At 42.6% G+C, this 138,513-nt stretch overlaps 26 protein-coding genes across 26 annotated transcripts; 11 read left to right on the top strand and 15 right to left on the bottom strand.

The window, feature by feature from the left end:
* Positions 1 to 10,939: 10,939 nt before the first annotated feature.
* K441DRAFT_736827 (uncharacterized protein) lies at positions 10,940 to 11,308 on the bottom strand (the record flags this gene model as incomplete). Its single annotated transcript, XM_067654317.1, has 1 exon — positions 10,940 to 11,308. A coding segment is annotated over one exon (369 nt), but the record flags the coding sequence as incomplete, so codon positions are not given.
* An 8,015-nt stretch (positions 11,309 to 19,323) lies between these two features.
* Positions 19,324 to 21,094, bottom strand: K441DRAFT_295658 (uncharacterized protein). Its single transcript, XM_067641002.1, has one exon. It carries the CDS (start codon positions 20,666 to 20,668, stop codon positions 19,538 to 19,540), a length of 1,131 nt encoding a protein of 376 aa, XP_067498579.1. The 5' UTR covers positions 20,669 to 21,094; the 3' UTR covers positions 19,324 to 19,537.
* Positions 21,095 to 22,023: 929 nt separating this feature from the next.
* Positions 22,024 to 22,359, bottom strand: K441DRAFT_585575 (HET-domain-containing protein; the record flags this gene model as incomplete). Its single annotated transcript, XM_067644586.1, has 1 exon — positions 22,024 to 22,359. One exon carries the CDS (start codon positions 22,357 to 22,359, stop codon positions 22,024 to 22,026), a length of 336 nt encoding a protein of 111 aa, XP_067498578.1.
* Positions 22,360 to 24,665: 2,306 nt separating this feature from the next.
* Positions 24,666 to 26,000, top strand: K441DRAFT_681355 (uncharacterized protein; the record flags this gene model as incomplete). Its single annotated transcript, XM_067651463.1, has 2 exons — positions 24,666 to 24,833; positions 24,888 to 26,000. The coding sequence occupies 2 exons, from the start codon at positions 24,666 to 24,668 to the stop codon at positions 25,998 to 26,000; spliced, it is 1,281 nt and encodes a 426-aa protein (XP_067498577.1).
* Positions 26,001 to 28,643: 2,643 nt separating this feature from the next.
* K441DRAFT_681354 (uncharacterized protein) lies at positions 28,644 to 29,321 on the top strand (the record flags this gene model as incomplete). The annotated part of the gene is made up of 2 exons (XM_067651462.1): positions 28,644 to 28,837; positions 28,982 to 29,321. 2 exons carry the CDS (start codon positions 28,644 to 28,646, stop codon positions 29,319 to 29,321), a joined length of 534 nt encoding a protein of 177 aa, XP_067498576.1.
* Positions 29,322 to 30,014: 693 nt separating this feature from the next.
* K441DRAFT_708468 (PHF5-like protein) lies at positions 30,015 to 30,852 on the bottom strand. Its single transcript, XM_067653777.1, has 3 exons — positions 30,704 to 30,852; positions 30,473 to 30,647; positions 30,015 to 30,410 (listed from the first exon to the last, which is right to left on the bottom strand). Exons 1-3 carry the CDS (start codon positions 30,718 to 30,720, stop codon positions 30,276 to 30,278), a joined length of 327 nt encoding a protein of 108 aa, XP_067498575.1. The 5' UTR covers positions 30,721 to 30,852; the 3' UTR covers positions 30,015 to 30,275.
* Positions 30,853 to 31,084: 232 nt separating this feature from the next.
* K441DRAFT_620115 (uncharacterized protein) lies at positions 31,085 to 32,625 on the top strand (the record flags this gene model as incomplete). Its single annotated transcript, XM_067645909.1, has 3 exons — positions 31,085 to 31,537; positions 31,589 to 31,657; positions 31,735 to 32,625. The coding sequence occupies 3 exons, from the start codon at positions 31,085 to 31,087 to the stop codon at positions 32,215 to 32,217; spliced, it is 1,005 nt and encodes a 334-aa protein (XP_067498574.1). The 3' UTR covers positions 32,218 to 32,625.
* An 835-nt stretch (positions 32,626 to 33,460) lies between these two features.
* On the top strand, positions 33,461 to 35,129 carry K441DRAFT_690215 (alpha/beta-hydrolase; the record flags this gene model as incomplete). Its single annotated transcript, XM_067652367.1, has 8 exons — positions 33,461 to 33,592; positions 33,700 to 33,807; positions 33,922 to 34,043; positions 34,104 to 34,136; positions 34,202 to 34,499; positions 34,697 to 34,748; positions 34,801 to 34,846; positions 34,901 to 35,129. The coding sequence occupies 8 exons, from the start codon at positions 33,461 to 33,463 to the stop codon at positions 35,127 to 35,129; spliced, it is 1,020 nt and encodes a 339-aa protein (XP_067498573.1).
* Positions 35,130 to 36,752: 1,623 nt separating this feature from the next.
* K441DRAFT_668101 (uncharacterized protein) lies at positions 36,753 to 36,984 on the bottom strand (the record flags this gene model as incomplete). The annotated part of the gene is made up of 1 exon (XM_067649946.1): positions 36,753 to 36,984. A coding segment is annotated over one exon (212 nt), but the record flags the coding sequence as incomplete, so codon positions are not given.
* Positions 36,967 to 38,826, top strand: K441DRAFT_668100 (GroES-like protein). Its single transcript, XM_067649945.1, has 4 exons — positions 36,967 to 37,317; positions 37,415 to 37,785; positions 37,842 to 38,256; positions 38,309 to 38,826. The coding sequence occupies exons 1-4, from the start codon at positions 37,213 to 37,215 to the stop codon at positions 38,597 to 38,599; spliced, it is 1,182 nt and encodes a 393-aa protein (XP_067498571.1). The 5' UTR covers positions 36,967 to 37,212; the 3' UTR covers positions 38,600 to 38,826.
* A 5,132-nt stretch (positions 38,827 to 43,958) lies between these two features.
* Positions 43,959 to 45,491, top strand: K441DRAFT_585661 (uncharacterized protein; the record flags this gene model as incomplete). Its single annotated transcript, XM_067644593.1, has 3 exons — positions 43,959 to 44,235; positions 44,353 to 44,868; positions 44,983 to 45,491. 3 exons carry the CDS (start codon positions 43,959 to 43,961, stop codon positions 45,489 to 45,491), a joined length of 1,302 nt encoding a protein of 433 aa, XP_067498570.1.
* Positions 45,492 to 45,764: 273 nt separating this feature from the next.
* K441DRAFT_295414 (uncharacterized protein) lies at positions 45,765 to 47,481 on the bottom strand. Its single transcript, XM_067641001.1, has 2 exons — positions 47,473 to 47,481; positions 45,765 to 47,416 (listed from the first exon to the last, which is right to left on the bottom strand). Exon 2 carries the CDS (start codon positions 47,299 to 47,301, stop codon positions 46,039 to 46,041), a length of 1,263 nt encoding a protein of 420 aa, XP_067498569.1. The 5' UTR covers positions 47,302 to 47,416; positions 47,473 to 47,481; the 3' UTR covers positions 45,765 to 46,038.
* Positions 47,482 to 55,453: 7,972 nt separating this feature from the next.
* K441DRAFT_620108 (uncharacterized protein) lies at positions 55,454 to 57,883 on the bottom strand. The gene is made up of 2 exons (XM_067645908.1): positions 57,624 to 57,883; positions 55,454 to 57,552 (listed from the first exon to the last, which is right to left on the bottom strand). Exons 1-2 carry the CDS (start codon positions 57,657 to 57,659, stop codon positions 55,777 to 55,779), a joined length of 1,812 nt encoding a protein of 603 aa, XP_067498568.1. The 5' UTR covers positions 57,660 to 57,883; the 3' UTR covers positions 55,454 to 55,776.
* Positions 57,884 to 59,520: 1,637 nt separating this feature from the next.
* Positions 59,521 to 61,615, bottom strand: K441DRAFT_645508 (flavin-binding monooxygenase-like protein). The gene is made up of 5 exons (XM_067646799.1): positions 61,488 to 61,615; positions 61,305 to 61,427; positions 61,160 to 61,239; positions 60,790 to 61,108; positions 59,521 to 60,736 (listed from the first exon to the last, which is right to left on the bottom strand). Exons 1-5 carry the CDS (start codon positions 61,576 to 61,578, stop codon positions 59,613 to 59,615), a joined length of 1,737 nt encoding a protein of 578 aa, XP_067498567.1. The 5' UTR covers positions 61,579 to 61,615; the 3' UTR covers positions 59,521 to 59,612.
* A 446-nt stretch (positions 61,616 to 62,061) lies between these two features.
* Positions 62,062 to 64,212, bottom strand: K441DRAFT_295251 (uncharacterized protein). Its single transcript, XM_067641000.1, has 3 exons — positions 63,458 to 64,212; positions 62,934 to 63,402; positions 62,062 to 62,849 (listed from the first exon to the last, which is right to left on the bottom strand). The coding sequence occupies exons 1-3, from the start codon at positions 63,990 to 63,992 to the stop codon at positions 62,369 to 62,371; spliced, it is 1,485 nt and encodes a 494-aa protein (XP_067498566.1). The 5' UTR covers positions 63,993 to 64,212; the 3' UTR covers positions 62,062 to 62,368.
* Positions 64,213 to 65,109: 897 nt separating this feature from the next.
* On the bottom strand, positions 65,110 to 66,847 carry K441DRAFT_668096 (NAD(P)-binding protein). The gene is made up of 5 exons (XM_067649944.1): positions 66,735 to 66,847; positions 65,879 to 66,415; positions 65,745 to 65,826; positions 65,429 to 65,685; positions 65,110 to 65,369 (listed from the first exon to the last, which is right to left on the bottom strand). The coding sequence occupies exons 1-5, from the start codon at positions 66,777 to 66,779 to the stop codon at positions 65,298 to 65,300; spliced, it is 993 nt and encodes a 330-aa protein (XP_067498565.1). The 5' UTR covers positions 66,780 to 66,847; the 3' UTR covers positions 65,110 to 65,297.
* Positions 66,848 to 67,576: 729 nt separating this feature from the next.
* On the bottom strand, positions 67,577 to 69,008 carry K441DRAFT_700063 (oxidoreductase-like protein; the record flags this gene model as incomplete). Its single annotated transcript, XM_067653221.1, has 4 exons — positions 68,732 to 69,008; positions 68,497 to 68,557; positions 67,832 to 68,391; positions 67,577 to 67,716 (listed from the first exon to the last, which is right to left on the bottom strand). Exons 1-4 carry the CDS (start codon positions 68,862 to 68,864, stop codon positions 67,577 to 67,579), a joined length of 894 nt encoding a protein of 297 aa, XP_067498564.1. The 5' UTR covers positions 68,865 to 69,008.
* A 1,117-nt stretch (positions 69,009 to 70,125) lies between these two features.
* Positions 70,126 to 70,585, bottom strand: K441DRAFT_736783 (uncharacterized protein; the record flags this gene model as incomplete). Its single annotated transcript, XM_067654316.1, has 2 exons — positions 70,361 to 70,585; positions 70,126 to 70,245 (listed from the first exon to the last, which is right to left on the bottom strand). Coding segments are annotated over exons 1-2 (186 nt in total), but the record flags the coding sequence as incomplete, so codon positions are not given.
* Positions 70,586 to 72,248: 1,663 nt separating this feature from the next.
* Positions 72,249 to 73,610, top strand: K441DRAFT_295186 (kinase-like protein). The gene is made up of 2 exons (XM_067640999.1): positions 72,249 to 73,379; positions 73,432 to 73,610. Exon 1 carries the CDS (start codon positions 72,311 to 72,313, stop codon positions 73,367 to 73,369), a length of 1,059 nt encoding a protein of 352 aa, XP_067498562.1. The 5' UTR covers positions 72,249 to 72,310; the 3' UTR covers positions 73,370 to 73,379; positions 73,432 to 73,610.
* Positions 73,611 to 75,092: 1,482 nt separating this feature from the next.
* K441DRAFT_585448 (uncharacterized protein) lies at positions 75,093 to 76,017 on the bottom strand (the record flags this gene model as incomplete). Its single annotated transcript, XM_067644579.1, has 3 exons — positions 75,093 to 75,209; positions 75,269 to 75,453; positions 75,525 to 76,017. 3 exons carry the CDS (start codon positions 76,015 to 76,017, stop codon positions 75,093 to 75,095), a joined length of 795 nt encoding a protein of 264 aa, XP_067498561.1.
* A 4,334-nt stretch (positions 76,018 to 80,351) lies between these two features.
* K441DRAFT_585369 (DUF300-domain-containing protein) lies at positions 80,352 to 82,148 on the top strand (the record flags this gene model as incomplete). Its single annotated transcript, XM_067644575.1, has 4 exons — positions 80,352 to 80,388; positions 80,441 to 80,588; positions 80,646 to 80,946; positions 80,997 to 82,148. 4 exons carry the CDS (start codon positions 80,352 to 80,354, stop codon positions 82,146 to 82,148), a joined length of 1,638 nt encoding a protein of 545 aa, XP_067498560.1.
* Positions 82,149 to 82,852: 704 nt separating this feature from the next.
* K441DRAFT_483383 (uncharacterized protein) lies at positions 82,853 to 84,630 on the bottom strand (the record flags this gene model as incomplete). Its single annotated transcript, XM_067641909.1, has 3 exons — positions 82,853 to 84,076; positions 84,122 to 84,466; positions 84,523 to 84,630. Coding segments are annotated over 3 exons (1,677 nt in total), but the record flags the coding sequence as incomplete, so codon positions are not given.
* Positions 84,631 to 84,847: 217 nt separating this feature from the next.
* On the top strand, positions 84,848 to 89,500 carry K441DRAFT_620085 (uncharacterized protein). The gene is made up of 3 exons (XM_067645907.1): positions 84,848 to 85,616; positions 85,947 to 88,585; positions 88,637 to 89,500. The coding sequence occupies exons 1-3, from the start codon at positions 85,156 to 85,158 to the stop codon at positions 89,365 to 89,367; spliced, it is 3,831 nt and encodes a 1,276-aa protein (XP_067498558.1). The 5' UTR covers positions 84,848 to 85,155; the 3' UTR covers positions 89,368 to 89,500.
* A 229-nt stretch (positions 89,501 to 89,729) lies between these two features.
* K441DRAFT_620083 (uncharacterized protein) lies at positions 89,730 to 92,196 on the top strand (the record flags this gene model as incomplete). The annotated part of the gene is made up of 4 exons (XM_067645906.1): positions 89,730 to 90,123; positions 90,199 to 90,780; positions 90,880 to 91,618; positions 91,697 to 92,196. Exons 1-4 carry the CDS (start codon positions 89,875 to 89,877, stop codon positions 92,194 to 92,196), a joined length of 2,070 nt encoding a protein of 689 aa, XP_067498557.1. The 5' UTR covers positions 89,730 to 89,874.
* Positions 92,197 to 92,817: 621 nt separating this feature from the next.
* Positions 92,818 to 94,324, bottom strand: K441DRAFT_585484 (carbamoyl-phosphate synthase-like protein arginine-specific small chain; the record flags this gene model as incomplete). The annotated part of the gene is made up of 2 exons (XM_067644581.1): positions 92,818 to 94,080; positions 94,142 to 94,324. 2 exons carry the CDS (start codon positions 94,322 to 94,324, stop codon positions 92,818 to 92,820), a joined length of 1,446 nt encoding a protein of 481 aa, XP_067498556.1.
* Positions 94,325 to 94,637: 313 nt separating this feature from the next.
* Positions 94,638 to 95,263, top strand: K441DRAFT_295088 (uncharacterized protein). Its single transcript, XM_067640998.1, has one exon. It carries the CDS (start codon positions 94,885 to 94,887, stop codon positions 95,215 to 95,217), a length of 333 nt encoding a protein of 110 aa, XP_067498555.1. The 5' UTR covers positions 94,638 to 94,884; the 3' UTR covers positions 95,218 to 95,263.
* Positions 95,264 to 138,513: the final 43,250 nt, after the last annotated feature.

Below are 138,513 nucleotides of genomic sequence, written 5' to 3'. Positions count from 1 at the left end.
CCTATTTAAGCGCTAATGCTAAATATTTAGGTTAAATTTAAGATTATGCTATAGCTATCTATACAGCCTATAACTCTTAGTAAGCTAGCTAGTAACGCTTAATATAAGAGTAAGGTTAGTATATTAAGAATAGGGTAAAGGATAGGGAGGATAAGAAGAAGGTTACTATCTACTATAGGAAGGAGTTTGCGTATATATATTAAGTTTTAAAAGAACATAATGTAATATATTATTAGGTAGGTTACCCTTTAAATACCTAGCGGATAGGTAATTAATAGTTGCCGTAGTAAGGTCTTAGTGGTTTTAGACTATACTAGCCAGTTAACGTCTCTGTTTATTCTGGGCTTAAGTATATCTTTATTAACTATAAGCTTATACCGCTAGAGCTTTATTAGTATTAGGTTAGACCTAATATTAGTGTTAATCGTTTAAGGATCTCTGCCCTAGCTATACCTTATTATCCTACCCCTATTTTTATGCCTATTTATACGCCTATTAAGGGATCTTATTTCCATTAACCATCCCTTAAAGGGCCAATAAATACTAACCCTACTCCTAAGGATAATGTGAGGTGATAAGCTCCGCACCACTCAGCCACACAAACCCGCAAAAGGTAAACGAGTGACTGGCTTGATGCTAGACACGGCTGTGCGGAACAATACATATAGGCGAGGTGACTTCGTCACCTGACAGATAAGGCATAGTGGCTTTTTTAGATTAGGTATTTAGGATATATTCTTATATATAGTAGTAATTAAGGACCTTAATTAGGTGCTTAAAAAGGCCTTAGAAGGCTTTTAAAAAGGGCTTAAGAGCCCTAGAAATAATATTCTTAGTATAGATTAACTAATAGGAATTCAATTCTAGTAAAATGCCTTATTAATTCTATACTATATACGTAAAAAGGCTAAGGATCTATCCTACTTTAGGTTATAACCCTAATCCTTATAGTTTTTAGAACCTATTTATTTTATATCTAATTTAACCTATTTACTCTTTTTACGAGCTTTTTTTATAGGTCGCGATAATACTATAATATTAAAGCGCTTTCTATAATTTATAGATTACAGACCTTGGTCCTAATATTCTTTTAGAATATCTTTATAATAATTAAGGTGGTCTTCTAGTTCCTATATATAGAGTCCTTAGCGGGCTAGCCTAGCTATTTAACTTTATATTAAAGCTTGTTCTTAATAGACTTATAGTATAATATAGCTTTAACCTTATACCGCTTGCCTACTACCTTAAGGTATTTAATTAGGCCTAGACGGAAGTTCTTTTCTAGTAGTAGTCTATATTATAGCTCTAGTAGGTTTATATAAATACTAAATATATATAGGCTATAGATGGGGGTAACTAGAGACGGTAGGTTAACTTACTAGTTTATTTTTTAATTTAGAAGGGACCTAGGTATCTTACATTAAGCTTCTTTGATAGTTAGTAGGTCTTAATATTTGTTAAATATAATAGATCCTTATCGCCTACTCTAAAATGCTTATCCTAATGTTTATAGTTATATTAAAGTCTCTATTACTTTTAGGTATTTTATAGGCTCTACTTTGCATACTTTTATTACTTCTCCTATTCCCAAAGGTATTCTTATACTTTTTAGTAAATATCCTTAGACTTTATAGTAGAATCCTATAATTAATTATACGGCCTTAGCTAGTAATTACTAGGTATACTATTAACCTAAATAGTTAAACACTATAGGTAATCTGGATTAGTATATACTTATATAATGCGTATTACTTTAAATTATAAGCGTACTCTATATACGAAAGTAGCTTATACTAGTTATTGTTACGGCACTGGCAGAACTTGGCAGAACTACGCACCGGCAAGTTGCCACAGATTGCCGCATATTGCGGTCACGTGACGCGAAGATCTTATAAAACATCGAACGGCGCTGCTCTTCTTCTCCTTTCCTTTCCCTAGCTTTAGATTCTCGTTTATAGACAATCTAATCGTCTAGGCTTGCGCAACCCTTTTGCCGTGCTTATGTCTCGATTGATAGAGTCGCTAACAGTTATCCTACTAGTAGTTTAAATATATTTATAGGTAAGACTTTAGTTTCTAGTTCTAGCGTTCTATTTACCCGTCTATTTATAGATAAAAAGCTATACTATAATAGTAGTCTATCTTTAAATAGAAGTATAGGTCTAACCAGTACTAACTTATAAAGATACTACTCCTATTAGTAATAATAGAGTGCGGCTAATCTACTTTAAGAAAGCATTTCTTCTTAATTAGGTTAGTAAGCGCTTATATATTAATCGTTTTATTAATAAAAAGGTATTAGACGTACTTTAAAAACCTATTAATAAATATAAAGACTAAATTATATATTCGTCCTTAGCTATCTTTAAATAGTAGGAGATCTATAATAAAGTTTATGGCGTAATATTACTATAGCTTACTAGTAGGGGGAACTAATTTAAGTAAACCCTATAGCTTATACCTGCGGATCTTATATACTTAACACTGCTTACAATAGCTAATATACTCCTTTACTTCCTAATTAAGCTTTAGTTAATAATATTTACGTTAAAGTAATTTTACTATTTTTACTTAACTATAGTAGCTGCCTAGAGAATTATTATAATTCTTTATAAGAATCTTCTATTATAGATTTACTTCTTATAGTACCTAAACCTTACTATTTCTATATAGTAGGCCCATTAGGTCTAGTTTCTAATTTTAGTATTTTATAGCATTCTTTCTATTACATTCCTAGTCTATTTTTACATTAAAGGTAATATAGAAAGCGTCCCTTTATTATACCTTATAGATAAAATCCATTAACCTTTTAGATAGTTTTTAGGTAAAAGCTATTTTATTTTATACTACTTTAAGTATAAGACTAGATAGTACTATATATCTTATAACTCTTTAATATGTATATATTAGGAAGGCCGCTATAAAGTTAAAGTTCTTTAGTTATTATAGGGCTTTAAGTCCCAATTACTCTATAGCTTCGCTATTAGTTTAAGGGGATAGCTATAAGGGATATTATTGCGGATACTTTGGGTTGCCCCTAAGATAACCCCTAGACGCCCCTTAAATAGTCGCTGGTTATATACTGGAGGTACGTACCCATAGTATATAGTCTCCATAATCCTAAAGGCCTTACCTTTTTAAGGATTTGTCTCTTTTACTAATTTATTCTATTTTATAATCATGCCTTATAGCCCCCTATCTATAAAGCCCCCTTATATTTATATCCTTCCTACTTCTTTTTAGAAGGGTAGTCGGCTTTAAGGACTAGATTGTTTATTTATATCTTTTATTTATAACTACTATTCTCCCTTAAAAATCTCGTAATGACTTAAATAGAAACCCCATGGGTACCTTACAGAAAGCCGTCGCGCTAAGGTAGAAAGGTCCCTTTAATAGCAAGAGATTGCAATAATATAACCCTTAGGTAAGATGGCTAAATAAGCCCTAATACCTAGATGCTCTAGGAGCTTAAAAACTCTTATATACCTATAGTTACTACTAAGGAAAATATAGATACCCTTTATAATAGCTATAACGCTACCAGAAAGTAACTAGAGCCCCTCTAGCCCTACTTAGGCTAATTAGAAGATTAAGCGCTAAAGGCGACTTTAAGATCTTTTCCTAAGCTAGAAATGCTAGAAGAATATACTAATATATTTAACTAGGGAACCAACCGGAACCCTCCCAGAAAACCACCAGCCTATAATTAATATAGTAGTAGTATATAGACTACTTACATGCTAAGTAGGCCTACTTCTTTAGGTAATTTAAACTAACTACTAACTTAAAACCTAAGCCTTGTTAGAAAGCATATACTAGCTACTAGTTCTAATACTACCTCTATAGCTAAAGCTTCCTTAAGGCCAAGGTTAAAAGGTTAAGAGCCCTAAACCAATTATCTTTAAAATAAATATTAAAAAGCTGCCGTAAGGCTCTTAGAAACTATATAGAAAAAAGCCACTAATAAATATATTAGAAACCTTTAGGGGTAGGTTTAGATCTAGTAAAGCTTAATTTAGGCTAAATAAAATCTTTTATAACCTAGCTAAGGCTAAGGACTTTCTAGGGGCTACTTAGTATCTACCTAAGGAGGTATAGAAGACTTAGAAAGTTATTTACGCTATAAATAGAAAAAGGATATAGACTAACTAGCTAAGACCTCTAGTAGTTTAGAACTCCGCTATAGACCTAACGCCTAGCAGTTAAACAATTAGGTTTATAAAGTAGATAACTTCCTTAAGATACTAATAATATAAGATAATACTAAAGAGCGTATACGCTAGATTATTAGTAAGATTAAAGACTAATTGCTAAACTAGATTATACTTAATTAGCTTAATAAAGAGTAAATTACTGTATAGCTATAGCTGTAACCCTTTTTAAAGAAATGGACTTAAGATCTATATATTATATAATATAATAATATAGAGCTATTTTAGAATAGAATATAGCTTAACCGCTACGACTTTTACTAATTTATAAACTTTATAGAAACTTATACTTAATAAATAGATTTAAAGCTCTTTAAAAATAAGGACGGTAGCATCTATAAGAAGGAGAAGATTGGGTTTATCTAGGCTAGAATTAAGCTAGTAATTTGTAACAAAATAAAATGCATAGGAGCCCTATTACGGATTACTATATATACAGATTTTAAACAAGCGGTTTTAAACGCTAAAAATATAGTAAGGAACTAGACCTCTTTTAGTAAAAAGCTAAGGGGTTACTAAAAGCGTGGGCACTCTAGTAGTAATATAGGGTAGACTTAACCTTCAAAGAAGCCGTTCTTAAAGAGAACTTTAAAAGGGTTAAAGTTAGGGGCCTTAAGTAACGGAAAAGGCTCCTAGGGCCAACCTAATACCCATCTAACACCTTTATAGAAATACTCTAAAAAGTTAAGAGAAAACTCTAGAGGTAGATTTTATTAGAAAAATAAGCAGGGCGATAATTATACTAATAATCTAAAAAAAGAAAAGCCCTAGTTACAGACCTTTTTTAGCTATAATTAGGGCAAGATATGGAAGGAAAAACTCTTTATATTACTATTAAGCTAAAAATAGTACTTCCTATAGGTAAGGTATATTAGTTCTAAGCACTATATAATAGCGGCGCTAAAATTAATCTTATATAATATAATTTGGTAAAAAAGTATAAACTTATTCTATTATAAAGGTAGCGGAAACCTATTATAGGCTTCTTAGATAAGTATTAGATTAAACTATATAGTGCCTATAAGCTTATAGTATTAGTGGCCGATATATATAACCGCACTAAGGTAGTTAGCCTATAACCTTTCTAGGTAGCTAACTTTGTAGGTTATAATCTTATTCTTAAATACCCTTAGCTTATAAAATTAGATCTTAAGATACGCTTTAAGATAAGAGCCTTTAAATAGTAGAATAATAAAGATTTAGAAGGGCGCATATTACTAATAAGCCTAAAGGATATCCTAGAGAATGTAGCCCTAGGTAAAATAGTATATACTTTATACCTAAAGGAGTATTAAATCTAACCGCTATTTAATAGTAAGATAGGTATAGAGTCTAGTATAGGTAATAACCCCTCTATAATAAAGACCCTATAGGGAACTACTAAATAGGTTATAGAGATATTATAGGGAGGTAGCGATCTTAAGGATCTTATAAAATACTTTAATAGGTTACTAGAAAAGGAGTAGATCTAGCCTAGTAAGTTACCGGCAGGTACGCCAATTCTCTTTATCCTAAAACTAGATGGAACTATAAGGCTATATATAGACTATCGCGGTCTTACTAAGATTATAATTAAGAACCGTTACCTACTACTACTGGTTAGTAAAATGCTAGATTAACTATTTAGGGCGAAGATCTTTATAAAGCTAGATTTATAAGACGCCTATTATAGGCTCTATATTAAAGAAGGGGATAAATAAAAGACCGCTTTTAAAACCTAATACAGCTACCTTAAATATTTAGTAATGCCTTTTAGGCTAGCTAATACGCCTACGATATTCCAATTATATATTTATAGAGCCTTAGGGGGACTAGCTAACCGTATATATATTATCTATTTAGATAATATCTTATTCTATTTAGAAAATAAGGATTAATACAAGCAATATATCTACGAAGTGCTAGAACGTTTAAATAATTAGGGCCTTTACGCTAAGGCGTTAAAGTATATCTTTAATACTAAGTAGGTTAAGTTCCTAGGTTATATTATAACGCCTATAGGTGTAGTTATAGACTTAATATAGGTGTAGATAATCTAGGAGTGGCCGGAGCTAGAGAGCTACTAGGATATTTAAGTGTTCCTAGGCTTTGCCAATTTCTATAGGCGCTTTATTTATAACTACTTAGACGTTATCTAATACCTATCTAATTATACTATAGAAGCTTTTTAAGACCTAACCTAAGGAGTAAAAAGCTTAAAGGCGGTAAGGAAGAAAATTAAGAAGGGACTAATTAAATAGTGTAAGTTATAGTTATAGCCCAAAAAGGTTTAAAAGGCCTTTTAAAAACTACGCGTAAAGTTTATAAAAGCTTTATTACTATAGGATTTTAACCTAGATTAGCTATTAATAATAATTACTAATATATTAAATTTTACCCTTATTAGTATCCTACTATAACCTAATAGGTATCTAGACGCTACCTAGCTCCACTAAAGACTAGTAATATTCTATAGTAGAAAATTCTAGGGACCTAAAGTTAGGTATTATACCCACGATAAGGAACTGCTAGCTATAGTTAACTGCTTTAAATAGTGGCGATACTATCTTAAGTACGCGAGCTATACTACTTATATACTCTTAGATTATTATAATCTACGCTACTTTATAACTATAAAGGACCTTATGCCTTAATAAGCTAAATAGGTAGAGAAGCTTATACGATTTAATTTTAAGATTAAATATAAGCTAGGGGAAAATAATTCTACTAATAGACCGTTATAACGGCCAGATTATACTAAAGGCTTTAAAACGGGAGAAGGGAAATAGATAATAGATATCTTACTCCCTGTATTATAGAATAAGCTCTAGATATAGGATGCTTAAGTACCTATAGCTCTATATACTAAGTCTTAGGCAGTGTAAACCCTATTAGCTTCTACTAATATTCCGGCTGGTATCTAGTCCGTTGCCGTTAAGGGTCTAAATATACCTAAATAGGACGTCCCTAATATAAATACAGAACCTAATAATATACTATCTCTAATTGCTAAGCTATCCCTTTAAACTAATAGCGAAGCTATAAAGCAATTCGAACTCGGGGCCCTATAATAACTAAAAGACTTTAACCTTATAGTAGCCTTCCTAACGTATATATATTAAAGAGTTATAAGATTTATAGTACCATCTAGTCTTATACTTAGAGTAGTATAAGATAAAATAGCTTTTACCTAAAAACTATCTAAAAGGTTAATAGATCTTATCTATAAGGTGCAATAAAGGAACGCTTCCTATGCTATCTTTAATGCAGAAGTAGACTAAAAATATAACGGAAAGGAAGCTAGTAGGCGCTACTATTGGGAATTAGACCTAATAGGCCTACTATATAGAGGTAGTAAGGTTTAAATACTATAAGAAGCAAATCTATAATAGAAGATTCTTATAAAGAATTACAATAATTTCTAGGCGGCTACTATAGTTAAGCTAAGATAGTGGAATTACTTTAGTGTAAATATTATTAGCTAAAGCTTGAATAGGAAGTAAAGGAGTATATTAGCTATTATAAGAAGTGTTAAGTATATAAAATCTATAGGCATAAGCTATAGGGTCTATTTAAATTAGTTCCCCCCACTAGTAAGCTATAGCAATATTACGCTATAGACTTTATTATAGATCTCCCGCTATCTAAAAATGGCTAAAGATAAATATATAATTTAGTTCTTATACTCATTAATAAGGTTTTAAAGTACGTCCAATACCTTTCTATTAATAAGGCGATTAATATATAAGTGCTTACTAACCTAATTAAAGAGAAATACTTTCTTAAAGTAAATTAGCCGCACTCTATTATTACTAATAGGGGCAGCGTCTTTATAAGCCAGTACTGGTCGGACCTATACTTCTATTTAAAGATAGACCACCATTATAGTATAGCTTTTTATTTATAAATAGATAGGTAAATAGAACGCTAGAATTAGGAACTAGAGTCTTACCTATAAATATATTTAAACTACTAGTAAGATAACTAGTATAAGCTACTTCCATATATAGAATACGCTTATAATTTAAAATAATACGTATTATATAAGTATGTACCTATCTAAATTACCTATAACGTCTAACTATTTAGGTTCAATAGTATGCCTAATAATTACTAGCTAAGGCAGTATAATTAATTATAGGATCCTACCGGGAAGTTTAGAGATATCTACTAGAGAGTATAAGGATACCTCTAGGAATAAAATGAGTAATAAAAGTATATAAAGTAGAGCCTATAAGATGCCTAAGAGCAGTAGAGACTTTAGTATAACTGTAAGTACTAGAATAAGCATTTTAGAGTAGGTAATAAGGTTCCACTACGTTTAATAAATACTAAAACCTATTAACTATTAAAAAAGCTTAATATAAAATACCCAAGTCCCTTCTAAATTAAGGAATAAATTAATAAGTTAGCCCACCACCCCTAGCCCACACATACTCAGTACCTTATGTAAACCTATTAGAGCTATAGTATAGACTACCGCTAAAAAAGAACTTTCGTCTAGGCCCAATTAAACACCTTAAGGTAGTAGGGGGGCGGTATAAGGTTAAAGCTATACTGTACTATAAGTCTGTTAAGAACAAGCTTTAATATAAAGTTAAATAGCTAGGCTGTCCCGCTAAGGACTCTATATAGGAACTAGAGGATTACCTTAATTATTATAAAGATATTCTAAAAGAATATTAGAACTAAGGTCTATAATCTATAAATTATAAAAAGCGCCCTAATACTATAGTGTTATCACGATCTATAAAGAAAGCTTATAGTAGGCCATAAGAGGCCCTAAAGAGTAAATAGGTTAAATTGGATATAGAACAGATAGGCTCTAGAAACTATAAGGATTAGGGCTACAGCCTAAGGTAGAATAGGTTTTTAGCCTTTTTACGTATATAGCATAGAGTTAATAGGGCATTTTGCTAGAATTATATTCCTATTTATTAATCTTTACCAGGAATATTATTCCTAGGGCTTTTAAGCCCTTCTTAAAGACCTTCTAAGGCCTTCCTAAGCACCTTAATTAAGGTCCTTAATTATTACTCTATATAAGAATAAACCCCAAATACCTAATCTAAAAAGCTACTATGCCTTATCCTTAGGAGCAGGATTAGTATCTATTGGGCTACTAAGTAATAGCTAACAAGAATGGGATCTAGACCCCTTAGTAGGGGTATAAGTAGGTATAAAAATAGGGGTAGGATAATAAGGTGTAGTTAGGGCAGAGATCCTTAAACGCTTAATACTAATATTAGGTCCAAACTAATACTAATAAAGTTCTTACAGTGTAAGCTTATAGTTAATAAAGATATACTTAAGCCTAGAATAAATAGAGATATTAGCTAGCTAATATAGTCTAGAACTACTAAGACCTTACTATAGTAACTATTAGTTACCTATCCGCTAGGTACCTAAAGGGTAACCTACCTAATAATATATTATATTATACTTTTTTAAAACTTAATACGTATACGCGAACTTCTTTCTATAGTAGATAGCAACCTTCTTCTTATTACCCCCATCCCGCACTCTATCCTTAGTATACTAACCCTACTCTTATATTAGGCGTTACTAGCTAGCTTACTAGGAATTATAGGTAGTATAAATAGCCGTGGTATAATCTTAAATTTAACTAAGTTATTTAGTATTTATATTAGAATAAGAGAGAGCCTGGGTAATATAGTAGTTAAGGACATTAAAGGAACGTTGCTACTTAGGCCTAGGCTATTAAAGCTTAAAGTTAGTAATAGAAATCTATTAAGAATAGAATAGCTTACCTTAACGTAACTACCGCTCTAAGTACGTATACACTAATTATAAGGACTAAAGGTATTAGATCTAACGCAGTATATCTTATTATAAGCCTCCAGAATCCTATTATAAGATTTCTGGTTTTTTAAAGACATATAGGCAAAATTATTTAGATAGGACTAGTACTAATTATAGGTTAACGGAGGTTGGGGTTCTATATATAAAGGTAGAATACGCTATAGAATTTACTTAAAAGAGTAGTTAGTAGGAGAATAAAAAGGTATATTAAATTAATAATAAAAAAGAAGAAAATCTTAATAATATATTAAAGATATGTCTAAATTGGATAAAGGTTAATAATGGGAAAGTAAGGTATTAAGGAAAAGGGGCAGCTTAATAAGTAAAGATGTCCTTATACTTTACCGTCTAATACCCTTTTAGTAAATAGCTGTAACCTTACCAATATAACTCCGTTATAATAATGTTATCTAAAAGAAAGGAAATATAAGTATATATTATCTAACTATTACTTCCTTATAAAAACTAAGTACGCGGCCAGGGAAGGCAATTATGACGTTAATTAAAGACGTATATAGGTTAAATTATACCTAAATAATACTATAGTATTAAATATTAACGTTATAAATGTTCTTAATAATTTTTTTTAATTTTTTTATCCATTGTATTATACTAAGTACAATACTGCGCATGCAGCCTTGGGCTATGGCTCTATAGTTCTATATACATAAATCCTTTCTAGGCAGCTTAATATGTACTAGTAGCTATGTCCTAGTAGTTTATAAACCCCTAAATTAGGAGTTTATAGTTTCCTAGTAAAACACTAAGATACTACAACTACTAGGGAATGAGAAAATGGTAAGAAAAACTATAAGAAATCCTAACCCCTGTCCCTGTCCTTTTGCAATTTATTTCTGTCCTTTTGCTCTCTAATATCTTTTTAAGAGCCTAGTAGGAGTTGCCTCCTTCTAGAATCCTATCTGTTTTTATTCTTCCATAGAATCTTCTTCGCGTACTAGTTTAGCAGCTTTAAGAGTCTCGCAGTCTTTACTATTAGCAAAGTGTTTTTCTTTACAATTAATGCAAAGAGGGGTAGTATGCTGGCAAGGCTTGCCTGTTATTATACAGGTAGAATAGGAATGGTCTTTAGATAAATATGCAGCCGCACAGTATCTGCAGGCCCTAGTAGAGCACCTATCTCCTATATGGCCAAATTTTTGGCAGCTCGTACACTGCGTAGTAGGAGAGACTTCGAGGTATTTTACTACCTTAGTAGCTATACCTGCAATTAATATCTCTTTTTGCTTAAGGATTTCTTGTCTTTTTTCTTTGTTCTCTATAGTAAAAACTATAGAGCCAAATCTGGTCTGTAGATTGTGTCTTTTTACACTAGATAAGATCCATCTAGGTAGTCCTTATATCCTTATAGGATTAAAGGTCTCGATTTCTTCTTTTAGAAGCTTAGAGCCTCCTTCTCCTAAGAAAGGTAGGGTAGAAACCCTATGGGCTATAATTTAAACCCAAGGTTCTAGTTTTTGTTCTCTTTAAAAGGTAAAGCAGTTATGCCAGATTTCTTTATATTTAACTAGGAAATCCGCATTATACTCTTCTGTAGTCGTAAGGAGAATATTTTGTTTTCCTTTAGTTCTAGCTATGGATGCTAAAACAGGTTTTTCTACTTGCAGTTTTGATGCAAATAGTTGATTGACTTTGTTTTGTATAGAGAAGGTATCCAAAGGTTGGTCCTTTTGGTCTGTAATTAGGACTAGCTTTCTTTCTTATAGCTGCTTTTTCTTACTTCTAGTAGAAGTAGAAGGAGTAGGAAATGGTAATAAGGAGGGTAGAGAGGACGAAGTAGGGAGGCCCTTCTTTAGCCTCTCTGCGTAGGTTTCTTTAGTAGGGGCTACCTCCTTACGGAGAGCTCTAATTTCTCGACTAGTCCTTTTAGGACATCGTTTGTCTTTTCTTTTCCTTTTATAAAGGGGTTTTCTCCTGCTAGGACACTACGTGGTATAGTCCTCTAGCTGTTTAACTTATTCCTTTTATTTCTTTCTTCTTCTTCTTCTCTTCTTCTTCTTCTTCTAGCCCTTTATAGGCCTGGGTTAGGCTATCTAGAGCCTTTTATAGGTGTTGTTCTGGAGAAAAGGGGATAAAAAGATATGCTAGTTATACCAGCCGTAAAAGTCCTCATTTTGGGTTGTCTTTTTTACAGGTTTTGGTTTTCTTTTTCAGTAAAAGACTGAGGATGTCCTCTTTTTCTCCTGTCCCAAATAGGCCAGGGGAAGGAGAAGGGGCAGAAAAAGTGAGTGTAGATGTAGACTCATTATCACTTATTTCTATAGGAGGTTTTCTTTTAGGCCTGCCGGGCCTTGGCATTTTATAGGGGGAGTTTCTAGTTTTTACTATCCTTATACCCTTTTTCCTTACTAATTCCTACTAGAGGATTTCTGGGGAGATTAGGTTTAAAGGTAGTAGTAATACTAGACCCCTAGTATTGGTGGTGGTAGTAGTAGTAGTAGTTTTAGTGTTCCTGTCCGTGCTTCGCTTATAAGCTAGGACCACCCCTAAGAAGAATTTTCTGTTGGGGTAAAGGGGGTAAAACGACAATTAAATCCACCTATAGCTCGCTAAGCAGTAGGAATAGGTCTTGAAAGTTGGAAAATCGATTGTTTTTGGTGGTAAGATGGGTATGCGTAAGTTTTGAAGTGCGGCGCTACCTTTTGGTAAGGTTGCATGTGTGGTAAAAGGTGTTCTTAATAATTATACAATAGCTATAGTTGCTATTGCAAAGTGTCCCTATTTACTAGGTAGTAGAGCTACGCTAAATATACGGCATAAAACTACTAGATTTAAAAGTATATATACTAAATCTTAAGAGATAAGTCTCTTTAATTAACTAATTAATACCTTAACCGCATTTAATAGCCTAAGGGTAAATATAAAAGTAATATATTAGTAACGCGGGGGATTATAAGAAAGAATTATAGACTATATCTTAATAGTTAAAAATAATAGCAAGCTAAGGCTCTATACATTAAATCCTATACTAAAAGGTTTTATAGAACTATACTAGAATACTAAATTATCTATAATACTTATAATTAATTATAAACCAGTATAAAGGCTTAGAAGTAGAGTTATATAAAAATCCCTATGTTAGCCTAGGTAGTTACTAGCATACTTTTAATAGGCTTCTAATAGGTCTCCTAGTAATTCTTATATCTTTTCTCTAGTTATATTTTTTCCCTTATTAAGGTCCCTTAGGAGTTTAAAGTAAGGGTTAGATAGATAGATAATATATACTAATATACTAATACCTTTCTAAACCCCCCCTAGGATAAGCCCTTATAATCTCCCTTTACTATAAGGTAATAGCAATTAGGAGCTAACTATAAGAAGGGGGGGGGGGTAATATAAGGGATATTATTGCGGATACCTTAGGTTGGCCTTAGGATAACCCCTAGACGCCCCTTAAATAGTCGCCGGTTATATGCCGGAGGTATATACCCGTAGTATATAGTCTCTACAATCCTAGAGGCCTTACCTTCTTAAAAATTCGTCTCTTTTACTAATCTATCCTATTTTAAAATTATGCCTTATCCCTTCATGTGGCAAGAATTTAAGGACTTTTCGTATATACACGCCTTATAAGCCAATCTAGAGGCTCTATACTATATAGAGCTTAATATTAAAGCCTCTGGTTAGTGCGATTGCTCGGCAGCAAGGGTGCTAGCGCCTTATTAACGCTTAGATATTGCGGTAAATAGCAGCGATATAGCTAGGAAGCCTATAATATCTAGTATAGTTTAATTAAAAAGCTTTAGCTTTGTCGCCGTCTATTTAATTATTAAATTATTAATAAATATTGTCCTTATGCCGCCTAAAAAACGTTGTACGTCTTTAGCCCTAAAGCCTCTAAGGCCTCCAAAGCCTCCAAAAGCACCTTAAGCTTGGGAGTCCTATTCACAATCCTTCCAAGCAACGCAGTATACACACGATAGCTTATTAGTAGTAGTTATACAGCCTCTGGAGGCTTTAGTGGCTTTAGCAGCTATATAGTAGGTAATGGCGCCGACCGAGGATATTAAGGAGGCTTGGCCAAGCAGCTAGGTGGAGGATATTAAGGACGAATTAGGAGCTGTTTTTAAGGCCCGCGGCAAGGCCGCTGAGGATAAGGCAGATAAGGTAGATAAGACTAAACTACTAGAGCTATCAGCCAAAGCAATTATAAAAATAGGCCTTCTAGCCGTTCCTACTTTATAGAAGCCTATAACCGCTGTTTCTAAGCTGGATTTTAAAGTTATTAACCTTCTAGATAAGTTGATATTCGCTGCTTGGCGTGCTAGTGAGCCTATTAGTAGTATTAACGCGGACGTTAACTCTGGCCTTCCTAATTAAAATAAGGATAGTGAGCGCTCTACTTACTATACGCTGGCGGATTAAGTTAGTATAACGTCTGGCGGGTGTAGATCTGGATAGGACTTGCCGATTTAAGTATTTCTACTATTCTTTAGTATCAGTGTATTTAAGAAGCTCGCGATTAATACAAACCTATATACGGCCTCTTAAAATGCTAGCGGATATCACCAATTAGGACGATATGTGGGTAAATAATTATAAGTGTGGAAGAAGACCTCTGCTGGCGAATTAATGATTTAGGTAGGGCTTATTATCTATATAGGCGTCTTTAAAGGTACTTAGGTGCGAGATCTTTAGGCCGTAGATCCTAAATATCCTAGATACTTAATCAGCTTATTTATAGGCTAAAAAGATAGGAGCAACTTAAGCGCTTCTTCTATATCTTACCACCTCCACCAAAGGGCGTCAAACGTCAGGTCTTTAAGAAAATTAAGCCGTTAATAACTCCTTTAGGCGAGGCGTTTAGAAAGTACGTTATACCTAGATCTATAGTTAGCTTTAATAAGATAATAGTAAGGTTTACTAGACGATCTACAGCTATAATTAAACTGCCCGGTAAGCTAATACCTAAGGGTTTTAAGATAATAAGTCTTTGTTAATATGGATATTGCTATAGCTTTATATTCACCTCGCCTAGCTGCTTTTTTAGGCTTCCTTCTTAAACAGATTATTAAGATATCGTTCTCTTAAATACCTCTAAGTGCGTCCTCTACCTTACCCAATAGCTTCCTCTTCAAGCTTATCGATTTTGCCTATTTTTAGATAACTACTTTATAAATATTCCGTTACTCTAGGTGCTTCAACGACTTAAAATTGCTGCAGCTGGCACGGCTTAATTAAACTTAAAGGACTATCCGGAGGTGTATAAAAGGGCTAATAAAAGGAAGGAAAGGCTACCGTTTAATTTCATTATAGGAGTAGTCGTCGGCGTAGTTAACTTAGTACTTTTGATTATATAGCAGGATAAGAATTTGGTACGGTTTTTAACGACGGTTCACTTATACAGCAATAAGGACGTTAACGAAGTTAATTAGCGCCGGCCATGGGCATATAATTTCTTCCTTAAGAAGCTAGTAGCTAACGTTTGGGGTAATAATCTAATTAAGAAGTTAACACTTCCTAGGCTCTCTATCGACTACAATAACTAGATAGGCGGCGTTAATATTTATAATTAGCTTTAAAGCTACTATACTACCTAAATCACGACTATACGCACCTGGCTACCCTTATTCTTCTAGGCGCTTAATACAGCTGTAATTAATGCCTATATTATTAGTAGAAAGATCTTCCGGATATTAAGGAAGCCCTTCCAAACCTACCGCTGTTTCCGTATACGATTAGCATGGAACCTTATTATTATAGGCAGTTGGCAAATAGGCCTAAATAAGCACGATACTAAGCGTCTTCTTCGTTAAAGCTCACCAAAATATGGGCAATATTAATCTGGCATTGGGCCTAGTTATAGAAATATTAAAACGAATCAAAAAACCACCTACGTTACTGCTAAAACCCCACTACCTGCAATTTGACGGTGCAAGACGCAAACTCACCGTTCTATTAAAAGCTTTATAAGGAAGTAAGGCTATAAGACCCTACTAAGGTACTGGATGTATAGATGGAAGGAGGCAAAGAAGCTTATAATAAAGATTAGGCAAACAGTATATAAATGCAAGACCTGCAGACTTCCTCTATACATTCGGTGCTTTAATAATTTTTATTTAGTAGGCGACGACTAGGTGACTATTTTAGGTCCTCTACTTCCTTATGCCTCCGATATTAAGACTCTAAAGCTAATTAAGCCTTTACTATAGCCTCCTTCTTAGCCTCCTTTAAGCCCTCCTCTACTGCCTTTAATCGATCCTCTATATTAAATAGCCGCTAGTTAAACCGTTTAATTATTTGTAGTATTTGATACACCTTATTTAATATATACAGCATGTCCTCCTTTATAACCTTAAGCTAGTCCTTTACTAGCTTATCCTTATTAATATTAACGCGTATAAAGCGGATAGGTAGCAGTAATTTAGGGGAGGACTCTGGAGGATTTTCCTATATAATCAGCAGCTGGTTAATAGAGGAAGGGCAGAAACCTACAGTCATAACGTTATATATTACGGCTTTTTGCCCAACTTCCTCAAAAAAATATATATATATGGGTGTTTTTAGTGGTGGCCTTCTGCAGCATTTCATCGGCATCGCAATATTAATGTGTTTTGGTGAGGCTTGCTAATAAAATCACGCTAGCTAGGGTGCCTGCAGCATGCTAACCCAGGTAGGAGCGCCTAAAGCGCCCAATACGAAAAGTCTCTTTTACCAAACAAAGGGATAGCCCCCTTATAATAGCTTAGTAATTAAAGGTGGTATATTACTAGGTTTTAAGAATATATTAGGGATATTTTATTTAGATATATTTAGACCCTTATTAATAACAGACTAAGTACTAGCTAAAACGTTAATAGAAACTAATAGGGCTTATACTGCTTAAAACTTAGTATATAAAGCTATAGGTATTTAAGTATTCTATACCTAGGGCTTATTCTATAGTATAGGGAGTAAAATATCTATTATTTATTTTCCTTCTCCCGTTTTAAAGCCTTTAGTATAATCTAGCTATTATAATAGTTTATTAGTAGGATTGCTTTCCCCTAGCTTATATTTAATCTTAAAATTAAATTATATAAGCTTTTTTTTATCTATCTAGCCTATTAAAATATAAGGTCCTTTATAGTTATAAAGTAGCGTAAATTATAATAATCTAAGAGTATACGAGTGGTATAGCTTACGTACTTAAGGTAGTATCGCCACTATTTAAAGTAGTTAACTATAGCTAGTAGTTTCTTATTGTGGGTATAATACCTAACTTTAGGCCCCTAGAATTTTCTACTATAAAATACTATTAGTTTTTAGTGGAGCTAAGTAGCGTTTAAATGCCTATTAGGTTATAATAGGATACTAATAAGGGCAAAATTTAATATATTAGTAATTATTATTAATAGCTAATCTAGGTTAAAATACCGTAGTAATAGAGCTTTTATAAACTTTATATATAGTTTTTAAAAGGCCTCCTAAACCTTTCTAGGCTATAACTATAGTTTATACTATTTAGTTAGTCCTTTTTTAGTTTTCTTTCTTTTAACCTTTAAACCTTTTACTTCTTAGGCTAGGTTTTAAGAAGTTTCTATAATATAGTTAAATAGATATTAGGTAACGTTTATATAGTTATAAATAAAGCGTCTATAGAAATTAGTAAAGCTTAGAAATATTTAAATATTCTAATAGCTCTCTAGCTCTAGCTACTTCTAAATTATTTACACCCATATTAGGTCTATAACTATCCCTATAGGCATTATAATATAACCTAGAAACTTAACCTGCTTAGTATTAAAGATATACTTTAACGCCTTAGTATAGAGGCCCTAATTATCTAAACGTTCCGATAGTTACGGTGGAATTCGGTAGACAGTTACGGTAAAATTTAGTAGACGGTTGCGGTGGAATTCGGTGGACAGTTGTAGTGGAATTTAGTAGACAGTTGCAGTGCAATTCGGTAGATAGTTACGGTAGAACTTAGCAGATAGCTATAGTTATATAACTAGAAGATTGTATAAAACTTTAAGCAATACTACTTATCTTTTTCTCCTTTACTTTCTCTGGCTTTAGATCTTTGTTAATAAATAATCCAATTATATAGGCTTATATACATCCTCTTTACTATACTTATGCCTTAATTAACTAAGTCGCTAATAAATACTAAGCATTATTAATAGATTTGGTAATAAGTAAGCTAAGTAGGCTTAGGACTAAGCTTAAGTATAAGGTCATTAATATGGTCTATGGTATTGTGTAAGGTGCTTATATTAACTTGTGTATGGCTTTAAGCTTAGTCCTAAGCCGTTTGGCTTGCTTATTATTAACTCTAATTATTAATAAAAAAAGTTATTAATATTAATTAGTATTGCAAAGAATAAGCTTAAGATAGAGTCTGAAGCGTTATGTGGTAAATACTAAGCATTATTAACAAGTGTTGTCAATATTAATTAATATCAACGTTTAATAAGCAATATCGATTGAAGCCTTATTGACTTATTAATAACTACACTAATATAGCAAGCAATCCAGGCTTATACTTGTTAATTAGTAGTTTATATACTGATTATAAGAAAAGAATAAGGACTCTATCTATTAAATCCTAGCTCTAGAGCCTCTATATATATGTAAGAAAGGTATAGGAAATAGAAAAGACAAGGGGGATAGGGGGTGGTAATGGAAACAAGGGGTAGGTAACTAAGTCAATAACTAAGTCAATAGAGGTAGCTAAGTTGGGGTAATAAGACAACCTAATTTAGGTCGATATAAATAGAGCTTATATTATAAGACTATATAATATAGCATACTGTTCCTACTAGGCTTTTAGTAAAGAGATATTAGTAAGTAAAGGGACAGGTATAAATTACAAAAGGACAGGGATAGGCGTTAGGATTTCTTATTTCTTATAGTTTTCTACCGTTTTCTCATTCCCTAGTAGTTGCTTATAACTTAGTATTTTACTAAGGAACTATAAACCCCTAGTTTAGGGGTTTATAAACTACTAGGACATAGTTACTAGTACATATTAAGCTGCCCTAAGGGATTTATATATATAGGACTATAGCGCCATAGCCTAGAGGCTGCATGCGCAGTATTGTACGTAGTATAATACAACGGATACAAAAATAAAAAATAAAAAATAAATAGCATACTGTTGAACGGACGATCAGGAATGGGAACTCTGTCATATTGCAAGAGGCTTTAGAGCCTCACTATATACACCAGATAGGTGGCAAATAGAATGATGACGACGTCGTCATTCAGTCGGTAATATTTAATGGAAACAGGTAATGAGACATTCGATAAGACATTTAGTCATAAGTTAAGAGACAACTAAGACAAAGCACGTCAATACGATCCGGGTCGGCAGACAGTAGTACGATGGTGGTAAGGAAGTCTGATTCAGGTCAGCACATACATATATTATCCATGCTTGACCGCTCCTCAAAAATGGCCATGCAAGAGGACAGCTCACCAAGCGGTCCGTAATGGAGTTATCGCTTGATGGTGTCGAAAGATGCGATTTACGCTACATGCTATGCTAGGGAGAGAGTTAATTTTCTAGGAAAGAGACGGCACTACCGAAGAACAATGTCTTCTGTCACATCCTTTACTATATCAGCAAGGTTGAATCCGTGGATATAGCAAGGCCCGACAAAAGTATAAAAGGGTCCGCTCTCCCGTATGACGAACGGAGTCTGCCCACCAAGGAAGAATACAAGGACGTCGCCTTCTTGAGCGTTGGCGGGAGCAAGGCATAGTGAACCAGTGACGGTCATGCAAAGCCTCCTATCACTGCATGTCCAGACCACATCGCTGATGTAGCGTTCAACATCTCTGGGGTTAATCGACCCATCCTCTCCCTCAGGAGTATCTAGAAGGTCTACTATTAGCCCCATTTGAGCGAGCCACGTTGCAAAATACGCGCCATATTCCTTGGGGGGTTCGTCCTTTTGTCCATCCATATTCGCTATAATGGCACGCCAGAATGACTCGGCCTTGGCCTCGCCAGGGGCTCTCGACTTAATCTCCGGGACACTCGAGACCATAGCTACCCAGTCCTTCAGAGCTACTTCCATTGATCGCATCATGTCGTCCTTACCCGAATATTGCTTTACAGCCATGCCTGTCCGCCCAACAACGTCGAGTCTTTTCGCGCCAAGGATAATTTCGTCTGGGTTATCTGATTCTCGAATGGCAGCTCGAACATCTATATCTATATCGCCGTGTCTTTCGAGATCCTCATCAGAAACCAATGTCGAGGCAAAATTCCTAGGAACGCTCCAATCGGGGACCCAGGATGGCAGACCACGATATATCCTTTTCGAGCCATGCATCTGCAGAAGAACCAAATTGTTGTCCTCCAAAATGAGGAATCGTGCCACATCTCGATAAAGGTCCTCGACCTGTACCCGATAGTCAACCTTGATGGGTGGTATCGAGCTTTCAATGAGTCCAAAGAGACCATAGATCTTGTCTCTAGGATTCGTGGCATCGGCGTGAAGTGTGCACATAAGAAGATTCAGAAGCGTATGGGATTCGACTGCATCTGAATCTTCTTCTTCGCGTACATGTATGCCGGAATATCGAGTTTCGATTACAGGTTTCGTTGGGCGCTCGCCACTGTGTACTCTAACTGCTCCGCTGATGGCAACTATATTCATCCAGCTCCGGCCCCCTACTTCGTCGGGAAATGAGGCTGCCATCATAGCCTCTGCAGCGGCTTTGACGACCTTCCAAGGGAGAACGTCCTTCCCACATATTACTAGGGCCTTTTTCGCAACAACGACTTCTTGAATCACCCAGATGCGAGAGAACCAGTGCTGTAATTGGTCTGGTTGGTTACAAATTTGAGCTCTGTAACCAACCAATAGCCCACTTGAAGCTCCGAACCGGTTCGGGAACCGGTTTAACCGGTTCAACCAGATGATATTTAATATATTGTAAGGCTTGGCATGATGTTGAGTTACAATTAATCGTCGACAACGATATATTTAACAATGTCTTCCTCATTACCCTTATCTTCCTCCTGGCTCTTATCGTCCTCATCGCCCTTATCGCCCTTGTCGCCCTTATCGCCCTTATAGTGCTTTTTTCGTTAACTACTAGAGCCCTAGCTGGCGCGCTTTTAAGAGGCGGTAGGAGCCTTGCCCGTAGAACGACTACTACTTACAGGGCTGCCTCTTCCTCTGCGCAACGATCGACTGGTTGAAATAGTAAAGCCCTCCATCGAATTGGCGATAGGTAGAAATAAGGGTAATAGGGATAAGGCAGTAAGGCGACGTAAGAAGGACGCGACGCGTAGAAACGCGACGCGTATAAATAGGACGCGCAGAAATAAGCGACGCACAACACCAAGCTCGACCCTTAAAATAGTATCCGGAAATAAGGTGGTAGATCTTGACGATTTAGTGGCTTCGGCTCCCTATGTGGCGTGCGCTCTTACCCAAATTATCACCGCCAAAGGCCTATACTAACTCTGCTGGTTTAGCTGGTTACCCGGTTAATTAGGGAGCTTTAAAACCAACCAGCTGGAAGCCAATCAAAACTCCTAACCGGTTGCGATTTTGGAGCTTTTCCAACCAACCAACCAATAAGCGAACCAGACCAGTTACAGCACTGGAGAGAACCATGGCCTGTTTATCAGCTCTCGTAAAGCCTTCCATGCCCCATAGCCGCGAGGTGGTAGGTAAACATCAGACAGCCTATTTATGCCAACTAGAGAAGAATCATCATCAGAGCTTGTCGCAGACTGCGGGTCTTCTGGCGCAAATATGCCCAAGACAGACTTTGCCGCCATCGTGGTCAAATTGCCCGCTGCGGTTGGGAGAGCCGCAATGATCGATTTCAAATCCTCATCCTCATCCTCGTCCTCATATAAGTCCGAGTCATCATCCACAAGTTCTTCCAACCAGTTCTTTAACCAAGCAGGCATATAGATGGAGCCTGACGGTTCGCGGAAGAGAAGAGCTCTGCTATTTTCCCCAAAGTCGTCCTCATCGATTTTGCTGAGCTTGCGCATCAGAGCCATGGCCTTTGGGCTGTCATTGGCCTCCTCCCCGAGTCAGACAAGTACTTGGCTGGCACTCATGTATATATTCCTCATCAGAGGAATCTGGAGGTTCTTTTCATCCGTATTGTCCTGGTCAATGCAGATCGCGTCGATCCAGAGGAGTCGAGGTTTGGTTCGGTATCGCAGTCTTCTCAACGCATGGAAAAGATTGGGTCTAATGGCAAAATTCTGCCCGTTGCAGCAAATCCGGTGAACTGGGAGCTCGGTTCCCCATGTGTACGAGAGCGCTTCGTAAACGGGTATATGATCTAATGGGACAGCTCGAAGGGAGGTTTGAATCCCACTCCATTTAAGCGCTGATGGGAGAAGCTCGAGAATGCGGATCATTCTCGAGCCGTCGAGGAGTGGTGGGTGTTGGAATTTTGCGTGTGTGAGCGCCATATTGATGGGCAATGATCAAATCCTTTTAGATTCTCTTTTCATGTTTACTGATTCTTTGAAAGATAATATACATACCGTCAAGGATCAAGGCCACAGAGGTAACAGAGCGTCGTTGACTATCAGAATTAAGCACGAAGAATCTAAGCTGGGTGCTCGTGCAACGCGCGGAAGACCATTGTGCATGCCAAGTCGTGCCAAGGATTGAACCTAGCGCTCGGGTGCCTGACAATCATAATAACGTGAGCATACAGCCCGGCCAGTGTTGCCGAAAGTTCCGTTGGTGCCCGCCACGGCACTAAAACCTCAGCTAGTTAAGGGATATAAGTGGCGCGCACGGGAAAACTAGGTTTATTGAAACTTTTGCGGAAGGACTACTATGGTATCAGGCCGATATTTTGTGGGTGGGGCGTAAGCAGCAAGGGCCCCTGTGGGTGTACCCACAATTCAATACTCCAATTGTATACCCTGTTTATATGTATTGAAAAACTAACTCTTTGTTATTTCCTCAGCTTAAACCTTTTAAATTTTATTAGTAATTATCTATAATGGAGCCCTCTACGCTTTAACATTTATCTTGTTCTTCTTTAAAGCACCTTACTCGCGATGAACGCATCTGAGTTTAAGTACTGAGGAGTATTGGGTGGAAACATAAGGCTATTGCTCTTTATCTTGGAATCTTCGGATCTATGTAAAGGAGGCTTGGAGGCAGATTACTGAGGAACAGCTTAATTCACTAATAGATAGTATGAGGGAGCGCTGTTTAGCTATAATTGAGGCCCAAGGGGGTTTACAAAGTTCTGAAATAAAATACAAGCCACTTCCACCCCTGCAGACGCTCGGTGCACCAGCTCCACCCACAAAATATCGGCCTGATACCATAGTACATCCAATTCCTATAAGAACTGTTTGATGACGCCATCCAGAATGACATGAATTGTTTATTATATTTATTAAGAATCGGAAATCTTCTGTCTATACACTGAGCAGCTCATCTAACCAGTCGGTTTATGGGGAAGGGTTCAGCCTGGTTCAAAGATCCGGCGTTTCCGCAACTAATAGGGCAAATATATCCCATTCCAGCTTCGAGAGGGTGATGCTCTACCTCCAGGTAAGTTAGTTATCCACATCTCAATACTTCTAGTCACGAGCACAGCAAATCTAGACGCAGGGGTCGACATCGCGACATCGGCGATAGAATAGATTTGTCCATCATTCACCCATCAAGTATTATTACCATTGAGCGCGATAGAATCTGAAGCTGGGCGGTAAGCTGCCCATAATGTGAGCCCGAGGATGCAAACATCTTTTCTAGAGAATTGTCGATGCCATGACTTGTAGAACGGTAAATATTTCGTTCGCAATACGCGAAGCGGGTGATGGCTTGTCAGCTGGCACCTGGTTGCCGTAAGGAGTATTCCGCGTCGCATTATACTACTTCGGGTGCAGTGGTCTGGCAGCAGGATTGGACAAATAGGTAATGATTACAATGCAGATCTGCGCGGATAAGGCTTAGCTGTAGGTTATTCTGCTCGCACAATCCGTACGCACCGCATTTGAAATATACTGCGACCCCATTGATAGTCGTTTATCAAGCGTTCGTGAAAAGCCCATCCTCGACGGTTCCAGACCAAGTAGCTGGATTTTTCAAGCCTCATCAGCCTCGCCGAAGACAGCACTGGAATGGGAAAGCGACAAGCATTTTGATTTGATCTAACTAGGTCCGATGATTTCGCTAATCTGCCCCACGGAGGCATCCCGATAGTAACCGATAAACACCATCAGCCCTCTCACGCTCTGGAACCACATGAGCATCGAGCTGCCTTGCTCAATTAAGCTGCTTGGAGGCTCCTGCGCGCGCCTCCCCCTAGAGTCTCAAGTTCTGCCTAGCCAGGAGTGTCATATTGTTCTCCACTCGACACAAGCATCACTGCCTGAGCTCCCTCCCGTCCGAGTCATCGTCCCTCTTATCGAATAACAATTGCGAGGATTTTAGGGCTTTTGTAAACAGAGTGAGGATATAGGAGCCCATGGGGTCCTTCTTGCTTCTTCCTCTTAGACCCAGAACTGACAGATAGCATCAAACCAGGCTGCGAACCTTAACACACCCCGCGCGCTGCTCTACACTGCCTTCACGCACAGACCATGCATAAGGTCACAATTGCTCCACCACCTCTCAATTTTTGTCGCCTGGACTCTCACACCTGAGTCTTCTTTACTTAGTTGCTGCGCCGCGGGCAGTGAGACAAAGCATAATGTACCTTAACACCTCTGTGTCGCTCGATGAGAGCACTGCAGGACTTACACCTGAACAGTTGGACAACATCATCGAATCAGTCCAACAACAGAAGAAGAAGCTTGAGGACGATATCGCCAAATACATCCGCGAGAAGCAGAATGAGCTCCGGGCTTTTGGGCAGAAGGTATGTTCAGTGTGATCTAGTCTTCCGTAACCTTTCTAAGACTGACCAGATCAGCTCCTAGCACAATCAACGACTACCAGCCGCTCCACGGACCAAGCTCAAATCCCGTCCGTCATCAACGAAATCGTCACAGCTCCTGAACAGTACATGATGGAGTCCAAACATGAAACTCAAATGTCAAGTCCAAGCTCCGAAGAAGATCTCAGGGCTTCGAGTGACACTCTAGTTCGCCAGCGTGACTTAGAGTTGTGTGGTCTCATCACACCGAGTTTCCTGCCACTTCTGGATGCATCGAGCTCGCGTGCTCCGAAAAAGCCCCAAACTCCCCAGCCCAAACGCAATGGTGCGGCTGAGATCCAAAGCTCGGCAATAGAGAAAGGAAGGCCAAAGTCTACTAATGCAGAGATCCCTTCTAGTGGCATGACTGCCAAAGAGACGAGTGGAGAGAACGGTCAAAAGAAAAATGACGAAAAGGATCCAAACGCAAAGCGCACGCCAATCAGAAAGTCATCCTTGCGTCGTGGAGTGACCCCGAAGCCTGTTGTGCGTCGCAAGAGGGTCTCCCTGGTTATTGACGACCAAATCGTTCATCCTTCTGATAGTATCGGAGAAGCTGCACTCGCTGGTCCGCCTTCGGAGACTACCACCGCAACTTCTGCCTCCATTGAAGATCTCCAAGAGGCTATCAAGCGAATGGTGAGCATTGACAAAGCTCGCGTTAGTCCTGACGACGACGAAATGTTCACTAATCAGTCCGCCTCCAATGTTTCCGACGAATCTACGTCCCCGCAAGCCACCATTGACGAGTTCCTAGAGGGTGATCCCGTGGCCCTGAGCCCTGGGGAGCGCGAGGCTATGTATACCCACGAATCTGCTGCTCCCAGCTCAAGTTACGTAGGAGGATATTATGGCTCTGGCGTTGACAATGTTGACCAGACTGGCAGCTATGGATATCCGTCCAGCCAAGGTGCGTCCTATATGGAGAAGTACATGTCCGAACGTCCCTGGAGCGTGCGCAAGGCCGCCGCAGAAGCCGAGGCCAAAGTTATCAAAGAGGAAGAGGAAGCTAAGAAGGCTCTTGAGGATGACCTTATCAAGGAGTTGAAGGTGGTTCGTAAAGACGATGTTATCGACGGCCGCTTTCTTGGTGAGATGGAGGATATTTGAGAGAGGATTTACGTTCTGTGACTGGCATATCGTAAGACCCTCTGGATGTCCGGGTGTCAGTACGAACGTTTTGGATATGCATCCATGCGACGATGTATGTAAGGTTTGGATGAGCAGGGTTCATTTGCTCAAGTTTGGTGGCGGGTTGGAAACTAGCATTGCAGCAAACCACGAAAATCAAACGAAGTTCAAAAAAGCTGTGACCTCTGCATGGTGCACTGTTGACTTTCAGGCGTGCTCACTACTAACGCAGGGCTCTACTAATAACAGGAAGAGAATCAAATCGCCCCCAGAAGACGTCTCGCAACAGCATAATAAATTCGCCGACAGCTACAGCACACATCACCAATCTGGCCACCCTTCTACCGGCCCCTACCCTTCTTCTCCTCTCCTCCCACCGCCGCTGTACAGCAACCCCCATTCTTCACCTGTCCCACTCTCCTCACTGCTCAGTGTTAGGATATCGCCCCCTTCTCTAACCAAGCCTTCATCCTTAAACCCTGTTCCAGTCGAGTTCACTCTAGAACATACTCCAGAACATTGATCAGTTCAGCCGCCTCCCACATTTCTGCCTTGAGCTCTTCTCTTCTATCTGTTTCTAGGTAGCTAACCGTCTCCCGGAATCGCTGACGGGCACCTACCAGCAGCTAACTCTTTCAGCAGGAAAACTCACATTTATATGAACCAAGTCCATGAAGAATATCCAGAACGTCCTCACTAGCTATCGATATCTGGATGGCACCCCTAGTAATGCCGCTGAGGCGCACAACCAGCGCGTCACCCCACAGCACTTCAAAGCTGCCGTTGTCCTAGCTCCCGTCAGTACTACCGAGATCCGCCAGCTTGCAGCAAAACCTAGCACCGTCTTTACGCGCATATCCGTCGGCTCTTCTGTATCAAAGAGCAAAAGGCTGTCTGTAGATGAATTGTGTCAAGCCAATTGTTCAAGCTCACACCTAAATCCCGTATGACAAAAGTGTGCCAGTGATACTCTAAAATCTCCGTTCAGTGCGACGACAGTCATGGCCGCGCTTGGCTTACCCAGGAGCCGCGGATATAACGCCGCGCAAACGTGCGCTTTGAGGAATTTGAATGGTTTTCGGATGGAGAGAAGCCGTCGTCTGAGTAGAACGAGCTCTTAGCCACACTAGGAGAAGAGATAGCTCGGATACCATTAACTTCGAGTATCGCAGGGAGAGTTGACGAAGGAAAGAAGAAGAGCAATGACGGTGTATACTGATGGTGTCGCGACACGACCTATGAGGGGCTAGCGCTTCTGCGCCAACTACCCTAACGAGCAAAGTTCCAGGTGGTGCGAAGAAAGCTCAAGCGACCAAGAAACGCTAGGTCAAGGAGGACACTAGTGATGGCGAGTATGTCGAGACTTGAACTCATTCGTTCATGTGCGAGCTTAAAAAACTCAATAACGCCTTGCTTCAGCCCGAGTCGTGGGCACAATCAGAAGGCCAAAAGAGGAGAAGATACATTGATCAAGAGGAAGGTCGTGTAAACAGCCGAAGGGCTTGTAATGAACTACTCTCAACGTATAAAGCACGAGAACACATCATTACTTGGTCGTCCCTCCAAGTTACCTTAGCTATCGCAGCACAGATACATGAAGATTGGACGAGAAAATTGATACGTTGTCTACACCGGTGTTCTAGTATGTCTACGAACCTACACATTTTCGAAAAACCAAACCGTTAAGACGGTGTCGATTAAAGTGCGATTCCTGAGGACATCAATCGCAGCGGAAATCGTGAACCTTCAGGAAGACCTAACTGTATTAGCAGGATTCGATGTTCATACGAATCAAGCCGATAAAGAGACCCTTGCAAATGTCGAGGATGCGCTCCCTGACCGTCAAGGACTGGACATCAAATTTTTGGCATGGACGGTGTTCTCAGTTGTATATCCGCTTGAGATAGTGCTGATACCTTTCTAAAAAAAATCAAGACAGAGCTCTGAATATCCATATGAATCACGTCCACAAAGGGACTCTTGCAAATGCTGAGGACGCGCTCCCTAACCGTTAAGAGTCAGAAATCGAGACTTTCGGAATGGGGGGTTCTTAGTGATGTCGTCGAGGCACATAACCGACGCGTCATCTAGCAAGATCCAAGAGAGGGAGGGAGAGGACAGACATTTGTCAATCTAGCGGAAATTTAAATTTCGTTCAGTGCACCCCCTAAGCGCAAGGAGGGAGGAGCAGGGGACTATATGAACAAATCTGGACGAAGAAGAAACTTTTCTAAACCTGGCTCCCAAGAAAGCTATTGCGTACGTCCAAGGCGGGCTCGCATCAAGATAATCTATAGCGACCAACGAGCCAGTTGGTGGCAGCACTAATCCTGGCGCTAGAAACACCCATAACAGGCTAAGTCCCTTGCGAAGTTCTCGCATTATCCAACCACACTACGCAAACGAAGAGGAGAGAGCCGCAGTGACTGACGACCCAGGTGGTGGCAGCAATGACTCTGGGGCTAGCAGGGCCACCAGGCTGGCTGTGAATGAAAGAGAAGAGGTCATGAGAACTTGGTCGCTACACCGGGGCATAAAAAAACCGCGTGAGAGCCGTAGGACCGTTCAACAGCATACAGGCACCCCTCGTCTTGCGAAAGAAATCAAATATGGTACAGCAAAATGGGTAACACAACCTCGACAGACCGTGGCATCTACTTCTTCGAAGACCAGGTGACGATAGCGGAGAGGCGACCTGTCCTGATGGCGAAGATACACCCAAAGATAACGGCCAGAAACCCAATCCGACGCCGGCAACTGAAGATGAATATTCCGCAAAATACCTCTCTGGAATGTTACGATGTAGTGCTGTTAGGGTGTGCTGATGTATGGCACAGGCTGTTCACTGTGACCTAACTACCCTGATGTGCAGGGTAGGAAGAGAAGTCGGAGCTGCCTCGGATGAAGCCTCGGTTTATCTCTTATATTAGAGGCGATTTTGGAAGCTTGAGTCATAACAGCCTGATCAGTGTTGTCTTTGTGACAAAAGCGATTGCCGCGGCTGGTTCCGCGGAGCCCTTCCAGGATCGGAAGGTTTTTGTCCACCTCTTCAAACCGGGCGACTTGGTCCAGGACTTCGCATCGTATCTCCAGGGGCTGGTGCATAATGGCGTGCTACACCGTGTTGGGATCTATTTCGATGAGACGACTGATTCCCTGAAGGCCTTTGCGTCGTTTTGGCCCCAGACAAGGCATTTGGGCATAGAGCCAACAGGCGGAGAGGTCAAGAATCGTTTGGAGGAGACTGAGTGGGTGATGTATGATAGGAGACGGCAGTACCTGAAATTTGCAATAGAATGATGTGGCAGATATGGTGAGGCACTGGTCATGTCACCAGCTTGGCTCCGGCTGTCTTACTACTTCAAGTATCTTCTGGATCTGGCATGAAGTCTGACCGGCAACGAAACTACGTTAGGACGGAGCCGTGACGGCTAGAAAGTATAAGAAATTATACTGAAAGAGTTGAGTAATACTGGATAATCCAAAAAGGAGAAATACCAGTGGCAATAATGAGGGCAAGATCGCCAACAGCCAGAATAGCGATTTCATGGACCCCTGAGGTATATATCCAATACATTCACCCACTCATACGTGCGTGCAGAGCTTCATATATAACCAGGGAAACTTGGAGTTACCGTGTATGTTTCTGAAGGGCCCCAAACGTACTTTTGAGATAAGCACGTTGTAGCAAGGACACACCAGCAGCGCCTCGGTGTACACCCATGGCAACGGCACATGCAATAACAAGATCAATTCACGCAGTAGAAGTACGAAATCGTGATCACGACCGAGGGCAAAAATCATCCGGTTTATCATGGAGCACTGGACAAGTCTGCAGAGCACTAAGTAAGGTTGCAAGGCCTTGAGGAGAGGGCAACCAACCTCACCTGGGCCTCGGAATTAGAAGAAAGATACAGATAACGGGCTGAGTAGAGGCTTTAGCTACCATTGCCGTCGAAGCAAATCTGCCGAAAATAGAACGCCAGCCCTTGCCAAAAGGCAATAAGGGTCCGGAAATTGTCCGCCGGTACATTTCGACGCCCTTAAGCACTTTGGCGCACAATGGAGCTGAACAAGAAGTCAATTAAAGGTTCAACATTTTAAAGTCTAACTCCGCCTAATGCATACCGCAAATCATGGACCCATAATCGCATTCACCTCCTAGTGGTAAAATAATTCCTCCCCACATTCTCAGAACCGAATCAAGTAGAAGCATATGCCACAGCCTGCAGCCAGACCGGGCGAATCGTCTGGTTAGTGGTTCCTGAAATTCTTCTTCTGGTAGAACAGATCCGTCCTCGAACTTCCCAGGTTGATGATTTTGGGACAACCGTCCCGATCCTTCTCTAGGCGCGTGCATTCGAAGCAGTAGAAAGCATCAGAGATTCCCTGCGCAGAGAGCCATGTCAGTGCTCCACTATCCTAGACTCGGGAAGGTATATGGGACTCACCTCGCCACCGCATACGACGCACTTGTTCTGATAGTTTCCGAAGGAGCATTCGTCGCAGATTCGGGCAAGCGTGGTCGGACGGACGTAGCTGTCGCAAACTGGACACTTCCCGTCACATTTGTCGCAGAGGCGTCCGATGGCAATGCCTGCCTGCTTACGGCACATAACCAAATCACTGAAGTATATTCGTTAGCAGAAATCCACAAAGCACGAGCTGGGGGAAGTCCTTACGGATGGTGGCGCGACATGCGTGCAAGTAACTTTATGAGAAAAATTTAAGCTCGTAGAATGCAATTTCTGGGCTCGTCGTATAGACCAGTGCCGGTTTATCGGAATGTTAGGAAGTAACGGTCCTTGAAGGACGGTGCGGCGTAGATTTCAAGAGGAGCTTGGAGTCAAGTTCGATCTGCTTCGACTTTCACATCTACGCGTATTACTCAGCGAAACTTGCAGGGGTGTCTCGCCGCTTTCAACCCCGAGCTTTTCGATAGAACCGAATAGAGTTTCTCCCTCAACTAGTCAATCAGCAAGACGTCAACATGGTAGACGATCAGCCGTGAGCACGACAGTTCTCTCTATTTGTGAGATTTAGCAACGCTAATTCAATCTAGCATGATATTGTCGGTCGTGGTCGTCCCCGAGACTGCCGAGTCGCCATCACCCTCGCGAGCAGCCTCACCTGCAAATGGAACCAAACGTCGACACTCTTCTGTCTCGGAGCAAGGTGGCAAGCGGCCTCGGCTGAGTACAGAAGAGAGCAATGGGTACCGACGGGAGTCTATCACATCAACGGCGCCGGAAAGGAAAGCAGAGAGGCGACGAAGCGGACAAACTGAAGCCAACGCAGTAGAGCGCAAACGAGGCCAAAGGTTGTTTGGCGCAATGCTAGGTGCCCTCTCGCAACGCTCACCCACCACAGCACAGAAACGCCGGGCAGATATTGAGAAGAAGCAACAAGATAAGCTTAAACAGCAAGCCGAGGAATTCAACCAGATGAAAAGGGAGCGCCGCGAGAAGCTCCTAGCTATGAGAAGGGAAGAGCAGAAAAAGTTCGACGAGGAGTCGGTAAGGTCTCGCATCCTGTTTGGTATCCTAATTCTGATATTGATTGGTTAGATGCGGATTCGACACGCAAACATGCTGGACATGGCCCACTTCCTCCATACAAAATCTGAACCAAGGCTGGTATGTACTATCGCTATTTATGATGTGTTATTGGATAAAGTATCTTCATGTTTCTAAAGATGCTAACTTCATGATAGTATTACAAGCCTTGGGAAATGCGACCAGAGGAAGAAGAGCGAATCAAGGCTCAAGCCAAGGACACACAAGGGATAATCGATAGGGAGCTTGAGGAGTTTGCCAAACAACAAGGAGGGGAATTGAACCAGGACAGCTCTAAGAATGGCAGTAGAGATGTCGAGACAGAGCCACCACAAGCAGCAACACTGGTGGGTTTAGCGCCTTCAGGGGATGCCCCTGGGGTTTCACTTAAGTCAAACGGAGATACTGATCATAGTGCCTCACCCATGAACTACGAACCTGCGGACGATGACGAAGGGAAAACGAAGGAGACGTTAGCAGTGAATGATAAAGAAGAAAGGAAAGCCGAGAAACAGGCAAGCGCAGAGCCTATGAAAGTGGATCAAAGCGGACTAGAGCCTGTGGAGGAGAACGGTAGAGAGCCGGTGGATGAGAGCGGAGAGGTTGTGCTGGAAGCCGCAGAGGATACTGTCATCTTCTAAGGGCGTTGGTGCGATTGCGGATGGTTTCCCCCTACCCCCTTCCTAACATATGCCATTCTGTATGCTGATTAGGTGTTGTTGCTGCACTCTCCCTCGCAGGAGCAGCTTAATTGTTAGTTGCAGCGTACTATCTTGTAAATTATGATACCATCGTGCCGAGCAATGGCGCTATGGAGTCCGAGGAATTAGTTGTGGACTGGGATACGATATGCATGTAGAAGACAAGCTTGATATTTGCAGTACTTATCTTGGAAGTACTTACTACTTGGTACCAAACCTGCTGTTTCCGTTGATATCCGTATGCACAAGTTGCTCCACCTAGACGACTTAAGACGACTCATCCTTAGCCGTGTTATCCTTAGCCGTGTTACCGCAGGGTTTTGAAAAGCATTTCCTCTTATAGCAGGTCGATAACCACCAATTCCCAAACTGATGTCAAAAACGTAGTCCCTGTGAAGTGGTTTGACCATGTCTCGACTGTGCTTCGACCTGCCTCGACTATGCTTCGCTCTCATCCTTCCGAGTAATATGCATGCAACATGGCACCAACCACAGCGCTCGCAACTGTCTGACCATCGCTCATGCATGATGTACAGTACGTTGGGCTAAAAGACGTTCAATGACGACCAACTGCAACTCAGGCTTGGAATCGTCCATTGCCAACGCGAACGGCCTTCGAGAACAATGTGAGTCATAATTCTTGCATTAGGGGCTTGATTCGATCACCAAGGCATGACATACTGCTGCATGCCTGAGAAAGCCTAAAACGCTGGACCAAGGGCTATATTAGGCTCTCAACTTCGACTGCTAACGCACCCTGGCTGATGTTGCTACTCCCGCCATTCTGGAGGGATGTGGGCCACGGTTCTGCGTCCCATAGCGGAAGCACGTCCGAGCTAGCCTCCCAGTTTAGTAATGACTAGACACAGCAGAGTCATTTAATCTTCTTCCCCTCCTCCAAAAACAGCAGTTGTCTGAGAAGAAAGAGAAAGAGAAAGAGAGAACGCAGCAGGGTGCATCTTCTCCACCTCTACTTCCGGTTCCTCGCCCGCTCCATGCCTCTCACCAGTGGTACATAAATAAAACCGAAAGGAATATCTCCCCATCTCCCGCAACGCGCGAATCTCCCACTCACATCCTGTACTCTCTCCCGCACGACCGGGGCGTACCGCATCTGGCTCGCAACCACCCCGCCGCGAAACGTGACAAAACACCACGGTCAGGAAGCACACCTCTATCAATAATGGCTGTCGTGCCCATCGACCCGGTCTCGGACCCCCGAGTCACCCACCGCTCCGCCCTGCTGAATGGCCACACGTATCACTACCTACTTGGCGTGCCCGCGGACGGCCGCTTCAAGGCTACCATTTTTCTTGTAGGTCTGCTTGGCAGCCAGGCCCCACAGCGCCCGCCGTGCGCAGCGCGGTTGACCGGATGCGAAACCATGTGTGCTGATTCGCTGCTTGCTTTTGGTGTTGCTAGATTCACGGCTGGCCCGACCTGTCGATGGGGTGGCGGTACCAGATTCCGTTCTTGATCGAGATGCGGTTTAGGGTTGTGGCACCGGACTTGATGGGCTTTGGGGGCACTGTAGGCGGACTTTCCCTTCCCACCGCACTGAAAAACAGCCATTCTGGACGCGCGCGCGAGGATGCATGACATGTTTTTGTTTCTGCGAAAGTATAAGGCTAAATCCTCGTGTAGGATGCTCCGCGAGTACCCCCGAATCCAATCAGTTTGTACGGATACAAGAGGGCTGCAGATGACATCGCGGAGCTGGCGAGGCAGTTAGGGGCCCCGAAGATCGTGCTGGGAGGTCACGATTGGTAGGCTTTGCGGTCGCGTGCATATGACGAGCAAGACATCATTGCTAATATTCTCCGAAGGGGCGGTTTTGTGGTCTGGCGGACGGCCCAATGGTGAGAATTAAGGGGGCACAGCACCCCAGGTTTGGAAGCATGTGTGGAGGGCTAATCATCTTCAGGCATCCCGACCTAGTCACGCACGTATTCTCGGTTTGCACGCCGTACACAGAGCCACACAAAGATTACTATTCTATGGAGGATCTGGTGAAAGGCCCCTTGCCACATTTCGGCTACCAGCTTCACCTCGCCGGGCCAGAAGTTGAGGCGGCCCTCCAGTCCGAGGAGCAGATCAAGCAGTTTCTCAACGGCATGTATGGTGGCAAAGGGCCTAACGGCGAGCTGGCCTTTGATCCAGTGAAAGGGGTTTTGATCGAAAACCTACCGAAGCTGGGGAAGGGCCGACTGCTTAGCGACAAGGTGAGTTCGGCCGAAGGAAAGGGCGCGTGCCTATTAGCAACGCTGCTCCAGATAGATGTCGATTTACTCGATCTGGATTCGGTGCGAGGCGGGAGGCGGCTGCGCAGCATACGCCATTGATCTGCGCGGTCCGCGCCATCCCCAAGACCCCGTGAAACCTAGACTTGAGAAGGAGCTAACTACTAATCTACTGTTAGGAGCTAGATTACTACGTAAAGCAGTATTCGCGGAACGGACTGCATGGNACATGTAAGTGAAAGCAGCCGTTCTACGTTTAGTGTGGTTTTATTGACAATCTCAGTGAACTGGTATCGTGCGCACAAAGTAAACTGGGAAGAGGACCTTGAGTGAGTGGTGATTGCCAAGAGTCGCAGTATTAGTGACATTGACGGAAGTGTCAGGTTGATAGATCGCAAGACAATCAGCATTCCTACCTTGTTCATCCAGGCGAACTATGACTCGGTGCTGCAGCCGTCAATGGCTAGGGGGATGGAGAAGTATCTGACGAATTTGAGCAGAAGAGAAGTTAACGCTACGCACTGGGCTTTGACGCAGAAGCCGGAAGAAGTCAATGCCATTGTGAAAAGTTGGCTGGAGAAAGTGGGATTCGGGACAAAGAGCTCCCTGTAGGATAGTAGGGGACACTCACCGTCTGCTTTCTTTGATCAGGTTAAAATGAGAGGCATGATTGCCAAAGTAACCTGTCAGCTAGTTGGTACCTTGCAACCTAAGCCTCAAAGACTCTCGGGTGCTCAGAATGTCGCTTAATGGTGGATTGAAGACTTTGCTGGAGACACTACAGCAGGCCAGCAAGGGTTGAACTAGGGTTGAACTAGTTTCCCTTGAACCCACTGAATCTAACCCGGCGCTTTAGGATGAAGCTGCATGGCCACAACTATTCCAGTCGCCGCTTCGGGGTGTTACTCTGACAGCGTCCTGGTGTAATTGCTAAGATAAGCAGCTGTTAAGGCCAGCGGTTCTGCGATATCGGGGCCCACCCGCGGGTCACGATGCTGGTTCTCTACGTTTTTCTAGCTTTCTAGAAAGTTTCTCCGCCCATACCCGTGCTACCTACCTATTGCTCCCTGCACTCATCTACGCCACAATTGATTAGAAGGAGGTCTTTACCAAGGACAATACGTATACGGGAGACGGATGCATTATCGGACACACCAACGAGAGTCCCAAGAGTGAAGATGAAAGGAGAATGAACGGTGGAGAGGCATGAACCTTATTATCGCTAAACATGTGCGTCGATCCTGCCACTAGGTTCGCGGTTTTCAAGGTGGCCCTGCAGGGCGATATGTTGAACTTCAGGCCTTGTCGATTTAGAAAGTTGATCTGGGACTCCAGGGACCAGTAGCAATGTGGAATATTGCCGTGTGTCAATTCGAAGCTTAATAGCCACAGATAATAAAAAGTCACCCCAAGGCCACTTCGGAGCCAGTATTCCGCTCTCGTACCTTACATCCGGCGTTTCGACTGAGCCCTCGACTTGCCGTAACCGGGTATTCCTGATTGCTCGCCCCGTTTCAAGTGGAAAATGTCCGTGTTGCGCGTACACCGCCTTCTCGAAGCATGCTCGCCCGCATAAGTGTCGGAAGAAAGCGTTGGGAAGTCTTCGTACTGTGGCTAATCTGAGCGGAATCAGCAATATAAAAGTCAACTTCTTATCGGCCGCGGCAGCTTTAGTAATTGGCATTGATGTTCATCATGATGCCGGTTGAGCACGTTTCGCTCAATTGGAGAGCTCTAGTGCTGGGACTTACTCCCCTGCTCGTGCATCGCGGCCTCTTGCTGAACCCATCCCACTGGCAGAGCCACGAACAATTGACCGGGCCTGTTACTAGAGGCCTGCCTTTCTGCCTTGCCCAGCACACGGCGACGCAGCATTAGTAGAATTAGATCCAAAATGATACGATTGCAACGCACGCCAAGGATCTTTAGCAATCCTAGCAACCACAGGCTCTAATACTCTGATAAACTTGCCCTGGGCGATGTCCCAGCAAGTCGGTAGTTCCATTTAAGATGGGAAGGTAAAACCCCCGGCAGCATTGCAGATGAACAGAGTCCCGGGAGCATCTGTCCAGCCAGCCAGCCAGCCAGCAAAATGCCATCGATCCATTAGGCCGCGTTGGCTGCATGCTATAGAGGGCGACCAAGAGCCATCAAGGCCTGTGTCGCCATGCGAATCGGTTGGGAATCATGCTGAAGGTTTTAGTGCCAGGGCAATGGGCCCACTGCAAGCCTCTTGACACTGCCTTATCATTGTTTTATCGGCGCTGCTGATAGATAGCATAGGCTCTTGAATACAGCCAACTAACGTAGCAGCCCTGTTCACTGTCGCTTTCGGAGGACCAAGTTTGTTGATCCGGTAGAAGAGAAGTGATGCTTTCTGGACGCTCCACCTGCGGATCTAGCCAGTTATATATACAGCGTAACGGGAAAAAGCAACGACTACACGAGTATCCCAAGGGATCCATGTACCAAGCTGGATTGGTCCGCCCAGCTAAATGGCGTGGATGCTCAAACTTTTATGCGATTTCACTATCTCCCCGATGCACGAACGGGAACGAAGAGCCAGCATATGCTGAGGCGGTGATCGTGGAATGCCGACATGTATATCAACCTCCACGCTCCCGTGGGGTTATGAAGCAACTTGCCTTTCTTCCTGTCTCTATACTATTCAAGTCCAAACCGGAAATTAGACGTGATGGCTCCTTCAGCGTTGGGGGATATCTATCCAATCCCAGCGAGGCACTACAGTAAAGCTACCATCCAAGCTTCTGTCCTGCATGGGGCAAGGGACTTGCGGCTCGTATGCTTTCCCCTTTCGGTTTCCCCCTCCATCCCACCACTTTCGTAGGGATCTCATATGTTTGTGTACGTGCAAACAAAGTTAAACATCGATCTAGGAAACAAGAACAATATCAGATCCAGCCCCGCACGAACTACAGATTGCCATCAAAGCCACTGGCGTGTGCGGCAGCGATGTCTCTTACTATAACAAGTTTCGAAACGGCGATCTCCAAGCTGTGGCACCACTCTCTCTTGGGCATGAGTCTGCTGGTGTCGTCGTGGCCGTTGGTGAGGCGGTGACGGGCTTTCAGATTGGTGAACGAGTTGCGTTGGAGGTTGGAGTGCCGTGCGATAACTGCCGGTCATGTCAGAGAGGTCGATATAACCTTTGCCCGGGCATGAGGTTCCGAAGTAGCGCCAAGTCTGTGCCTCACTTTCAGGGAACCCTCCAGGAACGTATCAACCACCCCGCAAAATGGTGCCATAAGTATGCCCTTGCATGATGTGCTGGAGAAATTAGAAACCGTGCTAACCTTAATTTAGGATCCCCTCTCACGTCTCCATGGACTCCGCCGCTCTGCTCGAGCCCCTCTCCGTTGCCATCCATGCAACAAGGAGAGCTTCGATAGAGCAGGGTGACACAGCCATCGTCTATGGCGCGGGCACCGTTGGCTTGCTTGTGGCGGCCATGGCAAAAATGTCCGGCGCCACTACCGTCATGATTGCAGACATCGACAGCGGTCGGGTTGACTATGCCATCCGCCAGGGCTTCGCAACGAAGGGATACGTCGTTGTTCCCCGGAAACACATCAACGAGACTGCTGGGAAGCTTTCCGCCGCCAAGGAACTCGCATCCGAGATGGTGGAGATCGCCTGCGCCAATGAGCCAGACTTTGAGGGAGCCGATGTGACCTTCGACTGCACCGGCAAGGAAGTATGTATGCAAGCCGGCCTTTACGTGAGTCCTGGTTCCTGTCCTACTCTTTGATCCCTTATCTCATCATTCTCAGGCAACAAGACCGGGCGGTAAGTTGATAATGGTCGGCATGGGCACTCCAATACAAATGTTGCCCATTTCCGTGTCGCATTTAAAGGAGGTGGACATCATTGGCATCTTCCGCTACGCAAACACATACCCTGTCGGCATCAAGATCCTTTCCTCGGGTGTGCTCCCCAGTCTCGACAACATGGTAACACATCGGTTCAAAGGGCTTGCTGCGGCGAAAGAGGCATTCGAGTTGGCAAGTAAAACGGCTGACAAGGATGGCAAACTCGTTCTGAAGGTGATTGTGGAGGGTTGATTCCCGCAGGATATTTTGTTCCCTTTCGGACACGGGTATGCTTTATTCTCAGGTGGGATAGAAAAGGCTTAGAAGTTTCAGTTCGCAAATAAAAGGGTCGGCGTCGGGACCTCTTTGCAGAGACGATGGATGATACCAATCAGGATTGACGGTGCTAGAGTTGGGGATTAGTCTTAGGTTGATTGACTTAGAAGGCTCTCATGGTAATGAAATCTTACGTCTTTCTACGACATACCAGTTACTTGAAGCCTGAGAAAATGACTGTTCCATTCAAGGGGTTATGAGATACCAATACTTCCCTTAGACTGCTGGATGATGATTGATCTTAAGACAAGCATGTTGAGGACTCGGCGAATAGGGCGGCATGCATATACGAGGTCGGTTCAATTAGTATTCGTACGGCCCGTGCACCCGATCCTCACCTAAAATCAACCCCCTAAATGTAGTAAACAAAGCTCTCCACCACCAAAATAAACCACTAATATGGGTCGCAAAGGCCCTAAATTGTCAGAAGCCTACCGTGCAATTATTGTTCACGAAGTTATAACTAAAAGGATACCCTTAGGGGTTGTTTCTACCAATTTAAAGCGCGATTTAGGCTGATATCTCCCTAAGTTAATAGTTTATTCTATCGCTAAATTGTCACGGATTCCGACCGTAGCACCGCCAAGCGCTCGCCCTAGGCGAGCCTTGGCACCCACAGTATATAGAGCGCTCGTGCCTACGCACCTCTTGCACCTCTGTGCAATATCCTGTCGTGTACCATAGTCAATGCTACGACGTTCACAGAGCCTCCTGACCTCGTTCCGTGACATAAATACACCCTTAAGGCTGCCTCTTAAGATAACTCCCACCCACTAGAGCCTTATAATCTAGCTTTATACAAGCGTTCTGGAACTCCTTACATCCTTTTTAATCGTAATATTGACTGACTAATTACGCACGCAATAAAGAATAAGCCTTAAAGGCTTAAGAAATGGACTTAGATTGCTACCGAACTTAATATTAAAGCCTTACGCGGAACGATTGATTTAGCCTTCTTTTTACGCGGCTATGGACGATATCGTGTCTATAAAAAGCCCTTCCTCTTAGAGGCTATGAAGGAAGCTTAGTTGGCGTAGGTAATTAAACATAACAAGTGGCCCTATAGCCCACAATACCCCCCCAATGTGGGCTTTAATTAAGTGTTATTTTTTAACGAAACTCTTAGGCGTATGGGAGAGGTAAAAGGAAAGCGACGTATTACCCGTCTTACAGATAAAGGCTGGCTAGAAGATATAACCGATAAGACCTTTAGGGGTCCTAGGCAGGGTATCCTATTCTATAGAATTATAGGATTTAATTGGAAGGGACCCTACTATATATATCGGAAGGAAACCAAGCAGCAGAGGGAGGATTTGCTTTATGTATTGGAGGATCCTTATACTAAAGATCTTAAAGCTGCGCGTGCAGAGTGGATAGTTAAATTGCGGACCTGGGTAGAGTAAGGGGGGGAGCTTGGTTTTAAAGGACGCCAAAAGGATCCTTGATATAAGAACTTTAGGCTAGGTAGACGTCCTATAGAGCCGCGACTACCTTAGGAGGCCAAAAGGAGTGAGGGTAAAGGTGTTAACGCCTTCCGATTCTATTGTTGGCCGCCGAGGTAGCTTTACTGCAGAGGTGCAACGGGTGCTGTTCGACGTCCGTATTAGACGGTATCAGTATAGTTTTAACCTGTATCATCACTCCCTAGGGACCCCTATAGGGGGTCAATTCTCTTATGTATATTAGAGCTCTTAGAGCCACCTTGAATAAAACAGATCGCTCCTTCAATTCTATGTCTCTATACAATCAGCTAGCTATATATCATTCGTAATACCTGCCTAGCTAACATCTATTAAGAAGTCGTTAAACCAATTCTTTGCCCCACCTTTAAGTAATTTTAATAAGAAGGACGTCTAGAGGCCTCCTTTATATAAGACAGAGCCTCTATTTATAATATAGCCCTACTTAGGCCTCTATAGGAAGCTTGGGGTATTAAGCTCCTATTATAGCTAGGCAACTCGCCAGATCTAAATCCTATTAAGTATATATGGGAGCTTCTTAAGCAAAAGATCTATAAGGATAATTGTAATCGACTACCGGACCTTGTATATTACCCTATTTCACTTGTGTTAGCACTACCCTCGTATATCTCGGATACGTTTAAAATAAGTTATAGGCTTTGGAGTTCGGGGTCTACTTTTATATATTTATATCACTTGATTTCTATAGATTTATAATTAAGTCGCTTATTTAATTCCTATACTGCAAAAGCTTATAATAATAGAATATATACTTCCTTTAAGGCCTTAAAGCATGCTTGGAGCTCTATATAGGACGAGCTTTTAATTAAGGAAATTAATGAGTGTATTTTGGGCCTTCTAGGTCGTATATAAAAGGTTAAAGATTACTAGGGAAGGAACGACTTTTATAGATAAAAAATAGATAAATATTACTAATATAGCTTTAAGATCAAGCCTTTCAAGTTCTATATAAATAGCTTTATATTTAGTTGTTAACGTTTTAATTTAGTAAGACTCTATTAATTAGAAGTCCGTACACCAATTATAAGAAAAGAAAAACTCGTGTGTTAATTAATCTATAAAGAAAAAGAGGCTATATATATATAAGGTAGATATAGGTATAGGGGGGGGAGTACGTAATAGGGAGTTAGTGACTAAGTCGGTGACTAAGTCAAGGAGTAGGTAACTAAGTTAGCGGTATAATACCTAACTTAGGTTAATATACCCTCTTAGCTTAGTAGTAGTGCTACTTAAGCTAATAATTAAAATTAAATTTAAATCTAAATCTTAAATAGGATATTGTTGGTAAGGCTATATATAGGCCAACTTTATTAATAAGGCTGTAGGTTAGTAGCTACGTTATTAGTCTTTATCTGGTTAATACTAGCTATACTAGTGTTTAGATCCTTATATATAGTTTAGTAATTATCTATCTATGCCTAGATCCTCCTATACTATCTATTAATTATCTATCTAATATCTAGCTACGCTATAGTAGCTTAGTTATTATCTTGTTCTTAGTAGTATAGTATTAACATTAATATAATATAGCAGTAAGGTATAAGCTTTAGGTAAAAGCAGTAACGTGCTAACTCTAAGGTAAAGTGGTAATGCGCTAGCTTTATAATAACGTAGCAGTAAGGTATAAGCTTTAGGTAAAAGCGGTAATATGCTAGCTTTATAATAACATAGCAGTAAGGTATAAGCTCTAGGTAAAAGCGGCAATGCACTAGCTTTATAATAACGTAGTAGTAAGGTACTAGCTCTAAGGTAGAATAGTAGTATAATACTAGCGACTAGCTAGTATTTATAGGCAAATCGGCGCGGAGTCTTATTAGTCCTTAGTAGTATAGTGCTAGCGTCTAGTCCTATCTAATACTAGGTCGCTGCCCTATAAGCTTAAACTCTTAAGCGGCTTCGTCTCTAACTCTTGCCTTATATTTAGCACTTGGTACCTACCTTATATCTAGCTCTGCTACCTTATATTTAGCTTTTAGCACCTACCTTATATCTAGTTATCTTATCTCTAGCGCGCTCTACTAGCTATAGCACTATAGGTATCGTCGGTCGTAATATTAGTGAAAGGACGTCATTTAATGTAAAGGTAATTATAAGTATGTTAATAACTAAAGTACCTAAATACAAGCCTATAGGAACAGCTAATTAAAAGAATAATTAGCGCATAGGAAATAACTCTAGGCTTATAACTATTAATTGGAAGTCCGTACACCAATTATAAAAAAAGAAAAACTTGTGTGTTAATTAATCTATAAAGAAAAAGAGGCTATATATATATAAGGTAGATATAGGTATAGGGGGGGGGGGGTATATAATAGGGAGTTAGTAACTAAGTCGGTGACTAAGTTAAGAAGTAAGTAACTAAGTCGGCGGTATAATACCCAACTTAGGTCGATATACCCTCTTAGCTTAGTAGTAGTACTACTTAAGCTAATAATTAAAATTAAATCTAAATCCAAATCTTAGATAGGATATTGTTGGTAAGGCTATATATAGGCCAACTTTGTTAATAAGGCTATAGGTTAGCAGCTATATTATTAGTCTTTATCTAGTTAATACTAGCTATACTAGTGTTTAGATCCTTATATACAGTTTAGCAATTATTTATCTATACCTAGATCCTCCTATACACTCTAGCAATCGTCTATCTATACTTAGATCCTCCTATACTATCTATTAATTATCTATCTAATATCTAGCTACGCCGTAGTAGCTTAGTTATTATCTTGTCCTTAGTAGTATAGTGCTAGCGTTAATATAATATAGCAGTAAGGTACAAGCTCTAGGTAAAAGCGGTAACGTACTAGCTTTAGGGTAAAGCGGTAATGCGCTAGCTTTACAATAATATAGTAGTAAGGTATAAGCTCTAGGTAAAAGCGGTAATATACTAGCTTTATAATAACGTAGTAGTAAGGTACTAGCTCTAAGGTAGAATAGTAGTATAATACTAGTAACTGGCTAGTATCTATAGGCAAATCAGCGTAGAGTTTTATCGGTCCTTAGTAGTATAGTGCTAGCGTCTAGTCCTATCTAATACTAGGTCGCTGCCCTATAAGCTTAAACTCTTAAGCGGCTTTGTCTCTAACTCTTGCCTTATATCTAGCACCCGGTACCTACCTTGTATCTAGCTCTACTGCCTTATATTTAGCTTTTAGCACCTACCTTATATCTAGCTATCTCGTCTCTAGCGCGCTCTACTAGCTATAGTACTATAGGCATTGTCGGTTATAATATTAGTAGAAGGACGTCGTTTAATATAAAGGTAATTATAAGTATATTAATAACTAAAGTACCTAGACACGAGCCTATAGGAACAGCTAATTAAAAAAATAATTAGCGCATAGGAAACAACCCTAGGCTTATAACTATTAATTAAAAGTCCGTGTACTAATTATAAGAAAAGAAGAACTTGTGTGTTAATTAATCTATAAAGAAAAAGAGGCTATATATACATAAGGTAGATGCAGGTACAGGGGGGGGGGTACGTAATAGGGAGTCGGTGACTGAGTCGGTGACCGAGTCAAGGAGTAGGTAACTGGGTCGGCGGCATGACACCCGACTCAGGTCGACAGACTCGGTAACGCGCTGTGGCTGGCGGGGAGCGTCCAATGGCGCCAAGAGAAAAAAAGCCATGCACACGCCGACTCTCACTGAAGCCTAATTTTCGAGCCATAGCTCCAGCGAGCCGCACCCCACATCCACCACTTCAACCTCAATCTCAATTCTCACCTCCCGCCTCTTCGACAACAAGACTATTACCTCCCTCCATATTTCCTCCGCCGCCAGACTCTGTAAATATGGCTGAAGCACCTCCGAATCCTCTAATATCCACAGCAAGAGCCTCAGATACCAGCCCGCTAATCCAACTACACCCTCTCGTCCTTCTCACGATCTCAGACTACCTGACACGGCACACGCTACGACAACAAAACGGACCAGTTGCAGGAGCTATATTGGGTCAGCAGAACGGCCATGAGATCACAATGGAGGTTGCCTTCGAGGCAAAGCTCACACAGAACGAGGCCGGTCACGTAGTGCTGGATGATGCATGGTTTCATGACCGGTTAGAGCAGTGTGAGTACACCTACTACTCTCTCAGTCATTTCCCCCCAATCCAGTCCCCCTTAATCTTCACTCTACAACTTCATATCCCTCTCTAGACGCACAACGCTAAAACTCTGCACTTTAAAGTCAAGGACGTCCACAAATCCCCCGCCCTCGACCTCGTCGGCTGGTTCACTCTCGGTCCCTCCACCGGCCCCTCAGAACACCATCTTCCCATCCACACGCGGCTGCAAGAAGTCTACAACGAGTCGTCCATCCTCCTCCTCTTCCACCCCGCCGACGCCGTCGCCGAGTTCTCCGCCGGCGGCAAGCTGCCCCTCACGCTCTACGAGAGCGTGTTCGACTCCGGGCCCGGCATGGACATCGACGGCGCGGGCCAGCACTGGCCGCTGAAGTTCCGGGAGCTGGTCTACACGGTGGAGACGGGAGAGGCGGAGATGATCAGCGTGGATTTCGTGGCACGCGGAGGCGGCAACGCGACGGCCATCGACAGCGCGAAGGCGGCCGCCGCAGCGCCGAAAGCGGCTGCGGAGATGGCAGAGGAGAGTAAGAAGGGAAAGGGGAAAGCAAAGGACGCGGCCGCAGCGGCAAAGGAGGGCGCGATAGACGAGTCGGCGGTGCTGACGGCCGAAGACGAGGAGCGTGAGTGTAGCCCCTTACCTACCCTTCACCTGCCAAACTCACCCATCAAACCCACCCGCCTACCCTACCTTCCACATACACAGACGTAGAAGCTAACCCCAAACCCCCTCCTAGTCCTCTCCTCCCTAACCGCCAAATCCAACGCCATCAAAATGCTCTCCCGCCGCATCTCGCTCCTCCGCGCCTACCTCGCCTCCCTCCCCCCAACCTACCTCTCAGACCCCTCCCTCCCGCTCGCCAACCCCCCCGCAACCGACCCCAGCACCCTCCCCCTCAACCACCCCATCCTACGCTCCATCTCCGCGCTCCTCGCCCGCCTCCCCATCCTCGCGCCCCCCGACGCCCCCGCCTTCGCGCGCGAGTCCCTCGAGGAGCAGAGCGACGTGCAGCTCGTCGCGCTGCTGGCCAGCATCACGGGCTCGGTGCAGGCGGCCAAGGAGGCCGGGCGCAAGCACGCCGTTGTCGATAACACGCGCTATCAGGGCAAGAAGGGGTTGTTGGCGGGCATGGGCTCGTTCGATGCGGGCGGTACCGGGGCCGCGTTCTTCGATACGGTTATGCAGGGGGGGAGTGGAGAGGGGAGGGCGTTAAGGGAGCGGAGTGGGAATGAGAGGTGGGGTTGAGGGGAATGTTTTTTGTTCTCGGCTTTGTTTGTTTGTTTGGGTCGGGCGAAGAGGGCATGGGGCATGGGTGAGGCGTTTTACATTTTTTTAGGAGCTGAGGGCATGGGTGGGAAAGCTGTGTGTGTGAATGAATGAATGCATTGAGCAGCTCCCTGGGCTTTGCGGGGTTTCTCGGAGGGCTAATAGTGGCGTATGCGCGATAGAGCGCTAGATAGCGTATAGAAAAGGAAGTCTTGATAATGGTTCTGCTCTATTCTTCTCCTGATGCGTGAGAAATACTAGGATTGAGAGGCGAGGACGCAGGGTATCAGAAAACTCCTAAGGCTAGAGAAAAACACTCCGAGTAATTGTTAAATTCAAGACCAAGTTCAAGCTCAAGCCAAAAGCCAAAAAGCCAAAAAGCCAAACATGGATCCAAATCCCGCCTGAGAGCGCTGCAGAATCCCATCCCTACCGTCCTGCATATCCAATCCAGCATTTGGATCATTCCCAAAACCTCACCCCCAGCTGCTACCCTCCACCACTTACCCCCACCACTACCCGACCACTACTGCACCCTCTTCTCCTCCCGCCACGCCACCGGCGACGCAACGGAGCGGCCCCAGGGACACCTCTTCTCCATCAAGACAGCAGCATCGCGCTGGGTGGAGAGGTGCGTCGCGGGGCTGACGGCGTACTTGAGGGTGTAGGAAGCGGGCGTAGGGACGGGCGGGAGGGCTTCTGAGAAGGCGTCCAGCGGCGGGTGCGCTAGCGTATTTGCGGGCGGTGTTGCTGGGAGCGGGCTTGGGTGCGTGGGGGAAGGGATGGCGGAGACTTTGGCGGCGGAGGAAGGGGTGGGAGGGTCGAGGAGGGAGTCGCGGCGTGAGAGGGGGGGTCTGGCGGGAGAGAGGGATGGTTGTGGGGGAGGTGGAGGGGACGGGCGCGCGGTGGGTTGGTCTAGGAGGGTGCGGGTGTCGTCGCTGAGGTGGTTCTCGTCGTCTGGGCCGCCCATGCTGAGACTGAGGGTGTTGCGCGCGCGGGTGGTGCTCTCGCGCCGCCGAGCGAGAAGCACGGCGGAGTGGCCTGGTGTGTCTTCTCGAGAAGGTGGGGACTCAGCTGGCAGAGCGTCGTCCTCGTCCAAACTCTGCTCGGGCGGTTCGGCCTCATATCCCTCTTCCTCGCTCGCCGCGTCCTCTTCGGTGTTTGCGTTCGCGTGGTCATTTTGCGTGGTTTTATCGATACTGGGTCCTACATAACCGTACCTATCCATGAAGAACGGTTGGAAGGTTTTGAAAGGTTCTTCCTTAAAGTAGTCGTCCTCAGCCTGCTCTGTAGGATCTTGGATATCCTCTAGATGTACTTCTTCCCTGAGAGGCGAACACGCCGAAACCCTCGGGTTGCACTTCGAGCGCTCGTAGTGTTCCCTCGAAAGCGTAGGAAATTTCCGTCGGATAGACCACGAGGCGGAGCTGTGTTCGTTTTCAAGATCCTCGACTAGTTTCTCCAGTTTCTGCAATGATGCAGGCTTGAAAGGACTCCTTTCCGGCAGCGAGGGGCTTTCCTCATCTTCTCCAGGACAAACTTGATCGCGTACAAAGGCGTAGAGCTCCCGTGCTCTTCGCAGTCGACCGTCCCACTCTGCGTTCCATTGTTGGTACCGGCATGGTCCGCACCACGTAGGCGAGGCGAGGCAGAGATACTCGCTGGTTTGGCAAGCGGCTATCATCCTACACTCTACCCTGTTTCCCTTTTGATATGTGCCCCTGCAGCGGGATAAGAGACAATGGACATTGTGTCCACATGAATGTCGGCACCCCAGTATCTTGCACATGGGATTGTGAAGAATAGCTGTTAGGTTATGATGATATGCCTAGGATAAGGGGGGAAAAGATTCTGGAGCTAGGAGCTAGAACCTGATAACCTTTGAGTCAGAGACTGTGTCAGGACTGTTCTCCACAGCGATTAGCACATGAACGCCTTCAATAATCTACGTCTGGAGAGCCCTTAAGATTACCAAGCTGTCGTTTGCGAACTTCCAAGGCGCGCTGAGTGGCTAGAGGACACCATATACGTTGTTAGGACTACTATGTTTGAGTGTCCCTTACAGTGCTGGAGCTACTCCAACTTCTCGGAACTTATTTGATAGCTGCGCGACTGAGTGTTTGGACCAGGGTTTGCTCAGTACAGTCCTCAAATCCTGAGCTGGTCGGATGCCATGTAAGCCTTATTTGACAGTGTAAAGGAGGAATAAGAGGATGAAAACTTGATAAAGGGGGAATGAGAAGATTCGGAAGGAAACTAGAACCCTCATCCGCAGCAGTAGGCGGCATATATTAATGTCAATCGGAAGTCCGTGCACCGATTATAAGAAAAGAAGAACTCGTGTGTTGATTGATCTATGAAGAAAAAGAGGCTATATATACATAAGGTAGATGCAGGTACAGGGGGGGGGTACGTAATAGGGAGTCGGTGACTAAGTCGGTGACTAAGTTAAGGAGTAGGTAACTAAGTCGGCGGCATGACACCCAACTTAGGTTAATACACCCTCCCAGCTTAGCAGTAGTGCTGCTTAAGCTAATAATTAAAATCAAATCTAAATCTAAATCTTAGATAGGATATTATTGGTAAGGCTATATATAGGCCAACTTTATTAATAAGGCCATAGGTTAGTAGCTATATTATTAATCTTTATCTAGTTAATGCTAGCCATACTAGTGTTTAGATTCTTATATATAGTTTAGCAATTATCTATCTATACCTAAATCCTTCTATACTATTTATTAATTATCTATCTAATATTTAGCTACGCTATAGTAGCTTAGTTATTATCTTATCCTTAGCAGTATAGTGCTAGCGTTAATATAATATAGCAGTAAGGTATAAGCTCTGGGTAAAAGCGGTAACGTACTAGCTTTAGGGTAAAGCGGTAATGCGCTAGCTTTATAATAACGTAGTAATAAGGTATAAGCTTTAGGTAAAAGTGGTAATACGCTAGCTTTATAATAATGTAGTAGTAAGGTGCTAGCTCTAAGGTAAAATAGTAGTATAATACTAGTAACTAGCTAGTATTTATAGGCAAATCGGCGCGGAGTCTTATTGGTCCTTAGTAGTACGGTGCTAGTGTCTAGTCTTATTTAATACTAGGTCGCTACCCTATAAGCTTAAACTCTTAAGCGGCTTTATCTCTAACTCTTACCTTATATCTAGCTCTACTGCCTTATATCTAGCTCCTAGCACCTACCTTATATCTAGCTATCTTGTCTTTAGCGCGCTTTACTAGCTATAGCACTATAGGCATCGTTAGTTATAATATTAGTAGAAGGATGTTGTTTAATATAAAGGTAATTACAAGTATATTAATAACTAAAGTACCTAAATATAAGCCTGTAGGAATAGCTAATTAAAAGAATAATTAGCGCATAGGAAATAACCCCGGGCTTATAACTATTAATTAGAAGTCCGTGCACTAATTATAAGAAAAGAAGAACTTATATATTAATTAATCTATAAAGAAAAAGAGGCTATATATACATAAGGTAGATGTAGGTATAGGGGGGGGGGGTACATAATAGGGAGTTAGTGACTAAGTCGGTAACCGAGTCAAGGAGTAGGTAACTGAGTCGGCGGCATAACACCCGACTCAGGTCGACAATTAAGGATAAAGTGGCATGCTGGCGGATGGATGAGATGTGACGGTTCAAGGTGAATATTCAGCAAGCTGGATGAAAAACAGCTCATGAGAAAACAAGTGTTGGCCACGGAGGTAGCTTTCGACCGTATTACAATTGTCTTTGATGCCTAGTACCCTATGTAAAGACTACCCTAGTGCTTACCCTCGTATTTCGTATGTCTTAGTACGTATCTCTATTGCCTATACCTCCCTCCTTTCCTATTCTAGCATCTTCCTTGTGTATATATAGACCCTTAAGAGCCACCTTAAATAGAATAGATTACTTATACAATTCTGTGTCTCTACCTACTAGCTAGCTTATATTATTTAATTAATACCTACCTAGCTAAAAGTTATAAGCCCAGTAACCTTTTAAGCACTAGGGAGATCTTAGTGGCCAGACGACTACTACTAAGCCTCTTTAAGTATAGTTTATTATAAAATATCGCGTACCTTACGCGTAAGCGCGTCTCTTTATGTAACCTTAAAAGAACCTTAAAATAAGAGCTACTATAGCAACCAAGGACTCTATAAACCCTCTTTTGCTAACTTAAAAAGACTAGCCTATATGGTTTTAATTTATCTATTAAGAAGCAAGTTTTGCGAAGATTTGGGATTATATCAACCCAAATAAGACGGAGAACGAAATTAAGCAAAACACTAAGCTAGCTATACCTTCGATAGCAGCAGCTCCTACAGCTCCTATAGCAGCACTAGCAGCTCCTATAGCACCTATAGCAGCACCTACAGACCCTATAGCACCAGCAGCGGACCCTATAGCTTTAGCAGCAACTCTAGCGTCTACTAGAATAGCTATACCTAGGTTATTAAGTTAACAAGAACAACAACCTTAGTAATCTCTAGAGATATAGAGAATGCTCTTTAAGCTCTATAAGCTACAACGACAGGACTACCTAAAGTAGGAAAAGAAGCTCTATACGTTTATAGCACTTTTGCATACTACTATAGGCACTAACTTCTTAGGGTATCTTAAGAACCTTACCATACTATATTTAATTATAAGACAGTTAAAGAAGGTAGTAAAGCTATCTTAAGCTATATTGCAGCAGATAGTATTAGACGATCTTAGGAAATGGAAATAAGGGCCTAAACGTTAAACTTTAGAATTATGGCTTTAGCTTTATATTACTATAATATAGAATAATAAAGAGCTAGAGGAAGGGCTAATAGAGGTAATAGAAGGTAGCGTTATATAAGCCTTTATCTAGGACTATAAGGAGATCTATCCAGCTCTATACTATACCTTTATTTAGAAGGTAGCAAAGAGGTTAAAGAAGCTTAAAATGTTAACGATAATTAAGGAATTTAACCTCCTCTATAAGCATCCGAATACGGGACGTAACGCCTATACTATACTATTAGGGCAGCCGTCTGCAGATCCTACGACATTTACTACCCTAGCACCTTCTTAATCACCTAAAGCAAAGTATTTTGCTTATAGTTTACCCTATAAGTTAAAGAATTGCAAGCAGCTATTTTAGTCTCTTTAAGGTCCGAACTTTATACTAAATAATAAGTATTTATAGAGGTGTTAGGAATGGCTTAAGGGCCTAACAAATAAGCAGTATTATAACAAAAGGGTTAAGTAAATTAAGAAGGAAGGCCCTAGGTTAAGAACGTCTCTAACTTCTACTAAAAGAATTAAGGATTTAGATAGGCCCTAAGCTATAGCGGCTGCTGTAACAACATCCTACTTATCGTTATTATTGCAGGAACATCCAGATCTGTCTTTAATTAACGCTTAGGGGTATAACACTATAGCAAACACCTACTTCTATAATAATATTAGATACTTCCGTAACTTTAAGCCAAGCATATCTATAGTAACGGCTAGAGATTCTGGAGTAGAAATCTATAGATATAGTAATATTAACTTAGCTATTAAGGTAGGCGAATAACGTCTAACTAGGTATCTAATATTAAGGAATATAGCATATACTCCTTATTTTTATACCAATCTAATATCTATAGCGAAGCTCCGTAGGGTTAAAATAATTATAGACTAATTTATAAACCACCTACGCTATAAGGATAATAGAAGCCTATTTACTAACCTTATAGAATACGGAGGTCTCTACCTTATTAATACTATTGCCTACTTACTACCTACTCCTACTACCTACGCTACGTCCACCAGATTCTTTAAGACCTTAGCATATAATAAAGTATAGTATTAGCGCTTACTACACTATAATATAGAGTTAGTAGATTATCTACCGACTGCGGTAGACGGGGTTAAGGTGGTTAAGACGGATAGAGGAAGAACTTCGTACGGTGTACCATTTTATAAACCATATATTCTTAGAAAGATAATATAGTAGATATCTTATAGAATATCTATAAAGGGAACCTACCCTTTTAAACGTGTACACTTTAATGTTATTATAGAAGAAGATGGGTTTAATGGAGATATATATATAGCTTATTTTTGGTATAACTATACAAAGTACTATTATGCCTTTCCTATTAAGAACTATAAGTAAAAAACGCTGTTTCTACTCTTCGAATTAATAATAGCATTTACGAAGAAATTTAATGCTTAAGGTATCCGCATTTAGTATATAGATAAGGAGTAAGGTATAGGCGCTAGGGTAAAGACCCTTATCTAGCTTAACAGAGGTATTATTAAGCAATTAATACTAGATACTCCTGCTTAAAATAGACCTATAGAGAGGTTAGGAAGAGCCATTTCTAAATAAGTAAGGACTGCTGTTATTAAAGCAAAGTTACCTATAGATCTATAGCCCGAGTTTATGCTCCTTATAGTATTCCTACTTAATTAAACTCCCATTAAGTCTATTAACTAAAAGACCCTATTTAAGATGCTATATAAACGGAAGCTATAGCTAGCAGGGCTTTATGTAGCCGGATTTTTAACCTATATACTTATTAAATACGGTATTCCTAGGAAGGCAAAGTTTAAGCTATAAGCCTAAATAGGCTATCTTGTTAGTATGGAAGCGTTAAATATCTATAGGATATAAATATTAACTACTAACCGCATTATCCGATCTTGTAATATATAAATTAATAAGTTAAAGAGATATTAATCTCCCGAAATACCAGAACACCTTATTATCTTATAGGCTTAAAAGGACTGTTTTTAGCAAGTCTAGGACCTATTAGATAATCTTTAAGATGGTAGCAAGGATTAGATAGAAAACTTTAATAAAGAACTAGATATAAGACTGCTATATTTAGTAAGTATTAACGTTACTCCTATATTAAAAAGCATTCAGATCTTAATAAAAGAACTTCGTTAGCTACCTACCCTAAAGCTAACTCTAAAACCATCTATACTATTAGCGTCTTTGGCGCCTTAGTAATTACTATCTATAGTAGTATCTACGCCATAGATATTATCTACTACTTAGTTATCTTCTAAAGTTACCGAACTACCGTTTATAGACCCTATACCTTATTCTAAACCTTAGACGACAGCAGGCTTATTATTAGGGGGTAAGAGATGTTCTGGCCGTAAAAAGCGGCCTATAGTAAAGAAAAAAGATATGCTAAATTAGGATTTATAACAATAAGCCTTTGCGGTTTAAAATAGTAATGGTAATAATATTATTAATCTAAATACAATACCATTGGCTTACGCGTTCTATACTACTGCTATAAAGATATATAGATATTAAGATAACTTTCTACCACCACTAAAGTTATAGAAAGAGATGCTTAATTATAGGTACGCTATGGAGTTTAAAGTAGCTGCTTACACCGAGATAAAGGCCTTAATAAGAAAATATACCTAGGATAAGGTATAACTAGTTAAGAAGGTTTATTAACTTCCTATTATATAAGTCTTTATATATAAGGAAGATTTAGATAGCTTTATTATAAGATTTAAAGCTTATTTAGTTATTTATGGAGACCTTTAAGCAGTCTTATAAGAGGAGGTTAAAGCTATTACAGCAGCCTATCGGACCTTCTATCTGCTCTATACTCTTATTACCGGCTTTAACCTAGACGTTATATAGATTAACGCTATTAACGCCTTTATTAATGCCTTAGTTAACAATAAGATCTACCTTATTCCCCCTAAGGGTATAGACCTACTACCTAGATTCTCTCTCTATCTAAGAAAGGCAATATACGGACTACGGAAATCTCCAAAATTATAGTTTTTAGAAATGTCTGCTGCTTTGCAAAGTATAGGTTTAAAAGCGGTACCGGATAAGCCATATCTCTATATACACCCTATTAAACCTATTTTTATATTCTTTTATGTTAACGATATCCTAATTATAGGACACCTGAGCTGTTAATAGTAGATAGAGGATATCCTAAAGCAGCTATAAGATTAATTTAAGATCCGCAAAATACCTTAATTTACGTTATTCCTAAATACTTATATTATATAAGATTAATAAAAGGGAAAGCTCTAGCTCTATTTAGATTAGTATCTTAAGAAGCTAGTCTTAGTATACTATCTAGAATATCTAAAGCTATTAGCTATACTACTATTAGGCTAGGAATTAACACTATATAAAGGAGAAGCTACGCCAAATTAGATAAAAGGATATTAACGCTATATAGGTTCTGTAACGTATCCTGCATCTACTATATAACTAGATATCGCTTTTTCTATTAGTAAGCTGGCTAAGTTCTTATAAAATCTATTACTAGCTTATCTTACGGAGATTAATAAATTGCTTACCTATCTCTATAATACCAGATACCTTACTCTTAAGTTCTCTACTATTACGCTATATAAGATAAACTAGGTTTTAAAAGCTGCTTCTAATGCTAGCTTTACTAACGATGCTCTAATATATTGGAGCTTATAGGGCTTCTTAATAAGCTTATTTAATGGGCCTATAGTATAGCAGGTAACTAGATAAAAGGTAGTAACTAAGTCTATTACGGAGGTAGAACTCCTAGCTCTCTTATATATTAGTAGGGAGGTTAAGTATATAGTGCGGATATTTAAGGCCATTAGATTCAACCTAGAATAGGACGTTATTATTAATTATAACAATTAGCAGTTAGTACGGATTGTAATAAAAGAAACTCCTATAGTATCTATAAAGCTCTAATATATAGATATCTATTAATTCTAGCTTCGCCAAGAGGTCTAAAATGGAAGCTTTGTTGTATAGTAGGTACTAATAAGCAAAATAGCTGTAGATAGACTAACTAAAGCTCTCTTAAAGTAAAATCATTAAAAATTTGTTGATGTAGTAGGGCTCCGCGATATTAGACATCTAGTAAATTAACACTTAGACAGTAGTAAAGCTTACCACTAGGTTATCTATCCCGACTGCCTAATCTGGTAATCTAGCTCTGCCGCTCTACGTTAGATCTGAGGGGGTATATTGGCTACGGAGGTAGCTTTNGACCGTATTANAATTGTCTTTGATGCCTAGTACCCTATGTAAAGACTACCCTAGTGCTTACCCTCGTATTTCGTATGTCTTAGTACGTATCTCTATTGCCTGTACCTCCCTCCTTTCCTATTCTAGCATCTTCCTCGTGTATATATAGACCCTCGAGAGCCACCTTGAATAGAACAGATCACTCGTACAATTCTGTGTCTCTACCTACCAGCCAGCTTATGTCATTTGATTGATACCTACCTGGCTGAAAACAAGCAGTGGCAGCGTTTTATGTTTTTCCGATCGAGGTCATGCTACAATGTCTTAAGTTGGAAACCCAGATCACTGGACAGAAGCGAAAGTCAAGCCAAGATTCAATTGAAAGAAACGGACGGCTTGAGAGAAGATGTTTGTGACTGTGAAGGGTAACAAGCCGCAGATTACCTAATCGGTGGGTGGCAAGGGGTGCGGAACTGCAAGGCTGAGGCGTAACGGAGCTTTGGTCCATCAACGACCGCAGAGTCTAGCTCCTGAATGCTTGATGTGATCGCTTCAAGGTTTGTTGAAGAGAGTACAAGCAAGCCACAGTACAACATACCGTGTATTAATTGGTACAACATACCGTGTATTAATTGGTGCAACATACCATGTATTAATTGCTAGCAGGAGAATGTGGCTGTAGCTGGGCTTTGGCTGCTTGTTTGGCTCAATGGACCGTGCTGGTGGTCGTTCTGGGGAGCTTGATTTGGCTGAACCAGTCACGTCGCTTGGAAATTGAGAACAGGTGAAACATACAGCATCCTGTGGTGGTTAGCGCAGCCACGTCTGCACGGCCTTTTTGAAGGGGAAGTTTTGGTATTTATGCTGTTTAAGGGAAAGATAATAAAACACGCTAACCACCGGACGCGCCTGGGTGCTGTACATGGTGCATATCGAAGTCACATAACTGACACGAGTCTACTTCACAAGAACCGAGTCAAGAAGATTAATATTAAGCAATTCTATCAACGAGTAGAATACATTATGCGGCCTGCAGGCCTTCAGAAATTTATTGGTTTATGTGGACAGGACTGGATCCACTCTACAGACCTCTAATCACCAACCCATTAAAAAAAGCAATCAATGCCCTTCAATTAAAAATAATAAAAGAAATAAAAGTCCTCGCCGAGCTGCGAAGTGAAGGGTAAGTTAAAAATGAGCTCTTTTGTACTCGTAGCGCGTAGAAGCATCAACAGCATGAAGGCGTTAATGATTAGTCTCTTAAAATAAAGTCTTTTCTGAACGCCAACCAATTCTAATATTTGATAACTGGGGCATGCGCTGGCTCGTTGCGGACCAACACGCCACCCTTCGTACCGACCTGCTCCAGCTTGTCGGCCCAGTTGTTCTTTTTCTCCTTCTTCCCGCGCAGCATCCAGCTGCTGAAAACCTTGCGCAGTTTGGATGGTTTCTCGGGATGCGGCGGCAGCGCTGTGACTTCAGCAGCACTTGGATGCCGCGGGTCGTAGATGCGCGAGTGGGCCGACGTGGCGTCCGAGCTGATTTTCCTGCTGAAGTTCTTGGGATATCCGTCCATGCTGGTTTTCATCTTGTAGGACTCGTCGCCTGTGCTCCTGTGGCGCTGATGCTTCAACCTTTTCGCCTCTTCGATGCTTCGGGCGAGTGAGCTAACGTCGGTTGTGGAGCCCGACAACTGTTGTGGTGGTGCGCTGCTATTGAATTTGGCAGGGACCGCGGGTTTCGCTTTGATGCGCACGTTCTGCGGCGGCGTGAGTAGAGTTGCGTCTTCGTGGAACGACATATGTTTGGCTAAAGAGTCAGAGCCGCTGCGTCTGTGCTGGCGCCGCACGGCTGCCACTTCATCTTGACTAGGATTTTTGGCACGCATCAGATCCGCGATATGCGTCTTAGAGGATTGATTCGAGTTTGGTTCCGGCCTCCGCTCCTGCTGGTCCCACTTGTCAAGACTGGGCAACGGCGGTAATTCTCGGTTCAGATTAAGCTCAGGCTTGGGTGGGTCACCAGAGCGAGTTTCACTGCGCCCTCGTGCACTGACTGGCCGACTGTCTTTGAAGCTGCTGAGGCTAGTCTTGCGCTGTAAGGTCCAGCTACGCCACCCGTGAGTAGAACTACTACGCTCTTGACGAGCGTCCGACTTATTACTCCGCATGGAGCCTCGAGATGCTGATCTGCTTAGGGAAGGCCGGATGTACTCTCGAATTTCGGATCTGATGCTCCTACTTCTGCTGGGAGGTCGACTGGAAGCCTTCGGTCCCTCCTGCGCGAGCATGTTCATGCGTCTTTTCTCAAGTTCTTGTTTCATCCATTCAGCAGCCGCGGCATCTGCAAGAGCCGCTGCACTATCGTTGACGTATGCTTGTTGCGAAGTGCGCTTTGAGTTCATAGTTGAAGTGAAAGCCGCTGACGTGGGTGCAGTGGAAAAATTGTTGTAGTGATTTTCCGTTGACGCCGTCAGTGGCGTATGAAGGCTTGTGTCATCAGAATCCATCGGATTACGGTTAGGAGCCGTTTGGGGGCGATCCACGCCTAGAGACTTCGCAACCTTCAAGGACGCTTGCTTGGTCGGAATAGATCTGGCACGAGCCAAAAGCTCCCCTTCATCGAGTGTGCTAGTCACCGGTCTCTCGTCTCTTCGACGACTGGTGTTTGCTTGCACGGTAGGATGGATGCTGTCTGCGGGGAAGAGGTCCTTTAGTGCTGTTTCGGGTTTATATCCATATTTTTTAGCATCTGGGGCAGCGCTGGGCCCGGCACCAGATTTTTTCGGGGGCCGCTGTGGCAGATTCGAGTGTGCAGCTTTTTGTTTTTCTCTCATGGCATGATTTAGGCCGCCAAAGTCCAGCTTTGGTTTTTCATAGTCCTCAAATACATGCCCGGAAGGTTTATAATCTTGTAGAATAAGAGCGCATGCCGCACGAAGTTGTGCTTCGGTCTTCGACGACAACGGCCGCCGGTTTATGAAAGGCGAAGCTGGAGGACTAATGCTATCCCTCCTCCGGTTTGGAGTCACGCCTTTGTATACCTTGGTCTCCGGTTTGGAGGGCGCCTTCTACGGCGTGTTAGCTTGTGAGTCCATATGCGCGATCGTGATGGCTTTGGAATACGGGGGCAAAGACTTACTGTCGGGACCAGATTGAACGAAAACTTCCTCTTCATAGTGTCTGCAGGTTGAAAAGTCGGGTGTGTACAATATTGGAAGAAAATAAGCCAATGGTTCGCGAAGCTGTTCTACAGCAGTGATGGAGTCCGGGAAATGCGCAGCAGGCGTGGGAGGACAACCCGACTGGCGAGTTGTTCCAGCATGTATTGTGAAAGCCGAGGAAGTAGAAGAGCAGAAGAGGGATTTTTTGGGGTAATACGAAGCTTCTTTGGTAAGGGAGCGGCCTTCAACATAATGGTGGACTGTGCTGGCAACGAGAAATAACGGTCTACTAGGGGAATTAACGTGACACATGAGGACCCAATCGGTTGAGGGATACGAGAGCCCCGGGGCGAGGGGCGCCCCATAATTTCGCTGGGCCTGGCAAACCAAATGCGGAGAGCGCCTATCCGCACACCTGGATAGCCCTGGCCGACTGTGCTTGGGAGGCACACTCGGAGCTCAAAGCAAGCTCCCCTGCTACTCAGCTGCCACTCATCTGCCATGCTTGCCCTGTCGATTGAAGTGCCACAACCTCACGACATGAAATCTACATGAATCTCACCCGCATCTGCGTGTCTAAAAGTGCCATCTACCTTTGTTCCCAATGACATGTCACCCACCATCGACGATGCAAGCCCGACGAAACATGCGGCTGGCACACGTCCCCCCCCGTAACACGGCGTCGAATTTTCCGAGGGCTTGCCGTGTGAACCACCGTCCGCTTAACACAACGCAATTGAGATAATAGCCTTTCTTTTGGCAATTGATAATCGCCCATATGTTTCCATAGCCGAATCCCTAATCTACAGTAGTCAAAGTTCGAAGCCCCCGAAGTCTTGGAACCAAGGCTGGACTGCAAACTTAGACTGCAAGCCATTCTCATCTTCGCCCAGCGCGAGAAAACTCCAGAATAGGGAAGTAATTAGTGCAGATCTTGCCATGCCACAAATCCACACCCCTTTCATGTTTTCAAGCTGCCATCCTTTTGTGCAGGCTTCCATCTGCCAGAATTCAAGCATACAAGCATATGTTACGTCCCTGCGTCTACCCGTAACTTAATATCAAACTCTATCTGCGCAATGGATGACATGGCGACCTAGCTTTCACCAACCGCTAACGTTTTAGCCCCCTCATCACAGCGAAGAAGAAAACATCCACTTGTCATGTTGCAATCAGGTTTGCTGGGAAGTGAGCGTGTCTTACATATATATCCAGTGCCGTTCTCAGAGCCGTGCTGGAAGTTTTATGCTTCTAGAACATGGCAGCTCAACCCTAATAGCACATCATGAAGACATAATAACTTTTTATTCTTCAGAGGCTTGTCGATGCAAGCTATCAGGAGAAAGTGGAGAGCTGGAGGAATCTCTCGTCTTCAAGCTTTTGCTATCTTATCTGATGCTCTTTTTGAAGACATCAAGACATGACCAAATTATTCCAACTAGCGCAGCCTTCGTATCGCAACGGAGTATCATTAGTAGACTAAATCAGGAACATTGAGTAAATTGTCTGACTCTCGACTATCTTAGCGGCTTAAATGGCTTTAGAATGCTTAGCCCCAAGCGCCAGGAGCGTCCCATCGATTTAACTCCTTGTTTATCCCCGGATCAAGTTTCGAGCATTTAATGTCCAATGCGCCGATAATGAAGACATCCATGCTAGGAGCATTCATTAATTCTTAGCACACGATACAGAATTTTTTTTTTTTAGATAAGCATCTTGAAGTACTTCAAAGCTGATGGATCAGCACTATTACACTTCTCTTAAGCATCTCAAGCGGCCAACGAAGGCACAATTAGGACGCCAAACCCGTAAGCGGATGCCTTAGCACGAATTGGATAAGACAGTGTCCTCCATGCAGTCTGATAGAATTGTAATCCACAGCTGACATATCCTAGAGAAGTATCTCAATCCAGACATACATAATACCACGCAATCGCCGTACAACCCTTACTCTCAAACTACCTCCCTCACCCCCACAGCCTCACCCTCGACGCCCTCAATAAAATCCCCCCAGCCACTGCCAGCACGCCCACCGCAAGCGCCATATTGCTAACCCTTGTCTCCTCAACGACCCTCCCAAGCTTCGTCTCCTTCTGCCCAAACATGACCCCACTGCCCTTCCCCAGCGCCTCGAAATCCGCCCAGTCGACCTTCGCCAGCATCTCCTGATACTCAACCACGGTTCCCGACCAATTATTCGTGATCCTCCCCTCCGCCGTCTTATACCAGCTCGCACACTTCGGATCCGCAAAGCTCGACGCATTCAGCGCGCGCTGGACCTCCTCATTAAACCGCTCCAGCCTCTCCTTCCTTGGCACGAGCGCGAGCGGCCCCGTCCCCGCCCCCGCCCCCGCCCGCGCATCCAGCACGCGCCGCACCAGCGCGTTCAGGTACCGCGACTGCGCCTCGATCATCAGCACGATGGAGTTGTGGCCCAGGTTCGTGTTCGGCCCGTAGAACATGCCGAAGTTGGGCAGGTCCTCGACCGTCGCGCCGTACAGGGCGCGCGCGCCGCCGGCCCAGATGTCGGACAGCGCGCGTCCGCGGCGGCCGGTGATGCGGATCGGGTGCATGAACTCGATGGTGCGGAAGCCGGTCGCGAGGACGATGAGGTCGAAGGCTGTGGAATCCCCGCCGCGGCCGCCGTCGCCGTCCTCGACTTCGATGCCGGACGAGGTGATGCGGGCGATCGGGCGGGTTTCGAGGACGCAGTTGGCCTGCCCCAGCGCGGGGTAGTAGTCGTCGGAGCTGATGACGCGCTTGCAGCCGGGGCTGTAGTCGGGCGTGAGGCGCTGCCATAGCTCGGGCTGGTTCGGCAGCTGCTGCTTCATGGCGTCGATGCACCAGGTGCGGATCTGCTGAGCGGAGGCGGAGTCCGCGTCGTTCACGGCGCTGTAGAAGTTCTCGCGAAAGTCCATCTGCGTGGCGCGGACGCGCCAGCGCAGCGGGGGGACGTAGCGGAACAGCGCGCGGCGGAGGGCGGACACGGGGGCGTCGTCGCGCGGTATTACCCAGTTGGGGGACCGCTGGTAGACGGTTACTTGGGCGGCGGTCTTGACGAGTTCGGGGATGATTTGCGCGGCCGTGGCGCCTGGGGTGGGAGGTTAGCAGATGCTTCGGGGGTTGGCTAGGAGAGCTACATACCGTTTCCAATCACGGCAATCCTCTTGCCCTCGAGCCCGTAGCTCCAGTCCCATCGCGCTGAGTGCATCATCTTCCCCTTGAAGTCGTCGATGCCGGGGATATTGGGATAGCGAGGCTGGTTCAGTTGCCCGACGGCGGACACGAGGTAGTCTGTTGTGATGGTGTATTTGTTGGAGAACTCGCTGTCCTTGTCGCCGGATACTTTTACGTCGACTTTCCATTTCATGCCGGCGTCATCCCATCGTGCCTCCTCGACTGAGGTGTTGAACCGAATATATCTATACAGCTTGTATTTCTCTGCGACGCCGATGAGGTATTCCTGTAGTGCTAGTTAGTATGGAAGCTTCCATGGTAATAATCCTGTACTTACAAGGATTTCTTCTTGGCTAGGATACTCTCGCGTCCAATCCGGGTTCTGCTCGAAGGAATAGCTATACAGCAGACTCCACACTAGCTTTTGTGAGCAACAATTCGCGAATACTCGTCGCCCACAAGCTTAATCGAGGAGCTCATACCATCGCAGCAACACCCAGGGTACTTGTTATCGTGCCAAGTCCCGCCAACCCCACTGCTCTTCTCGACGATAATGAAGTTGTGGCATTTGTTCTGCTTGATGAGGTCGATGGCCATGCACATTCCTAAGGACAACTATTAACACCGAAGCTTCAAGACCGCATTTCTGGAGCTCCATGCCGTACCGGAGATGCCAGCTCCGATAATCACAACCGCGGCATTTGTATGGTCTTTGTTGCCCACAGGCACCTCCGGCCACGGCTTCGAGCTGCCCATGGTCGCAAGCTTCAGCGGTCGACAAACACGCTCAAAAAAAAATCCAATGAAGTTGAAGAGGTACGAATACGGCAAGCAATGCGCACTCGCAGGTACCAAAGCCAAAAAAGAAAGAAAAGAAAAGAAGGGGAGCCGATATGTGTCGCACATGCATCCGATGCTGCAAGGGGGGTACATGTGCAGCAAGACACTATTTAACTCACGGACAACAGGCCTTTACCGGTCCGTGCCACGGTTGTTGCTACTACGAAAGACCCTCTCTTCCATTCTAAACCGAGTGATCGGCTTCCGAAGAGCAAGGGTTTTGATGGCGAGTCCCACTGGGCCGTTAGGGCGAGAACCATCGCAGCATGACACCCTTTTGTGGTACCCCTCTGCATCTGCTGAGCATTAGGTCGTTGCGGAAGCGCAGGATCGATCCGCTTCCCGGGGAAACGCCGCGGGGGGCAACGGGCTTTGATGGGCCACTAATCCCGCTTGGCCGTTCGCGTAGCCTGAGATGGCAGTATTGCCAAGCGGCTCCACCCGAAAACGGAGCCCTTGCCCTCGTTCCTGGAAATCCACCGTGTGGTAGCCGAGTCAAAGAAGGCGAGTCAAAGCTTCGGTCACGCATGGATTCTGACCAACGCATGTATGCCGCAGGATTGCTCTGCTAGCTAACGTTATCTCTCTTCAACAAAACTCCACACCGTGTACTGGGTTTTTGTGCATAGAACACCTCGACCTTGTAAATCAAAACCCGCCACCAAGCCATAATTAACCTTTCTCTAGGTATACCAGATACTGGCCTCTAGAAGCCCTGTTCGCGATGCCATTTTTCTTCCCAACCAGGAAACCACGGACTCTCCTCCAGCGTGTGCGCCTCCCAGTCTTTCGGCACAATCCCCTTATCTACCTGTTCTTGCGCGTACTGCTCCAGCGCTGGAATCACCACATGTTCCGTATGCCACGTATTCTTGTACTCCATCAGATGCCTCTTCGCTTCCTTGAGGATTTTTACCAGCAGTGTGGGTATGAATGGCTCGTCGCGGAAAGTTTCGACCGGAGTGAAGATAGCCTTGTAATTGAAGACCACGGCGGCAGAGAGGGGAAGCCGGCGCAATGTCTGCCAGTCAACACGCAGATTACAACGAGAGATGTCCAGATCAGCGAACTGGACATCGCGGTGTTTCTCGTGCGGGTCGCCAGGAGGCATGTAGAGCGGTTCATTAACCTCTAGGCCCCAAGAGCCGCGCTGAATCGGCTTATCGGTCGGCTTCTTCGCGAAGTATCTAAATAGCGAAAATCTCAGCTTCGAGCGTCTGATAAATTCGAGACTAATGAAGTCGGAGCGCAATTTGGTAGGCGGTACGTACCTGTCCATGGAAAACTGCATCTTCTCCTTGTAATCCGGGATCGGCGCATGGATCTCATGCAGCTGCATGCCTATCTTGGTGCCTAGGTCCCAACCAAGCGAACTGCATATCACTCCTGCACGGAAGAAATAAAATCCCGTCTGCGAGTCACGCAGCATGATGGCGAAGTCCTCGGGCACGTTGTTCAGGAGAACATGCAGAGGCAGGGTCGTCTTCAAGTCCGACTCTGTGCTCAATATGCCATTGTAGAAGACCATTTTATCCTTGTCCAGACGGAAATAATGCGGGTAACGCGCACATAAGAATTGCAAGCTCATCTCCATTAATTCTTTGCACGCCAGTTCGGACCCAGGGAGGCTGTTAAGGACACGATTACCATGCTTAGTGAATAGGTCTTGTCGCTGCTTTATGCGCTTCACGTAGGTACTTTCAAGCTCAAGCCACCAGTCATTCTCCATCTTGGTAAGTGCTACATGAGTTAGTTGAATTGTTATGAAAAGTGCTATAAATGTTACCGGACTCACACATGGTCTGATGGTATGCCCACCTGAAAGGCCTATATGGTCTTGGACGGGCTTTGTTAATATCAAAGTTATGGTAAGGCTGTGGCAGAGGAACGCCGCCGAGAGTAGCATAGTCCGGGAAGTCACCCAACGCTCTAACCTCCTCAAGGGAGAATTCTGTGGGAGTAAAGATGGTGGACGTGAGATCCTGATACGAGGTCGTGAGAGGTATACATGCTTTTCTCGACTCTGGAGGTGAGCTTGCTAACACGCTTAGCGGCTTGTTCAGTATCGAAGGTAGATCGGACTGGATTTCTCCCAAAGTAAAGCGGCGAGATGGCGGAAACACGTCCTTGTAGTCCGGAGCAGGAATGTTTTCACATTGCATCTTGTCTGGTGAAAGTGATCGGGGTGGTGTCTTTGAGCCCGATGAGCGCCGACGCCGAAAGTGAAGCCGGTCAAGAACAACAGCACGCCGATTTTTATTCAGTGCAAAAAGCGTAAGAGAACTAAGAACAAATGCTACACCAAGTAGCAATAAGAGAGGGCCACCCATAATGCCTCCAAGGAAATTAGGGATTCGTGGTGAGTAAGGAAAAGTAGAGGAGAGAAGCGTAGCCGCCGGCGTCAGATGAAGAGTGAAGCCGCTCGGCTAGAAGGCGAGAGGGTGTGAAGATGTAGCAATAACCCAGAGCAAGAACTAGCTCAACCCAAGACAGTGGCGACTTTATAGAAGGGCTAGAACTCACACCACCAGGTACCTGCGTGATGGAGGGTGCGGAGAAGGAGCCATAGATAACTTCTTATCATCGACTAAAAGCGGGGTGGAAGAGGTGGGAGATAGGAATAACAAAGTGCAATGGCAGCAGCTGTCCCAAAAGGGAAAACAAACGAGCCAAGATTATGGAAAATACTGATCTGTCACCACTAAGAAGGAAGCTGCGGGGTAGCATGTAAGTAGCAATGGCCTGAGAAGCGGCACATGGAGGGGGTGGGTTATCTCTCTCTGGACAGAGGCTCTGCTGCAGAGCGATCAACTCGTGCTGCTTTGAGTTTAGCGGGTCCTTGGACAGCTATCCCAAGACGGTATACAAGTCCAGCTCGTCTCCTCTCCCAATTGCCTTTCATCACGCCATACTCTCCATCAGTCAACCGTCGCCCCGTACAATAGACTTGGCGAGGAGTCCACTGCAGATCCACCTCTTTCCGTGGAATTGCGCAACCTACCCAGCGTCCGTCGAATTTGCACATGCTTGGAGTCGCATTGAGTACTTATCGAGACTTCGGCGGAACCCGCGGGAGGAATGACAATGAGGAGTTTTCCATAGCCTGTTAAGGCGAATTGTCCCGGCCTGCAACCATTTCAATGTAGGTAGAAGTCACTGCATTGAGTTGGCTTAGCAGCACGGAAGCGAATAAATCAACCAGACGAGTCGTCCACCGGAGGATCTTCCGACACTGAATATCTGATGGGGGTGAATAGCGAGCAAATTTAACGCCAGATAACGCAAGGATCTAAAAACGACATTGTACTCGGCCTAGAGGGTTTGGGGAAGGTGGAACGATTTTATAAGAGGAGGACAAGTACGAGAGGATTTTTCATCAGGTGAGATTGATATTTATTAGTAAGCTAGCGTTTCTGTCAGGGATGAAGTCGAGTCGCAATCTTACAAGGGCTATACACCAATCAATGTTTTATTTAAACACTTACTTTATTTTATGGACATTCGTAATTGTATCGTGAGCAAGGTTAAATGCAAAACCTCCCGAGTTAAACTCTGGAAAATCCCAACCATCAAGCTCTAATCATCGCACACGTCCCACCACACAATCCATTGGATATTATGTGGCACAGCATAGTCTACAAAACTGGCGACCAATCTGTCTTCTTGATGTATTCCTCCACGGTAGTGACTGGAACAGGGACTCCGAGCTAAATTACACTTTATTAGCACGATCATATCGCAGGTTTATCTTAAAGATCTGACTTACGTCCCAGGGATACACAACATCCGGGTCACGGCCATCATATCCATAATGGTCAATATATCTGAACATGTCTGCGAGCTCCTTTCCCATGCCTCCAGGCATGGCGTTCTCGAGCTCCATTGGGTCTGCCTCCTCGTACACAATGGTTTTGCCGGTGTGCTTGCTCCACATCTCACACCACTCCTTCCAGTTCAGGAACGAGCCTGCCCCGATGAGGACCTTTCCTGGTTCAACATCAACCAAAGCTTTGGTGAAGTGCCCTATAGTCAAATTAGCCGGGAACTTCTTCTCTGGCACTCATGTCAAGTAATAGACTTACCTGTATCCAAGCGGGGATCAACCATAGGAAACTTCGAATCTCCGCTCATTGGTACGTGCAGCTTATAAGTGCCATCGGGTTGCTTCGATAAGTCAGCCTCTCTGCGCTTTTAAAATTTGTTATACAGAACGCACCTTCCCAGGAGCCGTGATTGGTCCATCCTTCCAATTCTGCGCAAAAAGTCCGAGCTGTACGTAGGACGTCTTCTTAGCCAGCTCTGGGTAAGTTGCCCTCAGATAATCCACAGCCATCCACTTTGCATCAAAGTGCAGGTTGAACGTGATCTTTCCCTGGCTCCACTTGGCCGCGTGGCTGAGGGTGCTCAACACGAATCGATCCAAGGTGTCAACCGTAGCAGCTGCGGCATCCACAATGTTTTTCCCTTGCTGGACCTCAATGTCATACAAGACCTCGTTGATGGTCTTTCCCTGCTCTTTGGCTTTTGCGTGGTTAGCAGGGTTGGAACTGCCCTGCCAGAAATCCGTAACGCCGAAGATCACGTTGGCACCCTTGAAAGCTGCCTTGATAGTTTCGACATCATTGAGATCACCAGCGACCATTTCCACGCCTTTGTCGCTCCATGCTTTGGAAGATCCTTTGCTCGGATCGCGAGATATGCCACGAACCTTGTAGCCTGGCTCCTTGAGGAAGACATCCGCGACGGAGGCACCCTATAAATGAGTAAGAACTTGAAGAAGGCATCTAGTCCAAGCTAGGCAAGTAGATGGCTTGAATTGGTTAAGAGTATGAAGCAGAAAGAATGTGTAGAAGAAGAGGTAATATCGGAGAGGTCATGATCCTTCAATCAATAACCAAAGCAAGAGACATTGGGCAGCCTTGAAGAACTTCCGGCATGTGATTCCTGAATGCTAGAAGTATTTGCTAAGGTATACGGAGTATGGCACAGTTCACAGTTCCGAATTGAAGCTTAAGGTCTCCACGCATTGATCCTGCTCCTTACTTTTGCATGGAGAAGATGAGGGGTCATACCTGGTTGCCAGTAATACCAACAATGACAATGAGTTTAGTTGCCATGAGTGAATTAGAATAAAGAGGTTTGATTGGATGGAGAAGTCGTGGTTTGAAGCAGAAAGTTGAGTTGTTTAGCAAGCTATCTCCCCTCACCAGTATTGCGTCGTCTCTTTATATATCTCCATCCGCAAGGCTATCAGTACCTTCAACACCCGTTTACACTGCCTCTCCACCGAGAGACAAGTCGGTTCTAGCGGCTCCAGTAAAATCGAATCCTCAATCCTTCCAACCAGATACGTATCCAGGTGTGTGCCCAGTTAGGCATCTACGCCTTCTGCGGCCCCCATGCTGCAACGGTGATTTGCCTGCACGGTCGGAAGAGTCACCGATGTATTGTGTAAGCTGGCGCCTCTTGTGGGGGGTGTTTGCGCCACTTCGTACAGGCATGCAGCTAGAGCCTACCAAGCGTTGGGACGGCCGGGAGACTTTAACGCAGGTCGGCGAAATGTACGTCAGCAACTTCCGACATTGCGAGCGAATATGTAAATTGTATAGCCTCACTTCGGGCGGCCTCTAAATTGGTATTTAGCGGACTTAGTAGTGCCGAAGGAAAGTCATGGAAGTAAGTCTTTTGAAAATTTAGTAATCTCAACAACCAGCCAAAAGCGCGAGCTATCGAAGAATTCCGACTACGCTCAGCCTGGTACAAACATCGGGCATTTCATGCACAGAAAAAGTGCCCTATGGGTTTAATTTCATTTATAGATCACGAATCAAAAAAGAGGGGGCTTCTTTGTTAGATGCTTGCAAGTTGTGTTCTAATTTCTTTCTAGATTCATGGCTACAATTTGATCACCACCTTACGCGCCGATACGCCTTGCTTCAAGACGATCAAGCCCCTCTTGGATCTTGGGCAGACCTCCTGTGATCGCCTGGGGGTTAGGCTTAGCTTGCGGTTTCCCATTTGCCAGTGCTTCAGGGACGAATTTCTTCCAGACGGCTTCACCGATATCCTTATCCTAGTCTACAACAGTCAGGGCAAAGACTAAGCATTGTTGTCAGCCCCACTGTACGTGTCATGCCCACGAAAGGCTGTTTGGCAATCGTAGACTTACCTCCTCCACCTGCCATATCCTTGGGAACACCTTCGGCCTCTGGCAGGGTCGATGCATATTTGCCACCACTGCCTAGCTTCCAAAGGACCTGGGACCATATCCCGCTGGACTCTCCCATGCTAATAGCGTTAAACACACCGGCAAAGTCGGTGCTCCTTACTGCCGATACGATATCGTCGACCACGCTGGGAGATTTGTAGTCGAACGCGTGTTTAGTCCCGAGAGACTTCACGTATTGCAGATTGTGGCTTGAGGCCACCGTCACAACTATGACCCCTGCTGCTGCTGCTAACTGGATCGCCGATGAACCGACCGACGACGACCCTCCCCACACGAGGACAGTCTTCCCTGTTGGTTTGCTTGCATTGGTGGGATAAGGCAGAGCTAGGCGGTCCTTCTTGAAGAGGCCTGTAGCAGCAGTGGAGATGGCAAGGGGGAGGACCACGGGCTGCTCGAATGAGAGCCAGTCTGGGATAGGCGAGACGAGAATGCCTTTGCAGACGGTGTAGAGCTGGAAGCCGCCGTATTTGGGGTCATTGGTCGCCAGCCCAACGCAGTGTCTACCCAATTCCTCCTCGTCAGCAACACAGACCTCGGGGGGATTTTCTGATTTCTCTCCCACCCCGCTCGACGCGCTCGACCCACACCACCTTCGAACGTCTTACCCAATAACATGTTGGCCTTTCTTGAGGCCATTTACCCCTTCGCCGATTTCAACCACTTCGCCTGCCACATCAGTCCCAAGAATGTTGGGATATTTTTAGAGAAAGATGCCTTGAGTCATATTAGCTAACAGCCTAAGAAGGCGCATATTACCGATGATAGGTTGCCTCTACCGTATTCTTGAATTTTCCCTGGCTGTAGTTAACAAGGCTCACTTGGAGAGGGGAAGCCTCTTACAATCTACTGGATTTACTGAAACAGCAGCATTTTTGATGACCACTTCCCCAAGCCCAGCTTTCGGGTCAGCTGCAGAATCAACTCCAAGCGGACGGGCCTTGGGCTCGGTGATCCAGGCTGCTCGGTTGGTCATACTAAATAATTTTGGCTAAGATTAGGAAGCCTTAGGTATAGATAGAGGGAGGTAAAAGTTGAGAAATGATGTGTCCTAACGTGATCTCCATACCTCTAACACAAAACATTATCCATTGATGTAAATCGCGTGGTATGACCATTCGATGACGCAAATAAGGTTAATAACGGAGATTAAAATCTTTGGGTGAAATGTGCCGGACGCCTCAGATCACGAGCAAACACCATGCCAAGACTAACGTCCGTCCCTAGGTCGCGGAAAACCCACCGTACCGGAAAATATAAGGGGTACTTTGACTTCAAGCAACTGTAACTCTGCACCCACGTCGAGCTTTACTATAATTCTGTATAAGCCGTGTGCTGTGGCTACTTTTGAACATTCAGGACCCCTCCTACCTATAAATTACATTCGCATCGTCGCCTTCGCGCCTAATTCGCAGAGAGCCCCCTTTTATAGCGTAACAATGTCCCTTCACTACAGCACCACCGTCAAGCTATTACCACTTACGATACTCATATAAGGGTCTTATCCGAGCCTTAGAGCCTTAATACAATAGTGGGAAGTCATTATCAGCCTTATGTTTATTGTGGCGCGCAAATTCATGCAAGGTCGCCACGCGGGTCGGTACTTCCAATCAAAGCAATTACCAATCCCGGCTAGTGCAAAACGACCCCGGACTCCTACATAATCATCACGGTGTAATTTACTTATGTCATCCAGTAAGCCCGTGGCTGTCAGGCATATGGCTGGCGGACACTCGGAATTGGCTTCCCTGTTCCGATTAAGTATAGACGCTAGCGAAATCGCCTTCCCCACCTTTCGCTCCTAAAAGTTTCTCCGCACGGGCCACTTCCGCTTTTGGTGACACAGTGCGCGTCGCCTCCTCGCGTCCCCCACTCACTCCCCGTCGTCTGTTTTGCCACTGTCGATGCTACGTGACAACGTCTGGCCTGTAGTGTAAACATCCAGAAATGATTTTACATATGAATATTTAATTGGCCATATTCTGATCGATTTACGATCATAAAGTGCTCACGCTGTGATTGAGGGCATTCTATGTACAGTACATATCAAGCAGGTGCCTGAACTAAATCACCAAGTTGCCAAAGCAAGGCTATACAGTGCAACGGAGAGGTAGAAGGCCATCGAATAGAAACTGTGCATTCTAGCCACTCCATCGTTCCACAGCGGCTAAGACGAAAGGGTATCGGATGCTCTGGGCCGAGGATGCTGCCGAGCTGGGCACATTCCCTCATCAGCGCAAGGCATCTGCATGCCGACCTTGACTTTTGCAAGTAAAGATGAGGTTATTCATGCTCGTCAGTGTGTCGAGATGGTCCGCCCCGAGCTTCGTCTTGCGGGTTATCACCTGCACGAACAACTTCTCGGCCTCTCCCTCTCCCACCCCTGATTGATGTACGTCGACGCAAGGTGCCATGTTGTTGCGTCAAGGGTAGTCCACCCCGAGCTTCTCTTGCTCGTCTCCATCCTTGGACCCTAGCTTCTCGGCCTTCCCACCGACCCTGATTCCTGTACGCCGACGCAAGGTTGGCCATGCTCATCCGTCGAGGGATGGTCCCCGAGCCTCGTCTTGCTCGTCTCCATCACCTGCACCTCTACAAACGGCAAATGAAGTTGTCGGCTTACTGTACAGTACACTACCAAAAACCCTAAAACTCCAAAAACAAGTTGCGATTGTGGAACCCAGTCTTACTTCGTCGGTTTTGGCTCAAGGATCTTCAAGTGTTCCCGTATCTTGCTATCCGTAACCACACAGAGTTTCAGTAAACCACAACGTCGTTCGCAGTTTTCAGAATGGTGGCATGTCTTATGGTCCCCGGCACAGCCAGTTTTTCTCTCCGGTGTATGTTACGCCACCTGCTGACCCGCGTCTCGCAGTCCAGAGCATTCCAAGAGAACGGTGTTACCGCTCGTTCAGGTGTTTTGGCCAATGCATACCCAACGCCACTCGCTGAAGGACTGTAGAAGAGGGCCATCGTTGCAGCACCCAACTACCCGTCGGAAGATGATGGTATTGCGTCGAGTGATGACCGCATCCGTATCATTGTAGGACAGGCGGACGATGTTGATCTCAAGTCTAGCTTGAGGGAGTTGCCCGCCTCATTAGTTTAAGCCCTCTATTCTCTAATTTAATAAGAATTAAGTTAGCAAGCTAAATAGCCCATCTACTTTTACCCTAGGTAATAGTAGTATAGCCTAAGAAATAGGTTAGAAACGGTAGCTATACGGACCGGATATAAACTTAATAAATACTTAGCTATAGTTCGAAGGTAAGACTTAACTAAACCCGGCATCTTAGAGCCCGTCTCTTAGTACTAAGTAATTACCTTTTTAAGCCCTCTAACGTTATAGTCGCTAGTAATTATAAATAGGCCTTAATTAATAAAGTTAACGCGTTAAATCCGGTCCTTATCGCGGCGGACGCTATCTAGTACCGCTAAAAGCTTTAACCCCTATAGCAGCTACGAGGCCTTACCTTCTAATTACTATATATAAAGCTTAGTAATAGCGGAGACGTAACTATTTATAACTAAGTATTAGACTATCTCGTTAAATAGGGCGTCTAAGGCCTCCTCGTCCTATATCTCCCCTTCCTCCTTTATAGCTTCCTCCCCTATAACCGCGGCTGCCCCTATAGCTGCCTTTCCCCCTAGCTGCCCTCCCGCCCGCTTAGCCGTCTTCTACCTCTTTTTTGCCCGCTTACTCTCTTTTTACATCTCTTTCTGTTTTAACTTACGTTTTTAATAGCTAGCGGCCCATAATTCTTAGTTAATAACTTATTGCTCTAAAAATAGGTAAAGCTTATCTTCTGTTACCCAGGCGCTGTCTATATCACCCCCAGTCTCACGCACTAGTCTTCCCACTCTTTCTACTTTAGCTTATACGCCCTCATTATATTCTTCGAGCGCTAGGCCTTATAAATATTGTATAGCCGCGCCGTCTGGGCCTTAAATTCGCTCTGGAGGCTATAGGAGGAGGCTAGGGTCTATATCCGCAAGAGGTAAGGGGGAGACGCGTAAGCGCGGCGCAGGTAAATAAAGCCACCGAACGCGTAAATATTAAAGGAGAAGAAGAAGAGGGCTCTATATTATACAATTAGAATTACAGTAGGCCTTTCTATATAAAATCAGAAGCCCCGCGGGAGCTGGCGCGGGCACAAGAACAGGAGAGGGTTGGAAAATGGATTGTCGAGGCGACGATGAGGTCGAAGGCGCGCTAAGGCCCTCCATACTAACCTAGTACTAACCTAGGCCTCAAAAACGCGTCCGAAAAGTAGGGCAGGGGGTCGTGCGTAACCCGAGGTTATGCTAAGCCTAACCCGGACCTCCGATACTTGCCGGCAAGACACGCCTTCTGGGGATACAACAGAGGACAGCCGTAGCGCCACGATAGACAAATCATCGTTTTTGGTCAAAATTGATATCATGCCAATCACTACCGAATTAGAACTTCACCAGTTCCTATCCTCAAAGGACATACCCTACCATGAGATTGAGGTCGCTGCTGGAGGGTCAGCCAACTTCTGTTGGCGTATCAAGACACAACTCGGCAAGCGCAGCATCGCCAAACATGCGGAGCCTTACGTTCGCATAATGCCTGATGTCCCACTATCTATCGAAAGGATGGACTACGAGCACTTAGCCTTGACAACTATACCAGACATAGTTTCCACGAACGAGCACGTTCGCCTGCCGCAACTATATAACTACTTTCCTGAAGAGCATGTTATATGTATGTCTGACGGGGGATCGCAAGATCTCAAAGAAAGCTACAAAAACGACGATGACATCGATATCCCCCTCCTAGGTCGGAGGATAGGCTTTTGGCTAGCGAGACTGCATAGGGGGACCTCAGAGCCGGAAACGCTAGAATTTGTCAAGAGGACGTTCGACAGTAAAGTTGCAAAGTCCGTCTTCAGATACACCTACAATGGTCTAGCCTCTGTCCTGAAACAACATGGCCACGATCCTGCTCTCGGAGAGCGCATCAACGCCAAATTCAGCACCGAAGCTGCTTCAGACAGAACGTGTCTCTGCCATGGTGATTTTTGGCTGCCCAACATCCAGCTCGAGAACCAGGATCCTGCTATCAAAGTAGAAGAAGAGGAAGAGATAAAGCTGCGGGCACCAGTGTTGACAATTATCGATTGGGAAAACGTTCGTGTGGGAAACGGCGCCACTGATGTTGGGCGATTTGCTGCAGACTCATGGCTGCTCGATCGCTTTCACGGTGACAAGGGAATGTTCGAAGCTTTTCTGAAGGCATATCTAACTGAACATCCATTAGAGCAGCGTGACAAGATCCGACTTGTTGTGCACTTCGCTGTGCATATTATCTTCTATTCGAGGATGAGGTGGACGGATGAGGAAGGCACGACGAAACTCGTACAGCTAGGGAAAGCAATGCTTGAGGCTGTGGAAACAGAAGATTTGAAAAGCTTAATCACGGGACCATTGGCACAGCTGTTCAGTGAATCAAAGTAACGTTAGTTACGTAGGTTACGACATCCTTCATCTCGCAGCTGATAATGAGCTCAAAAATTCAGAGTTAACAGAACACGGCTTGCACTCGCCGATTGTACGCAAACGCCGAAAGTACCCACGGGCAAGGAAAAACGTGGTCGGAAGCAGAAAAGTGCTGCGTTAGGGGTGAATGCGCCAGAGCCAAAGCCCGTCTCTGCCACCAAGCCTCTATCACGACTCCCTACTTTGGTGTATTAATGGAGCCTCCTCGGCCAACACCTTCGTCTATATAGTGGGTAGCTGTAGAATTGTGTGTGGAGGACTCTATTTTCCATTCATCCCAGCCTTCTACTGCGTAATGCTCTGCAAGTTTCGTAAGGGTAGGGGGGTCCTGTTGAAGCTTCTAGAAGTCTCTTACTGTCTTTGGAAAGCCTTCGGCCACGGTATATCTCTAGGAGTCTCCATTTTGAATAAGCGTTGAGATAGGTGAAATCGGGTCGTTAAGCCATTTGCGTAAAGAGTTTAGTTGAACTGCCGTACCGACGGCCTTGACGTCGTCCACCTGGGTCTTGACGTCAAGACGCAGATAAAGGACGTCAAGACCAAGGTGGACGACCTCAAGGCCGTCGTTAGTAACGGTACGGCAGTTCAACTAAACTCTCTACGCAAATGGCTTAACGACCCGATTTCACCTATCTCAGCGCTTATTTAAAATGGAGACTCCTAGAGATATACCGTGGCCGAAGGCTTTCCAAAGACAGTAAGAGACTTCTGGAAGCTTCAACAGGACCCCCCTACCCTTGCGAAACTTGCAGAGCATTACGCAGTAGAAGGCTGGGATAAATGGAAAATAGAATCCTCCACACACAATTCTACAGCTACCCACTATATGGACGAAGGTGTAGAAAGCGTCGAGGGCGTTGGCCGAGGAGGCTCCATTAATGCACCAGAGTAGGGAGTCGTGATAGAGGCTTGGTGGCAGAGACGGGCTCACTCGAATCACTCACGGACGTCAATCACGCTTTGTGCGAAGTCAAATCTGGAGCCTCATCTGGAGCCACCGAACAATCGCCTTTATTACAAATTCAAACGAGCCACGGTGGTAGCCGCCACTAATTACAGAACGGGCGACACTAAAAGGCGCACAGATTGAACAGTTATGAGATGGAGCTGATTTGCAACCGAACATACCCGAAGTTAGTTTCTCAAGATAGTCCGCATTTCAGGTTCGGCCACTAATGCTGCTAGTAGACTGCCAGATTGTGTCCAGGTACTCGCATTTAGCCGAAATGAATGTTGAATGTCAAAACTCAGAATTTTTTTTCACAAATAGAGCATCGGTGCCTTATTCGACTCTAGTAGAAAACGCACACTGGGTACGAAGTCCTAATTCCGATTACATCAGTATGTCTGCGCTCATATAAAGATGCGGATGACACTAACAGTTCCCTAGGTCCCTCTTTTGGTCTGTGGAAGCTACCGTGGAGTCTGTTGTGTCTCTGAAAATGACCCAAGATCTTTTGCATGTTGCAGTTAGATTTGAAGATTTTTTGAAGTTAGAATAAAGCAAGAAGAATCCAGTCTACTTTGCAAGCATTTTTTACGAGCATTGAAAGGAGCAAGTAATCTAATTTGTATCTTGATGGGTCCTATGCTATGAAGAGAGTAAAGGATTATACAAGAAAGTTAGGTATTCAGTCGCCAAGGGTCTCTAAACCAAAAAGGGAGAAACAGATATCAAAGCTTATTTCCACAGCACACCAGCAGCAATAGCCCTGTTCGCCCGGAAGTTGTTGTAGCTAGCAATCATGCGGCCGCCCTGGCAAGTCGTAAACTGATGCGAACAATCAGTGTAATCCATCTGGTCACAAACAATGTTAGTCCGTGGGCATTCGGTTTGTAGCTTGGATAAACACTCACGAAATTGAAGACGTTGTCAAGGCCAGGGTCATTAGGACAAGAATCACCGGCTGGACAGCTGTTCAAGTCACCTGGAGTTGCCATCTTGCCATATGAGGGATTGGCTTGAGCGGCTGTGTCATCGCAGTAATCTGTGCCAGCGCAGCCTCCCTGGAACACGTGGAGCAGACCGAACCAATGGCCGACTATATTCAATTAGCATTGTAATGGCCTGGCTCTGAACTATATCTCCAGCTAAATTAATACTGGTACGTACTTTCATGTGCTACTGTTCCGTCCGCGGAACTGATACCTGAGCTCAATGGGACGAAGCAGCCATCTCCATCAAGCTGGGTCTGATCCAGAGGATCAGTCCCTTCGATCGGCAGGGAGCAGACGCCGCTAGTCGCGCCTTCGACTAGATACACGTTCAAACTCTTGTAGTCTCCGCGATGGAGCTGCCGCATCTTCTCGTCTTTGTCGTTATCGATGGCGGCGGCCCATTCGGCATTGAGCGCATACGAGATTGGCTTGACCTGGAACTGGATGCCCCATGGTGCGTAGTGCTCCTGTAGGTAATCTACTTGCGAGAGGATACCGGTGGCATCGACATATCCGTCTGCTGCGGTAGGCCCGGACACGAGGACGTGGATCCAGAGATCGACCGTTATAGTATCCCGAGTCCTCAGACGTGCAAGATTGCTTCGTGCTTCTCTTGCAGTTATATTGAGAGGGTCGTACGAGTAGTCTTCGTTTAGACATGGGGCCATAGCGAGTGCCATGGGGGTGGCAACAAGTCCCAGAAGAAGGGTAGCGAGAGACTTCATATTCAAAACTGAATCAATACTGATTAAAGAGGAAACAGTGATAAGGAGTGCTTGGTAGAATAGTCGAAACTGTAATTATTGAGATGAATGATGACTAGATAGGAGGGAATATAATATTTATATACAATGGGAAATTATATCAGCGCTTTGGAGAGCGTGCCCGGAAAAGATGGCTTTCTGCACGAACGGACCTTAGAACAGGGTATTGAAGAGAGATTTGATTATTCTGAGATTGGTAGGATGCGAGTGGGTTAGTTTAAGGCCCTTGTCGTAAGCTAGGCTTGGTTATTTCCGGCGTTCAGTGCGAATTCGTGCAGCGCCTTGTTAAGGACTCGCTAACACTGGTTCCTTTTGATCCTGCAGGAATGTGACATAGCCATTCGCTTTTACCCTGGGAAATTGGAGGATTATCGGAAACTAAATGCACCTTCTGAATATGCTTATTTGGATTGATAGTGGCATGATTGCATACATGTATAGCAGAGCAATGATGATTAGTAACTTCACCAGTTCCTATCCTCAAAGGACATACCCTACCATGTATAGCAGAGCAATGATGCTTTTTTGCATATGAAAGTGAAGAATTACAGGCCAGACGAAAGAGAAGGAAGAAATATTGTTGTACAACCGCACACCAGTAGGAAGGCTGCCCAATAAGTCCTGTCAGGAAAGGCCCCTGCCAAGCCTGAAAATAAACGTGGGGCTGAGTTTCCTTGGCGACTCTGTAAATGTACTAGGCAGCGCAACCTTATTATGTAAATGTAAAAATAACCATTGCGGAGAGTATTAGGGGGCTCTTGGCGTCTTAGCAGCGAGCAAAGCCGCAATATGTCGCTCCTGGTTTAGTGTACGGAAATGGAGAATCTTTGATATCCGGAGCACTAAAAAGTTTCGCTGCCCTAGCTGTGGGCTCGATCCTACATCCCAATCCGAATGTCTCGGAGTCGCCGTGTTTGGCAGTTCTCCAGGATACAGAGCCTTGAGCTGGCCCTAGACTGAATGCTGTTTGCCTTCCGACCTCAAACGGGGAACTATATAGGATGGTGATATGGGTATTTTAGGGCCATGTGAATGTACCGATCAACCCAGTAAGCGAATATCCCTTATATGCCACTCCCTGACGTTCTTCATGATGAAACCCCTTCTACATTCCACGCTAGCCATTGACTAGAACCTATTTCAGATGTGCATTGAGTGTTCAACCTTCCTTAGATGTCTGATTGGAATTTCAAAAATTACCTTTGTTCTTTGGAATTTGGTTGCAAGACCTCTACTGACGTCTTGTTCTATCAGGTCGACTATTCGCCTAGTACTCTAAATTAGAGCATACGAAGAAACCCAGGCCCATCGCCAAAGGACATTGTCACATGGCTAGTTATAGCTTGCCCTGGTTGTTTAATAGCTGATCAAGGCTTCAGAGCAGCCCTATAATAGCGAACGAGAGAGTGTTTCTCCAGGCTGTCTTGAGAACATCTCGTGAAATAAGAAGGATTTGACTTGGAAACTTGGTGCTAGAAGTCGTATCATGGGGAGATGCCCTACTGAAGCTTCCGCGATCTATATAAATACTGGATGAGGGGGAGCAGCGCTTACTGTTCGATTAGTATTGATGGTATAATTCGTGAGGAATATGGGCTTCCCCACTGACTATTTTTGAGGTTATCGATAAGGGTGATGAACAACACCGATTACTGTTCGTTCAGAATCGGGAAAGTGAACTAGATTCCTTTTCAGGACATTGGTATCGCCGCTTGGGTAAATTTAGCTGCATCGCTTGAAGAGGCTTTGAACTGGTTGGACCATTTAGACTTTTGAGGTTGTGAGCCTCAGGTGAGCACGGCCTTGTAAAAAGACACATGCTCAACCCAAAGAACGACTGCATGCATGAACATTTGAACATGCCGTAATAACGTTCTAGGCATTCTTATTGTGGCTGGAGGATGCCTTATGCCTCTCAACGTCATAACATCAGAAAATGCGAAGTTACATGAACTTCTAGGATTGCCCAAGGCGGATTATTCCTTCGCTCTTAGCGGGTCACACAGATGTCGCTCTTTACAGTAACGACCTCGTAGGATTCCAAAACTCTACATGTGTAATATTTGGTGGCTATGAAAAAGGCAACGGCGAAACAACGCTATCGTTTCTTTAGTGAAAAATGCCTAAGGCGCAACTTGATCGAAGCTTTATATACTGTTGGTATGTTAGATATGATATTCTATTGCGTTGTCCAATAGATGAAGATTTGTCCGCCTACAGCATCCTGGCGCATCCGGTGGTTAGCGTGTTTTGCCAACTTTCCCCTAAACAGCAAAAATACCAAAATTTCCCCTACAAAAAGGCCGTGCGGAAGTGGCTGCGCTAACCACCGGAATTGAAGAGATGCTGTATGTGCACAGAATTTAGCGTATATTTTTGTTTGACGATCTAACGAATTATTTGGGGTGTGGCGTCAGCACGTCTTAGCCACCCAAGCGAGCCACCTAGAATTACGTCAAAACCAGCTAACTTTATATATTAAGGGCAATACTAGCCGGACACCCCCTAACTACTGCGCGCACACCCCTCAATTACTGCTCGCACACCCCCCCGAAACAGGCTTAGATCCTTCCTCCTCCGGTTAGAATATCACGTGTGTTTGACTTGTTTACACTTAAATCGCGAAAACAACACCACGCGCCCATACCTAATAACTCTGCGGAGTGCTCTGCGAAGCGCTGTAAGAACTAGATTTGGTGCTGCTGCCTCTATTTTAACGTCTGTAGATTGCCTCTATGGGCACGCCCGCACCCGCGCCCGCGCGCGAGCGCGGGTAGTGCAGCCATCATTTCGCTCGAATGCTGAGAGCTCCCGCTGAGTAGAGTTATCAATGCGATTCGTAGAGTCAGCCAGGCAACCGCGATAACGCTCTACAATTGCAGGCCTTTAGATAAGAAGGTAACGCAAATGCGAGGTGTTGATTTAGGTATGGGTGCGTGGTGTTGTTTTCGCGATTTGGGTGTAAACAAGTCAAACACACGTGATATTCTAACCGGAGGAGGAAGGATCTAAGCCTGTTTCGAGGGGGGGTGTGCGAGCAGTAATTGGGGGGTGTGCGCGCAGTAATTAGGGGGTGTCCGGCTAGTAGTGCCCTATATTAATAACTCTACCACTACTTAATACATAAAATTCAAAATTCAAAAATAAATATTTATATACGTTTACTACTAATATAATAAACTTTTTAAGTAAAAAATTAATTATTTTTAAGCTCCGCACCACTTAGCTATCGCATAAACCACGAAATGCAAGGCATAGCTGTGGGGACAATATATATAACCTAGGTAACATCGTCATCTAACACTTTTACTATTTTAAAAATTTAATATTTAAACTTATAAACTATTAACTTAAATACTTAAATATTTAATTTTATGATCATTTAATAAGTAGTAGTAAATTTATGAGTATATCCCTTGGCATGTTAATTTGGGTCCGTAGGTAATTGATAAGAGCTAACTAATAGAATCAATAAGATCAAGGCTCCGTGACTATACGCGACTTTTGGTTCTGGTGTTCGCGCACGGGCCACTTCGTCTACGGACCCTAACGTGCTAAGGGATAAGGTAGGCTAATTTTGGTGTAATTTTGGGTGGCTTGCTTGGGTGGCTGGGTGGCTAAGACGTTAGTACGTGGTCGAGAACCTGAAAGAAGATGTAGGACGATCAGAGGTATAGAAGCACCAAATTCACATAAATGATGCCAAAAAAATAAAAATAAAAATAAAAATAAAAAATAAAAATACTAGTTACAAGCCGTAGAGAGCAGCTGCCGTTTATTAGCAGAGAAGGCAAGGAATGTGACCGTGAAACTTCGGTGGCAAGTTTGCAAGCCCCTGTGTTTTAAAACTCTGGGGGTCTTTTGCCTCAATGCCATTACGCGCAGGCGCTTTCACAGCCGGCTGCTCAGCCTCAATCTTGAACTAACATCTTCATTCCCAGCTCTTCCTAACATCAACGTTGCCACAACCACTCCAATACGTTTAACAACGCCATTGTCACATTCAGCGCGCCTCATTTCATTACTACCACACGAATCTGTATCTTGTGACCACGCACGCAGGACTGGAATCCGCTTGTCAGCTTACAGTTCGCTTCATCTGTTTGCCGAGCTCTAACCCTTAAACACCACTGCGTTCCTATTCTCTTTGCCTGGATGTGTTCGTAATAGTGCCTGGGAACGGTTTGAAAGTAGGAATCTCACGGTTGCGCATTCGGGGAGGATATCGAACTGTCGCAATGGTGACGTGCAACACAACATTGACCGAGGAGACAAGTAATGCCGCACCACGAAGAGGATTAAGCAGCTTGCTAACATCCCGTTGCAGTTAAGGAGGGTCCGGTATGGCACAACCTCAAATTTCATCACTTTGGCCTCATCCTTTCGGTTACATTTGGGTTAATAGCCTTGAGCATTTCGCTGTTCCTTATTCTCAGACACATTACACACTACCTTAAGCCATGGGAACAAAAACAGTATGTATAAAGCGCTGTGAACGTGCTCGAGGCCTTACTGACGATGAATCGCACTAGTGTTATACGTATTCTTTTCATGATCCCGATATACGCCACCGTTTCCTTCCTTTCCTATCTCTACTACAGGCACGCCATTTATTTTGAGGTCCTGCGAGATTGCTATGAGGCATTTGCACTCGCGAGCTTCTTTACGTTGCTATGCCACTACATTGCATCGAGCCTACATGACCAGAAAGAATACTTTCGAACTCTTCAACCAAAGAACTGGATATGGCCGTTGAGTTGGATGCAGATGTGTACTGGTGGTCAAGACAAAGGTTTTTTGAGGAGACCACAGAGTGGTCTCACTTGGTTCAATGTGCGCTGCTGTGATCTTTACTACTGAGACGTCTTACTAACTTATCCCAGATTATTTGGATTGGTGTTTTCCAATACTGTTTCATCCGCGTTCTATTCACCATCGTGTCTGTTGTCACGCAACTCGGCGGCCGGTACTGCGAGGCCTCTCTTAACCCCGTATTCGCTCACCTCTGGGTAATGCTTTTTGAAGGTGCATCTGTAACCATCGCTATGTACTGCTTGATCCAGTTCTACTTCCAGCTAAGGGCCGACCTATCACCACATCGACCGTTTCTTAAGATTCTCTGCATCAAGCTTGTCATCTTTTTCTCTTTCTGGCAAACGCTCGTTATATCTTTCCTCACTAGCTCCAGCGGTCCGCTGAAACCCAGCAATAAGATCGCCTACCCGGACCTCAAAGTCGGTATACCTAGCATGCTCCTTTGCGTTGAAATGGCTGTATTTGCTACCATGCATATATTCGCCTTCCCATGGACGCCATACGACATCTCGCGCTACAAAGACCCCATCAACGCCCCGACATCTGGCTTCAGCGGTCCCATCCCCACTACCTACGCCAACGGCCCTAGCCGCGCCCTCGCCTCTGCATTTAACCCCTGGGACATCATCAAAGCATGCAGCCGCGGCTTCCGCTGGCTCTTCGTCGGCGTGCGGCACCGACACAACGACATCTCGTACAAGAACTCGACCAAACTCGGCTCGCTCGACAGCAACACGCCCTACCCCACGGGCCCCACCTTCGCCGGCAACGGCGAAGCCGCCACCGAGGCCGTGATGACCCCAGGGATGAAGAAGGGCGGCTCCACCGCGTACAAGCCCCTGGACGAGGACCGCGCGAGCTTGCTCTCGCACGCGCAGGCTAACCCGTATGATCGGCAGTACGCGGGCGTCACGGACGCCAGCTCCGACATCACGGAGCTGAACCCGGACCACCTTCCCTCGGCGCCGCTCCCGCCCTCGTACACCGGGCCCCTCGACGACGATGACGACGACGGCGATGCGCACCATGGCCGCAGCTTCGTGCCGCAGGATACGACGTATCAGGGCGTGGGCGCGGCTGCGACTGTTAGCCCGCAGCGCAGGCCGCAAGTGCGCCAGCAGGACCTGGGCGAGCGGCCGAGCACGGAGTGGGGTCTTTTTGCGGGCGCGAAGACGAGTGGTGGGGACAAGGATAGGCCGCCGCCGTTTGGGAAGATTTGATTTGCTTTTCAGCTGTTTTTTTTTTAACTTGCGTTGTTTTGATGCGCCCCTTCTTGGGGAGCTCTGTGGGCTTCATTTGGTCCCTGCGGTGTCTGTCGTTTTTTGCTTTCAGGGGTGTATTAGGAGTTGGGCTGGGCTTTAATCGAACGGGCGAGATTTGGCGTTTTGCGTTGTTTTTCTTTAATGGGCGGGACTCGCTACTTTTTAGGGCTGGCGAGAGGGCGCGTGCACGTGTGGTTGTGTGTTTATGTGTATGACAGTGAGACGTTTGGTTTGGAGCAAGGCATGATATCCGAAACGGCGTGTGGGACACCGACTGGTACGAGGACCTGGTTTTCTGGGGCGTGTGTGAAGAGATACCATTGCTTGAGTTATGAAATGCAAAGAGCGATTGTTGATTGATGAGTTTGTCGGCATTAGTGTTGATATCTATCTACGTGATGGGGGCTCTGAAAGAGCTTATTATATATGGCTGTACTACAGTCGAAAATAGTCTATGTGATATCTCTACCCGCCACTTGTGCTAGCCAAGTGGAACCAGTTCCAGCGGCTCATTCATTCATTCATCCATTCCAGCATCCCTAAACACTGCACTCTCACCCCTTCCCCGGCCCCTCACCCTCTCCACTACCCTCCTCCCCTTCCTCCTCACCCCCATCGCCCTCCGCAGTCCCATTCTCCCCCTCCTTCTCCCGCCCCGCCTCCTTGGCGCGCTCGCGCTCCCGCCTGCCCCGCGCCCCGGCCTTCAGCTTCTCCCACTGCTCCCTATAGCGCGCCAGCACCGCCGTAAGCTTCTCGATCTCGCGCGCCCCGCGCTCCTTTTCGCGGCTCAGCGCCTCGACCTGCGCCGCAAGCTCCTGGATCCTCGCCTCAGCGTCCTCGACCGCCTTGGCGGCCGCCGTAGCAGACGGGGGCGAGGCCCGCGTAGTAGCACCGGTCGGGGTGCGCGTGCCGGTGGAGCTGGCGCGCGAGGGCGAGGGCAGCGGCGGCGCGATGCCCATGCCCATCGCGACGGCCTGGGCCAGGGCGCTGGGGTCGGAGACGGCGGCGGCGAGGCCGGGCGGGGCGCGCGCACGGAAGGACTGCGCGAGCGCGAGCGACTGCGACTGCGAGGTCGCTTCCCACATCTGCAGGCGGCGGCTCTGCTTGTCGAGGAGGGCGCGCAGGGTCGTGTTTTCGAGCTCGAGCTCCTCCATTGTTTTGCGGCTCGTGCCGCGGCCGGCGGGGATGGCGCGCGTCGAGGGCGCTGGTGGGGGTTTGGCGTGGCGTCGCATGTGGCGCGGGGAGGTGGGCGAGGGCGGGTAGTGCGTCTCGACTGCATCGACAAATTCATCGGCGTTGCTGCCGTGCTCGGATGCGTCTTCTTCGATGAGGTCGGGGAGGTGCGAGCCTTGGCCTACGGCATGTTGGTGGGCGTGTGGGTGAGGGTGTTGGTGAGGGTGTTGGTGCGAGAGGATCCCGGCGTAAGAGACTGTCCCGCCCGATGTGGGGACGACGTAGAAGGATTCTGCGGCATTGGCGAAAGGGCCGCTCGGGCCTTGGTCTTCTTTGAGAGCACGGAGGGCGGGACGGGATATTAGAGATGTTAGGTCAGTCTCGGTTGTGGTGGTAGGGCGGGTTGATTTGGTAGGGGGAGCAGGTGCTGATGGAGTAGAGGAGGGACTGAGGGGGAGGCTGGCGAATGCCAGAGGCGCAGAGATGGCGGAGAAAATATTCTCGAATGTGGAGTAGAATCTTTGAAACCCTTCTTCCTGCTGAGGGGTATGCGCTGGGGTACCTTTTGTGTCAGACTGCCGCGATGATGCTTGCTGGACCTTGTCTGGTTTTGCTGATGGTCTAAGAGACTCGTTTGAATTTCTGATAGATTCATCTGCTCTTCTTGCTTGCCTCTGTATTGCGTCTCTTGCTGAGTAAGGCGAATCCTGATTCTCAGCTCGGCTTTGTCTCTCTCCACGAGGGGGAGTATTGGGCACTGCATTGGTGATAGATAAAGCTGCGGATGCTGGCGCTCCTCTCCGAGGTTGAGCTCCAGGTATGCCCCTAGCTGTTGCTAGATTTGTGGCTATCGATGAAGACGGATCCCGGGAAGGCCTCCGACGTGATGTCGGCTTAGGCGGAGACGATACGGACGGTGTAGGTGAAGCAGACCGAATCACAGATGCGCTTGTGGACGGTACTAGAGCTGCAGGCGAGCCGGAGGGATTAGATGCTGGTTCAGGCTCTTTGTTGCTGACGACAGCTGTGCGGGCTGAAGGTGACTTGATGATGCTTGCAAGGCGGTGATGATGGTGTTCGAGAAGGTTGAGAATCCGTAGGGCCTGCCAGTCACAGAGTCAGAAGTGTTGGTGGGTGTTGGATAAACGTGTAACCGTACCTCTGCATCTCCCGTGTCTTTGGCGGCATTCGCGAACTCTCCGGCTGCCAACTCATGCTGGGCGTTCCGGGCATGGTCGTAGGCTTGAGTCAAGTGGGCAGCCTCCATATTGATGCATAGGGCGAATAGGCGGTTGAGGCAGTTCTATCATAACTCTTAGAAGGAGGATGGAGGAAGGTGGTCGGTGGTGGCTGAAATGGTGGCTGCCTTTGATATGAGCTTGTGATTCACTTGGTGGGTGAACAAGCCTCGCTTGTCGGTTAGCTATGACGCCCTTGCTTGGGCCTCCAACCAGGTCCGCAGCTGCATCAGCCCTCTACAGTACGCCCTCGTCTCAGCTCCGCCGACGCTGAAGCCCATCCATGTTATCTTCTATCACCTTAGCTTCGCGCTTTGATCGGCCCCACTTTCGTTTTCTTCCCCTCGCTTTGGCGGTGCTCTCATTCCTGGGGCTTCTTGTCGTCACACAGAACCGCCTTGCTTGACAGCTGAACAAGCATGTTGCGGAACCTAATTGCGATACGACAGCTTCATTCACCCGCCTCCGACGAGCCTAGCCTTGTGGATTGGAATATGTCCATCGCCTAACTTCAACATTGCTAATAGCGTGTCAGATCGCTCTGTTCTGCTAACATGGAGGCATCAGAGGGACCCATTGATAGAGTGACCAGCACTGCGTCCTCATTGAGCAGGACCAACAGTGGACTGGGCAGCGTTCTCAAAAGCCGGCGCAAATCCAAACCGAACAATTCATCCACCAACTCGATTGCAAGTACCGACACCCCTGGCGATGGATCGAGGCCGACGAGGTCATCCATAGACGGCGCGCTGGACAAAATAAAAACTGGAGGCTCGGAGGAGAAGCGCAGCAGCGGGGAGTCAACAAGGAGGATGCCTAAACTGTTCAAAGGAAGACGGAAGAGGAGGAAGTCGGTTGCTCAAGGCGATCATTCGCAGGCTGATTCCGCTGAGGAGATTCCTCCCCTTCCAGACAATAGCCTGTCCCTGGACCAGGTCGGCCCTAGCGAGGAATCGCTTAGGCTGCACAAAAGCGTCGCCAGCAGTCTATTGACTGAGGACTCGGACACGGATTCGTAAGTAACTCAGTCTCTTTTCGACAGTGCTGACGACGATGGTCCTGTTTCCATCCTCCGCCACCAGTGGGAAGCGAGCGGCTGCGGCTGGACTTGCGGAGTGCATGGATAACTTGGAGGACCCTCCGCTCCACAACAACATCCATCGCAACCTCTCCGTCAACCATCTTACTACTCCACACATCCACACACATACAATGCCGCTGGCGGTTGTTTATTCGTATTCGTATTCGTCGTTTGTGATACCTGCCACAACTCGCTTGTTATGTTCTTTGTTGCCTTTAGGATATGCATGCTCGCGTATCACCGCTAACCAACCGCATTTTCTAGTCCGCCTGTTAGACCCTCGATTTCTTCTCACCATTCACACACTGGATACCTGACCACCTCCTCTCCTTTGATCGCTTCTGAGACAATCGACTCTAACCCATCGACAAATATTGCCGACTCTACCCCGCTCACTGACGACACACTGACTCCAAAGCACGCCAAGACGCTCGAACCAACCTCAACAGCAAAGCGCAGCCCATCTCCCGTGGGTAGACTCAAAGAAGCTTTTGCTCCAACTAGGAGATTGACATCGCCGAAACTTGCTGCTGATACAGATCCTGTCAAGTCTGGGGCAAGTGGTGGGGGTCTTGGAGCTCTGTTTGGGGGAGTGGGGAAATCTGGATTAGGCTCACGACGGGGATCTAGGACTTTGGATGAGCCCCCTCAAATACATGTCACTCCCGAAACTCAGTTCCTACCGGCTCTAATGACCTCGACGCCGGAGAGAATCATCACGACGACCCCTGCGACTCCTCCAAACTTGCATGAGGCTCCAGCCACCCTAGTGACACCCCCAACGCCTACAGGACCAAGGCCGCCCTCGCCTACAGAGCCAACTGCAAGCTTGGGCTCCATCTCGAAATCAGTATCTCATCAGTCGTCACAGTCCAATCCCAACATTGTTACATCTCCTTCAGGGAATATGATATCGCATAGACGAGTACGGTCAGCGACCAACCCTCCAAGTAAATTATCAAATGCAATACCCGCGCCTTTGACGCCTACTGTAGAAGAAACCAAAACTCCTGGTGGATCATTAACCAGCCCTCAAAATTCCGGAGGATTTTTCTCTTCCGTTTTCTCAGCAGCGCAGAATGCTGCGACCCAGCTGAGCACTACTATAGCTAATACGTCCATCACTTCGGGATCGAAGAGTAAGAGTGGAGCTAGTACCCAAGTCGGTGAGCAAGAAAAAACAGGTCAAGCGGGCGGAGAAGAAGTAATCGGACCTGAATCTGAAGACATCTCTGCCGAAAACTCTGGAAATGAGAGACGACAGCCGGCTGTTGAGACGCTTGGCTCGGGCAACCTTAGTCTTGCCCAGCTTGGAATATCCGAAAGCTCGGACGCAAGTCCCATGACTTCAAAAATTAGCCTATCGGAACAAACTTTACTGCCTAATGATCAAGCTTCGGCAAAGGCTGAAGATATTGCAGCTGCTCAAGCCGTATCAGCTGCTTATGCTGCGGAGAAGTCTACAGCATCATTAAATAATATTGAACGACCTCGTTCGTTAACCACACTCTCTGGTGGCGCATCACCGCCTCGAGCCCCGCCCGGGGAACCGGAAACTCCCGGCGTGCCAATTCAACGTTCTGGGAGTATACGAAGCCGTATCAGTGGAGGCAGAAAGAGGAGGCACAGGGGAAGTTCCGCAACTACAGGCCACACCGTAGCCGTAGCGATTAATGCTAGCACAGCCACATTGGCTAATCCGACAGCGCAAACTAATGGCCAGCGTCTGACTGGTTTCGCTGTCGCAAGCAGCAAGCGGAACCGAGATTTCCATAACCTATTTAGAAGTGTCCCAGAAGATGACTACCTGATCGAGGATTACAGCGCTGCCCTTCAACGAGATATCTTGCTCCACGGAAGGCTCTATGTCTCCGAAGGCCACATTTGCTTCTCGAGCAATATCCTTGGTTGGGTGACAAATCTGGTTATCAGTTTTGATGAGGTTGTTTCCGTGGAAAAAAAGAGTACTGCGGTCATCTTCCCAAATGCCATCGTTATTCAAACATTGCATGCCAGAAATGTCTTCGCCAGTTTTGTTAGCAGAGATTCTACTTATGACCTCCTCATCGGGATTTGGAAATTTAGCCACCCAAATCTTAAGAGTTCTCTCAATGGTGTGACTCTGGATGGATCAGGAACGGGTGATAAAACGGAGAAGGCTGAATCTATTGTCACCGATGACGGCTCCATCGAAGGCTCAGACGAGGAAGTCTACGATGAAGATGCAGAGGAAGAAGATGGTCTTGGAAGTTTTACTGAGGCTGGAGAGGGTAGCGTTGCCGGCAGCGAAATCGACTCTACCAAAGTTGTCAGTCAAAAGACTTCTGCAGCAGCTGTAGGTACTCCAGTTATTGGAGGATCTACTAAGATGGTCGACAATGCTGAAGCAGCTGTTACTGGGGCCGCTGCGACCCAGGATTTCCCAGGTTCTCCAACACATCTGCCCACGGAGTGTGGTGATGGTGATAGTCACTACGACAAGCTTTTGATAAACACAACTATTCCCGCTCCACTCGGAAAGATCTACTCACTGATGTTTGGCCCTGCTTCGGGACCTTTCATGAGGAAGTGGCTTGTTGAAGATCAGAAATCTCTGGATCTGCAGATGGAGGACGACAAAAAGGGCCTGGGCGAGGACAGGAAGACTCTCAACTACTCCTATATCAAGCAATTAGGTGGATCTATTGGGCCAAAGCAGACTAAATGTATCATCGCCGCGACACTTGAGCAGTTCGATTTGGAGAGAGCAGTCACAGTACTATGCTCGACACAGACACCGGATGTACCCAGCGGTAATATATTTGTCACCAAGACGAGGTATTGTTTGATGTGGGGACCTGGAAATTCTACTCGCCTGATCATGACTTGCGCGGTGGAATGGTCGGGGAAGAGTTGGTTAAAAGGTATGGTGCCTTATTCTTAATCCACGGGTTTGACGCTCATATGGTCAACAGGTCCTATCGAGAAAGGAGCCAATGACGGTCAAGTGGCATATGCAAAGGATATCATTGCTGCCCTACGTGCTGCTGTGTCTAATAAGGCTCAAGCTAAAGGCGCTGCTCGAGGTAAAGGTAAAAGTAAGAGGAAGAGAGAAGCTGCCGACGAGAACGGTGTAGGGGCACCAATTTCAGGCGAAGATGGTGTTCGTGAAGGTGGGCCTTCTCATAAACCGAAGGGTTGGGGAGTATTGGAGCCACTACATGGACCACTTGGACCGCTTGTGGATATGGTAGGGACGGTTGTCAGTGCGCCTACGGTCGTTGGCATCCTCGTCCTGCTACTAGCCGTCGCTTGGCTCCGAACGCCTAGCGAGTCGTATGGATACGGTAGCCTCGGAGTACCGGGCCTTGCGACCCCACAGCGAATTGCTGCTTACGAAGAGATGTGGAGGAAGGAGGAAAGCGAGCTGTGGAAATGGCTGGAGGATAGGGTAGCCATGGATCGCGCTTCCGCAATCCTAACGCCTCATGATGGCTGGAGAAGGCGACAGAAAGCAAAGGAAATGGAGGCGAAGCTCCAGGACGTATCCATGAGCGAACGACAGATGGACGAAGCGATTCGAGTAACTCAAGAGAGGTTAGAGGTTTTGAAGGAGGTGGTGGAGCGGAAAAAGCGGATACGGGATGAAAAGGAACACAAGGCGAAGGAGAAGGACAAGGAACAGAGGAATAGGCCTCCTAGTTAGCGTGGCTGGCGTGTACAGATACCTAGCTATGTCTACTATGTCAACATATAACGTTCTTTTTCCTGCAAGAAGCAACAATTGAGTCTTTGACATGCTGAAAGGCGCTAGATTGTGCACGGGAAAGTGCTGCACCAAGATCTAAGAAAGTATTTCCAGTCTTCACAAGAATCTTTAGTAAGGGCCTTTCGCTGTACCGCTGTTTCAGAATATAAGCCTGCCCCGGAGCCGTAGGGTAGGTAAGTATCCGATGCAAATGCAGGCCGGATGCATGAATCTTCCGAAAGAAGACCTGGGGTTAGTGTTTGCCAAGAAATCTGTGACGCGAAGTCCATCCTCATTCTTTGAATTGAAAACTGCTGATGCAAACATCAATGCATCAGGACATCGACCACCACAGCTCTTACTTTTATTCTTACAATTAAACTACCTGAGCTGCATGTTTCCTCATTCCTACCTTCATACTTACTCCTTACCCCTACTTACTATTTTCCTACAGCCTCAATCACCATGACAGACTACAACAAGCTCACCGTAGCAAATCTGCGCCAGCTCCTCAAGGACCGCCAAATCCCCTCCACAGGCCTCACGCGCAAGGCTCAGATAATTCAGAAGCTCAAGGATGCTGACCAGTCTGGCGATAGCTCAGCGGCGCCTCCAGATACTGCGGAAACTAGCGCATCATCTTCTCACACTGACGATGCATCAGCGAAGCCATCCGAACAACCTGAGGAACCAGCAGCGCAACATGAAGCTGTTGTATCAAAACACTCGACAGAGTCGGCCAACCCGGAAGCGGAGACGGAGGCGGAGGTGGATGCAGCACACTCGCAGCCCGGCGCGCCCATCCTAAACACCTCAGAAACTCAGGCTACGGAGACCACTATAGCCCCCGATGCGCTGGCCGCAGGTACTCCTAAAGAACAACCCTTATCTGCTTCATCTAGTATCACGATACCAGTTGAGGAAACTGCCACTCTACCTGCCTCTACCCAATCTCAATCTGCACCCGATGCCTCGGCCTCCGTTTCGCAACCGGCCGTGTTGTCAAAAGAAACCCAGTCAACGCAGCCAAGCATCTCTACCAACCCTGATACACAACCGCACACCGAGCATGAGGCACAGACTGTGGAAGCGACCGAGCCCTTGCCGACCATTGTAGAAGCAGATACCTCAGTGGAGGTCTCACGGTTGAATTCAGAGGAACTGGAAGCGGATACTAGGAAGAGGAAGAGGCGAAGCGAGACGCCTGATGTGCAAACACAGGATATCAAAAGCAAGAAATTGCGACAGAGCGAGGAGCTCACCGATGTAGTACATTTGAAGGAGGACTATGTTGGTGAAGACGTAGTCATGGAAGACAAGGCTGCGGATGCCATGAACTTAGCTATAGAGGATAAGAAACAGGCGAATGGGGTATCAATACCGGAGGAGGCTCAGCGGGATGCTACAGCAGCAACGAACGAAGACAACCCGCCAGCCCCTGAAGCCGCTCCCACCGACACGCCTACCGAGCCAGCACTACCATCCAAACCATCCTCCACCCCGCCCAGAACCCACCCCGCAAGGGAAAAAGACACCAAAGACGCACGCTACAAATCCCTCTTCCACCCCACCCCCACTACTACCACCGCCACCGCCCCCGAAACCCCGGACGACCGCCCCATCCCGCCCTCCCTCCACCCCGCCACCCCCGCGCTCTACATCCGCAACTTCATGCGCCCGCTCCAGCCATCCGCCCTCCGCACCCACCTCATCGCCCTCGCCTCCCCTCCAGCATCCCCCCCGGACAGCAGCATTCTAACGCTCTTCTACCTCGACCCGATCCGCACGCACGCCCTCGCCCTCTTCACCACCACCACCGCCGCCGCTCGTGTGCGCGCCGCGCTCCACGATGCCGTCTGGCCACTGGAGCGCGACCGCCGCCCGCTGTGGGTCGACTTCGTGCCGGAGGAGCGCGTCGAGGCGTGGATTGAGCGGGAGGAGGACGGGGCGCGGGAGGGTGGTGGGGGGCGGCGCAGTGGGGGTGGAGGAGGAGGGAGGCGCTGGGAGGTTGTGTACGTTGACGCGCCGGAGGGCGTGCGGGCTGTGTTCCAAGAGGTCGGTGCGAGGGGCGGTGGTGGGTATGCGATGCTCAACCCCGCGCGCGCGGCGCTGCTCGCGGGTGCGGCGCCGGGCGTTGCGGGCGCGCCGCTGGGTCCGCGCGAGGGTCGGCGATTTGCGGCTTCTTCGTCGTCGTCTATCGCCGCCGCCGGTGGTGGTGGTGGCGCTACGAGCCGCTACACCACCGCAGTTCGCGGCGATGACGACGACGCCGCGGGTCCGGGTCCAGGCACGACTACAACTAAGCGCAGCGCCGCCGCCGACAAGTCCTTCGCGACCCTCGACACGCTCTTCCGCAGCACGACCGCCAAGCCGAAACTCTACTTCCTGCCCGTCGACGCGACGCTTGCGGCGCGCCGGCTTGAGGCGCTGAGCGCGGCTACGGCGCGGGATTGGCGGGCGGATGGGAATGGTGGGAGCGGTGCTAGGGGCAGGGGCCGTGGCCGCGGCGGGGGGGCGGATGAGTTGCGCAGGTTTGGGTTTGAGGGCGACAGGATTGTGGATGTGGGGCCGGATTTTGGGGGTAGAGGAGGTGCGGGTGTTGAGGCTAGGAGGGAGAGGGAGAGGGAGGATGGAGGTGCGGGTGTGAGGGGAGGTGGGAGGATGAGGGGGGGTGGGGATTCGTGGCGAGGCGGCGGGTTTGGGGGTGGAGAGAGGGATAGGGATAGGGATAGAGAGAGGAATAGAGACAGGGATAGGGGCGGACGAGGGAGGTGGAGGGGTAGGTGAGGCTTCCGCTTAGGAATGGAGATAGCGGGGAAAGTAGTGCGTGGTTATGTGTTCGTTGCGCGGAAGTATGACTTCAGGCTGGGGAATGGTCGGCCGGCGGGTTAATGTGCATCTTTGGAGCAGTTCGGCAAATGGGTTTGGGTTTGGGTCTGGGCATTGATATTGCCTGGGTTGGATGGAAAGGTTTGGGTATAAGAGAAAAGCTGGCACATCTAACAAACTAATACCACTTCAGCAGCGTAAAAGAAAACAATGGAAAAATCTAGCTCTTGGAGCGCCATGATGTTCGTCTCACATCGCTTGCGGTTTGAAACAAGACTTGAATTTAAAGCGTATTGATATCTGTTTAGTGTCGAAGGCTTATTTTGGACATTAGCAAGGTTTGTTTGCATCAAATCCAGACTTCGCTACAATATTCACAGAATAGACGGACGTATGATTCAATTTCCATTCAGATCCACTAAAATTCAATCAAGAAAGCAAAGACAAGCAAAACATGCGCAAAGATCCCTTTGAACTCCCTCAATCGTCCATCAAGAATCAGATATCACTTTTCCCCAAATAACCCACCGTGAGCGCGAATCAACATAGTTTCAATTTCATAATCTCCAAGCTTCTTCCTCATGCCGCAGCGGCAATAGGCTGCTGCACAGCCTGCGTGCTGACGAAGGGTTCCGGCTCGATCTTGCCGACGGCGTGGTCCTCGAACTCGACCATACTTGGGTGAACGCCCACACGCTCCTTGCTCAGGAGGTCGACGAGGAGCGGGCTAGGCTTATTGTCGCGCTCCGAGAACATGGCCTGGTGGTGCTTGTACTTCTGGACGCTTTCAATGTACTTGTCGAAGAGATAGGCAGAGTCAAGGGGGCCGCCCTTGGCTTCCGGGTGGAATTGGGCGCTGAAAATGGGCCGCGAGTTGTGGATCAAGCCTTCGTTGGATTGGTCGTTGAGGTTGGTGAAATACTCCCTCCAGTCCTCGGGAAGAGTTGTGGGGTCAACTGCATAACCGTGGTTTTGGGATGTGATATGGCATTTCCCAGAAGTGAGGTCAAGGGCTGGAATGTTGTGCGCACGGTTGCCATACTTAAGCTTGATTGTCCTGGCACCGGACGCCAATGCTAGCAGTTGATGACCCATGCAAATGCCCATGATGGGGATCTGGGATGACTCCATCAATTTGCGGAGGTTGTAGACTGCAGCTTGGCAGTGAGTTGGATCACCTGGTCCATTGGAGATGAAGACACCGTCGAAATGGTGGGCGACTTTGTGAATCGGGTAGTCGTAAGGGAAAGCAGTTACGCTAGCACCACGGGAGACAAGACTCCGTAGAATATTCTCTTTGACGCCACAATCGATCAAAGCAACGTGCATATCACCGAGAGAGGAGCTGACGTGGAAGGGCGCTTTGGTGCTAACTCGTCGGACAAGGTTGATGGTTTCCGGGTCGACGAACGCTTCATCTTCGTCGGCATCATACTCTTCTCCGATGGTGATGCGGGCCAAGGAGGAACCTTGCTCTCTGAGGTAAGTGACAATCTCTCGGGTGTCAACCCCAGAAATGGCTGGCACGCCTTCTCGGGCACACCACTCGCTTAAACTCTCGACAGCGGTCCAATGGCTGTGCTGCATGGCGTAGTCCTGGACTACGATACCTGCAGCTTGGAGATGCGGGGATTCAAAATATCTGAGCAAGCCATGCTCGTCACGGGCAGAAGATGGGACACCATAGTTGCCAATGAGGGGTTGTGTGAAAACTAAAATCTGACCACGGTAGGACGGATCGGTCATGGACTCGGGATATCCAACCAGGGAGGTAGTGAACACAGCTTCGCCAGAGATGTTGGACTTCGCACCAAAAGACTTGCCAGAAAAGATTGGTCCATTCTGAAGGTAGCGGTGAGTGATGTGTAAGGTAAGAATAGCTCGAAGGTCAATGTTTACATACCTTGATCGTGAATGTAGCTCGTTCAAGAGAAACCGGAGTAGCCCGACGCGTGTTTGCTGGCGCTTGTCGGGGAGTGTTGTGTTGGAAGGTGGCCAGGAATCGAGCCTGTGTACGGGCCTTTGTCGCTTGTCCCAGAACACTCGCAGACCTCGAGGTAGAAGGCTTGAAAAGTTGAGAGAACATGTTGAGGATAGGTATATGTGATTGTAGTAATTTGTTTCAAGTCGGGCTTGCAAGGCTTTCAGTTTACTGACGCCTTCCACAGGTGGTCTAGGAGGAGAGTTAGTGGTGTGAGCCGAGACAGCGAGAAGCTGGTTTTGGTCGAAGATGGGCATACCTGAGATATAGTCCTATTGTATACAATTAGCCATGATGTAGAGTATGTGGAAAAAAGTTTGAAGGGAAATGCATCACAATTGCGGAGCAGCAGCACCGTGACGGAGGGGCGTGGTTGATCAACGGTGTGCGCTCGGGGTAGATAAGGAAGCATTATTTGAAGCTAACTGTCACTGTCACATACCTGGGAAGTGAAGACGGTCTGAACAGCACGCATAAGCGCGATATGTCGAACTTCAGATGAAGTCACGGAGGAGGGAGCAAAAGCTCTACTTATGAGGGTGGTCGGCAGTGGGAGAGCGTGCGGTGGTTGATGGTTTTTGTTAGAGGAGGCGTCTCAAGGTAAGGTGACGGTGGGGTCTTTCATTGTTTGCGCGCCTAGAGCCGGATAGGGCTTAGTGAGCTAGATGACGATGGATGGCTGTGAGAATTCTTCAGTCGCACGCATCGCTGCATCTTTTCGCCCTGCTAGCTGGCCCGCTCCTTTAATTCTCCTGTCTGACTGGACAATCCGCCTGCATCTCTCTTCCCTGCAAAATGGATGGCAACAAAAAATAAAGAGTCGAGGGCGTCTTTGCCGGCTACGAGACGCGTTTGGGCGGACTAAAGCCGAGCTGCTCTTATTTTCTTCTGATACTACCCTACCACTCATTGTCGTGCAGACACTACTTCTCAGAATACAGAAATGTGGTACTGCAGTTATGTGCATCGAGTCTTCTCGTCCAGCATCATGTCGGTAAGGCTCAGAATAGAAAAGACCCAATTCTTCTCCGCACTTCCCTCATCCAATCAGCTCTCCTGAACTTTAAAATCTTCGTCAGCAACGGAATGCCGACCTGCGGGGAATTGTCTCACAAAGTACGCATGTGAAATGACTGAATCATATCAACATACTCTCGTAGCCTTGTAGTAGATTCTCAAACACCAGTGTACGAGCTGTTGTGAAATGTGTAACACCGATAACGTCAAATCGCATGATAAGCATCCCGTTTCCTTTCGTATATAGCGGCTTTTATTCACGGCGATCCAGACTCCAGGGCTACCGGAGGCATGCATACGCTCAGAAAGAGGCCCCTGTCCCTCAATTCGGAATACCTAAAAGGATTGCTAAATGCTAACCGTAACATTTTCGGATATTCCACTAGAAATATCCGAAGACGGTGGCGATTTATCAAAGAACTTCTCACTTAATAGCACCAGTAAATTCTAGTGCTTGACTATGACTGCTTGTTTACGACTGCTTGTTCAGTAGGAAGATGTTGGCAAATTTTTTCTAGTTCTGTCTGCCATTCCCTATGGTCATTCGTCCATACGGATTTCCATAGCTGCCCTTCAAATTTCCCCAATTATTTCTAAACCGTCAACGTCCCGTTCAATCTCAGATCCCTCGAACTCGCTCCAACCATAATGCTAAAGCTCCCACTCGGCACAACCCACTACTACCTCCCCACATCCCAATAACACGGCAGTTTCCCGCTCGGGACGGTAGAGCTATACAGTACGTTGACCAACCCGTTCCCGCTCTCCTGCCCAGGTATGCTGGCCCAGACAATAGTTACGACGTTTGGCTGCGCGAGAATATTTTCCAGAATTACGGGGCTGACGCTGTGTACAACGATGATGGTGTTCTTGTTAACATTCGCGACAGCGGTCACGAGGCTATTTCCACTGTGCCAGGGGTCTAAGTTGCTGCGGTCCCCGGCATTGCCTTCGACGGTGATGTAGCCTCGCCTGAGTCCGAGTTGATGAAGACGATGGCGGTGGCTGCAGCTGAGGCGGCCGCTGTGGCAGAGCTGGCCGAGTTGGTGGTGGACGTTTTGAGGGTTGTGCCGTCGGCTGAGGCCTGGGTTTTGATGGCATCGAGAGGGGCAACGAGGTACTAGGGTTTGGTCAGTCAAAATTTGGCGAAGAATAAAAAGGCAATCCCACAGGGAATTCTGCGGTTCCTGACCCCCAGCCCAAGGCTAAGGTACCGTTATCGGAAGCACGATCAGCATATGAATTGATTCCAGATGGGTCCTGAATGGCGTCTTGTCCGATGATTGCCAGACTTTGTAGGCTTCTTCAATGGCAAGGCGTTGTTCGTGTTCGTGTTCTTGAGCAAGACAATACCATCACAAACGATAGCTCTAGCAACGGGTTTGTGCGTTCCTTAAACGCCATGAGTCTCGATCTTCCATAAATTGAGTGATGCTGTGGGGTAACCATTATCTTGGCCGACAAGGTACCACGCAGCAAGAATCTGTCTAACCATATCATCAACCCGGGACTGTGCCACCGCGCCGCTGCTGATAGCGCTTGTGAGTTGCGGACCCCAGAGGATCGTGCCTTTATCGAAGTCGCTGCCAGGCATCGTCATATCCGAGCCGCCATTTGCACATACAGAAGTCCTATGTTGAGCATTCCAATCGCTCATGACATGACCCTGGAAATCTAGTCCATTCTTCAAAAGGCCATTCATGAGTTTGTCGTTCTCGCACGCATAAGTACTATTCACTTTATTATACGAGCATATAACGGAGGCGACGTTGGCCTGAACGGCATCGGCGAAGGGCCAAAGATACAACTCGTGTATCGTCCGATCATCAATATTTGCGCTCATCGTGTCCCGGTTCTTCTCTTGCTCATCGCCGATGCAGTGTTTCGCGCACGCCTGGACACCTAAATCCTGCATTCTGGTTATGGTCTGCTGCATGGCAACGCCTGTCAAATACAAGTCCAGTGAGAACCTTTCCCAATTTCTTCCTATAGGAATATTTCCAAAGGGCCCGCAGCACCAGAGGACGGATTGGTAGTTAAACCACTGCCAGCTCCCGAAGACGACGCTAAAGTTCAATTGTTAGATCTTGCTTGTGACCTAACAGTGTCATGATTGTGGACCGAGATCAATGCGTAGAAGATGTTCTCTAAACCAACTCGCAGTTCTTCATTCGAACACCAGAACCAAAATTGGGTTATCTTTGAAGCACGTCAAACTTCCCGGCCAGGAAAGCCGGAAAGAGCCGTGGGGTTTGTAGAAGCAGTTCTATCGGAGCCCAATCAAAAGCGCTGACCTTCATGGATGCTTTCTATTGCACACTCTTTCAAGGGAAGAATTGGTACATTGACGCCTGATTTTTGATGAATTCCGCTGAGCCACCTCAACAATATATAGCAGGTCTTAAAGGCATTCCTGAATCGGAAATTGATGTATCGAAGGCTTCAAGAGGTTCACTATGTCTAACCGGTTATGGTTCAAAGTTGCATCTTCAAACGCGTTGATCCTATTTCGGAATGTTAAATTTCTTACGAGGTAATGAAGCAATCTGTGCTATACTAGTAGCGGCGGTGGCGGTAGCTATGGAGAGTTTCCATTAGATCCTCAGCCTGTTACATCCGTTTTCATGAGGCCTACTGGTGCCAGGGACACACCGTGCGTAACGTGTTCCACTGTTCTGCCTAATACCGGTACACGCCTCGTTCCGGAATATTTCTGCCCTATTCCGGAACAGATCGTCCTCAAAGAGGAACAAATCGTGTATCGCTTTAGGCTGCTTTATTCCAGATTAATTGCTTTATTCCGGAACAGATCTTTTAAAGATTAGGCCAATTACAAGATAGTATCCCTTGCACGGATAGGGTGTTATATTTTGTGGCCCGTGCGCAGAACATTAAAAACTTCTAAGAGTTTTCAGCCAGGTAGGTATCAATCAAATGACATAAGCTGGCTGGTAGGTAGAGACACAGAATTGTACGAGTGATCTGTTCTATTCAAGGTGGCTCTCGAGGGTCTATATATACACGAGGAAGATGCTAGAATAGGAAAGGAGGGAGGTACAGGCAACAGAGATACGTACTAAGACATACGAAATACAAGGGTAAGCACTAGGGTAGTCTTTACATAGGGTACTAGGCATTAAAGACAATTATAATACAGTCAAAAGCTACCTCCGTGGCCAATACACCCCCTTAGATCTGACGTAGAGCGGCAGAGCTGGATTACCGGATTAGGCAGTCGGAATAGACGACCTAGTAGTAAGCTTTACTGCTGTCTAAGTGTTAATTTACCAGATATCTAATATCGCGGAGCCCTACTACATTAACGAATTTTTAATGATTTTGCTTTAAGAGAGCTTTAGTTAGTCTATCTACAGCTATTTCGCTTATTAGTACCCACTATACAACAAAGCTTCTATTTTGGACCTCTTGGCGAAGCTAGAATTAATGGATATTTATATATTAAAGCTTTATAGATACCGTAGGAGTCTCTTTTGTTATAATCCGTACTAACTGCTAATTATTATAATTAATAATAACGTCCTATTCTAGGTTGAATCTAATAGCCTTAAATATCCGCACTATATACTTAACCTCCCCACCAATATATAAGAGAGCTAGGAGTTCTGCCTCTATAGTAAACTTAGTTACTACCTTTTATTTAGTTGCCTGCCATACTATAGGCCTATTAAATAAGCTTATTAAGAAGCCCTATAAGCTCTAACGTGTTAGAGCATCATCAGCAAAGCTAGCATTAGAAGCAGCTTTTAGAACCTGGTTTATCTCATATAGTATAATAGTAGAGAACTTAAAAGCGAGGTATCTGGTATCATAGAGATAGGTAAGTAATCTATTAATCTCCGCAAGATAAGTTAGTGACGGATTTTATAAGAACTTAGCCAGCTTACTGACAGAAAAAGCGACGTTTAGTTATATAGTAGATGCAGGATACGTTACAGAACCTATACGGCGTTAATATCCTTTTATCTAATTTGGCGTAGCTTCTCCTTTATACGGTGTTAATTCCTAGCCCAATAGTAGTATAGCTAATGGCTTTAGATATTCTAGATAGTATACTAAGACTAGCTTCTCAAGATACTAATCTAGATAGAGCTAAAGCTTTCCCTTTTATTAATCTCGCACAACACGAGTATTTAGGAATAACATAAATTAAGGTATTTTGCGGATCTCGAATTAATCTTATAGCTACTTTAGGATGTCCTCTATCTGCTATCAACAGCTCGGGTATCCTATAATTAGGATATCGTTAATATAGAAGAATATAAGGATAGGTTTAATAGGGTGTACGTAGAGACATAGCTCATCCAGTACCGCTTTTAAACCCATACTTTATAGAGCAGCAGACATTTCCAAAAACTATAATTTTAGAGATTTCCATAGTCCGTATATTACCTTTCTTAAACAAAAAGAGAATCTAGGTGGTAGGTCTATACCCTTAGGGGGAATAAGGTAGACCTTATTATCAACTAAGGCATTAACAAAGGCATTAATGGCGTTAATCTGTATAACGTCTAGGTTAAAGCCGGCAATAAAAGCGCAAAGCAGATGGAAGGTCCGATAGGCTGCTATAATAGCTTTAACCTCCTTTTATAAGACTACTTAAAGGTCTCCGCGGATAACTAGACGAGCTTTAAATCTTATAATAAAGCCGTCCAAATCTTCCTTATATATAAAGACCTATATAATAGGAAGTTAATAAACCTTCTTAACTAGTCATACCTCGTCCTAGGTGTGTTTTTCTATTAAGGCCTTTGTCTTAGTATAAGTAGCTACTTTAAACTCCATAGCGTACCTATAATTAAGCATCTCTTTCCATAACTTTAGTAGTGGTAGAAAGTCGACTTAATATCTATATATCTTCATAGCAGTAGTATAGAACGCGTAAGCCAATGGTGTCGTATCTAGATTAATAATATTATTACCGTTACTATTTTAAACCGCAAAGGCTCGTCGTTATAGATCCTAATTTAGCATATCTTTCTTCTTTACCATAGGCCGCTTTTCACGGCTAGAACGTCTCTTACCCCCTAATAATAAGCCTGCTATTATCTAAGGTTTAGAATAAGGTATAGGGTCTATAAACGGTGGTTTAGTGACTTTAGAAGATAACTAAGTAGTAGATAATATCTATGGTGTAGATGCCACCGTAGATAGTAATTGCTAAGGCGCTAAAGACGCTAATAGTATAGACGGTTCTAAAGTTAGCTCTAGGGTAGGTAGCTAACGGAGTTCTTCTATTAAGATCTAAATGCTTTTTAATATAGGAGTAATGTTAATACTTGCTAAATACGGCAGTTTTATATCTAGTTCTTTGTTAAAGTTCTCTATCCAGTCCTTACTACTATCTTAAAGATTATCTAGTAGGTCCTAGACTTGCTAAAAACGGTCCTTTTAAGCCTATAAGATAATAAGGTATTCTAGTATTTCAGAAGATTAATATCTTTTTAACTTATTAATTTGTACATTACAAGATCGGATAATACGGTTAGTAGTTAGTATCCATATCCTATAGATATTTAACGCTTCTATACTAATAAGATAGCCTATTTAGGCTTATAGCTCAAACTTTGCCTTTCTAGAAATGCCGTATTTAATAAGTATATAGGTTAAAGATCCGGCTATATAAAGCTCTGCTAGCCATAGCTTCCGTTTATATAGTATCTTAAATAGGGTCTTCCAGTTAATAGACTTAATAGGAGTTTAATTAAGTAGGAATACTATAAGGAGTATAAACTCGGGCCACAGATCTACGGGTAACTTTACTTCAATAATAGCAGTCCTTACTCGTTTGGAAATAGCTCTCCCTAACCTCTCTATAGGTTTATTTTAAGCAAGAATATCTAGTATTAATTGCTTAATAACACCTCCGTTAAGCTAGATAAGGTTCTTTACCCTAGCGCCTACACCTTACTCCTTATCTATATACCAAATGCGGATACCTTAAGCATTAAATTTCTTTGTAAATGCTATCATTAATTTAAAGAGTAGAAACAGCGTCTTTTACTTATAGTTCTTAATAGGAAAGGCATAATAGTACTTTATATAATTATACTAAAAATAAGCTATATATATATCTCCATTAAACCCGTCTTCTTTTATAATAACATTAAAGTATACACATTCGAAAGGGTAGGTTCCCTTTGCGGATATTCTACAAGATATCTACTATATTATCTTTCCAAGAACACATAGTTTATAAAGTAGTACACTATATAGAGTTCTTCCTCTATCCGTCTTAACCACCTTAACCCCATCTACCGCAGTTAGTAGATAATCCACTAACTCCATATCGCAGTATAGTAAGCGCTAATGCCATACTTTATTATATACTAAGGTCTCAAAGAATCTGGTAGACGTAGCGTAGGCAGTAAAAGTAGGTAGTAAGTAGGCAATGGCATTAATAAGGTAGAGACCTCCGTATTCTATAAGGTTAGTAAATAGGCTTCCATTATCCTTATAGCGTAGGTGGTTTATAAATTGGTCTATAATTACTCTAACCCTACGGAGCTTCGCTGCGGATATTAGATTAGTATAAAAATAAGGAGCGTATATTATATTCCTTAATATTAGATACCTAGTTAGACGTTATTTACCCACCTCAATAGCTAAGTTAATATCACCGTATCCATAGATTTCTGCTCCAAAATCTCCAGCCATTACTATAGACATGCTTAGCTTAAAGTCACAGAAGTATCTAATATTATTACAGAAGTGGGTGTCTACTATAGTGTTATACCCCTAGGCGTTAATTAAGGATAGATCTGGATATTCCTATAATAATAACAATAAGTAGGATATTGTTACAGCAGCCGCTATAGCTTAGGGCCTATCCAGATCCTTAATCTTTTTAGTAGAAGCTAGAGACGTCCTTAACCTAAGGCCTTCCTTCTTAATCTACTTAACCCTTTTATTATAATACTGCTTATTTATCGGGCCCTTAAGCCATTCCTAACACCTTTATAAACACTTATTATTTAGTATAAAGTTTAGACCTTAAAGAGACTAAAATAGCTGCTTATAATTCTTTAACTTATAGGGTAAACTATAAGCAAAACACTTTGCTTTAGGTAGTTAAGAAGGTGCTAGGGTAGTAAACGTTATAGGATCTGTAAACGGCTGCCCTAATAGTATAGCATAGGCGTTACGTCCCGTATTTAGATACTTATAAAGAAGGTTAAATTCCTTAATTATCATTAACATTTTAAGCTTCTCTAACCTCTTCGCTACCTTCTAAATAAAGGTATAGTATAAAGCTAAACAGATCTCCTTATAGTTTTAGATAAAGGCTCGTATAACGCTGCCTTCCGTTACCTCTATTAGCCCTTCCTCTAGCTCTTCACCGTTCTGTATTATAGTAATATAAAGCTAAAGCTATAATTCTAAAGTCTAACGTTTAGGCCCTTATTTCCGTTTCCTAAGATTGTCTAATACCATCTACTACAATATAGCTTAAGATAGCTTTACTACCTTCTTTAACTGTCTTATAATCGAATATGGTGTAATAAGGTTCTTAAGATACCCTAAGAAGTTAGTGCCTATAGTAGTATGCAAAAGTGCTACAAACGTATAGAGCTTCTCTTCCCGCTTTAGGTAGTCCTGTCATTATAGCTTATAGAGCTTAAAGAGCATTCTCTATATCTCTAAAGATTGCTAAGGTTATTATTCTTATTAACTTAATAACCCAGGTATAGCTATTCCAGTAGACGCTAGAGTTGCTACTAGAGCTACAAGGTCCGTTGCTGGTGCTATAGGGTTTGCAGGTGCTGCTATAGGTACTATAGGAGCTACTAGTACTACTATAGGAGCTGCAGGAGCTGCTGCTATTAAAGGTATGGCTAGCTTAGTGTTTTACTTAATTTTATTCTCCGTCTTATCTAGGTTAATATAGTCCTAGATCTTTATAAAACTTACTTCTTAACGGATAAATTAAAACCATATAGGCCAGTCTTTCTAGGTTAGCAAAAGAGGGTTTATAGAGTCCTTAGTTGCCATAGTAGCTCTTATTTTAAGGTTCTTTTAAGGTTACGTAAAGAGACGCGCTTACGCATAAGGCACGCGATATTTCGTAACAAACTATGCTTAAAGAGGCTTAGTAGTAGTCGTCTAGCCACTAAGATCTCCCTAGTGCTCAGAAGGTTACCAGGCTTATAACTTTCAGCTAGGTAGGTATTAATTAAATAACATAAGCTGGCTAGTAGGTAGAGATATAGAATTGTATAAGTGATCTGTTCTATTTAAGGTGGCTCTTAAGGGTCTATATATATATGAGGAAGATACTAGAATAGGAAAGGAGGGAGGTATAGGTAATAGAGATACGTACTAAGACATACGAAATACGAGGGTAAGCACTAGGGTAGTCTTTATATAGGGTACTAGGCATTAAAGACAATTATAATACGGTCGAAAGCTACCTCCGTAGCCAACAAGAGTTTTGGTTTAGTAATGCGGCAGAACGACTTACCGCCCGTATATACACCTTATTGATTGGTGTGCACGGGCCGCATTTTATAGGGCGTGTTTATCTATATAAGGGATAACCCAGTTAAGGCTCACCAACGCTATATCTACACCGCTGCATCTATACCGCTAATTGCGAAGCTATTCAAAATAGTTGCACCATGTGCTTAATTTTTATTTCACCTTTAGATTTTATTAGTAAATAGTTATCGCATACGGCCTATAGTAACCCTAAATTGCGCCTGCGACGCCTATATGACGTCGCCAAAAGATCTACTTAATAAGTGTATATTTGGTAGTTAAATAATATTTCGCAATTAACTNTAAGNATTTTTTAGAGAGCTCTCNTAAGCCCCTTATAGTGTTAATTTTACTTAGTAATTACCCAATTAGGCTTAGCTTAGGGGCTTTAAACTTAAACTTTAAACTTTATAACAAACTTTAAAAAATTCTTATTAATCGCTCCTTAGCCACCACCTTATCTATAACTTAATTAGACCCTTAACAATATATAGGCCTTCTTTATAAGTTCTAAATATATATCTAACTTAATTACTAGGTTAAATCTAACAGTAACAGCAATGTCGGCCTCCGCGCCTAACTCTATACCTACCTTCGCATCTAATGCTACCTTACCTTCTACTATATCCGGGTTCTATAACGCCGCCCAAGCTATTCCTGCCTTCTTAGTTATAGTAAAGCCTACCTTTATAAAGTATCTGGGGGGGGCTAGAAAGAACTCTATAAAGCAAGTCTCTTAATATAAATATAATAATATTATTTCCTAGCTTGCTAATCTAGATTATAAAGCTCATATATAGGTAGAACGTAACGCTAAATTAAAGGCCAACCTCCAGTAGTTTATAAGGGAAAATGTTTACCTAGATCTATAAGGCCTCTAGAGGCGCCTATTAGGCGCTAATAAAAAGGCTTTAAAGGTAATTCCTAAGCTAGAGATTTATAATATAATTATAAGTAAGCATATTAAACACTTAGGGCAGAAAAAGACGTACCGTATAATTATAACAGAGTATTATAGTATAAGAAATGTTAAAGTTAACTAGCTAATTAATTACTATTAGATCTGTAAAAAGTAAGTTAAAAATTCTAAATCTAAAGGTATATTACTAATATTCTTATAAAAAAGCAGCCTCTACTATAAAGCCTTCGCTTAATATAATCGTCTTATTAGCTCCTTTTAATCGTATTTAGGGCGATCTAATTAATATACGCTCTAAGCCAGATAGTAAATATAAATGGATTCTATAGATATGCGATTATTTTAGTAAATACTACGCCCTCTGTTACGGCACCGTAACGGATCTAGTCAGGGGGCTCGCTTAAGCCTTGGCATATGTATATAGACGTGTCCTTTTCCACCTTCTGCTCCTTATCTTGATATCCGGGTCCATAGACATTCCAATTATACAGGCTTGCATACGTTCTACGGCGCTCGAGCCTTGATTGACTAAGTCGCTATGACACCCTCTATCCTCTTAAGCAGAAAACTGCTAAGAAAGTCGCCACTACTGTTTTACAATAGCTATATTGCTATAGTGTTTACCCTTGTATTTAGTAGAGTAATAACAGTTTAAAATTTAAAGGCGCCCTTTTTATTCTACTTTGTTATTATAGAGTTAAAGTTATTAATAGCCGTCCCTATTACCTATAATTATAAGGCCTTATAGAGTAGGCCAACGGCTTTATAAAGAAGAAGCTTTATATAGTAAAGCAAATTATAGGAACTTTATAATAGGTAGTAGCTTACCCACTTACCGCGGCCTTAATTAATTATACCTACTATAAGTTAATTAGCTATACGCCGTTTCGTTACCTATATAGGAGAGATCCTTAGGCCTCTACTTTACTACTACCTACCTACTAGGCTACAGCAAAGCCTCTATCTAATATTAGTGACGCTAAATTTAATTATAAGGATCTAGATAGCAATAAGAAAGTTTTAGGTCCTTAATTAGATAAAAATAGTAATAGGCAGGAGGCCGCTAAGCAAAAGCGCAAGGCTAAGGATAATTAATCCATTACTTTTAGCGCCCTTACTACTGCTAATAAGGCTTATAATATGTCTTCTAATATAGAAGATAATAGTTATTAGATTTTAGCCTCTGGCGAATTTTTTACTAATAAAGACAGTAATTCTAATAGTATTATTCCAAACTTAGGAACTAGCTCCATAGGTAATCGCGATTAATTTAATAATAACGATAACAATAATTTAGCTAAGGGAGACTAGACGTAGGTAACTTCTCTAAACTATACTTTATTTAATAACAATTACCTCTTTTATAATCGCTTATCAGTCTTAATTTAAACGTGATAAATTTAGTATACTATATAGTTATTAGGATTAAGTGGATTTAGGTAGCCTCCGCCTCTACTAAGCTAAGAAGCTAGAATGTAACTATATTATAAAATAATAGAAGCAATAAATAGAGAGGCTGCAGCCTTAGCGGCAGTAAGTGCTAAGCGTACTACCGATCTTTAATATACTAAGAGAGCTTTATAATTTATTTAGTAGCAGGAGGAACTATATCTAAATAACTAAATTAAAGATCCGGAGGACTCCTACTATACCCTTAGAGGTTATTTTATAGATAATCTTACCGTTTAAATTAAAGCTCTATAAGTATAACTCTATCGCAAAGTCGGCGGAGCTGGCGTTCTACCTATAGATCTTAGTAAGTATTACAATGTTACCAAGCCTGCCTATAGGCATAACTTAGTTTAGGCAATTAAGAACTCTAACAATCCTATATATGCAATTCCACTATAATAAGAGCTTAAGCAGCGGGTATTAAAAAGGCTAGAGGAGCGCTAAAAAGAACTACGGCTGTAGAGGCCTTCCGTAGGGTCGAGCTCCCTTTATAATATATTAAATATTTATAAGAGAGTTTAATAGCGATTAGCTCGCTCTTAAGAACAGATAAAGGAAAGGTATAGTATGCAGTATTCTATTACTACATTTAATATAGGCGACTTTATCCTTTTTTCAATTCTTAGAAAGCTTTAAAAGGCTACTAAAATCTCTTATATACCTAGCTATATATATAAGATTTAAAACTATAGCTATTATAAAATTCGCACTTAGTATAGAATCGTTAAAGAGCCCTTCTTTAGCAGCGAGTTAATTAAACTAAGAGAGACTTATAATGCTTAGATCTCTATAAGTATTAATAAAGTTATACCGCTTTTTATAATAGTAAAAGCTTATCTAATAACTGCGTAACCTACTAGCTGTAGGTATAAGTAAGGATATAGCAATTAGCGATATAGCTATTAAAAAGGAAATGCAGAGTGTTCTTCCTACTGCTATAGAGGGAGAGCTTATATAAATTAACTAACTAAAGACTTTAGCAAACCACCTTTAAGAGCTATAAGCTATAGGAGACTTACTAGTTCTTAGATAACCTCTTAGCTAAAGCGCCCCTAATAGAAGATAAATCCTTAAAGCTCTATATAACCTTAAAGCCCTATATAACCTTAATTAGCAACAGCAAATAAGGAAAGTAATTAATTAAGCCCACTATAAAGGCTGCGGAAGTTAAAGGAGAGGAGAACAATAAAGCGGGTAAGGCTAGCGTAAGTAGGAGAAATCTAAATCGCAACCATACTAAACCTAATTAGGCAATTAGTCTATAGCTAGTGAAACGTTAAAGAGCTCGGCTTTTAATAAATCTTAATAGGTTTAAGGCTTTATATAATTTATAAATTTTAGTATTAGGGAACACGATTAACCACCTCCCACCTAATTAATTTCTACTACTTATAGATTATATCTATAACGTAGAAAGGCCTTTAAATACACTTATAAATTACAGCGTAACCTAGTTTAGATAGAATCTAATAGTATTATAGTGGTTTAGGGGGGTAGTTAAATTTAATCTCTAAAGCCTTATAAAATCTTATTAGAAAATTAAGATTTTATATAATTATGCTTTACTAGATAATTAATTATAATATTAAGGATATATTATTACTTATATTACGCTAAAAATTAATAAGATTATATATTAGTCCTTATTTATAACCATTAACTATACTATACTTCCTAAATTAACTTATAGAAATAGCTAAAATCTACTAAAAAGCTTTATATAGCTTTAAATCTATTTTAGAATAAAGCAATTAATTTAAAATAAAGTAGCTTAAAGTAATATACGATTTGTTCCTCTTTAAGGATAATTTATTTTAGAATAGGGTAAAAATATTCTAGAATAAGGCATATACCGGTATTAGGCAGAACATCACCACTTATTTAGCCACCCTAAAAACTACTAAAAACTAGAAAAACTGCACCTTAATATCTTAATAACGGCTTAATAATAAATTCCGAAATTTTATAATTGGCCTTTGTTGGACTCATAAGGGGATATTACGTAGCTACGGTTTGTAAATAGTATAATAATTATTCTATATTCTTCTTGAAGAAAGGGGTAAGGAACCTAAGGTTCCTCACCACGCTAGTGCCGCGGCGGCACGTGATGGCAACTTGCTATACATGACGGCAATATGCCTTATATGGTGACCATTTGCCTTTATTCCTAACACTGGCAACTCTTCTTTTATAGTTGCCATCTATATATATATACCGCTTAACTAGCGGAACAAAAATTAATCCTCCTTACTTACTATTGCCATTATAATATAAGTCTCGCTGTCCCAAAATTTGCCTCTTAGCACGTGGTGCTTTCTTACTTATAAGTTATAGGTAGGTATCTTATTAGTAGGGCCGCTAAGGCGCTAGCGGTAAGCAAGCTAATAGTAATTTTCTATCCCAGGGATAAAAAATCCTAATTAGCTGGTTTAAGTTAGGGTCTATAAAATCTAACTAATTAGACAACTTTAACCGCTGGTTAAAGTTCCTAAATATCTTAAGACCTTATATAACTAAGAAATTTCTAAGAACTCCCTTTTAACCTAACCTTTAACTCGTATATATAGAGTATTTGTATTAATAAACGTCTCTAGTGCCTTATTTAGGTTCGCCTTTGTTATTACATCTACTGGGTTATTTTAGCTATTAATTTATTAAATCTTAAAGAGTTCTTAACACTTATAGGATTACCAAAGTGCCATAATATTGATTATAAGGCGCTTCTCCTTTGTGGTACTAAGCTTAACTAAATACTTATAGAAGGAATATAAGTCGGTATATATAATCGTAGGGATAATAGGAAGTTTAAGTCGATCTATAATTATCTTTAGGGTAGTTCTAATTGTAATTGCTATATTAACTCCGCTAACTATTCTATATATCTCTAATGCTAAAACACTTTAGGTAACGCGCTTACTCTTAGTTAAGCTCCAATAGATAAGATTACTATAGATTATAAAGTCATTTTCTCTAGTAAATTTGTTTGTAATAATAATCTTATATCCCAACTAGGAGCTAAAATCTTTATTATTTACGAATAATCTATTAATAAATATAAAGAGCTTAGCGGTAGGAAGATTAATAGGTATATAGAGTAGTCCCCAATTAAGATGGTTTATTTGCTAGAAAAGATATTTATTTAGGGCAAGAACGTTATCCTTAGTTAATTTCTGGTGTTAGGTGGTAACGGAGAGATTAAATAAAGCCTTAGGTTAATAGATAGAAGTAATATAAGCTCCGCGAGCGCGTTGCTCTATATATCCTTGCTTTAGGGAATTAACGTTAATAATGTTAATCTTTTTACCTTAACCCTTCTGGTGTAAAGCAATAGAATCCTTGTTTAGGGAGAGGATGTATCCATTAAAGAGTAATAGTATTGTTAAGTTAAGCTTTTCCTTTAGCTTTGCTATAAGATTTGCCTTTACTAGCTTATCCTCTTTAAGAGCTAAGAATTGGTCGTCTCCTAAGATAATTATATTATTAGTTTATATACCGACAATTCTAAATAGGGTTCCTGTGGTTATAATAAGGAAGCAGGGATTAAATATAGAAGTAGTTATTAAAAGCTTCTCTTTATGGTGCTTACTATAGGTAGCCCACTAATAAATTTCTGCCTCTGTGATTTTATATAATGGCTTAAGCATAACTATAATTATGTCTTTAGGATATTAGTGGCAAATTTACTCCGGAAGGTATGCCAATATTAAGCGCTAAAGGTGCGTCTCTAATTAGGTATAGGCTTGAGTAATATCTTATAAATAAACTGCCATTCTATTCTTTATTAAGGAGGGAGCTAATATAATAATGACTTACTAACTAGCTTATTAAATCGTGGGAGATTATATAAGAATTATCTCTTTNCTATTATTGTTATAACCTTAAATAATAAGCCTTAATTTCTTAAATAGGGCGTTAGTAGCTTTACCCTTAATCTTATTAACTATTCTTAACTTAAAGATGCGAACTCTATTAAACTTAGTAGGGTTATATTTCTTAAATTTAAAGACTCCTCTTATAATAAGACTATTAATCTCCTACTTATTAGATACTTAGAAAGGAGCTCCTAAAGTTATAATACGACCTTCCTTTTGGAGCTATTTTACAAGTTCGAAGTTAGCCTTCTCCTTAGCTATTAAAAAGGCCATTAATAACTTAACTCCATTCTTAATAGCGGCAATAAATTGTTTTTTAAAATTAATAAGATATTAGTAATTTCGTGATCCCTTCGGGCAACCTTTACCGCGTCATAGTTATAGCGCATCTACTATAATTATATCGGGATTGTAGTCGCCTTCTAGAGTATATTAATTATAATTCTCTTCTAGGGTATCTTCTGGGGCATCCTATAAAGGCTTAGAATTATTATCTTTATAGTAAGGCTTAATAACAGTTAAATGGAATTAAGTAGGTCCGTAAGGCATCTAAATAGTATAAGTTTAACCATTAATTATAATAAGTTAGTGTGGGCCTAACTATTCTCCCTTTTTACGCTATACGCGTACCTTAGACTAAAGTGGCAGGTTAAGCGTAGTTAAGGTGTTTGGGCTATTTCTTATTCCTAGTATATTGTTAACCTGGCGTGTAGCATAGAGACATTACACCTCCTTTATTGCCTTACGGATAGCCTCGGCTTATTATATAACGGAAGAAGATAGTAGAGAATCGTTAGTTATTTAAGGGTAGGTGCTAAAGACTAGTAACGTAGGTACGAGTCTATCTAGGCTAGCAGAATTATTAATAGCTTTAACAGCTATTTATAAGGTAAGTTCTTTACTAGCGTCCTTTAGTTCTAAAGAGATAATCTTATATATGCGGCATAATGGCGTATAATATTATTTTACTTTTCTAATACTATTATATACCTTAATAGGGACTTCCTTAACCTCGATTGCTATTGCCTTTATCTATTATTAAAACTCTATAGATAAGAAGTTCTTTCCTACATTATGGACAATTTAATTAGGGGGTCCTAGGTAGATATTAATCTAGTATAATTAAAGGGTATCCTATGCGTTCCTAGCTAACATATCCTTTAAGAATTGTACGGCTTAGAAGGAGGGTAAGAAGTTAATAACTTAGAGTACTAGCTTGCCGCTAAGATATATAACGTTAATAACGATACAGAAGTTAAAGTCGTAGTTATTCTTAAGGGTGAACTTAAATCGGCTAGGGGACTTTTGGTTTATTTAGTAGTAATAGTAATACTTTATAAGATACTTAATTGCCTTAACCTTGACTTTATGGCCTACTTACTAAAGAACCCTAAGCAATTAATAAACGGATGGGTGGCCAAAATAATGGTGTAGTTAGTGTAACTCTAACTTAGTTAAGTGGCTCTAAGTAATACTCTTTTCTAGTTAATAAAGGAGTAACTAGGGGTAACCCTACTTACGTATAACGGGCACCCGATTATTTCCTTAGATAAGTATATTCTTAAGGTTATTAAGCTTAACACCTAATTTATCTATATCTCTAATGTAAAATAGAAATAGGGTATTTGTAGGAATAACGTAAAAACTAATATACCCTAAGGGGGTTTAAACCCTAATTGTGCTGAGAGAGATTATAGTACCTTTACCAAAACGAATTATATGCTGGCCTGCCGTTAAATAGTTAATCTAAATAGAGCTATTAAGCTACTAAAGGGCTTAAACTTAAGGTTCTCCTACTATAGATACTCCTGCGGCTCTAGTATCCGGCATAATACTATAGAAGACGTTCGCCGAGTATCTATTATTAAAGGAAAACGTAAAGCTCTTCTTTAGCTCGTTAAAGATATCTAACTTCGTAATAGAATAGAGCGTAGATTGGTTATTAAGGATAGTAATAGTTTATATACCATTTACCTTACTATACTTAGTAAAGTATTAGTTAGGTAAGTAGTCCTTAATTTCTATATCTATAAGGAGCTATTCGGTCTTATTAACCTTACCTTTAAGGTCTTCTACGCCTTTATATTAAACTAGGAAGCTTTAGAAGTAGGCTATAGTAACCTTACAATTTCTAATGTTTCTTATACTCTAACGGAACTTATTATATACCTCTTTTTGCTTATTAAGGGAGTGTCTAGTTAACTAGTAATTTGGCTTCTTATAAATATAGCACTTCTTTTAGTAATTACTTCAAAATGAACCTTTATAAGGACCTCTATAATTACCTTATAGTTAATGTTAATTATACCCTCTTCCGTATTCCCTACTACGGCCACTATATATTTAATTAGTCCAGTTATAATTATATTAGTTAGGAATACTTAGTTAGGTAGGGTTTTCGGTATAGAACTATTAAGATTCTTATATTTGTATTATAGTACCTATAGCGGAGCGTAGCTTAGTATATACTCCTTTAAACGTATCTATAGGTTTATATAGCGCTAAGTTGCACTTAGGAACGCTATAGCATACTAAGATAACCTAGTCCTTTAGGCTATTCTTATTTTGGTAAGTTTTGGTAAGGCTATATTAAATTTTCTGGAGTTTATTAAAGAGTAGTTAAAGGCACTCTAAATAAGTCTTTATTAGGTTAGAAGTAATAACTCTCTAAAATATAGTCTCCCGCTATTTAAATATATAAAGTTAGTAATTCTTATTAGTCTTAAAGTGGGCTCTAATAAGCTGAAGCATTATATTAAAGTTATAGTTTTTACCCACAATATTATTATAATAGAATGTTGCCGCCCGTCCCTTTAACATAACAGAGAAAGCGTAATAGTACTAGTGGCGTTAAATTCTAACCTTATTGCAACAGTTATAAAAAACCTATAGTTTTACTCCGAGCATATTATATAGTTCTCCTCTAAACTTCTTCTCTTCGTCCAAATATACCTTTATTAGATTTGTGACTTCCCATAGTAAAGGCTTACTAATTAGCTAGAGTAGAGGAGGTAGAGGCAGAGCAACTCTAAGTAGGAGAGCACCTCTAGGTGGGAGAGTAGCTTTAGGTAGGGGGTTAGCATTCTAGGGGTTTTAATATAAATTAAAGTTGCCTTCCGAAGAATATAGGTTATTTTTAGGTTTCCGTAGTTAACGTATAATCTTAGCTTCCGTCTATATTGGTTCTTCTATACTAATAATAACGGCCTAAATATTACTAGCAATTAGGTTACCGTTCTTAGTAATATATACCCTATTCCTATAAAGGAAGTCTTAAAAGTCCTAAATAATATTAACGTTGCCAAGTGCCCAGGTATTAGCAGTTTATCCCATAAAATTCTCCCTAAAATACTCCCATAGTTATAAGTCGGCGTAGTATCTATTTTGGTAAAATATAATATAGTGTAAGAGAAAGCCGTTAACTTATTTTGCAGTATAAGTTGTTATATTAAAGGCGAATTCATCCCAATCTTTATTAATAAGTTTCGCGTGCTTAGCTACCCCTAGTAGTAAGGAGTCTTTCTAGTTATTTAAGGTAGGCGTAGCCATGTTTTTGGAGGGAGGGAAGTGTTATTAGTGTAGGGATTGTTATTTAGTACGCGTTCGTGATGTATATTTGTCATTTAGTACGCGTTTATTGTTTGGTACGCGTTTATTATTTGGTACGCGTTTATTGTTTGGTACGCGTTTATTGTTTAGTACGCGTTTGTGACATATATTTGCGGTTATGGGGCTTAGGACTAGTTCTGGCCTTAAATTGCGAAGACTTATAAAGCGTATTATTCTGCGTAATAGACGTAAGAATCCGTAATTTTAAAAAGGCTTAGGACTAGTTCTAGCCTTAAATCGCGAAGACTTGTAAAGCGTGTTATTCTACGTAATAGACGCAAGAATCTATAATCTTAGAAAGGCTTAGGACTAGTTCTGGCCTTTAGATCCTTAGATTCGTGGAAGAGTTCTATTTAAGGTTTAGGACCAGTTCTGACCTTAAAAAGACAGCTTCCTCTAGCACGAGTAGCACTAGTATAGTGGCTCGTCTCTTCTTGGTAAAAACCTAGCTATTCTGTAGTATAACAGTAAAGTTAACCACTAATTAGTATTGGACTTACAAGGGGATATCACGTAGCTACGGTTCGTAGATAGTATGATGATTATTCTGTGTTCTTCTTAAAGAAAGGGATAAGGAACCTAAGGTTCCTTACTACGCTAGTGCCGCGGCGGCATGTGATGGCAACTTGCCACACGTGACGGCAATATGCCTTATATGGTGACCATTTGCCTTTATTCCCAACAGCCTTTTATGCCTATATTAAGACTTTTAATAAAGTTCTAATATAAGAAGCCTGGTCGTTATTAGGATATCGGGTTTTGGCCCCCAATTTTAAGCTAAATTAAGATGTTTTTAGAGCTACTTAATAGATTACTTTTTAAATCTAATAAGATGTTTAAAATAGGTATAAAAGGCTAATTATAAAATTTTCGAATTTATTATTAAGCCGTTATTAGGATATTAGGGTGCAGTTTTTCTAATTTTTAGTGGTTTTTTGGGTGGCTAGGTAAGTAGTAGAATACTTACCTTAGCGAGCTTAGACGTGTTACCTTAGCAAGCTTAGACGTGATTCCATTGGTGTGGATTTTTAATCGGTCCGCAAGCTGACTAACTACGATTGTACGAAACTACTCTGAGCCACATTTCTGAGGTTTTTTACGCATTCTAACAATATCCGCGTTGCGGAGATTGCGGAGATTGAAATAACTCAACACTAATATTTTATATTACTTCCTAAAGTTAATTAATTATATAACAGAACCTAGGCTTTTAAAATTTTTTTTTTTTTATTAATTAGGTATTTTCGGGTCTTATAATCGTTTTTATTAAAAAAAAAAAACCATTATTAGGAATCTCGTAACTATATATAACTTTATTAAATACTAGCTAATATATATAAAACCTATATAGATCTATAATGGCTACCTTAAAGAACCTATTATAGCCTGGCGGACATATAGTATCCGCGTTGTAGTGTATAATATAGCTATAACTACGCCAAAGAAAGGTTACTAAAGGACTATCGCCAGTCACGTAAATGCTCTGCAGAACATTCGTACGCAGAACCGTCGTGCAGAGCCTCCGTACGCAGAGCTTTGTGCAAAGCCTTATATAGAGCTTCGTATAAAGCTTAGTGTAAAGCTTCGTGCAGAGCTTCGCATAAAGCCTCGTGTAGAGCTTTGTGCAAAGCTTTGTGTAAAGCTTCGTACAGAGCTTTGTGTAAAGCTTGGTATAGAGCTTCGTGTAGAGCTTTGTGCAGAGCCTTATGCAAAGCCTTATATAAAGCCTAAGTAGGCAAATCGCTCGCGCTTTCTGCTTAATATCGCGGGGGCTAATAGAGTAAATATACTCACCGATTATAGAGCTGCTTCTACGGATTAATTTAACGGTATTTCTAAGATAATAGCTGCTGTAGGGGTGCAGATTAATTTTGTTAAAAAAGGTAACTGCTCTATATATAAACAAAGTTGGATTGCTTAAGAAATGCTAGAAAAGTCTCTTAGACCAATAGTATATCTATAGTTACGTTTGTATAGCTAAATTAGCGGCTAAATTACGATTACGCGGGCGAGGAGGCCCGTGCGTTTAATAACTGTGGATGTTACCCTATATCTACAGTCGGTTTTTAATTACCAGCGATACTACTCTCTTAATACTCATTAAGCGCTATATGCAGAGCCTACTAAGCGCTTTCTACTTATACTAGAATAGTAAAAATCGGCTATAGGTTAATAAAGATATTTATATTTTAAGTTATAAGCCGCTATTATATAAACACCCTAAAGCACTCTATTAAACTTATATGGCACTAAAATAAACCCCTAGGGGGCTATAAACAAAGGTTTCGATAGAGGACCTCTTAGTATCTTATTAGGAGTTATATATATAACTATTTTAAAGCCTTTTTACCCGCTTAAAGCCGTTTATAAAGCTAATTTAGTAAGTACTATATCTACTTCTGCTGTAGATTAACCTACTATATAGCCGCTTTCTTACTAACCTTCTAGACCTATATAACCCGCTTAATCTCCTTAATAACCTTAAGCTGTAAGGAGTATTATTAAACCTCCTTTTACTAGCCGGCCCGCTATTTACTGCCCTATTTAGAATCTAGCGCTATTATAGAAGAATTACCTTTTAGGCCATTAGTTTACTTATACTAAAAGGCCTATATAGAGTTTACTGAGCGGCTTATATAGTATATAGGTAGAGACCTAGACCTAGTATAACGAAGCCTTATAGTAGGAATTATAGTAAACTTATTAATAGGCTAGGTATATAGATAATAAGAAAGTTAACAACGTAATAATAACTAGTGGAGTAGTTGTCTAATAGATTAACTCTAATTATATTCTAAGATTTACTATAAAGAAGAGAACTATCTAAGTAGGGACTGTAGTTCTTTAAATATATAATACTGCGCTTAAGAAATATACTAAGTATGTTAGTATATTAGTATATTAGTATATTACGTTTCTATATTTCTATATTCCTATATTTTAAACTTATAACGTAACTAGCTATATAACTTAGCTACCTTTTATTCTATAGCTTAATCGGTTCTAGCGCCTCCTATACTATCTTAACTAACCCGTTTATATCTCTTCTTAATAGTCGTACTATTGCTAATATAAGGTCCGTAACACTATCCCCTTCCTTTTTATCTTTGTCCTTAAAGATATCTTCTATCTCTAAGTTATCTATTAAAGGTATAGCATTCCCGTTTTTAATTTAGTAACCTTTATTATTTCTAATACCTCCTATTAAATCCTCTATATCTAATCGTTGTAATTAGCTACAGTTAAATATCCTTAATACGATATAGGGTATATAATGATAACCTCTACAGTACGATCTACACCCTTAATTAAGCCTTTTTTGGTATAATATTACGATAATCTAACTTTTAACAATATCGTTAAGTACCTACTACCAATATTGGTATAAGCAGATTTTAATTCGCTGGATTTGACCTTTACTTACCGTAAGTTTAGCTATTAAATCTATTACATAACGATTAAAATCCATTAAAATCACCCTTAGATCTTACTCTCTATACTTAATTCTATTTTATTTATTATAGTAAGACATTAAAATTCTATAAGGTAACGCCGTTACGGCTTTACTAATTATAAGTGTTAGAAAATACGCGCCTACTACTAAAAACACCCCGGTCTACTATAATTAGAGATTACTTACTAGGTAAGTAACTTCCTTTATTATAATATTAATTAATCCTTAATATTAGAAATACTAAGCGATAAATTCTAATAGCTTAATTAAGCTAAATTATAATATGGGTAAAGCATATAAGAGTAAAAGAGAGCTGCTAAACAACTTCTTTTAGAGGAGGCTCTCTTTAAGTAGCACCAACGCCTATAAAACTTTTGTATTCCTATTACTAGCAACCTTATACGTACTACCGCCACTTAATTATAGCAATAAATACCTATATTAGCGATAATAATTAAGCTAAAGTGGTTACTTAGCTAGTTAGAAGGCTTTAAATCTCGCAATAGTATTTATAAGAGGAAGTAATACGGTAAAGCTGCCTTAGCCAATATAGAAGAAGTAAAAGATCGCATAGTAGAGTTTTAAGTAATTATTAAGCCTTATTTGCTAAGGGATATCTATAATATAGATAAGACAGGGCTATTTTAGAAGGCTATACTAGATACTATATTAGTTACTAAGGCTCTATTAAGAATAAAGAAGTAAAAGGTATAAATATCTTTAGGTAATTACTCTAATATAAATAGCTTAGATAAGCTTCCTCTTATAATTAGCTTATTATTAAAGCCATATTACTTTTCGCATAATTGCATTAATATAGCCTTAATAAATATTATATGGAGGTATAATAAGAAGACCTAGATAATAACGGTAATTATACTTAAGTAGCTTACCTAGTTTAATAAAAGGATATACGGTAGAAAGATACTGCTTTTAATTAACGGCTTTAGCGCCTATAAAGTAGCTGTTTAAATACTTATTAAAAATAGCTTTCTTAAGAATACGCGCGTAGAGTTCCTTCCTCCTAATTGTACCTTAGTATATCAGCCTCTTAATTAAGGGATAATCGCAAACTTTAAGCTGCTTTATAGGTGATACTAAGTATGGCGTAAGCTATTAGCTATAAGAGCTAGAACCTATAGGATGTAGAGGAACTAATAAACTAGTTCGTAGATTGGACATTAAAGACGATAAGTTTAATATAGGCGAAATATTTTATAATAATAAGGTAATAAAGGTAGCTTACTAGGAGTATATAGACCTCTAAGATATTATATAAGAAGCAGAGGATAATTCCACTATAAAATAAGGAACATTAGTAGGGAATAAGACCCTACTAAATACGATATCTATTACTTTGCGAGATAAAAGGAGGAGTGTCTTACAGAGACTAAGCAAGTAGATAATTACTAGTGCTAACTCATTACTTAATAAAGGTAAAAGGCCAGAAACTTAAGATTCTTAAGACGAGATGCGAGATAACTAAGATTCTTAAGATAAGATAAGGTAAGCTTAAGGACCTATAATGGACGATAACCAATAGAGTAGAGTAATGGCTTAGTTTAGTAATATACAAATAAGCTTAGGATAAAGTTTCCTAAAAGTATAAGACTCTTAGGATAAGATGAGTGAGATTTAAGACTCTTAAGATGAGATAAGAACACTAAGTAAGCCTAGTTAAACTAAGGCTAGAGTAAAGCTTAAGACAGAAGTAAGCTTAGGATTAAGAATTTTATAGGACTAAAATTTTAGTAATAGAATAAGGACTATTAAAGAAATTGCGAGTAAGGCTTAGTAACTAGATTAAAATATTAATACCAAAATTAAGAAGTAAGACGACTTTAAGGATCTATCTATAAGACGCAAACCAAAAGAAACCATAAAGGAATTTAGATAGAGAATTATTATATAGTAAGAACAGAAACTAAATAAGAGATCTAGTATATTAGGATATATAAGGGACAGAGTACCTATATAAAGAATTACTAATAGGCCTAAAGTAGGTATACTAAGAGCTAAGTGGCTTATTAAACTAGAAAATAAAGAGGATTTAGGGATCCTTATTAGGTTCGAAGAACGATATATAAAAGGCTATTATAATATTTCTATAACTAAGGTATACCTAATACTGCCTTATCCCGTCCTAATAGTAGAATATTAAAAGACATTTTAATTTGTTTTCCTTTAATGGTTAGCTAAATAGGTCCTATTTTAAGATTAACAATCCCTCCTCTATAGGCTATTGGATCTCCTAAAATTGTAACTAATAGGTAAGGTTACTCCTTCTATCTATAAGGTAGTCCCATTCTTTTAACTACTACCAGTAAAATATGGTTCCTTATTGCTCTACTATCTATTAGTGCTTTAAACTATTAATCTTACCAATTAACTTGTAAATTTAGGTATTATTCTTAAATTCTTTAAGGGTCTAAGGCTCTACTACTAGCTCCCTTTAGTTCTATGGTCTCTACTTTTCCTAACTATTAGCTGCTTAATCCTATTATACTTAGCTTATCCTTTAGCTAATACCTAGTTTGCTTTTTGTCTTTAATATACTATAGACATATATTCTCTAGGTATTTCCACTACTATTATCCATCTAAGTATTCTTCTATAAGAAATCTTCCTAGCTAAAGTATTAAGTCTTCTTCCTCTTAAATTTCTGTTAGATGCCATCCGTGTATATACTTAGCATTTTAGTATTATTGCTTATTTAGCGCCTAATATATCCTTATAGGGTATTTCCAATTCTTTTCCTTTAGGTTTTTATGCATTTTATATATATTATCCACGCATATAATCTATAATAGCGTATAGTATACTAGGTGCTTTAGGTTAACTCTTAACTTATCTTTATCCTTAAGTTTAAACCTTTACCGTGTTAATTTAAACATTGCGACTTTATTCGCAGGTACTAAAATGCGTCTCTCGCTTCTCTAGTCCTTTAACTATTCCTCTAAATCCTTTAATGTTATAATTAAGGCTCCTTTAATATAAGTTATGGCCTTTTCTATAATTAGGTGGTTCTAGATAACTTTCTTATCTAACTATATATAGAAATCTGTTACAATGCTGTAATGAAGTAGACTAAATAACTACGTTGTAGTATAAAGAGGGGAAGAAGGTAGAAAGGGGGTATTATATATAAATAGTAGGGCCGGCCGCCAAGTCGCTAGTGGTGGGCTAGCCAACAGTAGGGAACAGTACGAGATAGTATGAAATAGTATGCGTTAGGTTAGTGCCGTAACAGTACTCCTCTCCCCTAGATAGTTTGGTCCCTAAACCGAATAGATAACTTAAAAATAGGCAGTGTACGGGGTTGCCTATTTTCTACCACAAAGATATTAGTTTTGCTTACCGCCCTTAACTAAGCCAATGGCGATTTTCTATGCCGGGCATAGAAAATCCTAATTGGTTAGTTTAGTGAGTAAGGTCGGTAGAACTCTATACCGCCACCTAAATCGGTCCGTATGGCGTTTCTTAACAAGAATTTGGCCAATTAGATAACTTTAACCGCTAGTTAAAGTTCTATAACATCTCAACCACCACAAATTTTAATGCGGTGGTCGGCTGTAACCTCAGCGTGACTTTTCCTTATCTTATGCCCAGTTTGGGGGTCCTAGCTTCTTAGGGTGTTGCTTATAGAAGCGCTGTACAGCTTATTTACAACCCTTTAGGTCTTTCTTTAGCTGCTAGGTTATATCCTTATAATATTTCTATTTAATCTTATAAGTTAGGCCCTAGGGGTCTTTGTTATATATATTAAGGATTTTCTTAAACTCCTATTTGTCTTCTATGTTGCTATTATCGTCTCTTTCTACCACTTGTCCTTGTATATTACGGCGCTCTATAGCATTAATATTTACTTAGCTAGGGATTTCTTTAGCAGCTTAGAGGCGGACCTTAGATATATAAAAGGATTTATTTACTTAGATGTAGTCTAGGAGGTCTACTACGACTACCCCTTAGTATACTGCGAGTACGGGGTACGGGCCGTCCTATTTATCGTCCTATTTCTTCTTAGGTCTATTTATCTTTATATTTTCTAAGCTAACTATAACCATATTACCTTCGTAGAATAATATACTCTTATCCCTACGGGTATTAATATTATCTTTATAGCGTTGCTGTGAAATCCGGGCTAGGGCCTTAAGCTATATTAATATCCGCTTAAAGCGGTTGACTACAAAGTCTGCGCAGAAGAACTCCTTCTTTACTTATACTAATAGTATTAGTAGGTAGGGGCTAGTAGGCTTAATTCCGAGGCAAGGGTTAAAGCTATAATTTATAAAAAATAGGGAGATACCTGTGCTCTTATTGACTTAGTTATTTATAGTAAACTTAGTAAGCGGTAGGTAGTTAACCTAGTCGTCCTATATAAAGCTAACAAAAGCATAAAGGTATTTATTTATGGCGGCGTTAATAATTTCGGTTTAGCTGTCCGTTTTTAGGTGCTAAGCTAAGCTTAATTACAAGGTTGTCTTAAGGCGTTTATTTAGTCGTTACTAGAAGTTGCTAACAAATTATATGCTATAATTGGAGATAATCGTGCTTAGTGCACCGTGGAGCTTATATATGTTGTTAACAAAGCCATTAACTAACTCCTTTATTAAGAGTCCTGTTACTAAAACAAGGTATTACATTTTAGTTAGGCGGTCTATAATAACAAGGATATATTTATATGCCTTACCGTGGCGTTAGTATACTAGCAGCGTTATAATATAGTCGATTAAGATATCGGTCTATAGGCGGGTGGGTAATTTTAGTAGCTTTAAGAAACCGGGTGGGGTAGAATAGGGGGTCTTAGTGCGAAAGTATAGGGTATAGTCTTTAACAAAGGTAGCCGTAAACTGGGAGATTCCTAGCTACCAGTATATTTGGTTTAAGAGGTTAAGAGTTTTAACCTAGCTAGGGTAACTAGTGGGGCCGCTACTATAAGAGCGATAGGTAACTTTTAGGCGGAGGTCTAGGGCGTTAGGGATAAAGAGATGTTGGCGGAAGTAGATCTGTCCATTAATAATACTATATTTTAACTTATCGCAATGGAGTAATTTCCTAATTTTCTTTAGCTAATAGCGAGCTTTCCAATTATACAGGGCTGCCACTATATCTCTTATAAGTTTATTCTCCTAGTATCCTAGCCAGATTAACTCATTTAGTAACTTTTTAGCTATTTTGGGGTCTAGAGCGGCTATAAACTCCGCGTCATTAGAGTTACAGGACTTATATAGTAATTCTTTTAAGATTATAGGGTTAACTTTCTGGGGCGGTATAACGACTTAGGCTCGGTAGTAGAGGCGTTCGTTATTAGCGTCCTTAGGCCTTATTTCTAGTAGCCGGCTTAGGGCGTTAGGGAGCGTGGCTTTACTACTAGGTCTATATATAATTATAAAGTTAAACTATAAAAGAAACTCTACCTACTAGACTTAGCGCTAGTTTAGCTGCTTAGTAGTTATAAACGTCTATAGGTTTTTATAGTCGGTAATAATTTTAAACGGCTCCTTAGTCCCTTACAGCTTAGGACGCCATTCCTCTAAAGCCTTAATAATAGCTAGGAGTTCTTTATTATAGATTTTATAGTTATATTCTAACGCGGAGTACTTTATAGAGAAGAATGCGACCGGTTTTAATTTTCCGTTATTATTATATTGGGAAAGGACTCCGCCGGAAGCCTAATTTAATACATCTATCTCTACCACTGTTTTCTTTATATAGTTATAGTATGCTAGTACTAGTGCTAAAGTAAAGGCTCCCTTAAGGGCCTTAAACGATTTAGCTTATTCTAGTCCCTATAGCTATCCAATATCCTTTTTTAGAAGTTTTATCATAGGTATAGCAATGGTAGAGTAGCCTTAGATAAATCGTTGGTAGAAGTTTATAAAGCCGAGAAATTGTTATAGTTCTTTAATTAATGTTGGGTCCTTTTATTTCTATAAGGCCTATATCTTCTTAGGGTCTATAGTTATGCTATTAGTTAAGATAATTAAGCTAAAGTATTTTGTTTTAGTAGAGTAGAACTTAGACTTATTAATATTAATCTAAAGTCCAGCATTATTAAGTCTTTAGATAACTTCATTTATATACTTAGTATGCTTAGCGCGTGTTTTAGAAAAGATAAGAACGTTATTAAGGTAAGTAGTGTAGTAGTTATTAAGGGCGTTATATAGAATATAGTTAATATAGTTCTAGAATATAGTAGGTGCGTTATAGAGGCCGAATAGTATAACTAGTATCTTATAGAGTCTAAACTGGGTAATAAATACTATAAGCCACTTATGGCCCTTTATAATCCGGATCCGGTTAAACACAGCAATTATATTAAGTTTAGTAAAGTACTTAGCGCCATAAAGTGCGTCAAGTGTCTCGCGGATTAGTAGTAGTGGGTATTAATTCTTAATAGTAACTGTGTTTAGGCCTTAGTAGTTATAGTAAATTTATACACCGCCGCCGGGCTTAGTAGCGAGAAGGAGTGGTACGGTAGCTAATGAGGTTAATTTGCGGATAAAACCCTTATCTAGTATCTTATTAATCCACTTCTTTATATACCTAAGTTTAGTAGGTAAAAGTGGTCTATTTTTATAGTATGGGGCCTAGTTTCTAGGGGTGATCTTAATTTTATAGTCCTATGGTTAATAAGGGGGCAGCTTATCTACGTTTTTAGGGAGGAAGTGCTTAATATATTTACTAAACTTCTTTAGTAGGCGTTATAGAATATCTTCGCGGGTTAATCCTAGTTTGCCTTTTAGGAATTTTTTAATATTGGTGTTAACTATCTTCCAATGTAAAAGCTTGGGTTTGGTTTTTAAATTTATTTTAAGGAAGTTATAGAAATAAGGGGGGAGCGCTTTATAGGCTTCCTTTATTATATAGTTGCCTTCTACCAGCCGGTAGAAAGAACTTTTTAATAGGTTCGGTACTTCTATTAGGCCTATAGGCAGCTCTTTAAGTAGCTATCAGTGTTTATTTTATTTAACTAGTTCTACTAGCTCCGCTATATAGATCCTTATTACCTTTACGTCTTTTTATTTACAGAACTGGGTAAAATTAATAGCATAGGTGCATTTAATATTGTCTAGGTTAGGGCATATCTGGCTCTCCGGTGCTATAGCTAGGTTGGTATAGCTTAGTTGGCCTAGGGGGGCGGAAACGAGGCGGCGGCTCTATATAGTACGCGTGGTAGACGGGTATAAGGTTAGGCGTTACGGTGGCGCGGTTTTTATTATCTGAGTCTCGGTAGTTCTATAGCTAGTCTTTACTATAACGCGAGCTGTTATGTGCATATATGGTATATAGCTTAGTTCTAGGTGTTGGGCTAGGCGGCTGGGGTTTAAATGGTGCCTAGGTTGGGGTTAGTTTCTTAGTAGTGGCGGCGCAAAGCGGACCTTTTTCCTTAGTCTCGGTAGGGCTAGCTAGCCCATTATTTTAGTCTTAAGTACTAGGTTAGTCTAGTCTTCCACTATCTTATTTCTTTGCAGCTATATAGGCTCCCCTTTATTAGGAACGTCTTTTACTATTAGGGCTTTATATATAGTCTTAGGCACTAGGCTTAGTAGTGCTAAGTGTCTATATAGGGCGTCCCTACTAATATCGGCTATCCCTTACAGGAGGTAGTGCCTAAAGTAGTAGTCTAAGTTAAAGCGGATCTTAAGTTTCCTAAAGCTAGAATAGGGCTCGTGCTTCTGAAGCTAGGGCATACTTAGGATAATTAGGGTAGTAGGTAAAAGTTTAGTAACAAAAAAGAGCATAGCTTTAGTATAGAGGCCGATTGACATTTAGGCGGTAAAGTAGTTCGTAATAAGCGAAGTTGGGATACTATCTACAAGGCGCAGTGGCCTAGGTGCTAGTAGCTTCTTAGTTATAACGTTATACTTTTTTATAATAGACTCTGCGTCGGTAAATACTATTATAGTACTACCGGAGTCTACTAGGCTTACTGTATTAATATAAACTTAGGGGTATAGGTTACGTAATAAGAAGAGTTAGGTTTAAATAAGGATTAATTTCTTATTACTGTTTACTAATCTAAGATTAAGTGGCAGTTTACTAATAGAAAGGACTAATTAATCTAGTAACAGGGACCTAATCTTCTCGTCTTCCTCCTTATATAGTTTAGACCCTTAGGCATAACTTAGTCTAAGGGTCTGCCTTTTAATAACTGGGGTATAGGGCTGTCTTAGCGGGGCAGTCCAGTGTCCATCTAGCTAGCGGTGTTTATTTCTATTTTGGTCGGGGTATAGGAAGATAATACCTCGCCGACGATATAGCCGTGTTCGTATTCGCTAGCGCGAAGTCGCTAATACTAGGTGTTATTAACGGGTTAGGCTCCTATATAGGGCATGGTTTAAAGTAACTAAGCCGTAGGGTTAAAGGGGGGGGGTTGTCCGCCGTGGCTATAATAGGCTCCGCGGTCGCCGCGTCTATAATAAACTCTATAGTCGCCGCGTCCGCGGTTATTTATTCGCGTTATTTAATGGGGTGGCATTAGGACTAGGTTTACTATCTTAGCGGGGTTATAGGCATCCTTTTAGTGGCCAGGTAGGCTACAGGCAAGGTATAGTCTATTATTAACACGGCGCTTACACTCCGTATCTAAGATTTTATTAAAGTTTATAGGTTCTCTAGTCACTACTAGGGTTAGGGTTAATATAGGGGCAGGGGCTTAGGTAGGTAGGCGGTGGTTAGTATTTTTCTTAAGGTTGGCTCGGTGTATATAGTTTACAAAGTTCTTAATAAATATATCCATCTACTTACTCTAACCTATATAGTCGCTATTATTAATTTTATGGGCTAGTCTAAGTACTAGCTCTTCTATCTTTGGAGAGATAAACTTTTAGAGTAAGTCTACCTTCTATTTATCTATCTTTTTAGCGCGGACTATTAGCTTATTAAGCTCTCCCTTCCAGGACTAGTAATTACGCTCGCCTTAGGGGAAATGGTTAAGCTTATTCTTTGCAACCTAGGTTATATTAAGGACCTTATAATAGGCAGTAAGGTCTTTAAGCATATCTTCCTTAGTAGGCCATTTCCACGTAGATATATTGTTTGGGTTCTTATATATAAGCTCTAGGCCCTACTTAATAAACTTATAGGCCTTGTCCTCTAGTATATCCGAGATATAAAGGATCTAGGACTAAACTATATTAAAGTAATCCCAGTCCCGGTTAAAGACTCCCTTAATCTTAATATGCTAGGTCTTAAAATTAGCTTATTATTCTAGCGGGGTACCTTTTCTACTAAATATTAGCGGGTCTTTAGATCTCCGTTTTTTCTGCTAGGTTACTACCGTTATTATAGGGGTTAATTGTTTTAGAACGGTAATAGTCTCTACCTAGGAGTTAATAGTTCCTATCTAGGAAGTAATAAGGGCACTAAGGTTTTTGTTAGCTTTTTTATTGGCGGTGTTTGTGTTATATATACACTATAGTCCTACTTTAATATTATTAAGGAACTTATTAGTATAGTTAATAAGGGTAAAGTAAGCTTTGCTAGGCTTAAAGGTCTTAGGGTACGGTGGGGAGCGGCGGATTGTCCACGCGATATTAGGGTATATCTCTGTAAATAGGTCTGCGAAAACATCGCAGGGGTTCTAGGTTTTGGCTATTTTAGCGTCATTAGTGTCGCCTATCTAGGCGCTAGGTAAAAACTAAGGATTATTCTAGAACTGTGCTGGGGACGTGTTAGTTTTAGTAGAGGCGCGCGTAGGTCGCGATTGCTCTAGGGCGGAGGTTAATTGGCTAGGGTATAGGGAATTAGTGATTGCGATGGGGCGTAAATTAAAGATACTATAAACTGTTACAGTGCTGCAATAAAGTAGACTAAATAACTACGTTGTGGTATAAAGAGGGGAAGAAGGTGGAAAGGGGGTATTGTATATAAATAGTAGGGCCGGCCGCCAAGTCGCTAGTGGTGGGCCAGCTAATAGTAGGGAACAGTACGAGACAGTATGAAACAGTATGCGTCAGGTCAGTGCCGTGACAAAATCTTCCCACTTATTATTATGTTGTTACCTATACCACTTTTAGTATAGCTACTAGAGTGTATATGGCTTATCCATAAGGAAGTATCTTCTTATTCCTATATAATCTAAAGATTAATTAGATTATAGGATAGGTCGATATTAGGAATACTTAACGCCGCAAAATGTAATAATAAACTAAGTTAGTATAGTACTAAGTTAGAGCGATATATAAAGAGACTAAGCGAGGCTTAAGTTATGTACCAAAAAGATACTATAAGTATAGTAAGAAACTATAGTTACCGGAAAGTAAAAAGTTAATAGATTATATAGTATAGGACTATAAGATAGAGTTAGAACTAGAAATAAATCTAAGGTTCTTTCTAACCTATAAGCTTACTTAAGAAGAAGTAAGCGCACTAAAAGAGTTTATCTAAGAAAACTTATAAAAGGGATATATTAGACCATCGTAGTTATTAGTAGGTTATTTAGTACTATTTGTACTAAAGAAAAACAGAAAACTTAGGTTATGCATTAACTATAAGTAGTTAAATAGCATTACTTAGAAGGATAGGTATTCTTTACTCTTAATTAGCGAAATCTAAGACTAGATAGGTAATATATAAATCTTTATAAAGATAGATCTAAGATAGGCGTACCATTAGATTAGAATTAAGGAAGGTAATAAATAGAAGGCAGCCTTTAGATTAAGAGAAGAACTATATAAGCTATTAGTTATGCAATTCGGATTAACAAATATATTAGTAACGTTTTAGAAGCAAATTAATAGTGTATTAGGGGAACACCTTAATAAGTTTATTATAGTATACCTCAACAATATTATTATCTACTTAATAACTAAGGAAGAATACGGGGAATACGTTAAATAGGTTTTAAAGAGACTATAAGAAGAACAGATGCTAGTAGTAATTAAAAAATGCGAGTTCTTCACCAGGAAGACCGATTTTATTGACCCGAGTTTACGAGTGGTCTATTACTTTCGGGTCCTGGATTTCAAACTTAGCCAAGCCTGCTTCTGATTGGTTGGAGAGCCAGCTTCTAATTGGTTAGAAAAAAAGTGCGCGCGGTAAGTTGTGGCAGAATCCACGTAACGAACATTAAAATATTACGATAAGTTGTCCTACTAATATTGCGAATATTAACGCATATAATTATAGAGGACTATATACGCATCTGATGTATCTACTTTACAGCCTCTCGCGAGCTATATTGGCGGAGGAGTAGCGATTGCAAGCTCTGCAGCTGTATGGGGGCCGTGCACGGAGCTCTACCAGCGAAAGCTCTGCACGAAGCTCCGTATAAAGTTCTATAAAAGCTCTACCAAAAGCTCTACCAAAGGCTTTGCAACACCTCTACCCACGTAGTGCACTAGCCACGCAGTAAAATAAAGCACGTAGTGCGCAGGGGGGTCCAAAGGGGTCTCCCCCTTGAAGCTCTGCTTAAAGCTCTGCTTGAAGCCCTATACGGAGCTCCAAAGCTCTACTAACACGCTGCACTAATATACTAGGAAGTCTCACAATCGTCTCTACAAACGTCTCTACAAACACCTCTACAACGGCTCTACAATTGCTCGTACAATCGTCCGTACAAACGGCTCTACAAATGTCTACACAATCGCCCGTACGAACGCCCATACGAACGATTAATCAAACGTCCATACGATCAATCGATCAAACGCCTATACAATCATTCAGACGCCCGTATAAACGTCTCTACGAACGTCTCTACGAACGTCTACAATCGCCTATACAATCGTCTGTACGATTGTCTCTACAAACGTCTGTACAAATGCATACACGAACGCCTACACGAACGCCTACACGAACGGCTGCACGAACGGCTGCACGAACGGCTGCACGAACGGCTGCACGAACGGCTGCACGAACGGCTGCACGAACGGCTGCACGAACGGCTGCACGAACGGCTGCACGAACGGCTGCACGAACGGCTGCACGAACGGCTGCACGAACGCCTATACAAAGCTCTGCTCAAGGCTCCACACAAAGTCGTTTATAAGGCCTTTAAAAACAAGCCTAAATACAAGCTCTATATAGAGAAGCTCTATCAAAGCTCTGCTCAAAGCTCTATCAAAGCTCTGCATGGAGCTCTACCAAAGCTCTACAAAAGCTCTGCACGAACCTCCGTACGAAGCTCTGCAAAAGCTCCACTAAAAGCTCTGCCAAAGCCTCTACCAAAGCCTCTGCAAAAGCTCTGCCCACGCAGTAATATAGAGTACGCAGTGCGCAGGGGGGGGTCCAAGGGGGTCTCCCCCTTGAGCTTAAAGTTCTACTCGGAGTTCCACTTAAAGCTTAATACGGAGCTCTAAAGCTCTACTAATACGCAGTACTAATATACTAGAAAGGTTCTATAATTGGCTGTACGAACGCCCATACGATTAGTCGCCGTATAATCGTCTCTACGAACGGCTCTACGAACGGCTCTATAAACGTCTGCACGATCGCTCGTACAAACGCCTATACGATCGTCTCTATAAACGTCTCTACGATTGATCGCCCGTACGAACGTCTATACGCCTACATATGGCTCTATAAAAGCTTTACACGAAGCTCTACATAAAGCTCTGCAAAAGCTCTACCAAATGCTCTACCAAATGCTCTACTAAATGCTCTACTAAAGCCTCTGCAAGAGCTCTGCCCGCGCAGTAAATAGAGCACACAGCGCGCAGGGGGGGGAGTCCAAGGGGGTCTCCCCCTTAAACTTAAAGCTCTACTCGAAGCTTAATACGGAGCTCTAAAGCTCTACTAATATGCAGCACTGATATACTAGGAAGGCTCTATAATTGTCTACACAAACAGCTCTACAAACGGCTCTACAAACGTCTGCACGTCTACACGTCTGCACGTCTGCACGCCTGCACGTAGCTCTGCACGAAACTCTGCACGAGGCTCTACTAAAGCTCTGCACGAGGCTCTACTAAAGCTCCATATCAGCCTCTATTAAAGCTCTATATAAGCCTTTACCCAAAGCTTACCCCCTACTACAAAGCAGCCCCCGCAGCGTAGTACGATAAAGGTATATATATATTACTTCTAAATTAAACCTAACTTAAGTAGGGCGCCTTGGTTAGTATAGTAGATCCTTTTAATAAGATAATACTACCTAGCAGTAACTAAGGCGCCTTAGCTTTACTACTACTTCTAAAGGCTCTATAAGGGTATCTAGGGGGTCTCCTTTTTAAAAGCCTTTTATATATATACAGATATTAATTAAACTCTATATTACTTCTAAATTAAGCCCAACTTAAGTAGGGCGTCTTAGTCACTGTAATAGATCCTCTTAGTAAGATAATATTACTTAGTAGTAACTAAGGCGTATTAGCCTTACTATTACTTTTAAATTAAGTAAAAGCTCTATAGAGGGGGGGGCCTAGGGGGTCTCCCCCTGGAAAACCTTATATCTATATATATATTAATATATTAATTAAACTCTATATATAAGGCTCTAAGTTAAAGCTTTTAAACTCGGGTCAAAGTTTACGTAGGGTACCTAACGTTCCGCATGTTTAAATTTATTATTAAACTAGGTTATATTAGTATGGACCTAAAGAAGATTAAAGCTATAGTAAGTTNGNAAGAACTAGAGAATNTNACGNAGTTAAGGTTATTTTTAGGGTTTTGCAANTACTANNNAAGGTTTATAGTATAATAGTTAAAGAATATTAAACTATTTACTAGGCTTATAAAGAAAGAGGAACTATAGGCATAGGGGAATAAATAAAGGAAGTTGTTTAAGGAACTTAAAGAATTATTTACCTAGGAGCTAATCCTTAAGATCTATTAACTAGGACTAGATATGGTTATAGAAATAAACGTATTAGACTACGTACTAGGAGCATATTTACTATAGAAGTATAAGGACGTATAGCATCTAATGGTATACTATAGTAGAAAGATAACACCGCTAGAGTTAAACTATGACGTCTATAATAAGGAGTTATTAGGTATAGTCGCAGCACTTAAGGAATAAAGAGCATTCTTATAAGGCGTAGAGAAACTATTTATAGTTAAGATAGATTATAAGTGTTTATACTAACTTAATAGCACGAGTGAGTCAGATCCAGGGGCACGAAATACGTATAGTATTATATGCTCTTTTGGATAATAGTGACTTTCGATTCTATTAAGGTAGACTACGTGGTCTATATACTAACGCGCCCCCCCCCCTAATTAGTTAGCATGTAGGTAGTTGGTGCACGAACGCGTAAATACGCGTTCGTATACCAGGTGCTATAATTATATACTAGCGGTACTTGGAAAATGAAACCACTTATATACAGCCTCCGTAATTGCCTTAATAGAACTATAAAACACATAAGAAAATATATAGGAAATCCCTCCTAAGGTGCCTTCTGGGCTGCCTTCTAAATGGTGCCCCAAGCTGGCCGTAAGTCCTGCTTACGGTCCGTAAAATGAACCATACGGCCTTTTAACAGGCCGTAGACGAGCCGTAGGTTAGACCTTAAGGGCCGCCAAGGCGCTAGTGCTAAGCGAGCTAATAGCGATTTTCTATCCCGGGGATGGAAAATCGTGATTGGTTAATTTAACTACCCTGTAAAATTTGGTAGGTTACATAAGTCCACTAAGTTCTACTATAGCTTTCCACCGTTTTCCACCTGTACTGTATAATAAGCCGTACGGCCTTCTAACGGGCCGTAGACATACCGTAGGTACTCCGTTAATCCCATTCCACCTATTCTATAACTTTTAGGTTAAGCTTATTTGTATTAATTAGGGTTTTAAGGGCTTGACACAGCTTTGCCTTAGTTATAGCATTTACTGGGTTGTTTCCGCCGCTAATCTATTTAACCTCCGTAATCTCGCGTTATTTATAGGCTTAATATAAGCACATTAGGTCGATTATAAGCCTCTTCTCCTATATTATACCTAGCTTAACTAGGTAGTTGTAAAGGGACTTTAAATCGGTGTATAAAACTAGGGGTAACTGCTCTAATTATAGAATCATCTAGACTGTTGATTTAATTGCGGCTGCTATATTAAAGCTATGGGCTAGTATATATAGTTTAAAAGCTAGTACACTTCGGGTTACTTATTTGCACTTAATTAAAGACTAATACAGTATATTTATATCCTAATTACGGTCCGTAAGTACAATTATAAAGCCGATTTGTAATAATAGGTCTTTATTATTAGTAAAGGAGGCGTCCGTAAATGCTAGTAAGCTAAGGGAACTTAGGTCTAGTGGTACAAAAGTAAGTCCCCTTGCTGTATTGTCAATTTGCTACTAAATGCGCTTATTAAGCTGCTTAATATTTTCTTCTTACGGATCTACTGCCTGGGCTATAAAGAATAAATTATAGGCAGATTTGGGTTGGCAGACTGTAGCAATATAGGCACCTCTTGCACGCTGTGCAGCGTATTAGTCCTTTATATTTACGGTCTTATAGGTCTCTCCGCGGGAGCTAATAAGGTCTATAGGCTTTACTATAACAAGCTTTAGGTTTTAAGCTTAGCGTTCCTAAGTTAGCTTAATTAGGTTGCCCTTTTATATAATTAGGCCTCTATTAAACTTAATTAGATTCTACTTAGTTAACTACTCTTATAACTTTACTAAAAACTTAGCCTTTTATAGTTTAGTTTCTTTAGCGTCCGCAAAGGTCTAGTCTACTAGGAATAGGGTATTGTCTATTTAGAGTCCAACGATACTAAGGCTATTTAATTGGGTATATAGGAGGTAGGGGTTATAGGTCGACTGTTCCATTTTAAGTTTACTAACATAGTATTAGTAGTATGTCTTAAACCAATAGTTTCTAGCTTCTGGTACTCCATAAAGAGGTTTTATAACCTATAAAATTGTTCCTAGTTATAAATTAAGCTCCAGCGGTGGTTGTATAAAGATATCCCTACTTAGGTAGGTATTAGAATATACGTAGGCTTATAAAATATCCCGTAGGTAAAGAGCTACGGGTTTGCTTTACTATAGGCCGGGTATAAGTATAAATATAATCCGTTAGCTAACTTGTTAGATTATAGGCGATTATATAAGGACTAAGTCCTTTCCCTAGTCATTATAAGCTTATATAACGAGCCTTGACTTTTTAAAGGCTTTGTCAGTACTAGGGTGCTTAATTTTATTAATAAAGCGCAAGTTAAATATACGGACGCCTTATGGAACGTCTCTCTATTATAACTGCAAAGACGCCCTTTTTAAGTAGTCTGTTAATCTCTTTACGTTATAAGTCCGTAAAAGGGGTTTCCTATACTAGAACTAATATATCCGTAAACGGAGATTGCCTTACAGATATACCTGCGGAGGTTAGGTGATTCTTCATTACGGGGTTCTTATAGGGGCGTCCTCGGCCACGCTTTATAGCAGGTTTAGTAGGTTTAGTGGGTTTCTAGGGGACTTTTAGGGTAGGTAAGGGTGCTTCTAGTTTATCTAATTCGGCAGTCGCTTCTGGTTCGTCTAGTTCGGCGGTTGCTTCTAGTTCGTCTAGCTTGATATTATAGGTGTTTTTAGGCCAAAAGTAGGGTTTTACGGACGTGCTTCTGAAGCTGGTTAGCCCGCTAGGAAGCTATACGCAGCACGTCTCGTTTTCTACGGCTAGTAGACAATAGGGTCCATTCTAGCTACCGCTTTTACGCTATATAAGGACTTCAGAGTTAAACGGGAGGTTGTGTACTAAGGTTGTATTAGGTCCGTTGCGGTAGTGCAGGGCATTATTAATAGTTTATTTAGCCCGTAGCTTAACTATCTCAGCTATCGCCTTCTATATTGCAGCTGCTCGTTCCGTAATAGCCAGGGCAGGAGGGCCTAGGTTGCTTATCCTTAAATAAGCTCTATAAACCAAGAAGGTGGGTACTAGTCCGTTAAGGCCAGCGGTGTCGTTAATAGCTTTTACGGCCATCTATAGAGCTAGTTCCTTTTAGATGTCTTTATATTCGTCCATAATAATCTAGTAAGCTCTCTATAAGGCTAGGTAAGCTTGCTTAATAAGCCCAACGGACTAATATGCCTTAATTAGGACAGCTTTTGTTAATATAGCTATAGCCGTAGCATACTACTGGAATTCCTTGCTGATAAAGTTCCTACTAGCGTTATAGGTAATATACTCAGGGAGTCTAACGTATATGTTAATCTAGTAGGTCCGTAAAATATCCTAAGTGTATTTTACGGATATATTTTACAGCCAACAGGCAGCTTAATAGTGGATTACCTCGTTAATTATATATAATACTAGGCTGCCGTTAATGTATATAATGTCTACGTATACTAAGTGGTTAAAGTTAAGGTCTTTATAAAGGGTAAACTTAAATCGGCCTAGGGAACGTCCGTATTTCTAGCAAAAGGAGCAGTATTTAGTTAGGTGGTTAATTACCTTCCTATTAATATTGTCGTGTCTAGAGTATTTAAGGACTCTATACAGCTTTTTAGCTAATAGATAGCCGAAACGGCGGTATAGGCAGTGGATTTCCGTACTAGTAAGGTAGCACGGGTTATAGTTAAAAGATTCCTAAATGTAGGTCTATAAAGTCTCTCCCTATATAAGGAACGGGTGTCTAAATCGTTATATAATTGGCAGGGTAATATGCTTACTTCCTAGGGTAGTTACGGGGCCAATTAGGGTGTTTGTAATATTATTGTAGTATACCTATAACCTATCCATATCTATAAGATAGAGTAGGAAGGGAGTGTCCGCTTTTACTACGTGGAAGTTAACTAGGCCAATTAGAGTCTTAACTTTAACTAATCCAATTAATGCGGTTAAGCTAATGCCGAATTAGACGTTTATAGCCCTAGTTTGCGTAATATTAATGTCCGTATTATTATTTGTGGTGGTCCTATATATAAGGTATTATCCATAGCCTACGGTAGACTTCTTAGAGGCACCTATATCGATTATAACACCGTAGAATTCCTTAGGGGTATAGCGTTTTATAGTGATATATGCAAATAGGTCCTGCTTATAATCTATAACATCCGTAATAGGGGTGCTTATAGAATAGTTTTTGGGCGTAACTAAGTGTATAAAGGAACGGTCGGCTAATACGGTTGTAATATTAAAGGCTTAGCTATCCGTAAAAGGTCTAAAAGTAGTTAGGAATGTCTCTAAGGTCTCTTATTCCTAAGTATTTAAGTTAAAGTCAATTATAAGGGCTTCTATTAACTTATTAGGGGGCTTTTCTACTTTCTTTCCTTCGTATTCTAAAATGAACTGGTTAATACAGCTATTAAGTCTCTTCCTAGACTTGTTATATTCTTCCTAGGTATACCTTATAGACTAATATCCTTCCTTACCGCACATAAAGCACTTCTAGCTAGTTCGTCTATAGGGGTATACTTTTATATGGGGGTTACTGTAGGGGTTACGGGTAGGACTTAGTCGGTACGGGTGCTACTGGCGGTAGCGGCGGTCTGTAAAGTAGACGTCTAAGTCTGTTTACGGATATTAAATATCCGTAATAAAGGCTTAAGTGCTGCCTAGTGGGTTTAAGACTTTATACGTTATAATAGAGGAGCGTAGATTATTAATAAGGCCAGCTAAGGTATCTATAGGCTTATAATAGGCGTACTTATAGGGCTCTACTTCCTAGTAGGCCGTAATAAGTTTATTATACAGGAAGTCGTCTATTTAAAGCTTAACGTTAAGGCCGTGCTATAGGTGCCAGAGGTCTTTAATGAGAATTTACAGGTACTCTATAGTCGATTTTTTAGTGTTCTTGTTAATTACGGTCCGTAGCTTGGTTGCATTCCATTAGGTAAGGATATCACGCCTATATTCCGGTCCTTTAAAGTAGTTACGGGTAGCTTCGCATAGCTTATTAAAGGGAACACTAAGGGGATTACTCTTAAGGTTGGTGTAGTAGTAGTCAAGTGCTAGACCGCGCAGTATAGTAGAGTAGGCTTGGCTAAATTCCTATTTAGGAATATTAGCCTTCTGGCAGAGGTCCGTAAAGATAGTTAGTTTAAAGTCAAAATTGTTGTTTTTACTGCTATACTTGGATTCGTCAGTATAGAGCTTAGCTAGGTTAGCTAGCTCCTTGCCATAGGTCTTTACTTAGGTAGTTTACGGATCTATAACTTACGGATATATAGCTTGCGGATATATAGCTTATAGATCTATAACTTGAATAACGGAAGGGGTTTAGTCTGTATTTTAGTTTGTAGGGGTATTATAGTCTATAATTTGGGTTGCGGGGGTATTGCGGTCCGTAACTTAAGTACTAGGTATACTTTAGCCAGTAAGATTAATTCTAAGACTACTTAGGTTTATAGGACGAATTTGGTTAAGTAGGTCAGGTATAAGGCCAGCAATTATATTAAGTTTAGAAGAAGTAAAGAGTTCCTTAATTTCTTAGAACTAGTCTAGGATTTCCTCTTTAGTCCATTCCGTTTAGTCCTTTTTATGTATTGTGTTATATAAGGACTATATAATAGTAACTTGTTTATTCCTTTTAACCTATATACCTTAGTTATATAAGAGGGTCCGTAGGTTACAGATAGTAGTAGAGTTGTATACTTTAAAGATAGCTTCTATAAAGTCCACAAAGTCTTCCTAGTATTGCTCCTATAGGTCAACGTTTATAAGCTTAAAATATTCATATTTAAGAACTTTAAATTTAATATAGTTATTAACATCAGGTATAGACATAAGGTCAACTCCCTACCTTTACTTTTCCTAACCTTTATTGACTTGCTTTCTTAGGTCTGCCATACTATATTATATAGTATAGTACGTAGTAGGTAGGAGAGGTCTTATAGTAGTCCGTAAAGGCGGTTAGCGGGTCCGTAACAGTTCGCGGAAGGGTAAAAGGTTTTGTAACGGTCCGTAAAGGTAATTGACGGGTCCGTAACAGTTTGTAGAAGGGTAAGGGGTCTCCATAAGGGGTCTAAAGGGAGGTTAGGGGAGGTATAGTAGGAATAGGGGTTCGAGGTTTAAGGGTAGGGGTTCTGTACAGGTCTATATTTGCGTCTATTATACTTCTAGTAAACCATACTAAGACTTAAATAAGTATATAGAGTTGGAGATAAGTCCGTAATCCCTAACTTCCAACCTTCTAGTAGGTCGTACTAGGAGTCTAAACGGGTGGTTGCTGTCGTGTATCGCTCGGTAGGAGGTGTCGAGTAATTGCTAATCTGTGCGTGCTCACTGATCAGTGTTCGTACTAACTTAATAGCACGAGTGAGTCAGATCTAGGGGCACGAAATACGTATAGTATCGTATGCTCTTTTAGATGATGGTGACTTTCGATTCTATTAAGGTAGACTACGTAGTCTATATACTGACGCGCCCCCCCCCCTAATTAGTCAGCACGTAGGTAGTTGGTGCACGAATGCGTAAATACGCATTCGTATACTAGGTGCTGTAATTATATAATAAGAACCTAACGGGGTTCCTAATAATAAAAGAATTTGGTAGAGATGCTTATAGAATACTATTTCAAGATTTAGTATATTAAGGGAACTAAAATTTTAAGAGTAGATGCACTTAGTAGAAAGGCTAAACTATAAAATAATAAGAAACTATTAGGAGTAATGCTACGCCGAGATAAGGATAGATTAATTAGGTATAATTACCCTAAGCTAGTAGCAACTTAAGAGGATAATAAACTAGAAAGAGTTTATAAGACACTAAGAGGCTTTTAAGTATAGAGAATCTTTAAAGTATAATTAGAGGAACAGTTAAAACATCTAGAAAAAGAAATACTATATAAGTATAGAGAAGCGAAGTATATCCTAAGAAGCATAGTAGAGCATTTTATAGAAGATTTCTATAAGGGATTAACTTAAGAATATAATAGAGCTATGGGCTTAGTGTTAAGACTCTAAGAGGAGTATATTATTAATAGAATTTAGGGCTTAGCGCGAAAAGTTATAAAGGAATATTTAGATTGCTAAAGAAATAAATTAATAAGGTATAAGCTATACGGAGGGCTATAACTTATTAAAATACTAAAAAGACTATAGGAGGTTATATTATGGGACTTTATTATTAAGTTACTAAAATTAAAAGATCCTATTACCAGATAAGATTATAACGCGATCTTAGTAATAGTAGATAAGCTTATAAAGTAGGGCTACTTTATAGTATATATAAAAGAAATCTTAGCGGAGGATATTGCTAGAATCTATATTAAAGAAGTGTTTATAAGACATGGAGCACTAAGTAAAATTATATTGGATAGAGATTTAAGATTTATAGTAGCATTTTAAGAGGTATTCTTAGCGGAGCAAAAAGTTTAAGTAGTAACTTCTACTATATATTATCCGTAGACAGACGGTTAAATAGAGAGACTAAATTAGACGCTAGAGCAGTATCTAAGATATTATGTTAACTATATACAGAATAATTGGGTATTGCTATTATTAGTTATATAGTTTATATATAATGCAACACTATAAGAAGGAATAGGCATATTACTATTTAAGGCAAATTATAGATATAAGCTAAGAATATCGTTGTTACTATAATAAGTAAAGAAAACGAGTAATATAGCTAAAGAAAGAATAAAGACGTTA

This window comes from Cenococcum geophilum (assembly GCF_001692895.1).
Source record: "Cenococcum geophilum 1.58 unplaced genomic scaffold K441scaffold_60, whole genome shotgun sequence".
NCBI lineage: Eukaryota > Fungi > Ascomycota > Dothideomycetes > Gloniales > Gloniaceae > Cenococcum > Cenococcum geophilum.
Note: the sequence above shows the minus strand (reverse complement) of the source record. Positions and strands in the feature narration are given on the sequence as shown.

Bases quoted from the DNA above. Each gene is read 5' to 3' on its own strand.
- K441DRAFT_645508 (XM_067646799.1), bottom strand. From the start codon at position 61,578: ATGGGCAGCTCGAAGCCGTGGCCGGAGGTGCCTGTGGGCAACAAAGAC. The intron at 61,240-61,304 runs GTATGAGCTCCT...CACAAAAGCTAG, and splicing joins CCCTGGGTGTTGCTGCGATG to TGTGGAGTCTGCTGTATAGC. The intron at 61,109-61,159 runs GTAAGTACAGGA...CTAGCACTACAG, and splicing joins CTAGCCAAGAAGAAATCCTT to GAATACCTCATCGGCGTCGC.
- K441DRAFT_668100 (XM_067649945.1), top strand. From the start codon at position 37,213: ATGGCTCCTTCAGCGTTGGGGGATATCTATCCAATCCCAGCGAGGCAC. The intron at 37,318-37,414 runs GTATGCTTTCCC...ACATCGATCTAG, and splicing joins GGGCAAGGGACTTGCGGCTC to GAAACAAGAACAATATCAGA. The intron at 38,257-38,308 runs GTGAGTCCTGGT...CATCATTCTCAG, and splicing joins GTATGCAAGCCGGCCTTTAC to GCAACAAGACCGGGCGGTAA.
- K441DRAFT_295414 (XM_067641001.1), bottom strand. From the start codon at position 47,301: ATGTGCAAGATACTGGGGTGCCGACATTCATGTGGACACAATGTCCAT.
- K441DRAFT_668096 (XM_067649944.1), bottom strand. From the start codon at position 66,779: ATGGCAACTAAACTCATTGTCATTGTTGGTATTACTGGCAACCAG. The intron at 65,827-65,878 runs GTGCGTTCTGTA...GACTTATCGAAG, and splicing joins CAATCACGGCTCCTGGGAAG to CAACCCGATGGCACTTATAA. The intron at 65,686-65,744 runs GTAAGTCTATTA...ATTTGACTATAG, and splicing joins TGATCCCCGCTTGGATACAG to GGCACTTCACCAAAGCTTTG.
- K441DRAFT_295251 (XM_067641000.1), bottom strand. From the start codon at position 63,992: ATGGGTGGCCCTCTCTTATTGCTACTTGGTGTAGCATTTGTTCTTAGT. The intron at 63,403-63,457 runs GTGAGTCCGGTA...TAACTCATGTAG, and splicing joins GGCATACCATCAGACCATGT to CACTTACCAAGATGGAGAAT. The intron at 62,850-62,933 runs GTACGTACCGCC...TTCGCTATTTAG, and splicing joins ATGCAGTTTTCCATGGACAG to ATACTTCGCGAAGAAGCCGA.
- K441DRAFT_295658 (XM_067641002.1), bottom strand. From the start codon at position 20,668: ATGATGGCAGCCTCATTTCCCGACGAAGTAGGGGGCCGGAGCTGGATG.
- K441DRAFT_620108 (XM_067645908.1), bottom strand. From the start codon at position 57,659: ATGAAGAGGAAGTTTTCGTTCAATCTGGTCCCGACA. The intron at 57,553-57,623 runs GTAAGTCTTTGC...AACACGCCGTAG, and splicing joins CGTTCAATCTGGTCCCGACA to AAGGCGCCCTCCAAACCGGA.
- K441DRAFT_708468 (XM_067653777.1), bottom strand. The intron at 30,411-30,472 runs GTGAGTCCCATA...CTCTCTGCGCAG, and splicing joins GCGTCGTATGCGGTGGCGAG to GGAATCTCTGATGCTTTCTA.
- K441DRAFT_620085 (XM_067645907.1), top strand. From the start codon at position 85,156: ATGGAGGCATCAGAGGGACCCATTGATAGAGTGACCAGCACTGCGTCC. The intron at 85,617-85,946 runs GTAAGTAACTCA...CGCATTTTCTAG, and splicing joins GAGGACTCGGACACGGATTC to TCCGCCTGTTAGACCCTCGA. The intron at 88,586-88,636 runs GTATGGTGCCTT...TATGGTCAACAG, and splicing joins GGGGAAGAGTTGGTTAAAAG to GTCCTATCGAGAAAGGAGCC.
- K441DRAFT_295186 (XM_067640999.1), top strand. From the start codon at position 72,311: ATGCCAATCACTACCGAATTAGAACTTCACCAGTTCCTATCCTCAAAG.
- K441DRAFT_295088 (XM_067640998.1), top strand. From the start codon at position 94,885: ATGACGATGGATGGCTGTGAGAATTCTTCAGTCGCACGCATCGCTGCA.